The sequence below is a fragment of the Emys orbicularis genome, chromosome 2, assembly GCF_028017835.1.
Source record: "Emys orbicularis isolate rEmyOrb1 chromosome 2, rEmyOrb1.hap1, whole genome shotgun sequence".
NCBI classification, from domain to species: Eukaryota; Metazoa; Chordata; order Testudines; family Emydidae; genus Emys; species Emys orbicularis.
Window position 1 is genome coordinate 125,429,903 of NC_088684.1, and position 144,179 is coordinate 125,574,081.

At 43.0% G+C, this 144,179-nt stretch overlaps 1 protein-coding gene across 1 annotated transcript; it reads right to left on the minus strand.

The window, feature by feature from the left end:
- Positions 1-16,275: 16,275 nt before the first annotated feature.
- On the minus strand, positions 16,276-115,104 carry LOC135874860 (glutamate decarboxylase 1-like). Its single transcript, XM_065399803.1, has 18 exons — positions 115,048-115,104; positions 113,607-113,674; positions 92,999-93,174; positions 54,780-54,852; positions 49,494-49,628; positions 46,690-46,932; positions 45,626-45,716; positions 40,932-41,044; positions 39,871-39,986; positions 37,270-37,349; positions 33,166-33,220; positions 28,988-29,104; positions 27,377-27,441; positions 26,721-26,799; positions 23,934-24,083; positions 21,062-21,169; positions 19,303-19,392; positions 16,276-16,513 (listed from the first exon to the last, which is right to left on the minus strand). The coding sequence occupies exons 3-18, from the start codon at positions 93,104-93,106 to the stop codon at positions 16,340-16,342; spliced, it is 1,797 nt and encodes a 598-aa protein (XP_065255875.1). The 5' UTR covers positions 93,107-93,174; positions 113,607-113,674; positions 115,048-115,104; the 3' UTR covers positions 16,276-16,339.
- Positions 115,105-144,179: the final 29,075 nt, after the last annotated feature.

Genomic DNA, 144,179 nt, shown 5'->3' on the forward strand with positions numbered 1-144,179 from the left:
GCTTGATCAGCCAGTGGGGGTGCTCAGACATTTCAGTGAAGTGGTCCTCTATGATTAGATAGATAGAGTTGTCTGGAATCAGTTGAGGGCAAGTGACGCTCCCCTCATACAATTACCCCACTGTCCACACACCCTTTGAAACTGCACATTTTTAGAGATGGGGCCAAACTGAAACCAGGGCTGTTCACACCTCAAACTTCAAAACTATTAGAAATCCAAACACAGAGGTGATTTTGCAATGGACCAAAACAAATCCCTGAATCGGAGTAGCCTGGACTCTGCAATGTTTGTCATCTGGATCCAGATCTGCATTTTACAACTGGGTCGCATCCATACAAATCTTGAGCAACACCACTGAATCCATTTTGTGCAAATTACAAACAAATGGCACAAAGAGCCAGATCCTTCTCTCTTTGGAGTAGTTGGGAGGATTCAGTGCTCAAATGCATTAATAAGAGGCAATTTTGCTACTAGAAAATATTATATACCCTGATACAAACAGGTACTGACCAACTCAGGGCTGAAACTTACCTGAAGCTTTACATTTTGAAACTAGTTCAATAACAGGTTCAGAGGTACAGCAGAGACAGAAATAGTTCAGAGGGTGATAGGGGTTATAACAGCTAAGCTAAAGGAACTGACCTCCCCTCCCCTATACAAACTACACCCATAGCATGCTCAGATTTTCTGTCAGGATTTCAGCCCATTTCTAAGGCTAATTATTGGGGACAGCTGACTACCATAACAAATTTGCTGAATACAATACTGGCCCTAGAGTTGTCAGCTGACTGTTGTTGACTATCATTCTGAAAATGTTGAGCTGCTAGATAGTCTTTTAATCTACCTGTAAGTAGGCTGCTAGCAGTTGGGGTGTGCTGCTATATGCAACAGAATAAAACTAGCGATTCTAATTAGAAGAGTTGGATGAAAAAAAGGTGGAAATTTGTGATAAAAAAAGTCTGTGAGGTTCCCCACCCATCCCCCAATTTCAAGTTTTCAAAACATCCACCAGGTCTATATTTTAACCAAAACAGGAGGGAAAAAATGCAAAAAATTCATCAAAACTAGAGCAGGCCAGAGGGTGACAATTACATTTCACAACAATTTATGAGGTGTCAAAATGGCCATTTTCAGAAAGTTCACCCCAGAAATCTTCCTGTTGAAAACTCTGTTGAAACCAGTATGTCTTCACAAAACATTCTAGTTTCAAGGAAATAGCATATTTGGGGGGGAAATATTCAAAAATGCTCCAACCAGCTCTAATAAAAAAATACTAAATTCTGTAAATTTCAAATGTTATAATTAAAAAATGTGAAAAATGTTGATCATCTGGACTAATTAGTGCTCCTGGCTCTGCCTGGCTGGTCAACAGGCCACGTAATGAGGGAGCAAGAAAAAATAAACTAAAATAAAAAAAGGACTCTGGTGCTTGACTTCCTATAGTCAGTCCCCTGTAGGCATGGAAGAAAAAACTGCCTTTGTGGCCTGGTCTTCCTTCTTGTCCCCTCCTTACCATCCTGAGAAGGGGAAAATACTCCCTCTTGGCACTTCTCCCAAGGGTGAGTGGGGGAGAACAAAAGCCTGTGGTTACTGTGGTAACTATTTCTTGTCACCACCCTGCTGATGGGTCTGGTTCGTAGAGAGATTGAGAATTGAAGACTCTTGCCTGTGGTGCCTGACCCCAGCTAGCTCCCCAGGGAACTGTAAATGCAGGCCTGGGGAGGTGAAAGAAAAGTGAAATGAGGGGTGATAGTGCTTCTTGAGAGAACTCAGTGTCCCCAACTCTCACAACAGCAACAGCTTAGGGGACTCAGCCTCAACCAGGCAGCAATCAGAGCCTGGCAGTATGATTAGTATGGTTATTACTGAAATAATGGGCTCTTTCCCACTTGAATTGTATGTATTTTCCAAAGCTGAGAGGTGCATGAATACCAATATGTTTGAGCCATAATTATGTCTTAGTGAACCTAGATGACATTTAAATAATATTGTTAACCTTCTGCTAAAGCTGACTCTTTATGTGTAGCTTATCTTTATCTGACTGACCTTTATTTCCCAGCTGGGATTTTCTGTTCAGTATATGAGGTGTCTGATCAGCTCCATATATACACAGAGCTTGTAATTAAAATGAGTGCCAATATTCCAGACTAAAACTTTCCCCTTTTATACAGAGTTTTAAAAAAATGTAATGGAACTTGCGGGCAGTTGGCAGCTTGCAGTCAGCACCATACAGGATTGAGACCTCAAAGCACAACATCCATCATGTGTAGTGATGGCCTGACCCAACACCACTGAACTTAATGGGAGTTTTAGCACTGACTACAATAGGAGCAGAATCAGTCCCTGAGTGAGATGGGGTTGTGGCACTGCTTTTTAAATAATTTGTTAGAAGAGACACTTTGGAGAGACAGTGCAGTCTAACGGATAGGGCACTGAGCTAGGAGTCAGGAGACCTGCGTTCCACTCCTAGATGTGCTCTGTGACCCTAAGTAAGTCACTCCCTCCTCTGTTTCCTCTCCCTCCCTTTGTCCTGGCTATTTAGATTACAAGCTCCTTCAGGCAGGGCCTCTCTCTGCTATGTGTTTGTACAATGCTTAGTGCAACTGGCTGATGCTATAATAAGTGAAAAACAGTTACGCACAGAACAATTGCTCTCCGGCTCCCTTTGTTTTTTATCCTCACTGCTTAATGAGTGCACCCTGCCTCATTCACTGCCCACCATTCAAGCTGCTCACAAAGAGGCATTTTTTTCTCCATTATAGCAGTGTAAATTCAGATTGATGGGTAAATCTAAATTTCTGCTGTTAAAACTGAAAAGAGAATTTGGCCCAGAGAGATAGAAAGAGCCCTGCCTTTTTCATTGTTCAGTGACCAATCTGTACACTCATTGTGACTGGCCTCTGCCCGTGTGCAGTGGAGCCTGCGTGTGCGAAGAGCCTCCCCTTATGCATATTGCAAATGGGCTAATTGAGCAGAGTCCCTTTGTTCATCTGAGAACTGGGGCTGCTACCTCTGTGTGCCCTGGAGGGTGCACTTCACTCTGCAGGAGGTGGGAAGGTACAGCTGGGATGTAGTCCTGCTTCCCTTCTGCCCTAGCCTGTAAAGTATACTGAAAGGGGCATGAAGTCATCCACAAACCAGGGATTTCAGGGAGAGACAATGCCTCCTTTGGGGTGAGTAGCACCTTAAAGGCTCAATGTAACTGACAACAAGGCCAGGGTCCTGCAGCAATAGTGGCCTCTGATGAAAATCAGGACCGCAATGCCTACGAACAAATGGGTGCATGACTTTGGAATGCTTAACTTTGCAACCTTAAGTTTCTGTTGATGTTGGGTCTTCTATTCTGTTTCCTTGTGGGTTTTTTTTTTCCAATTGTGATTCTGAAAAGAGGAAACTAAATCCAAAAGCTATAAGTATCTCCAATATTTGCCTACACCACATCAGAATTGCAAAAGCAAAACTGGGTTTGCGGGAGATTCTGTGTATTTCTTTCCTGAATATGTAACCCTTCTACCAGGTGGTGTGAACAGCAACAAAGGCCAGGTTCAATATCTAGGGTTCCTCTTAACAATACAAAACAGAATCGGCTCAAGCCCCCACCCAGTAATCTGGGAAAACTAAACACCAGCCTTGGGCACCTCTAAGGGACAATATTTCCCCACTCACAAGCACTGAGTCTGTGTATAACAAAGAAAACCGTTATTAAAAGAAGTAATCACAGCATTAATTTGAAGAAACATTGCAGCAATGACTTGAAAGTATGCAATCAATCAGTAAAGCGCCTGTCCCACAGTATATTGGACAAGATCATTTTTCTCAGTTTCCCACCTTGACACTCTTTCTCTCTGCTGCATCCCACTCACAGTTTGTTGTCAGCAACATCCCAGGAATTCAGGGATAGATTTGAGTGGGTTGGCCTCACACCCCTGAGAGGAGAGGATAGTTGAGTGAAGCCTCCGCTCATCAATGTTGCTGCAGTCTCTGCCATTGCTTGTCGCTGTTTGTGCCTCTGCTCACAGCTGCTGCCATCACTGCTGCCTCTGGCTACAACGCTGTGTCCTGATGTTCTACCACTTAGCCCAGCTCTCAGTGCTGTCAGCTTTCTAGTGATTTCACTCGATAGAGGGGAACCTCTACTGCTGCCTCTTCTGCGTGGTCTTTTCATTGCAACACTGTCGCCATACTACGTTCAGTGTTCAGCCTCCTCAGAGCAGCTTCTCAGCAGCTTCTCAACTCTACACTGACGAAACCTAGGACTCTCAAATGAGTCAAGCCTTCTCTGTCTTTAAACACTAGAGGGAAAGGATCAAATAGTGCCTACGGCCCTTTAAACAGGTGACCACCACCCAGGTAGGACACCTACACGCACTACCTCTGATTTTAAGTTGCATTTGGTATCACTATGTCAGAAATAAAGCTCCTGGCACCCTAATCAGTCAGCTAGGCTGCCTGACAGACCACCATGCCTGATTCCCGAGGAAGCTAGCAGGCCAGCTCACTGGCTGCTCAATGCATGTGCTCATGGAGTCTGTCATATCTCCTGCTCTATTCCTCACAGCTCCAGCCTAGATACTGCTCTGCACCAGCCTTGTTCCCATCTTGTCTCAGCCTTGGTCCTATCTCAGAACCAGCCCTGCTGCTAACATTCCCTGACTCCTGGTAATCTGGTTCTGATTCCTGACTCTGACTTTGTCTCAACCCTTGGCTCTAGGGTGACCAGATGTCCCAATTTTATAGGGACAGTCCCAATTTTTGGGTCTTTTTCTTATATAGGCTTCTATTACCTCCCACCCCTGTCCTGATTTTTCACACTTGCTGTCTGGTCACCTTACTTGGCTCTGGCATTTGGACTCTGACTCCACATATGACCTTTGGTCCTCCTTTTCTGGTTCTGGCCCTGTCTTGACCTCTGGCTCTAGCATTTGGACTCCAACCACAAGGCCTGACCGCCAACAACCTAGTCTCCTGCCACCTTCTCCCCTGCTTAGCAAGTGAGGTTCCAGTTGTGACCCCCTCAATCAAGGCATGCTAAGTACAGTTCTGCTGCCCTTTACTCATACAATAAGGATAACAATATTTCATTACCCTAGCATTCAACGCTAAAAGCCAAATTTGATTCCTATGGCAAGCAGTGCTGCTGAACACCTGGGCAGAATATGTGTGTCTGCAAATAGGCACACTGCTCCTGAAGACTTTTCCCCAATTAATCACTAGATGGCAGGGGAGAGTTCATTCAGATCCTTGCCTTACACACACAGCAAAACCCAGTTTATTTGCTCTAATTGGGATCAGAGCCAGATCCAATAGTTAAAAATTTAGGGAGGGATAGCTCAGTGGTTTGAGCATTGGCCTGCTAAACCCAGGGTTGTGAGTTCAATCCTTGAGGGGGCTACTTAGGGATCTGGGGCAAAATCAGTACTTGATCCTGTTAGTGAAGGCAGGGGGCTGGACTCGATGACCTTTCAAGGTCCCTTCCAGTTCTCTGAGATAGGATATCTCCATATATTATTATAAGCCAGAGAACGGGAAACTGCAAGGTTGCAACGCCATCTAGCAGCCACACAAGATATCACTTGCTTCTGGACCTGTGTGCACTGGTTGTTCGATTGCTATGGAGAGCCAGATAATGGAGGCTCAGAGAAATAGGGTTCTACTGTGTATATAGGTATAGGCACACACATACACAGAGAGAAAGAGAGGTTGAAAAAAATATGTCAAGTTACTTTATGGTAATTGTATTGTCTCATTGTTTTTTTGTGCTCCCCGGCTGGTCTGTCTGTATCCACTTTTTGTCTCTTCCACTTAGATTATAAACTATCGAGGACAGCAACCATGCTTTTTTCTGTTTTTACAGCATCTAGCACAATGGGATCATGCTCTATGGCTCCTAGACTCTATGGTAATACAAATAATAAATAATAAATTGTACTAAAGATAAAATTCAGTAAACGATGTTTTGCAAAATGTACAAAATATACAGAGATTTTTTAAAGCATCACAATTGAGAAAACAGGCTCCACGGAAATAAAACAATCCTACTAAATAACTCTACTTTTAGGTCCCCTTCCGAGCTGGTAGGATGCATATACAAAACTAGTGACTTGAACAAGAGGAGCTTTCTGTCTCCATTAATGTTTCAAAAATATTTACTACTTTACAGTTACATACTGTGGCACTTTAGAGACTATGCTTTCTAAAGTATTTTAATAATTGTCAAATGTTTATATCACATTACACCAGAACAGTATGACTGCATCAGACTTTATTGCTCATGAACAAGCTGCAGCTAACTACAGAAATTAAATATAGTTCTCTAGCAATCGCTCTTGAAAACCTGTGGAATTTAACTGAGAATTATAGCCTTACCATTCTAAATGCTGATTTAAAAAAATTAGGGAGAGCTTATTATGCTCTATTAAATTTTATTACTTTTTCATCAGGGATGATGGGTAAAATTTCCGGAAACCTAGGTGACTTAGGAGCCTAAGTCCCAGTGCATTTCAATGGGATTTAGGCTCTTAAGTCACCTAGGCCATTTTGAAAATTTTACTTAAAAACATTTGGGCCTAATTTTCCACATACGGCCACTGATTTTGAGTGCCAAACTTGAGCCACCCAGGGCTTGATTTCCAGAGGTGCTGAGCACTTGCAACTTCTTCTGAAGTCAGTGGGAGCTACAGGAACTGCATCTCAAGTTGGGCCTTGGTGCTCATGAATGGTGCTAACGCACAGTTCTAGAAACTAAAGTCTTCTATTCATCTGGAGGATCTAATGTCAGTTCAAACTTCTCCAAAGGTTTGTGCCTTAGCTATGATCGTGAACCATGAAAGAGACCACCTTTATGTGAGAAAAGACCTGCTACAGTATCCCTAACTATTTCAGCACAGGTGAAGGGAAAAAACTGCAAACAAGTTTTCCAACAGTTGCAATTTTTTACAAAGAAAAGGACCAAGACCAGCAGATCCCTTCACACAGACCATGGGCTGCTATTATTGATCTATGCAAGCATGGAACTAATGACCTAGAAGGGAAGAGACTGATTCCCTTATTGATCTCCTTGGCCATCTTTCCATCACTGTTATACTCTAACGTAATTTTATTTGATATATAATTTTTCACCTATGGCCTGATTTTTATAAGTACCCAGCCATTCCTATTGAAGTGAATATAAACTTCAGTCAGTTAAATGCAATCAGTTATCAGCACAAGCCAAAAATATCCATGTTGAGCTTTTCTTCACGTTTCCTCCCACATATTCAATAATTGCATGGAACCAGTACCTCTAAAAAGATACAAAACACAAAGTTCACACAATTTCTGACTTCCTCCCTGATACCCAGCAGAAGCTTCTTAAGGTGAGGAATGTGAGCGAGGTGAACCAGCGCCCTGTGGATATTATGGAATGCTGCAGGGTAAATCTAATGAGTAGCTGTTCCACTATAGACCCCACAGATGTCCCACTGGATATTTGAACAAGAATTAATGCTGACCCAAGCAGCAATAATGCCCACTAGGTATGCCATTAGGGATGGATGCAATGCCTGTTGAAGTCAGTGGGGAGACTGGAATGGGATCAAGCACTTTGGCCCAGATCCTGAAAGGTATTTAGGCATCTAACTCCTTAGGTTTTCCACCTGAAGTCAATAGGATTTAGGGCCCACCAGCAGGGCCGGTGCTACCATTTAGACCAACTAGGCGGTTGCCTAGGGTGCCAAGATTTGGGGGCGCCAAAAAGCGGCGCCCCCATTTTTTTCTTTTTTTTTTTTTTACAGCGACCGCTGTGCTGGGATGGAGAGGGAGTCTGAGCCGCCGGCAGGCAGCCGAGGGGTTCCCCTGGGTCAGCGCGCTGGCAGGCAGCCCAGGGGTTCCCCTGGGTTAGAGCTGCCGCACGGCTCCCCAGGCCAGGGGGGAGAGCTACCATGGGGGGGGGGTGCCTCGGCAGGGGGGGAGCTGCCATGGAGGGGGGACCTCAGGGTGGAAGGGGGGCGGGGAGCTGCCACAGGGCTGGGGGTGGAGGGGCGCAAGGTGGAAGTTTCGCACCGGCCCTGCCCACCAGATACACACACATACTTAGGTCCTTACTTCCCTAGTATGCAATCAATGGAAGTTAGGAGCCTAAATACCATTACGGATCTGGGCCTAAGTGCCAAAATATCTTTGAGGATCTGGGCCTTACTGTCTATGTAAGTGGCAACATGTCTCCTGAGAGTTTTGTTTGGGCATGGGGAAAAGGGCCTGGGGAACTTTGAGGAGGCACTGGGTCTCCATGGATATCCTGAGGTTTGTGTGGATCTGCTGGTTTAGGGGGTGTATTCCTGTCTTGTCATTGGGGTGCAAACACCCATCTCCTCCCTTCCAATAGAATGAATGGGAGGAAATTCCATGAGCTGACACTGAGAGTTTCCTGCTCCCTGTACTTAGTGGTATAATCATAATTTTTCAAGAGACTAGTGATTCCAAGTGCCTAAACTGAGACACCTGCAAGAAGCCTTATTTTCAGAAAGTGCTGAGTACTCACCCTCTCATAGTCAGGCCATCTTAGGGTTTCTCAAGTTGCACTCCCAAAACTTCACTAGATACTTTTTAAAATGTTGGCCATAATGTAAGTACAATGATCACCACTGCTAACATTAAATGAGACAGCGGCTCTATTTCCACAACTCTGAATATGGAAAGTGCCAATAGCTCAATGTCACATTTTTGTTTCAATAGAATTTTCATTGTAAGTCAGCTGGGAGACTTTTCCTTCTGGTACAGATCAGATGAGCAGAGAAACTTCCTGTGAAATCAAGCTACTAATAAAAGTGTAGCAGTCTGAATTTTTTCCCCATCCGTTTGAGACATTAACTATCAGAGGAATGGAATTAGTTTGCCCAAAGGTCACATTGTAACATCTCATGTAAATGACAAAAAAAGAATTATGTTGAAACTCCAGACTGGTAGACAAAGCCTTTCAGACAATTTCAACAGCATGTAGCTCGCCCCAGATCAGGCCCTTTTTTGGTTCTACACTACTGAAATTAATGAGTCTAGCCACAGGCTAGATGAGAGAGAAGCCACTTGCTGCCTTCAAATTGCTGTTCAAGCAGAAACAGAATCGCCTCTGATGCTACTTCAAGAAATAAAATAATGGCCTGCCAGCATTTCTCCAAGATTTAAGGATATGTAGTAACACAACACACCATGGCAATGATGAGTGCATTAGGTGAGTTTATTTTTAAAACAGGTAGCTCTGTTTTGAGCCTCTCAGGTCATCAAGAAGCAGTGAATAAAGTTGCCAAAAGATGATCTCTAGAGTTACCATATGGAAAGGGCTAATGACCCTGAAAAGCTGTTCAGTGGGAGACTACACATAAGCACCAAGATCAAAAGGAAATTGCAGATGAAGACTAAGAGTTTGCCTACACTGCACTTTCATTGGTAAAACTTCTATCATTCAGGGGTGTGAAAAAGACCCCCCCCTCCCCGAACAACAAAAGTTTTATGGAAGGAAAGCGCCAATGTGGACAGCACTTTGTTGGCAGGAGAGCACTCCTGCTGACAAAGCTACCGCCTCTCGCTGGGGGTGGATTTATTTTGTCAGCGGGAGAGCTCTCTCCCGCCGACAAAAAACGGCTACACTGCGCACTTTTTAGCGGCACAGCTGGAGCAGCACAGCTGTGTCGCTAAAAGGTGCATAGTGTAGACATAGCCTAAGGCCTGGTCTACACTAGAAAATTAGGTTGGTTTAACTGCATCCATCAGGTGTTTGAAAAATCCACACCCCTGAGCAGTGTAGTTAAGCTAACCTAAGTCTCCATGTAGATAACACTAACTACCGCCACTCAGGGAGGTCGATTACCTACACCAACGGGAGACCCTTCCCCTCAGCGTAGGTAGTGTCTACACTGAAGCCTTACAGCAGCAGAGCTGCAGTGGTGCATCTGTGTGCTGCTGTAGCATTTTAAGTCTAGACAAGCCCTAAGAGAAGGAGAGAAGGCAAGTAGAAAAAGAAGACAAAAACAGCTGAGCCTATCTTTGAAAACCAGAAAAAAATTGAATTTAGAAGTTAATCTGATCTGCTGTGAGTAGCCGAGGGAAGAAAAACATTCACTAAAAAAAGATGACAGGGTTGCTGACAGAAGAGATCGTATTTCTGGAGAAATGTATGGGATTTAAAGACATTTTTAGTACATTTTTAATGAGGCAATCGATACATATTTCATACCTGCCAACATGCCAAATATTTCCTGGGGAATAACCTGTTTTGTTTTTTTCAGATTCCCTTTCATTTGCCAGAGGCTCCAAAGACCTTTACATTTTGCTTCGAACTGAATGATGGAAAAACTTCAAAGGCTCCTGCCCCACCTTTTTAATGGTATTTCAAGCATCTGTGGGTGAGTGAAGGTGATGTTGTGATTATAATAAAGACAGACACAGGTCTTTATCATAACGATTTTTTTTCATTTTTTATAGTTCAGCCATCAGCACTCAATACGTTACATCAAGCTACAATGCCACATTCTGCTGACAGACATAGTTAGACTCAGAATTAGGGTGGCTAGCAAGTCGGATTATTAAAGAACCAGACTAATAGAATCACAATGCTGGGATTCTAGACAAATAATTTGCTATTCTATCCTGAGTGTGGCTGTCCAGTTAGTTGGAATTAGGGTGTTTTCCTGGCTTGGCTTCTGACCTTAGATCAGTCGCTTCCCCTCTCAATGCCTCCGTTTTCTCTCTCACCATTTGTCTGTCTTGTCTAAGTCACTTTGCCCTTTTGTGCCTCTGTTTCTGCTCTCATCCTTTGACTGTTTTGTTTATATAGACTGTAAAGTCACTGGGGCAGTGACAGTCATTCATTGTGTGTTTGTACAGTGTGATGGAGCTCCAGTCTCTGTTGGATCTTCTGAGTGTTACTGTAATACAAATAATAATAAACAACTATAAACAACTCATCCTGAGCAAACTCTGAATTTGAGTAGCTAACCACCCATTACCTCCCCCCCACAAAAAAGCTGCTGTGTGTGGCTTGGTGAAGCCCACTCTGATGTGGGTGAGCGTGGCAAGGCTGTGGGGTCCTTGGCACGGGGTACTGGAAGACCTGTGCACTCCCTAACTGATGGACACTGAAGATGGTGCAGGGCAGAGCTGTGCAGGGGACCATGGTTGGACACAGAGGGTGGAGTAGCAGGGACTAAGAGTCATGGGTGGGAGATGAAAGGAATCAACGGAAGCATGTGTACGTGTGTACGGAGGGGAAGGTTCTAGGTACCAGAAAGATAAGGACGTAGAGTATGGGGCACTGACAGAGATCAGGCTGGGATAAAAGAAGTGGGAAAACTTGAACATATTTACAATTTTATCGATATTAAATTGTAAGCACTTAAAATTTGCCATGTGGATAAAAGTCTCCCCTGCTTTCCTTCTCAATATTCACCAAGCCCCATATCTAACACCTGCTATGAACTTACTAAAAGCTTCAGGATGGGAGTTCTACGTTGGTGGGCCTCATAAGATTCGTCAGGGCAGGGCTGCCCTACTGTTGACCTTATACACCATCTTGATTTTAAATGTTGGTGCTCATTCAAAAGACAGGGAAGTTCTTTAAACAACAACAACATTTTTAACAAAGAGCTAAGGCTGAAAGTATGCTGTAAAGAAATGCATCTAATATCCCTCCTTCCCCCAAAATATTACATTTCTTTACAAAATATCTACATTTTCCAAAAAAACACCAAACCAATAACCACCCAAAAAATAAAAACAAAAGTCGGAACATTTGGAAATCAGCAGCTAAAGAATTCAGCAGTCTCTTCTCTGTTGTCTTGTAATTCTTTATCACTCTTCCTCACCCCCCTCTAACTCAGGTTACAACACAGTATTTTCATTTTCTTTTCTATATTCAATCACCCATATTCACTAGGTAGTGCTTTTTCTGGGGACAAAGAAAACTTGTAAAGTTCCTGCCCACCTTTGTAAGGTAATAGGATTTTGATGGGAGTTTTGTCTGAGTAAGGAATTGAGGCTAGGGCCCAGGGCCAGTGTAGTGCAGAAAAACCCTCCAAACATTCCTGGGAAACTAGTTTAGGGAACGTGTGCTGTTTCTAAGTTTCAACATTTTAAAGATTTGATCAGTTTTCTCCAGGCTGTGGGTGATCTGTTCCCTTTATCCAGCTGGCATTTTCTATTGGGAAACTAAATGTAATTAACCTTAACACACAATGTTTGTTGTTCTGGCTAATTTCACTAAATTTAATTTGTTCTCTTGTTGTTCAAACACAAATAACTAGGTTAGTAAAAAAAAGTGCCTGGCAGTGTTAAGGATATTGAGTTTACAGTTACCTTGGTGCTGTAGCAGTCACAAAACAAGATCAGGAGAAATATCCTATAAATGAGACCTATTAGATGCTAGCAGAGTGTCCCAAGGGAAGGAGTATAAATGCATCAATTCGCTAAATTCAAAACAGACTGGCTAATATGCTTGTAGGACACAATGATATACAATCCCTGGGGACCGGAGTAGATAATTCCAGGTCAAATGTCTATTATTCATTATCAGCGTTCAAAAGATTTAACAAACACATTTACTGCACTTATACACACCTAGTTTAGGTTATAAAATATACTTCTTCTAAAAGGATGGTCTATTAGTCTCTGAAACAGCCTTTCATGGGAAATAGTGGAAGCTCTATCCCTTCTGATATTTAAAACACGATGAGGCATAGCACTAAAAAAACCTCATCCTCTATTTCTACATTTTTTTTTTAAAGATGACCATAGAGTTCTCTCTGACACCTCATATAACCTTGTCCATCTACCTGTGTGTCATGGGAATTGGCAGCTGCTGCCCCCCTTTTTTGGTGTTAGTATTGCTGGGGGATACCCAAGATGATCCAGCAGTGCTGCCACAGCTTTCCTGAGGTGAGACTGCAGTAGTGAGGCATTGGGGGCTTTGCAGAGGGTTTTAAGAAGTGACAACAGCTGTCACTGGGGCATAGGACTCAACCTGCCTTTCACACACATCTTTGCTACAGACAGTGTCCCCAGTCTGAATAGGACAAGGGTTTTACTGCCTGTGCCTGTTAGTGTCCCACTCAATAAAATGATCTCTCCAAAATTCCCCATAACCAAGCACTAATGACTCCTCCCAATTAACCCCCCAAAATAAGCCAATCAAATCCCCATAATGAATTAAACACTGCCCCCCCCCAACAAAAATCAAATGAACATCCCTCCCCAACACTAAATATGTCCTCCTGCCATGCTCCTTTACAAGTTCTTCTTTACAGAGTGCCTGCTGCTCAGCTTCCGGAACTCAGTGCCAACTGCAGGGGTAGACTCCTTTTCACTGCCACCGCGATCTGCCTACCTACCAGACACCTGTCTTTCCAGCAAAGGCAGGAGCTTGTTGTCATTGCCCCTGCTCACCTCCTCAGTCCTTTACTAAGGCCCATATGGCTCAGCACTGCTGGCACCAGCAAAGGGAGTCAAGTAGCTGCCAGTTCCTATGCCACACAGGTAGATGTGGGATGTACCTGCCATGTGACAGGATATAAGCATTTGTTAGTTAGGCCCTGAGGAGCTTATTAAGGGGCCATATAAACACAGGGGGGGGGGGCTGACTTATTTCAGTGGGGGTTACACCAGCATGAAATCAGAAATCTTCTTTGCTTTGGGAGGACGTCTATATTTTTAATGGCACAGGTCAGCAATTGTCGGCTTTGCAGATATCCTGAGTTCTGAGACAGGAGTTGGAAGTAAGTAAGGAAGGAAGGTGTCTGGCACACTGCAGGAAGGAGGGGTTCCCAAGAGTACTGAAGAAGTAAGTAGAAAACTGTGATTCTAGTAACTGAAAAAGCAAAAGAAATAGACTTATATCATGATTAAAAGTACAGAAGCACTGTATATGGTTCCTATTGTGGCCTCTACTAAAATGAAGGACACTTTCACACAGTAGGCTGAACATAAGTGCAGTGAATTAGGGCTTTATTCAGTGTTAGTCTAGACAGTTGCAGTTTTGCTGTAGCTTCGTTGCAATGTACAGTGTACAGTAGATCTCCCTTTCTTGCACACATGCACAGTCCCATGTTTTAACCCACCTTTTTCTCTACTTACCAAAGGGAGCAATTCTCAAAGTTATATACACATTTCAGCTACAAATCTGATTTCAGATCATGTTTCATTGTTTAGTGGATTCCCTATTCATGTGCATACTTGAAATGCCTAATACCATAGGGCAGGGGTAGGCAACCTATGGCACGTGTGCCGAAGGTGGCACGTGAGCTGATTTTCAGTGGCACTCACACTGCCCGGGTCCTGGCCACCGGTCCGGGGGGCTCTGCATTTTAATTTAATTTTAAATGAAGCTTCTTAAACATTTTAAAAACCTTATTTACTTTACATACACAATAGTGTAGTTATATATTATAGACTTATAGAAAGAGACCTTCTAAAAACGTTACAATGTATTACTGGCACGCAAAACCTTACATTAGAGTGAATAAATGAAGACTTGGCACACCAGTTCTGAAAGGTTGCCAACCCCTGCCGTAGGGCTAAAAAAAACAAAACAATACAGCACAAAGGTAAATAAATATGAAAGAAATGCCACAGACCTTAAAATAGAAAATTTAAAAAATATATCCTTCATAACAAAACCTTTAGAAAAGTTGTCTAAATAACTGACCTTATTATCAATACAATGTGCACTGTGTTAACTTTAGTGTTATCTGTAATGTAAAATGAGAATAAAAAGTAGATAGGAATAAAAAAACCCTGTTAGGCCATTTATTCCACCCAGTGCAGGCTAGTTCTCTACAGCATATTCTCCAGAGCCTTGTTCAGTTATTTCTAAGTGATCCACATGTTGATCCATGCACCCAAAGGTTCTCAGGAATATACACAGTGGAAGAAATAAATAAATCTGTAGCATTCCTTTATATTCACTTGTGGCAGAGTCAGAAGGAAGTATGGCTGAATAGATCATAATCACTAAGGGCTAGACTGTGACTTTGCCACAAGCCCTGCGTTATTAGCAGTGTGTAGTTATCTGGTCCCTAGTTGTCACTTGTTCTAGACAGTGAGCAGGGAGTAATCTGTGCCAGTCCTATACTTCCCTCTTTGCATCAGCTCAGCTGTGCTGGCACAGTGGGGAGCAAGGGGGTGGAAGGGGGAGTCCAGGCCAAGGCTCTACCCATTTGCACCAGAGGGAGAGTAGGGGCTCCGCAGAACAGTCTACACTATAACAGTAACCAGTACCGGAGAGTAATACCCTTCATGTTCTTTTACTCCACTGCATGGACACATAGGATGAGTTACACTGTTGCGCTAAACTTGAGATGTAAAATGCAATATAAAAAGGGGAGAGTGAAGGGAAGCCTGCACAGATGTGTTTACTGAAGTCATCAAAACCGAAGCGAGTGATAGAAACCAATAAAAGGTGCAAGCATCCAAACAACACTTCCTGCTAAGTACTAATGTGGCTTGACAGAAAACAAAAAAAAGCTGTATTCTAGGATAATTTGACTGCCATGAGTAGCTACAAAGTTTCACACACACTGTGATGAAGAAAGCTTTGAGCCAAAGGCCCTTCTGGAGCTCCTGCCTCTGTATTCTCCTCTCTTTAACTAATGACAAAAAGAGTGCTATATTTATAGGGCCTAACACCCATCAAAGGAGCCTATGAAAACAAAGGTAAACCTTAATCTCAGTCCATTGTGCTGCAGCCCAGAAGGCATATGAAGCCCCAACACCACTCTGCTAGAAAACAAACTGGGGGCCAGGGAGGAAAAAGATACAGTTAAGAAGGATGTATATCAGGGGTCGGCAATGTTTGGCACGCGGCTCGCCAGGGTAAGCACCCTGGCGGGCTGGCCCAGTTTATTTACCTGCTGACGCGGCAGGTTCGGCCGATCGCGGCCCCCACTCGCCGCAGTTCGCCGTCCCGGGCCAATGGGGGCGGCAGGAAGCGGCGCGGGCGAGCGATGTGCTGGCCGCGGCTTCTCGCTGCCCCCATTGGCCCGGGACGGCAAACCGCGGCCAGAGGGGGCCGCGATCAGCTGAACCTGCCGCATGCTTACCCTGGCGAGCCGCGTGCCAAACTTTGCCGACCCCGATGTATACAATGACTCTCAAGCCCTGTGAAACGATGAGATCTCATGTCTAAAGGGAGTTCCATTAAAAAAAGTTGAGATTTCATTACTCTAGGTACCTCCAGTAACTGCAGTATCTTCCTATCCTTAGAACAGGAGGTGCCATAATAAATTAAACTAACATGGAGAAGCAAATGTAACATTTTTTAATGGTGCCCACTATACCAGAACAAAACTGAGCCCATTTCAAAGTGCAGCATCAGTCATCATAAATCCTTGCCAAGCCTTTCAATTTCTTCAAGGAGGAAGTCAACGTCTGATTTCCTAGTAGCTGGGTTGGAAAAGACCATTCTGAAAAAATTCACTTTGTCCCCATGTGGCTGGTAGCTAACCATCGTCGTTCCTTCTTCTATCATCCGTGCTTTTATTTTTGGAGCAACCTGTATACAAAAAGTCAGCCATCACAATTATTTTCCTTTTATATTTGGAAACTTTACCCCCCCTCTCATTACAGCCAGACTTTGCAAGTCACAGTATAACAAAAAAGCTAGCATGATTAAAATGCATAAGACTGTTGCCATTGACATCAGTGAGAGTTCTGCTTGAGTAAGAAGACAGAATTTCAGGATTTGTCCTTCTGTTTTTAATTTTGACATAAGATACGATGTTAACATTACACACAGTAGGACAAATCCTGAAGTCCTTACTCAGCTTTTACTCACTCCCAACACAGGCAAAACTCTCATTGATTTCAGTGACAACATTCTTATAAAGTTGCAGTCATGCTAGTTCATTTGTTATCCCTAATTTTGTGCACTTAAAATTTTAGGTGCTTCTATTCTGGGGCTTGTAGATTTTGGTTGGTAATATGTCAAAGATAATGGAAGAACAAAAATTTTAATTTGCACACAAACATGTAGCATAGTGTTGACTTGTTACTTGCTTGATTTGTGGATGTTATCAGAGATTCTCAGCACCCAAATGGTGGGAACCCAAAATCAGAGGTTAGATTACTTTGAAAAATCAGGCCCATTCGGCAAAGTTTCAATTTGCAATAAATAGTGAGTTGTGCATATGAGCTCTTCTACATCACTTTTTATACCTTAAGTAGAGTTTACTAAGTTGTGTCCTACTCCTTTTTTCCTTATCGACTTTAATCACTTTTTAAATATGTTGCGATGAGAATCACGGTGGGTTTTTTTTCTGCATCTTCATTATAGTTGGCTGTCTGATTTGAGTTCCAATTTTCTTCTATTTGCCATCATTGCAGAACTCCTACCATAACACTGGGAAGGCAAAACAACTTTTCAAGGCCACTATCAGTGGCACTTCCTGGAAATCCTGAGTATCTAGGACAGCTGAGCCCTGCACACTAACCCTGGATGCTAACATGCCCCCTTCTTATTATAATACATGTGATCTCCGGGGTGGGAATTCTGACTCCAAATCATGATTTGCATGGCACCCCACTGCTGCCACATGGCCAAGCGTTATTTTAGTTGTGTGTAATATACACATATATGCTAATATACACATATATGCTATATGTGCATTTTTATTAAGAGGTTTTCTGTTGGTAAATTGTACATTTACAGAATTGAAAGCAAATATACAGAATCCTCTCACTGGGATTAAAAATGCTTGTCACCTGGACAACATTTCTGAACAGCCGTGCAGCCCAAATCAATGAGATTTGAAAACTGGAATTTGGTATGAAAATAACCCTTACTGAGGAAGAGTGCACAGCCTTGTTTTGGATGACTGTTTATTTGACCAAGATATGAGCATTTTAAAATCATGTAATGATTGTGCACAGTAGATTTTTTCCCCTTTTAAGTGTTCACTTAGGTCGAGTTGTCCTGTGTATCTAGGTGCAATAAAGTTAGCTTTGCTGTCATTAAACACCATAAAATAGGTCAATCACACCCTACACTATTGCTTCAACAACCATGAATTCTGTAAGCTAAAAAAGGTCAGAGGAGGGCTGACTGACTAGAACAGGGGTAGGCAACCTATGGCACGTGTGCCAAAGGTGGCACGTGAGCTGATTTTCAGTGGCACTCACACTGCCCGGTCCTGGCCACCGGTCCAGGGGGGCTCTGCATTTTAATTTAATTTTAAATGAAGCTTCTTAAACATTTTAAAAACCTTATTTACTTTACATACAACAATAGTGTAGCTATAAATTATAGACTTATAGAAAGAGACCTTCTAAAAACCTTACAATGTATTACTGGCACGCGAAACCTTACATTAGAGTGAATAAATGAAGACTCGGCACACCACTTCTGAAAGGCTGCCGACCCCTGGACTAGACCTAGGTAAACTATATAAAGTGAACACTTCTTCATGCATCTGAAGAAGTGGTTTTTTTAACCACTTGAAAGCTTATGCCCAAATAAATCTGTTAGTCTTTAAGGTGTCACCGGACTCCTTGTTGTTTTTGTGGATACAGTCTAACACAGCTACCCCTCTGATCAAGCGAACAAGTTATTCAATTAATGTAGCCCCTTTCTCTGTTTACAAAGGGACTTGAGCCAAGATTTTCAAGAGTGATAAGTCACTTTGGTGCTTTAGAACCTGCCTTCTGAAAAGTGAGGTCCTTTACATTGTCTCAGGTTGGGCACCAAAATATTTAGGTCCACTAGATTATTAGTCATTTTAAAAAAATCTCGGCCTTCTATTTTTGCATATTTGAAATTATCTGATGAATGGTTTATGCACACGTTTCGGACTGGGGATTCTCTGAAAACTATTCACTACGACTATTGATTTAGGTTCCATAATTTAAGATTAGTGCTCTATGACTGGTCACTTAAGTCTCATGTCATTGTTTCTGTTTCCTGATTGAGTGATTTCAAAGCCCAAGGAGAACATTTAAGGGGGCTACAGATACACTTAGAATAATGGTCTGTAATCATTCTTGTGAGTGGTGAGTCACTCCTACAAATGGTCAGAGAAAACTTTTCTCAAACACGTTCAAAGGACTCTTTTTATCTGAATGAATGTTCATAATTTCTTAAGAGCTTGCTGTGCTCTAATTCTGACACTAAGGAGATGTCCATGACACTAAGGTTTTTCTTCTTTGGATGTCACACAAACTTTAGCATTTGAGTCCTGATTAAACAACAAGGTTGTATGAACATATGGGATGTATGAAGACTGAGAACTATCAATAGAGGCCTTATTAGTCACAACACCCTCTGAATGTCAATACTAGAAATCTTACCTGATGAAGCAATTTCTCTCGTTCTGGCCCATTTGGTATTCTTCTAAGATTTGGTGGAATGTACCAGAAACACACATTGGTGAGTTCAGGCTTTAAAACAAAGACGATTATTTCTCAGTAAACGATAATCATGATTCTGCTATTAGGTCTGAGGTCAACAAGAGTTTAATACCCATAGTATCTAAATGACGTAGGCATAAGTCCATTGAACATCACTCCAATGCTTCTAAGTCACTTTTGAAAATCCTATCTTTTTACTTTTAGGTCACTTCTTCAAAACTGGCCCAGGCTGATAATTATCATAAAAGTTGTTACTCTTGTGAGGATTGTGTAGCAGTCTATGGGATATAATTCAGGGCTCACTCCTGCAAGGTGTTGAGCACCGTGGCCTTGATCTAGCAGAGCACTAATGCATGTGCTTAACGGTAAGTACATGACTAGTTCCATGATTAAGTGTAGTATTGCCACTCTCACAATTTTTGGTGAGTGCCAGGATTTCAGGGGGGACTAGAGCTCATATCGTGATGACATGAGAAGTCTGTTTCCCTCATGAAATTAAGTGCCCCTGGAAGCTAGCAGAGTTTCCCCCCTCAATCGCTTTTCCTCACAGGAGGGGAAAGGACAGAGCAAAAAGCTCAGCAGACCAGTGTAGGTCCACTTCCTCCTCCCCACTATCCTCCTGTGCCCAAGGGAGCAGGATTGGGCCTCTGCTCCTTTTCCTTTCCCCTGCATTATATGGCCTGGGAAAGGAGGGTGAGGGGTGAAGAGCTCCTGGGACTGCATCTCCCATCCCAATCCTGGAAAGGGGGAGAGCCCTGCTGCAGCCCTCCAAGAGAGGGACAGATGTGAGGTTGGGGGGGGGGGGCTGAACTGATGGGGGTGGGGCTGATGGGGCGTATCGGGGACAAGATTAATTGCTGGGCAGGGGATAGGCAGATGTGGAGGTGAGAACTCTTGGAGCAGAGGCTAAAATTTCCTTAGCCAACACATTTTGGAGACTGGGCAACACTAATTGGTCACATACACTGTGGGTGGGCAGAGGCAGGGCCAGCTCCAGCTTTTTTGCCGCCCCAAGCGGCGAAGAAAAACAACAACAAAAAACTCTAACTGAGCTGCCGCCGAATTGCCGCCGAAGAGGAAGAGAGGGAGCGAGGGACCCGCTGCCGAATTGCCGCCGAAGACCCGGACGTGCCGCCCCAACAACGGATGGACCGCCGCCCCTTTCTATTGGCCGCCCCAGGCACCTGCTTCCTTTGCTGGTGCCTGGAGCCGGCCCGGGGCAGAGGGAGGCTAAAACTCAAGAGACAGACTAAAAAAAAATCTCCAGTTCAGAAAAATCTCCAGTTCAGAAAAAAACAGTTCAGTCAATTCAGCCACAAATTTTACAACCAGCTCTACTCTGCACCTTGCAGAATCAAGTCCTTAATTGCCCAGTTAATTGTTTACAACTGTCCATGTTGTTGCAAAAGAAAACCATCACCCAAATTTGGTTTGCCACCTTTGTTTGTAATCCCAGAGGCTGGATGAACAACACAGAGAATTTAAAAATACTCTGTTCATTCAGGAAATGGATACTATGGCTAGACTCATTTCTACTGTACAATATGAATATACCCGATCTATGAAGTGCCTATTTCAATTAGACAGGGAAAGTGACAACAGGAAAATATGTTAGCTTTTTATATGGAAATTAAATCACATGTAAAGTAGACAAGAATACATACTGAAGAAGAGAACAGAGGGATATTTTGATACTTACTTCGGCATCAAATACGAGCTCAAAGTTCTCTCTTGAATTCAGTTCCTTGTAAAGATACTCAGCAAGTTCAAGGGATTTGTTGATAAGAATCTCAAAGCCTCGAGTGCCCTGTAGAATATCAATGCAAAACATATAGAAAGTGAGCTCCAAGAGTGGCTTGAGCCATGTTAGGAAAAACAAACAACAACTTTATTGTACAGGAATGAGCTTGAAGGGGAAAATGGAGGGTACTGTCCTGAGGAACTGTATTTTATTGTTTTGGGGCATAGAGCTTATTGATGCTCATTCTATATAACACACAGAACCTCATTCTAAAAAGGTACACTTTTAGAAGAAGTATGAATCTACATAACTATTGAGCTTAAACTAAAACCACATCAAATGAAGTCTAATCTGTCTGAGCTTTTGCATGCATGGTAGGGACTGCACTTTGACAGATCTCTATAACCAGTTTAGTTGATAAATTATGCTCCCCCCCCCCTTTTTTTTTTACCTTGCCATTGTGAACATATTTCCTATTTAGGGAATAATGGGGTTTACTCCAGTAGTTAATATAGCACTGTTTCAAAGGTTTCAGAATTTGGCTATATTTCTTGTCCTAATCTTTGTTCCATTATTGTTGCAATTCTAACTGGTTTTTGTGAATTATAAATCAGGGGTTGGCAACCTTTCAGAAGTGGTGTGCCGAGTCTTCATTTATTCACTCTAATTTAAGGATTTGCGTGCCAGTAATACATTTTAACGTTTTTAGAAGGTCTCTTTCTATAAGTCTATAATATATAACTAAACTATTGTTGTATGTAAAGTAAATAAGCTTTTAAAAATGTCTAAGAAGCTTCGTTTAAAATTAAATTAAAATGCAGAGCCCCCTGGACCGGTGGCCAGGATCCAGGCAGTGTGAGCGCCACCGAAAATCAGCTCGCATGCAGCCTTTGGCACGCGTGCCATAGGTTGCCTACCCCTGTTATAAATCATAAAATCAGAATTGTATATCACATTACACTATGGTTGCATGTCTCTTCTACACAAAATAAGACTGAGCATTAGGCAGTGATGCTCCTATTTATCATTTAATATTTACTTTGCTTGGAATAACAGCTATTGTTTATGTGCTTTGTTGTTGATGTTGCAAAACTTTAAGACTAGGTATGCACTTTTTCTTCTGTCCACACAACATCTGTTTTCTCATGCAACATTTATCTTATTTCAGATTAACATTATAGTAACCTCCCTAACTCAAGGAAACAGTTCACAGTTTTACATATAAAGTAAAAAATACACACCTTTTCTGAAACATACGGAGCAAAGCCCCTCAGGACAGGAGTCTTATCATTTTTATTGTAACGCTCTTTGACAGGTTTCAAAAATAAAGCACCCCAAAAATGAAATCGGTTATTACAAATCTTTAGGGGCCTAATTCTGAGAGGGACTGAAACCAACGGCAGCTTAGAGCCATCAGCCCCTTCCAGAATAGGGTTCCAGATAGGGGGAGGGGGAAACAGGTTTTAAATAGCAATAGGTGAGCCTAAAAGAGATTTGGAGCTTTAGCTAAATACCCAGAAGACCACAGGCCTGAGTCTGATCGCAGTTACAGGGTGTAAATAAACAATAACGCGATTGACTTCAATGGATTTATAGCACTGTAAATACGGGTGAGATTGTATATCAGGCAGTATATACCTGTGTCTCTTAAGTCTGCAAAACTGAACTGGCAATGTCATAAGCATTTGCCCCCTAATGAAATTTGTAGTATGTATAAGTCAGAAACAATGCAAGAACAATCTTTTAGGTGATATTTTGGCATTTACAGTTATGTCAATGGGGTTGACATTGTTCAGTATCTCGCAGTATCAGAGCTCTTGTCTAATGTAACCATGAAGTACATATGCAAATAAAAATGAAAGTTAGTCTTTTTTGGACCTTAAAAACATTTTAGATTATGGATGAAGGATCATTTTAGTTCCTGTATTGTTATGTATGCATTTCCTCAGTTCTCATCACAATAGTACAGGGGCCGATCGCGGCTTCCACTGGCTGCAGTTCACCGCTCCAGGCCAATGGGGGAGGCGGGAAGCCATGGCCAGCACATCCCTCAGCCTGCGCCGCTTCCTGCAGCCCCCATTGGCCTGGGACCACATTGGCCAGAGGGGGCCGCAATCAGCTGAACCTGCCGACGCAGCAGGTAAACAAACTGGCCCAGCCCGCCAGGGTGCTTACTCTGGCGAGCCACGTGCCAGAGGTTGCCGACCCCTGCAATAGTATCTATTCACCACATGCTTAGATTAAATCAATATCAGTAGTTTATAAAGAGAAGGATCCAATTCTCCACAGTTTGTCAGTTATTTACCAGTACATAAGAACGGCCATACTGGGTCAGACCAAAGGTCCATCTAGCCCAGTATCCTGTCTTCCAACAGCAGCCAATGCCAGGGGCCCCAGAGGGAATGCACAGAACAGATAATCATCAAGTGATCCAGCCCCTGTCGCCCATTCCCAGCTTCTGGCAAACAAAGGCTAGGGACACCATCCCTGCCCATCCTGGCTAATAGCCATTGATGAACCATGTTGTAAAGCGTACATGTTGGTCCTGGGAGTAAGTTGATGGAGCTACTATGTAGCTGCCCAATGCAAATGAAAGAGGAGTTTAATGCTGATCTAAAGCTTGGAAGATTTGAACTCAGTGTGATTTCTACAGTTTCACAGATGAGGGTGCTCCACTAAGAACTTCCTGTTACCACTTCTTCTCAACTAAACCATACATTTAAATTTTGGTTTTAAGCCTTAACTTTCATCCCACCTATGCATCAGTTTGAAGTGGCTAAAGAACATTTATGTTTCTGGTTAAAGCTGCATTTCTGTAGACCTTTCCTACCTTAGCTTTCCACATTAGCCAAAGTTTGAAGACATCAACATGCCGGCCACACTGAATGGTCTTGTCCCCTGTGTCATAAGTTGTATCATACTGTTTGTCTGGTTGGAACAGATACCCAGCACACATCTGATTACAGGCTTGCAGAAGACCCTAGAGCAGGAATACAACCATCAATATGCAAGCTATATTTATGAACAAGATTCATTTCAGAATGAATGGGCTAGAAATGAGCAAATACTAGGATGATTACACTGAAATGCAAACACATTCCCATTGAGAATAATGCTACATTTAGGGCTTGTCTATATGAACAGTAAGTGCACAGCAATCGGGAGTGTAAATCTCTCTCTCTCTCTCTAGCCTGCCATGCACTAATTGTCCATGTGGACCCTGCTGCTGAGCATTAAAAGTTCGTAGGGCACTTTAATCCACTCTTGTGTCAAAGTGGGGTAGATCAAAGTGCCCTAGGAAACTTTTAGTGTAATGTGGCAAGATCCACACAGACAGCTAGTGTATAGCAGGATAGCGCAAGGTAGATTGACACCCCCGCTTGCCGTGCACTAACTGTTTGTATCGACAAATTCTTAGTCTTTGTTGTGTAGTTGGTTGTCGTGGTAACAGAATCTTGTTCTTGCTATGGCAATGGAGTTAGATTATTAGGGGATAGCCCAGCCAATTTTGGCTGTTTTTTGGTTAAATCGTCTTGATCTGTAGAATTTATTAAATAGGCCCTTTATCAGGCATATGACACTGAGCCCCATATCATGCACATATACAAAAAAAATGCAGAATGAAGTCTTGAGTATGTAAAATTTCATCTAATTGCCTCCTTTATTATGCTAGAGTCATAATATTTGTGTGTTTTATGGATACTGTGTGAGCTACCAATGGTTATAACCATTGTTCATAGCTTATGGAGTAAGCAAGAATATTGACAGCATTACATTCATCTGAAGGGGAGAGGTAGTTTACGTCTTGATAATAGACACCCATATAATAATGATTTCTCCATAAGACATCAAGCCCATTTTCCACCTATTTTTCTTCAAAAAAAAAAGCCTTTTACTTTTTTTTAAAAGCACTTGACAGTTTCTTCGGACTTTGTGGTAAAGATCTCTGCACAAAACACTACAGAATTTGATTTGTGTGTCTCTGATGAAGCAATACACTTTTTGTTCTCAAGCTGAATTTGTATGCAGACAACTCATGGTGCTGCTGAAAGCTATTTCTGCTATGAAAAGAGAATCTACTACAGACTGAGCAGAGTCTGTAGTACAAAGAAACAACATAATGAAGAAAAACAGAATAACGACCTTAAGTCTTAGACTGAAGGTATCTTACCAAATACCAACCAAATAAATGCTTAGGAAACTGTGTGTAAATTGTACAGTGGTTTATGTTAAACAGTTACTTTTCCATGGTATTTGATTTTACTGATTGAATCATGGGGTTTCCTAAATTGCCACAGAATGGGAAATAAGGCATATAGTAAATTTAACTGCCAGTTGATAAATGCTGACTTTTTTGTAATAGCTTCCAATGTGTGTCTGTGTATGTACATACCATGGAAAAAACCTTATTAAAACAATGTTAAGATTACAAAAAGGTAAAATTCAAGACCAAGAAAACTCAATGGTTAAGGTTCCCACAATAACATCAACTCAGACACATCACATAACATTGTATGCTGTATTAGGGTATACATTTAACACAAATGGTAATCAAATATTCTATTTATTTGCAAAGATACATTCCACTTGTCAGTCATTAGTGTGACAGATAACCTTTGATATCAAAAGATGGGTTGCCTCCAGAGAAGAGATTTTTATGGCAAACAGGAATGAGTGAATTGTCTGTTATTCTGATTCAAATATCCAGATAGAGGATATTCAGAGGAACAGCTTACCAAGGGATGTGATGTGGTAGGTTCTCCATTGCTTGAAGTCTTTAAATTCAATACTTTCTTTCTAAAAAGCTATGCTCTAGCTCAACAAGAAGTCCGGGGCTTACCAAAGAAATGACTGAGTGAAATGCTATGATCTGTGTTATGCGGGAGTTCCAATGAGACTGTAAGAATGTCCCCTTCTGCCTTTAAAATCTATGACTATATATTTAGAAATCCAGATCTGGATATCAGCCGGACTTACCCTTCCCAAAGGGCTATATACTCTTTTCTCAACCCCAGGAAATCCTTCTCCAAAGCTGGCCCAGACCCCTCTCTTACTTGTGAAAGTGTTTACATGACTAACAGCCAAATCAATACTTAAGATAATGAGCATTATTTAAAAAAAAAAAAAAGTCCTTACTATCCCCTGCTGTCTTTGGGCCTGGATGACCATTAGTCATCTCCTGACATCTTTAGGAGTGGTGGTGTGGCCACTTTCTTCCCATATCTCGCCTCTTTAGAGTGTATATGCCTGAAAGTCATACTGCCACGTGATCTTGAAGAGGTTTTATGGAAGTCTGTTTCCTCACTAAGCACCAACAGGATAGGAAAGATCTTCTTCTGGTGGTTCCATGGTTCTGCGGTCTTAGGATGGGACTTAGAACTACCTGACTGGTAGCTGGGAAACACAGATCCTACAACGCAGGACAAGTCAGGGTTTTCGGACCATCAGAAAATTCAAAGGTAAGAGGGGTACAGCAACTGTTGAGGATTACTGTGCTCTGAGGTTTCTGCTCTTTGCCTTTGTCAACTTTCATGATCACATTAGTTGGCCTTCATGCTAGCACTTTAAGCCATTGCCTAAAGACAGTTTGATATATGAAAGACATCATTCACGGTACCTTTTCACAGACCAGGAAGGCAGAACACTGAAGTGGAACGCCCATCAATTTGTGTGGATTCCAAGTGACAGAATTGGCCCTAGGTGATAAACCAAACTATAATATAAGGAACATGCCAGGTGTTAAATGTAATATGTATCAGTCTCCCCAAAGGCCCCTGCAAACACATACATATCACTTTCTAGACATATTATGTGTGTCTACCTTTGCTGCTGAAAAGAGCTTACATTCTTACAGGATAAGGATAGGAAAAAGGTTCAGGGTAGGAAAAGCAAGGGAATTATTAATAAAAAGGAGAGGAGAGGTTGTAAGGAAAGATTTAGAGGAAGGAAGAGAAGGTAGATTGTGGGGGGTGGGAGGAAAGGAAGGCTGGTCCTTGTGAAGGGAGCACTGTGATAAAGGAATGAAGCTCAGAGTGAGAAAAGGAGATTTAGGAGGAGGAAGGCAAAAATAAATGGGGAGTGTATAAAGTAAAGGAGGCGATGAGATCAGAAATGGAGGTGGTGGGGCAAGATTATTTAGGGATTTGTAGATGAGGCTGTTTGTTGTGTGGTAATGGAAGGATTCAAGGTATTTGGGGGTAACATGGTGAGAACAACAGAGAGGGGAGGAAGATGACTTACTCTGAATAAAAACACACAATGCATTATGCTCACCTTTCAATGCCATTAAGTTTAAAGGAATGTTTCCTAGACATCAGCAGCCCACCTCCCCATGCTGCCTGTAAAAAATGAGATGTTAACATTATAAAATAAAAACAAGGGAAGAAAAGTTCCATCCTTCATAAGATAGTTACAAAAATATTTTCTTCTAAAAGATACAAGCTGTTAAATAAACTCAGGCATTAAATGTTACAAGAAATCCAATCTATAAAGGAAAAAACAAACAGATCAATGCCCAGCCACACCACACAGACAATAAGGGAACAAAGTGCATATATTCAAGACGATTTTCAGCTCATTTGTTGGCATATAACAGAGTATTGTAAAGTGCTGTGCCACAGCTGTAGTTTTATATAGCATTCTGCAAATAATAAGTATGGATAAAAATAAGCCATATTCATTGTGCCTTATTAAACAAATAGTCCATTGGCTTTAATGTGATTTCATGCATGAATAAGATAATCACAGCATTTAATAAGGACGAAGGGTGAATTCTGTCACACTGAAGTCAATTCGAACTGCTGGGTGGCAGCTGGGACCTGAGCACTACCTGTGGGCCCAGGTTCAAGGTCTGTGATCCATCACATTTAATTCATTGCATGCTCTTTTAAATGCCTTGACCAGCTTCTTTCTTTAGAGTAGCAAACCGAAGCCATCAATTATCTTGATCCACAGTGCATACTAACTCCAAGAAGAATTTATATGAAAATCCTCTTTATGTTTACCAAAGATTAGACTGCATGGGTAAGGTTAAATAAACTGAAACGACTTCATTTACATTTAACTTGGTTATAGTGGCACAGTATTGTACCTACTGAAAAAGAAACACTTCAAAATTCAACTTATTTTTAACCCAACATTTCCAATAAAGATTGCCTAAAGTCAGGCCTAAATCAATATTTAGGCATCTAAATAGAACTGGTTTGATTTTAGGAAGTGCTAAGACCTCACAGCTCTGATCAATTTAAAAAACAGAAAATCAGGCCACCAATATAGGGATCTAAATATGCACTTAGATGCCAACCTAAAGTTAGGCAACCACTACTGAGAATTTTGGCTAAAATTCACACATTTTACTTCAGAGTAAAAAAATAATATGACTAGCTACTATTCATTCAACTGTATCAGAAAGAAGAATTTGGCCTAGTGATTTAAATTCAGCTTCTCTTGCCAGGAACTGTACTTATCCCAGTGACTCTGTACTACTAAGGTGGTATTATATGCAGAAGAAAGGATTCGTCATAAAAAGAATAATATTAATCAAAATGATAGTTCATTGTGTGCCAAAGAGGTGTATTATGGTATTTTGAGTTGCTCTGGTCTGACACAAAGAAAATGCATTTTGAAGCAGTATTTGTTGTATTATTCCAAGACTTGAATGAATGCTAACAAATGCTATTTACTTAATTTCCTTTCTAAACAAGCACACCCTTCACTGCAAGATGGTATCTTGTTCAAGCATGTCTATTCATCACAATCCATTCATACACATTAGTTGTATTGGAACCCTTCAAAGCAGATGCTCTTTTCTGAGGTAAAGAAACAAGTTCCAGACTTTAATCCTATAAAAGAATAATTGTGAGCAATATTTCTGAAAAGCATTACATCCACATGCATCCAGAGTCCATACTTCTCGCAGATGTCAGCAATGTTGTCAAGAGGATCAAAGGCTCCATACACTGTTGTACCAGCTGTGGCACTGACATACAGTGGGATATGGTCCTGAAAATAATACAAGATAATTCAGGCCATATTAGCTGAAGGGATAGCTCAGAGAATATGTTCTTCTTTCATCTCATATCAATCATCAGTAGCTATTTCTATAATTAATGTTGCAATACATTTCCATCATCACCCCTTTTCTTCACATTAACAACTTTCCCCAAATTCCCATTTGAGACTGAAATTTTCCATTTTTTGTTTCTGCCTGAAGGTGGTGAATGTTATGGAAAGTTTGGTCAGTACCATAATAATGAAACCAGAAAAGATGTACCTTTAGGAAAAGATGGGAGCCACCTGACAAAAAAGGAGAATATCATCTTTGTTCACTGATTCACCAACCTAGTGAAAAGGGATTTGAACGAGGTTCAAAAGGAGCAGGTGACACAAGCCCACAGGTAAGTAAAAAAAAAGTTACCTTAATAGAAGGCTAAATGTTGGAGAAGGGGGAGGGGCACAGCATGAAAAATTATAATAGACTCATAGGAACAAGAGGAAAATCTGTGGGGGGATTTGCTCAACATGTCTATACTCGGATGCAAGGAGTATGGGGAATAAATGGGATAAATTATGACTTAATTGGTGTCACAGAGACTTGGTAGAATAAATATTATGACTGTAATATTGGTATAGGAGGTACAGCTTGTTCAGGAAGAACAGGCAGGGCAAAAAGGGAGGAGGTTTCATGCTACGTCGAGATTATATATACTTGTTTTGAGGTCCCAAACGAGGTAAAAAGCAGACCAGTTGAAAGCCTCCGGATAATATATAAGGGGTAATGTCATGGTAAGGATCTAGTATAGACCACCAAATCAATAAAAGGAGGTGGAGGATGCATTTCTAGAACATAAAAGAGAAATATCCAAAACACAAGACCTGGTAGTAATGGGGGACTTTAGCTACACAGACATTTGTTGGAAAAGTAATACAGCAAAACACAACATTTCCAATAAGTTCTTGGAATGTATTGGGAATAACTTCTTGTTTCAGAAAGTGGAGGGCATAGCCAGGGGGACAGCCATTTTAAACCTGATTCTGACTAATAGGGAGGAATTGATAGCAAATCTGAAAGTGGAAGGCAATTTGAGTGAAAGTGACTATGAAATGATAGATTGCATGAGTCTAAGAAAAGGAAAGAGTGAGAGTAGAAGAATAAGGACAATGGACTTCAAGAAATACAGACTTCAGCAGTCTCAGAGAACTGATAGATAAGGTCGATGGGAAGAAAATCAAAGGGAAAAATGAGTTCAGAGAAGCTTGAAGTTTCTCAAGGAGGCAATATCAAAAGCACAACTGCAAACTATCCTGGTTGCAAAGGAAAGATAGGAAAAATAGGAAGAGGCCAATACAGCTCCATCAAGAGCTCTCTGAGGACCTGAGAGTCAAAAAGGAATCCTACAAAAAGTGAAAACAAGTTGCTAAGGATGAGTGTAACACCGGCCAACCCCAGTTGTCAGTGGGCGGGATCGAACTTGGGACCTCTGGAGCTCAGTGCATGAGCCTCTACCGCATTAGCTAAAAGCCAACAGGCTGTTAGGTAAGGCTGTAGAGCCGACTCTCTTTATCTCTCTCTCTAAGTCGTCTCGATGCCACTAAATGGGACACGAGACCACACCCAGAAGGTGTGTGGATTACACAAGCACAAAGGACTAGCCCAAGCATGTAGGGACAAAATCAGAAAGGCTAAGGCACAAAGTGAGGCACAAGGGACATAAAAGGTAATAAGAAGAGCTTCTCTAAATATATTAGGAGCAAGAGAAATACAAAGGAAAGTATAGGTCCTCTACATAGCAGGGAAGGAGAGCTAATAACTGATGACATTTAGAAGGCTGAAGTGTTTAATACCTATTTTGCTTCAGTCTTCACTAAAATGGTTAATAGTGACCAGACATTCAATACAGTTAATATTAACAATAATGGGGAAGGAAACCAACCCAAAATAGGGAAAGAACAGGTTAAAGAGTATTTAAATAACTTAGATATATTCAAGTTGGTAGGGCATGATGAAATTAATCCTACAGTATTTAGAAAACTATCTGGAGCTTTGAGAACTCACTTGGTGAGGACAGGTGAGGTCCCAGAGGCCTGGAAAAGGGCAAACATAAGTATGGGCAAACATAGTACCTATCTTTAACAAGGGGAACAAAGAGGACACAGGGAATTATAAACCAATCAGCCTGGAAACATACTGGAAACATACTGAAATAAATTATTAAACAATCAGTTTGTAAGCACCTAGAGTATACTAGGGTTGTAAGGAATAGCCAGCTTGTATTTGTCAAAAAAAGTCATGCGAAACCAACCTAATTTATTTCTTTGACAGGATTACTGGCCTAATGGATGGTGGGGAAGCAGTAGATGTGCTATATCTTGATTTTAGTAAGTCTTTTGATACATTCTGACATGACAGTCTCATAAGCAAACTAGGGAAAAATGGACTAGATGAAATTGTTCTAATGCAGATACACAACTGATTGAAAGACCATACTCAAAGTAATTATCAATGATTCACTGACAAACTGGGAGAGTGTATCTAGTGGGTTCCCGCAGAGGCCAGTCCTGGGTCAGATACTATTCAATATTTTCATGAATGACTTGGATAATGGAGTGGAGAGCATCCTTATAAAATTTGAAGATGACACCAAGTTGGGAAGGGTTGCAAGGATTTTGGAGGACAGGATTAGAATTCCTAACAATCTTGACAAATCAGAGAATTGATCTGAAATCAACAAGATGAAATTCAATAAAGACAAGTGCAAAATACTACACTTGGGGGGAAAAAATCAGAAGCACAACTACAAAATGGGGAATAACTGGCTAGATGGTAGTACTGTTGAAAAGGATCTGCAGGTTATAGTGGATCACAAATTGCATATGAATGAATTAATGTGATGCAGTTGGGGAAAAAGGCTAATGTCATTCTGGAGTTTATTAACAGGAATGTTGCATGTAAGACATGGGAGGTAATTATCCAGTTCTACTTGGTACTGACGAGGACTCAGCTGGAGTATCATGTCCAACTGTGAGCACTGTACTTTAGGAAAGAGGTGGATAAATTAGAGATAGTCCAGAGAAGACCAACAAAAATGATAAGAGATTTAGAAAACCTGACCTATGAGCAAAGGTTAAAAAAACTGTGCATGTTCAGCCTTAAGAAAAGAAGACTGAGGGGGGACCGGATAGCCATCCTCAAATATGTGAAAGGCTGTTACAAAGAAGAAAGGGGTCAATTGTTCTCCATGTCCACTGAATGTAGGACAAGAAGTAATAGGCTTAATCTGAAGCAAGGAAGATTTAGGTTAGATATTAGGAAATGCTTTCTAACTCTAAGGATAGTTAAGCACTGGAATAGGCTTCCAAGGGAGGCTGAGGAATTCCCGTCACTGGAGGTTTCTAAGAACAAGTTGGACAAACACCTGTCAGGGATAGTTTAGGTTTACTTGGGTCCACCTCAGTGCAGGGGGCTGGATTTAAAGACCATTCAAGGTTCCTTCCAGCCCTACATGTCCATGATACTATGGCCTTGGCTACACTGGCAATTCACAGCGCTGCACTTGCTGCGCTCAGGGGTGTGAAAAAACACCCCCCCTGAGCGCAGCGAGTGCAGCGCTGTAAAGCGCCAGTGTAATCAGCGCCTGCAGCGCTGCATGCTCCCTCGCAGCGCTGCAAGCTATTCCCCTCGGAGAGGTGGAGTACTTGCAGCGCTGCGAGAGAGCTCTCGCAGCGCTGGCGGCGCGACTACACTCGCGCTTCACAGCGCTGCTGCGGCAGCGCTGTGAATCTGCGAGTGTAGCCAAGGCCTATGACTCTCTACTTTTAATTGTAAGACAATTTTGTAACTTAAAAGATGTCTTCTATGTAATCCAGGCAAATACTACAATCCTCACTCTGCCAAAACGCCCATTAATTTAAATGAGATTGCATTTGGAGCTCTGGGTGTTAAATACTTTTGAAAATGTGGTTCCTACTATTAACTTCCTTGGCAATTTCACATGAGTGAGGACTGCCGGATTTAGCTCAATATTAATATCACAAGGCTACAAATAATAAACAAACAAACAAACCTGTCTCTTGACTTTGAGTATTTTTGCCTCCAAATCTGATGGAATCATCTTCCCTCTAGATGATTGTAGAATGTTGGGAGGGAAAAAAGAAGAAAATTTAAGTTATTTGTTCTGTTATTCTTGACATTTACCATACTGTTCAGTTGACTCTGTCTGGTGATGTTTACTTATATTTTGTGGCAACATATTTTCAGCCTATATAAAACAGTGGCCAAAAGACAAGGAGCCTGATTTTCCACTACCCTGAATCTTTGCAAGGTGTGTGTAAAGTGGGTGTAAAGCCTTGCCAAATGAGAATGGTAGTATTTTAGATCTACTTTGCACAAGAATAAATGGCTGCATGAGGTGCAGAGCAGTTGTGTATCACTCCCAATGGTCTAACTGGTGCATTTGTGGCCCTTATCACATCTAAATAAAGAGACCATTAATGTAAACAAACTCATTGAAAATTAATGTCATGTTATGATATGGGGCCATGGGGAAGAAAACTGACAATAACAAAAATAACAGGAGTACTTGTGGCACCTTAGAGACTAACAAATTTATTAGAGCATAAGCTTTCGTGGGCTACAACCCACTTCTTCGGATGCATATACGAAGAAGTGGGTTGTAGCCCACGAAAGCTTATGCTCTAATAAATTTGTTAGTCTCTAAGGTGCCACAAGTACTCCTGTTATTTTTGCGGATACAGACTAACACGGCTGCTACTCTGAAACCTGACAATAACAGTTTCTACCCACTTCTCACCATGTGTTTGATGGCAGGATTTGGCCCATAACATTTAGAAAAAATCGGTAATACACATATTTGTAAGTGAGCATAATACATGCTAATTTTAATCTGTTAATAGTTTTTTCCCCTCACATACTAGCCATATTTCTATTATGGGTGCTGCTAATGTGTTATCCTCTTTGGTATCCATCTTATTGCATGGCATACTAATATACTGAAATGCTGGCCTTTTTCTATCTGAATTGTTGCAAGCTTTTCTCTTCCTATACTGCAAAATATTTCCTTTTACTCTTGCAGATTTTGCATTTCAAGTCTGCAGAAATTAAGGAAGTCTTTGTTATATTGTACTCCATGAAAGAATTAGAACCAATTTTCAAACTTGGGTGCCCGCTGTTAGGCTCTTAAATGCACACTTGTTACTACAGAGAATTCTTTCCTGGGTGTCTGGTTGGTGAGTCTTGCTCACATGCTCAGGGTTTAGCTGATCGCCATATTTGGGGTCAGGAAGGAATTTTCCTCCAGGGCAGATTGGCAGAGACCCTGGGTTTTTTTTTGCCTTCTTCTGCAGCATGGGGCACGGGTCACTTGCTGGAGGATTCTCTGCACCTTGAAGTCTTTCAACCATGATTTGAGGATTTCAATAGCTCAGACATAGGTTAGGGATTTATTACAGGAGTGGGTGGGTGAGATTCTGTGGCCTGCTTTGTGCAGGAGGTCAGACTAGACGATCATAATGGTCCCGTCTGACCTTAAAGTCTATGAATCTATACTTATGTTCCTAAATAAAAGTGGCCTGATATGCAGAGGTATTGAGTAGATCAGGTCAGGAAATGGGAAGTTTTCCCTTACAAAATTGTGACCCAACTGGCAAGGGAGTTACAAGAATAACCTTATCCTGGTATGTACATTCTGGTTCACCAAAGAATGTCACATGAGGTTTTACATAAAAGCTAGGGTCACAGCATTAATATTGTTGATTGTGTAAAGAGTTATCTGAAGTCTGTATCAAGACAGACTTGGCAAACAGGTTTTTTGCCAGACAAATGATATTTATTCACTTGCGTCTTTGTCAACATGTGATTAAGCATTGTAAACCAACACAATGGAATCCTCATTTTCATACATAGTCAACAGGGTGGGGAATGTGAAGTCATCAAACTACAAGAGAATAAACTATAGGGGCAGAGTGTGTTATCCTGACTCTGGGTACAAACAAAGTACTTGGGGATATTAAGGAGAAGGCGAGGAAGACACCCCTTTATCCTGCACTTAGGAATTGATTGGTCAGTGCGATTACATTCATGACAATGGATCACAACCTGCCCTGGTTGAAATGCTGCAAAGGACATTAGGGGTGAGATGATCTTCTTTAGACAGACGGCTAGCCAGTTAAGTTATGTTTAGTCTCTAGAAATCATGTTATGATTTTATGTGTAATCCTGTTGTTTCCATTATCCTCTCTCTTGAGGATATCCTAACCTCTTGAATCTTTGATAATAAAATGGTTGTTTTCACTACAAATCTATCTAAGTGCCATGGTACTATACAAGGAGCTGATCCTGAGTTGAATCATTCAAGCAGAAGTGTACACTGTTCCCTAGGGGACAGCAAACCTGGTATTCCTGTGAGTGTTCAGTGAAAAAGGGGCTGACACTACAGGGGGATGCTTCCAAGTGGCTTTGAGCCTGGGGCTCACCTATTGTTAACCTGCAAGGCACAGTAAGGGCCTCTTAACAAGAATGTATCTGACACAGAATTGCAGAAATGTCCTAATACATGTCTTCATATAGTCCCAGAGCAAAATATGGAAGAGAAACATAACCACAAACTCCTACATAGTCCCCTTCCCAAACACTCGCAAAAAAAAATTTCAACAGCCTTGCTCCCAAAGTAAACATATAAAATGAAAGCTATTCAGGTGAAGAAAAGATGGCATTAGAAAGAATAGGTTTAAAAGTGGACCAAATTGTGGTCTAAGCCAGGGGTTCTCAAACTTCTCTCTGAGGCCCCCCTCGACATGCTATAAAAACTCCAGGGCCCAGTGGGGGTGGAGGGGCCTTGGGGCAGTGGCCTTTGGCATAGGCATTGTTTGACTTCTATTTTGGTGGGGGAAGGGGCCAGTGGGGCTCAAGCCATCTCCGCATGGCAGGGTCCAGGGAGGGAGTGCCACCTCCACCCCATGACTCACCCCAGCAGGCCACCCAGCCTGTCTCGGTGGCGGGGGAGGCGTGCAACCAAAAATTATAACTCAGAGGTGGGGAGCTTAGCTCAAAAAGTTTAAAAATAGCTAATGGTGCAGGGGGGTAGCTGGGGCCGTGTGCAGGCAGGGGAGTAGCTCAGGGTGCAGGGAGGGGGGTACTTGGGGCTGTGTGTGGGCAGGGAGGTAGCTCGGGGTACAGGGACGGGGGTGGCTAGGGACTGTGTGTTGGCAGGGGGGTAGCTCAGGGTGTACGGAGAGGGAGTACTAGGGGCTGTGTGCGGGCAGGGGGGTAGCTCAGGGTACAGGGAGAGGGTATTAGGGGGCTGTGTGCTGGGAGAACTCCCCTGCGATCCCTGTTCCCCTGCCAGCCACGGAGCTGGGTCTCCCCACCCAGGGGGCTCTTACCGGCTGCCTTTGCGGGAGCAAAGGGGCCGGGAGCTGAGGAGCAGCTTCAACCTGGGGCACCAGCAGGAGATGAGGGAACGCTGCTGCTGTTAACTGCTCCATGGCACCAGCCACCTTCCGCCTGCGACCTGGCCATGGGTCGGGGAGAGGAGATGCAGGGTGGAGCTGCCCCCGGGACTGCCGTGATCTTGCACTGCAGTTGGGGGGGGGGGTAATGCCCTCCAGATCCCCAACTCTGCCCATGGGCTCAGGGCTTCTGCCCCACAGGGCCAATTTCCTTCCCTGCAAGGTTCTTGGGGTGGCTCAGCATGTCTTGCTCCTTACATAGGGTTAGTAGTAAAACCTCAGTCTAACCCTATATGTGGGCCCCATCTTGAAATCTTTACTTAGAGACAGGTTCCGCCACCTTTATTCGTGTTAAATAGTCAGTTACTTGGCAACTAGTCAAGTAGTATTACTATTGGAATAAAGTTTGTAGAACTGGCCCTTTAATTTTACTCCATCCTTACTCAGGCACAACTCCCACTGACTTCAGTGAGAGTTTTGTCTAAATAGGGACTGAGTAAATACTGAATAAGGACCAACAAATTTGGCTCTGTATTCATAAGTGACCCATAGTTTTGCATTTAATCAATTCTGCTTTAGCTGTAGCTCAAGATCATTTTATAAAGTACAATTCGCCTTAAGAAATAGACACAAGAGCAAGTGGCACAAGAGAAGGTTAAATTCAGAAAAAAACATTTATTGGAAGACATTAAGGGGTTTACCTTTCATCACACTTTACTGCAATTACATTATCTGTCCCAATTCCAAGGACCGCTGCAGCTTTCTTTATTGAATAATGGCTCTTAAAATATATAAAAAAAAAAGTTTATAAGGGAGTTTTGTTAGATACATTGCTGTATACAAAGTACATACCATATACGGATGGCACCATTATTTTTTCTGCCCTAGAGAAATATTAAGTATGTTATGGTTTAGGTCTTGTGATGACACATAAGAGTATAATAATGGGCATGTTGAAATTTACCAAGAGTCCATCAAATCCTGCCTAACAGTGGTCAAAACCAGATGTTTCAAAAAGAGGCTTACCCCTCCCATAATGCTCCTAATTGTGCAATACTGTGCTAAGCTGTATACGGAGTTTACTTCCTGATCCCATGTGGAGATAATTATTTGCCCTGATGACAGATAGTCTGTACATTTTAAAATCCTAGCTAGTGTCATTAGACTGAGCAACTATTCTCGGTAAGACAAAGAAAGCAAAAAAGCTTTAGGAATGTGTACAATATGCTTGAGATTATTTATTAGATTTATGTCAATTATGTTAATCAGTAGGAAATTCATGTGCTTATATGATCATTGATTATTTAAGGGCAAGTCTACACTACCCGCCTGAATTGGCGGGTAAATTAAATATTAAAATTAAATTAATGGAGATATCCCATCTCCTAGAACTGGAAGGAACCTTGAAAGGTCATCGAGTCCAGCCCCCTGCCTTCACTAGCAGGACCAAGTACTGATTTTTGCCCCAGATCCCTAAGTGGCCCCCTCAAGGATTGAACTCACAACCCTGGGTTTAGCAGGCCAATGCTCAAACCACTGAGCTATCCCTCCCCCCCACGTCCACGTTGGGACGCGACAATCGATCCCCGAATCGACGCTTCTACTCCACCAGCGGAGGTAGGAGTAAGCGCTGTCGACGGGGGAGCCGTGGAGGTCGATTTGCCGCCGTCCTCACAGCGGGGTAAGTCGGCTCCGATACGTCGAATTCAGCTACGCTGTTCACGTAGCTGAATTTGCGTATCTTAAATCGACCGCCCCCCCCCCCCCCCCATAGTGAGGACATAGCCTAAGTTACGGGTTGCATGGTAAATACATTTAATTACAGGGTAAATAGTGGGTTATTTTTGCACTATTTTGCATCCTGACCTCAAGTTTACTATTAAAAAGGAACTACAAATCTGCATCAACATACAACTACAATGATAAATAGCATTTGGAATTTCACGTCCCATTTTTTGCATAATATTTCTGCACTATTAAATAAAGGTTTAAAAATAATCTAGATTGTCCTCTGTTAACATCCATGTAAGAGATTATTTTTATGAGAAAAATAAATTAGATTTTAAAAAACACTGAAAGCTCTACTGATTTCACTCTGTACCTCCACAGCAGCAGAGTGAACAACTTTTGCAACTGTGGAACATTCCACCGTGAAATAACACAAAGCCACACCTGACTAACCAACATCAATATTCTGCTTTTACATTATGCCTCAGTTCCATAAGCAATGGTGTAAATATAAATGTAGTTGAAGTTTCATACTGTGCATGTACAATGACAATATTCAAACTCTAATTTTTAAATTGTATGTATGCACATTTGTCTGCAGACTAATCAGGGAAGAGTAGGCACCTGAGGCCTGATCCATTGAGGTCCATGGAAACACTTCCATTGACATCAATCATCAGACCCCTAGAAAGTTTCACTTGGAAAAGTGCCACTGTTTTTGAGTTATACTGGGGGGGGGGGGGGAGAATTCCAAGGGCCAGATTGTGACTTGTACAATGCACCTGTACAATAAGGGAGTAGGAAGGAGTGAACTTCTTCCAGATATCACCTGGGTGTGAAATCTGAACCTTGTGTATGCACATAGCAGTGAATGGATGCTGTTTGTCCAGTTACTTGCCCATCCTCACACCAAAAGCAGTGGGTTGGAATAGGTAAGGCCGTGGCTCCATCACCCCAAAGTGCCAGTGCAAGGAGTGTGATAACTTACTGCTGGTGCAGGTCAGCAGGAAATTACTATCCCTTCCTCTAAAGCTAGAGGATAACAGGGGAGGAACTGTGACTCAGAGATACATTTCTGAGTCACAATGGCTATGTCCACACTGCAATTAGATGCCCCCAACTGGCCCATATCAAATGACTAGGGCTTGAAGGGCTGTTTAATTGCAGTGTAGATATTTGGGCTCAGGCTGCAGCTCGAACTCTGGGACCCTCCCACCACACATGAGCCAGCTGGTGGGTTTTAATTGCTGTGTAGACATACCCAGTGATTTCCAGGGCTAGTCCTGGTGCAGCTTACACCACACCACTTACTCAGGGCTGTGCCTAAAGTCATAAGAGGGGATTTTCAAAAGAGCCTGTGTGACTTAGAACATAAAAACAAGCACTAGTGACTTGCAATGGGACAGGTGCTCCTAAATCATGTAGGCACTTTTGAAAATCTCACTCAAACTTTCTCCAGAAGTATTTCATTTTCAGCTAATTTATTTCAGTAGTCTGAATATTTAAATACTGATTTTCAAGATTCAGTACTGAATCTAGCAGAGACAAGCTATTTACTATAATTCTGTACTTACATGTTCAGAAACAAACAGTGAAATGTGTGGAAGTGCTGCCATGCCTTTGGTTTTAATCTCAGGAAACCGCTTATAACGAGCCACTAGAACACTGTAGAGGTTTGATATGGTCCCACCTAACAGCATGGAAGGGAAACAAATATTTCTATTTTGGTTTGAATAGCTTATTCCTACTGGGAATTTAAATTTTACATCATTGCATCATAGGGCCAGATTCTCAACTGGTATAAATTAGCATACCTCCATTGGCTTAATTTTGATTCTTAATGACCCAACAATTTGCAATTCACCTGCTGACTGCCCATTTTGACTGCAGGATATGTGTATAGAATACCCCAGTCAAATCTTGGCCACAGAATTTTCTCCCCACCATTTAATCCCTTGTGCACTTCTCCAGGCTCCCACTGATTTGATAAGATTTGCCATTGGGAGTCCCAGCTTGTTGGAACTCTTAAGGTTCGTGCTTGTCAAGCAAATTTGATTGCAAGTCTCCTTTTCTTTTCCCCAACCCACCATGTCCCAGTCCCTAACAGAAACAGAGGGAATTAAGGAGCTTGATTCAGAATTATCAGATTCTGATTTCTGAGAGGTTCATTTCTTTCTCTATTCTTATTGTATCATTATACCAGAAGGTGCTTTCTGATAATTAGCTTGAGGTAAAATTGAATTCTGAGAAGCTTTGTGGATTTTTATTCTGAGAAAGTTTTCATTGCAGTAAACTTCTTCTTCTTTATCCTGTCATTTTTTTATTTACATGATTGCTATTAACAATATTTTGAAATTATAAATAATGTTTTAAATAATTTAACCATATTATTGAAAACTGCAAAAAAGTTCAATTCAAGTTTGCTTTTAGATTAAAGGGAAGGTTCAAGTTGCTGCCTATTTTATTTATTTTATTTTATTTTATTTAAGCTATTTTGCTGATCCCTAAAACAAACCTAGTGCAGTTTTCATACAGACCCTGGTCCAAAAGTGAGTGAACTTAATGGAAAGACTCTCACTGATTTGCTTGGGCTTCAGATCAGGCCCATAGCAAGGGTAATTTCCTGTCTACTTACCAGGAGAAAATATACCATCTGCTTCCATTTCTCCCCAGCCAACCATTTCATGCATTTTCTTGAGAAGGATCTCCTCCATGACAACGAACACTGGAGCTATTTCATATGTAAACCTAAAATATGTTTTAAAAAAATAGCAACAGGCTGTTTTCAGAAATGTATTTCTATTACACAAAATAGGCACAAAAGGAATTGAGACAACTTGATTTAGGAGTGATATAAGGGGTGAGATTAGACTAGTGGCCTCCTTTCCTTTTTTTTTCCCCTTTACCTTCTTCTTTCTCATCCCACATAATATCTGTTAACTGACTATACATTTAGAATGTGAAAATGTTCAGAGAGGATATGTTTTATCTACCCTGAGATTGTACTTAAAAAGTATATACATTAGCCAGTTCTCCTCAAGTCTCTCATAAAAAAAGAAAGTTATTTTGAAAGTTACTATGGAGTAAAACTGAAATACCTATCATTTTACAGACCCATCTTTTCTACATTTGCCTTAAATCAGTGGGGAATGCCATATTTAAAGTTCTTCCCAAATTCTAGACAGCAATATGCTGTGGGTGTTACTAAACACTCAGCATGTGCCATTCTGCAGCAATTGTGTTTTCCTGCTAAGCATAGAAGGATACTGTGATTACTGTAGATACCTGAGGTGGCAAAAGTAGACTCTTTAATTGTGCCCACTGAATCTAGAAATGGTGTTCTAGATTCTGTCTCACTTACATCTGTGTAACTGTTGACTTCACTGGATTTATTTGTTGTTTGTTGGGATGGCCCTAAAAATCACAGCTCAGCTGATTAAAATAGTCCAACATTTCAGGGTCATTCCTCAAGTGAATTTTGCTTGAAACTATAACATGAGACAATGTTACACTGTCTGTTTATTACTACAGCACCTCCCAGGTGTGCTTTCTAATATGATGTCCTGGGCACCGAGTGAGGCAAAGCATTTAGAAGATTCCCAAAGAACCATGTATAGATGTAGAGCCACATCATGGCCCTATTAGATACTGGGGAGCTGCTGAGGTGGAGAGCTAAAGGAAGGTATTTGTAGATGGAGTTGGAGAAGGCTCTCAAACCAAAGTGACCAGATTGTGTGCAGACAGACAAGAAGCCAGTGTTATAAGAGCAGACAAAGAACTAGAGAGAGACATAAAGTCCGCTTATTACACACACGCTCTCACCCTAATTCAAATATCTACATGACTCCAAACCAATTTAAAAAGTCCATTCCCAAAACTTCCTAGTCACTCATGTGAGCATTTATATGGACTCTTAAAAATACAAAGGAAAGGAGGAAGAGCTATCATTTACTAAATTTAGGAGTGACACAGTGATTTTTATCTGGAAAAATGGAATTACCTACCAAGCTAAAAAAACCCCAAACACTATATTGTTTCCTGACTGACATATTAGTCATTCGCTTTGTGTGGCTAATATTGCTCTGTAATACACGGGAAAGATATGAATGTTTACTAGGCAGTTAGTGAATGAATGTAACTATCAGAGCATGACATTATGACTGTATCATAGCAAATAAAAATTGAAGGTGTAGCTATTTTCTGTTCTCCCTTTGACTGAAACTACTTATAATTGTACGGCTCTCCAGCACATATTTTTAAGTTCTATTCTTTCTTAGAATTGTATTTAGTTAAAAAATATGGTTATAGCTAATCTGGTGGTGTAGCTACACTATTCACTATAGACCTATTAGACCTCCAGCTAAAACAGAAACAATTTTGATTGAGCCAAAAAACTATACCAAGACAGCTCTTAAATTTAGTTCAAAATGTCCAGGTGAAAGACTATAATCTGCAGCAACCAGCCAGGATAATTTTACCAAACTACTCACAGCTGTCCATGCAGTTTCCACTCAAGCATCTCCATAAACACCCCAGCTTTGTTGTAATAGAAAACAATAGCAGGAATTTACTTTGGTTGAAAGAAATCTGGGGCTTACATTTTCCATGTGCAATGCTCCGTGCATGAACAAGTTTGACTGAAGTACAAAAATGTAGGCTAATGAATGTAAACTATATTTGCATGCCAGACTGTCAAAGTGACAAGCCAGTTAATAATACATTAGTGCTTGACTAGGCCCTGATCCAGCAAAACACTTAAGCACATATTTAACCACATAACTAGTACCCTTCTGGTTGGGCGACTCACATAGGTAACGTTAAGGAAAGGTAAGTGTTTTACTGGATTTTGTCCATAGTGTTTTTCCTAGGTAGATCTGAAAGTACTTTCCAAAGATGGGTAAGCATTATCATCCTCATTTTTTAGACTATCAAATACATAAATTCTACTGTATGTGAATTAATATATCTCTAAGCTGAAAAGGGTTAAGATGTTAGGGTACACTGACATTCTGCACACTTTCTCCAGCTAATCTTTCCTACGGGGTTATACAATGCATGTTTTTCTGAAATGTCTCCAAAGAGATGTGTTCCAATGTTCTTGTGGATAGTAAAAATCTGCTAAGACATTTGAATTGGGAAATAGGGACAGAAATACAGTGTGGCTGAAAGCTGTTTAGGTGCAGCATTGTTCATCTCTGTGGACACTAGTCTCTGTTCCAGTGTCTTTAATAATGTTGTCCTTTTAGAAAAGAAAAGTTTGATTATTTTTCCCCATTACATTATAAACTGCACTGAGCGGCATCCCTTAGAATGTATGACTGGAAATTATGGATGTAAGATACTTGGTTTTAGGCACATGGAAGGTACATTGGCTAATTCTACCACCTCCATTCTTCCTTTCTACTTTTCAACTTCTCCTGCCTACCAAGACCACACAGTCTACTCCACATATTCTCCACAGATAAAGCATCTTCAATAATCCCCTCAAGGCCTCTGCTTCCACCTCCCATTCTCAAAAATGAGCTGAACAAAACTTTTTTGTCAAAACTTTTTTTTAACATGAAAAATGATTATTCAAACTAAATAAATTTTCATTTTGGTCCAAATTTTTGTAAAAAGAAATAGAAACTGATTTTTTTTATATGCTGAAACTGGTGTTGTTTTTTTAAACCAAAATAGTTTGTTAACAGATTTTTATTTGGGGGAAATGATTTTTTGTTGAAAAAAACTAAACTTCCTCCATCCACAGAAAATTTGTGGGGCAGGGGATAGAATTTTTCAAAATTAATTGTGGAAAATATATATATTTCAGTCAACTCCACTAGATCCTTTATCCCTTCCAGGAAGCATCCAGTTCTCGAATTCACTTTCTTAGCCAAGTCTCTCACTCTCTCTTTCTCTCTCTGCCTTTCCTTATCTCAAACACCCGCCCTTAATCATTTACACTCCTTGCAGAGTAATATACAAAATTCTTACTAGGATTATTAAATGCTATCAACAAAAATAAAACAAATTAGAGTTTTAAAAGTTCAGTATAATTGTTACAAAGTCTTATTTTACTGGAAAACATGTGGCCAAATCTCCAAGATGAAAGTCTTGAAAGTATATGGATCAAATGTTCCAAAAATCACTTCTTAGTTTGCAGCTGCAACTTGATGCACTAAAAGTTTTGCCCATGCAGTTTTTCCACTCCCAACATTTAGCATGCTCAATCCTTGTATTTGCATTTATAAATCAGGGAGTTGAGCATCTAATTACCCATGATGCATGTGCCAATTTAAGGTTTTGTGTTCACTAAGATGTCTTGGATGTATCAAAAGTATTTGAGGGTGCAGAATTGCACATGCCAATCCTGAAGTCTGGTTTGAGGTTCCTTTGAAAATATGGCAGCATGTGCCAAAATGTTCATTTTGGCCATTCAGTCCTACAAGTTTCACAAAAAAAGGAAGATTTTGCTGTGTTATGGTTATGCTGAACATTTTGCATATACTTAATTTGTTTGTGTTTTATTTCAGAAATTCTTCTAGTGAGAATCTGAGAGCTCTGAAATTTTGTTATATTTCATGTTTAATTATAATAGAATCAATCAGCTTTAAGTTGCGGTTGGGATTTCCTGGGAACCCCTCTGGTAGAGGCTGTGGCAGAGAATCAGTTCATCCTTTGGTTGACCTAGCCATGTTCTCTCCTCAGCAGTCATTTTGGGGCTATATCGGTCAGCTATGAACTCCCTAGTGGAGCAGGGGATGTGTGCAGTCTGTCTCCTGCAGTCCCTCTCTGGGAATTTTCCAACATCAGGGGCCTTACACCCTTGGTCACATGGATGTAACTTGGGACTGAATCTAGTCCTGTAACATAAACAGGGATGTTAGTGATTTTGAGTTCCCATTGTTCGGTGCTGATGTGTTTTTCAAGTGAACCCTGTTATTCCCTCTACTCAGTACATCTGTGTATGTTTTGCCCCAAAATAAACCTGGATCATTATTAGCTGCTCTTAAGTTAAATTAATTGGCTCATAGTTTTAAGACTGCTGTCCGGAGTATGTTCTACTTGAAAACAACCAGTGAGTTTACATCCAGTGCAGGCTCCTTAACAGCCATTGTCACTTTGCTGTACATCATGGTTTATCTACCTCAGTTGTCTGTAGTGCACAGATTCCTGCTACATAGCCAACACTATTTATGCAAGCGTTCACGCATTTGTTTAAAAAATGGGAAGTCTGTGCTTGCTTGTTTTCAGATAGGTACTTTGCATTCTAGAAAAGTAGTAAAAAGTGGCTGGCTTTTGTTAGTATTTAACTTGTAACCAAAGACTGGGATTTACAGTACATACATGTTTGTATTTGCAGTAGCTGACAGCCATTCACCAGCTAGTCCAACAATGTCAAGGCCACTGGAAAGTTGGTTGAAGTAGCGAGGATGTCCTAAAATGAAATAAAAATAAACCAGAATCTGTGTAAGAGATAGAAATATATTGTTCTTCAGCTCAGTCCCCAGTTAACTTGTGTTGATAAGGACAGTGAAATCAGTATGGAGAATAAGAAAGTGTGTCTCTTTATGCTAATGTTGGGGAAAGAAGCCTTCCTTAAAAATGGGTATGAAGTAAAACCTAGGACATTCAAGTCTTTATTGAGCAAATTAATTAAACTACATTTTCCAATTAAGTAGCTTACTTTCTACTAACACCAGAATTCAAATCATTCAAGACAACTGATCCCTTATATTGGAATGTGGGTAACATTTTCAAAAGCATTTAGGTCAATAAGATTTATGTGCTTTAGAGCATTTTTCCATTTGTGATCAAAATCCTTTTACTATTCTGAACCAACTGTCTCTAAATCTAAGGATATTTTTGAACCCAATGTGCTATCCCTTAAACCTTTGTACATGCCAAGTCAATTCACATCTAAAAAGGCGTTAAAAATAAATATACACAGTTGGAAAAATTGTCTAAATATTTTAGAAACCTCCCTAGTGTCATGCACTGCAAAGGTGAAAGAGAACAGAAAAACAAACAAAAATACTCAGCCCTGTCTAAAATGTTGTCAGTTCCTGTACATAACCCTCTTTAATGAATAATTACATTAAATTATTTAAATAAAGAATTACATTAGTGAATAATTCATGAAAGTGTTAACTGGTTCTCTTGAGGAAGTGAATTCTCACCCCTTGTTTCTTACTGTATCAAAACAAGTTGAGAGCAGAACAATACGCACACCCCACTGGAAATACAGGATAAGGAAAAAAATATTTAACGAGTTATATGAATCTGGCAAAACGAAGAGTCCTGGACAAATTGATTCCAGTATGGAGAAATGTCAGATCCCTAAACAATGATATATATGCCTGTGAAGATATGAGACAGATACATTTTTGCTGTGGGGGACACTATGTTACCTGTTTTAACTCCATATTTTAAGGTATCCCTACAGTCAACAAGTATCTGTTCCAAAGGCTCTGGCTGATCACCCAGCTCCAAGCTGAACCCTTCCAAGCCTTCCAGAAGCTGATGGGGGTGATGAAAGTCCAGAACTTTACTCTTCCCGTCATAGGTTTTTTTAATATAATTCAGGAGAATTTCTACCACTTCAAGCAGGAACTGGTCTGTGAATTCCTCACCATTCCTAGTAGGCAACAAGTCTAGGAAGAAATCAAGGGAACATCAGTGTAATGTTAACAAGTACTCAGGAGTCAGGTTGGTTGGAGACAAGACACACTGCTTTTATTGACTTCACAAATGCTCTGTTCAGTCTCACCCTGCACAGGCTTCTGGGAATATCCAGTTTCCACTGAACATGCTCAGAAGTTTACTCTAGTTGCTTCCATCGTTGTAACACGTTGTGGTGTTCAGTGAGCATTCAGACCCAGATCCTCCAAGGTATTTAAGAGCCTTATTGCCAATGGAAGTCTTAACTGTTCATTTTGAGGAAGTGAATCCTCACCGCACTGGAAAATCAGTGGGAGTTAAGCTCCTAAATTCCTTTGAGGATGTGGGCTTAAGTGCATAAAGTGCTTGGAAAAGATCTGCTTTATTCGGTTACCAGTTCCAACCGACTGTGCATAACAACAACAACATGAACTTCTGCAGCGTCCCACCCAGACTCTTTTTCTAGGAAGCTCAGCCCTTAAAGGCACATATTACTCATCCCTACTATTATCATGTAAGGGCTTAGCATGTTAACCCTCTTGTAGCATTCACGATATGTTGCACTTCTGTAGCACCTTTCATGTGCGGAGCTCAGAACATAGATGCAGATAGTGGGGAAACAGACATTTTGCTCAGTGACCCAACTCTCTAACAGGGTGTTGAAGGGCCAATTCAGACTGGAAGAGGCTAGAAGGGCAGGGATAATTTCCTACTGGTACAGAAAGGAGATTTACTATGCTACTGTTTTCAGTTTGATTCTCAGATCCTGAAGACCACAGCTCCATCTCAGTCTACTAGTGACAATGCAATTGATAGGATCAACATTTCACTCATCCTCTTCCCACTAGAAAGGAGGGGCAAGATCATCCATAAATCCTTGGGTCTCTGCCTCACCACCATGATGAAAATACCCTTTGAATCCATTCCCTTGTACTCAGTGGCCTGCGAAGTAGGAAGAGAGAAACTCCTAGGTCTTCACTGAGCATGGGCAAAAATTCTAATGGCTTAGCTACCCCTCCTCTGGTCTATGGGTACGGGCTACAGGAACCCTTGGTTCCTCCTCAGGGTGCATGTGTGTGTGGTAGGGTTGCCAGGCATCTAGTTTTCAACCGGAACACCCGGTCGAAAAGTGACCCTGGCGGCTCCGGTCAGCACCACCAATCGGGCTGTTAAAAGTCCAGTCGGCAGTGCTGCGGGTATAAAGGAGGCTTGTCCCTACCTGTCCTGGCATCACGCGCTGCCCCCGGCCTGAGCACTGGCTCTGTACTCCCATTGGCCGGAAACCACGGCCAATGGGAGCTGGGGGGGGCGGTGCCTGCGGGCGAGAACAGTGCGCGGAGTGTCCTGGCCCCCCCCGCCTAGGAGCCAGACCTGCTGGCCACTTCCAGGGCCCAGCACAGAGTCAGGATAGGCAGGGAGCCTGCCTTAGCCCCGCTGTGCCGTTGACCGGGAGCCGCCCGAGGTAAACTCATGCCCCAACACAGAGCCCCAACCCGCTGCCCCAGCCCTGAGCCCCCCCAAACTCAGAGCCCCCTCCTGCACCCCAAACCCCTCATCCCCAGCCCCACCCCAGAGCCTGCACCCCCAGCACAGAGCCCGTACCCCCTCCTGCACCCCAACCCCCTGCCTCAACCTGAAGCCCCCTCTTGCACTCCGAATGCCTCGGCCCCACCCTCAGCCTGGACCCACCTCCTGCACCCCAAACCCCTCATCCCCATCCCCACCCCAGAATCCACACCCTCAACCCCATGCCTCAACCCGCAGCCCCCTCCCACACTCTGAATCCCTCGGCCCCACCCCCGAGACTGGACCCCCTTCCTGCACTCCAAACCTCTCATCCCCAGCTCCACCTGGAGCCCTCACCCCCTCCTGCACCCCAACTTCCTGCCCCAGCCTGGAGCCCCCTCCTGCACCCTGAACCCCTCATTTCTGGCCCCACCCCAGAGTCTGTATCCCTAGTTAGAGCTCTAACCCCCTCCCACACCCAAACCTCCTGCCCCAGCCCCGTGAAAGTGAGTGAGGGTGGGGGAGAGCGAGCCACCGAGGGAGGGGGAGTGATTAGGGGGGCGGGCCTAGGGGAAGGGGTGGGTGGGGTGGGTCTCGGGGAAGGGGCAGGGCTAGGGTGTTCAGCTTTGCGCGATTAGAATGTTGGCAAACCTAGTGTGTATGTGGGGGGAAATTGCTGGTTCTTGACCTATCAATCTATGGAGGGTGGGAAAAAAAGTGGGGGGACTTCTACTACCAGTTTTGCCTGCTGGCTTTATTTAGGAGATTTGTTACCAGATTTATGAAGATTAGAGAGAATGAGGAGTAGAGAGGGAGAGATTGGGAACAGAGAAAAGAGGACACTTCATCTTCATTGTCCTCCATCTTTCCCCATTGGTCATATAAAATGTGGTCATCAAGCTGAACCATGACACATCTCCACAACAGGCTGTTTAGAAACAGGGAATCTTCCCAAGAGAAACACCAGACAGAATTTGTTGACAACAAAAGGAACAATTATAGAAAGGGTTGGTTGTTCTGTTGTTTTGTATTTTTATGTCACACTTACCCGATGCATAGATATTTGAAAAATTAGCCACAAGGATCTCAGCGTTAGTGTCCTTTTCCTTCTCTTCACTTTCTCCCTGAAAGCTAGAGATATGTTTCTCTCTCAGCTGGGAAGGTTCAAGATGGACCCGTTCATCTGGGAAAATGCCACCAGATTGAAAAAAGAAAATGGCTTTAAATGATTATTTGCAATATAGGAATTTCCAGACCAGATCAGACGATAGTCCATCCACTAGTCCAGTATTCAGTCTGTGACAGTTGCCAGAGTCACAGTTCCAGGGTAACTGCACCTGTATCCCCACTCCAAGGTCCACTCAAGGAGTGTCTAGTCAGTCATCATCAGCCCACTAGGGGCCCTAGTAGGCCAAAGTCTTTCCAACTCTTCTGCAAGGTCTAGGGCCTCCTATTTGACAGAATATCCTGTCTATTTACTGGATCAGAAAGAAGACCCTAAGTAAGTTTAAATGCAGCCTTTTTGTATCATAAGCCCTTTCTTTGTCTGTTGATCTCTGGAAAACCCAGTTTGAACAAGTATACACGAGCCTTCCTAGGGGGTGGTACTTCTTTGAAGAATTAGCAAATTGAGTAATTCACCTTAATCCCCCTCATCCCCCCGCACACTGTTTTTGGTTCCTGCCGGAATTGTGATAACCCTTCCCCACCCCAGAGTTACATACAATGCCTGGCCCACAATGATACATAAATCATTCATAAACTTGTATTGGCTTGCAAAATCTGGCACAGCCATTAACAGGTTCTTCAGAGGAAAGTACAAGAAGCCCAGAGAGGAAGTTTCCTCCTACAATAATCTCCATCAAATAGTGACTGGATTATTCTCTGAAACATTTATCCCGTATATTTTATGCTATCTAATAAAACTGAATTTTCTCATTATCCTTATAAATGTCTAATCCTTTTCTGAACCCCACTAAGCCCTTGGGTTCAATAATATCTGATGACAAGGAGTTCCATGGGTCCCTTTACAAGTCTCTTTAAATCCCTCTTTCCACCATGCCCCTGTGTGATTTATCTGTGCCCCTATGTATATATTGTTCTGCCTATCTACTGTCAAGGATGGCACATTAACATAGAGCTTTACTCTTTCTAATACATATAGAATAGAGGAGGACACCCTTCCAAATCACCCTGGCTGCTTATCTTTTGGGGCCGACTTTGATACAATGGGATGGCTTGTTGGGATAATGTGCTAATCAACGTGAGAAATGATCAAAATGTGGCCTCTAGCTATTTACCTACTATTTTTTTAAACATTTAACAAACATTTAACTTCCTTTGACAAACGGTTCATACAGCCCTTCAAACTATTACTTCTGGTCACCATAATTTCAAATTCTGACAGATGCCTACCTAACATATTTCCCATATTCCTGAGGATTTCCTAAAGGAATCTCTAAAAGGCATTTCCAAAGTATCTAAATCCTTACGATGCATCCCATGGGTAAGATTCATATCAGGAGATCTGCCAGTGCAAGCCAAACAAAATAGTTGACTTCTGAAGGAATTTGCCTTGGGGAAAGAAAGGAGCCCCACACGATTTAACCGGTTATCTGACTATAAAGCTAACTTTTCTTTTGACTTCTGCCTGCACTCACTCTGGAAAGAATCTGGACTTGAAGATGGATTTTAAAATCTGTTTGCCAATGAAGTGTGTCACAAGAGTTACTTTGACACATTTAACATCTTACTCAGGTAAATTGCCACCACAGCTTGACAACTTTGGGTGGACATGGCTGTAGCATAAGTAACAATTGTCACTGGACTAAGGCACTTATTTAATTTTTTTTAAGTACAAAAGCTAAATCCTAGACTCTGTTTCATTATCACATTGAGCTAATGCTTAAAACAGCTATCCAAAGAGGCAATTAAATTAGAACAAACCTTATATTCCTCAGATAGCCATCTGTTTAGTTTAATAAAAGGAGGTGCTTTCCTATTTTGGTTGTTGGATGGAAATGACTAATTTACCTAGGCTTTTATTAAATTAATTTTCTTTTATGTGATTTTGGGTTAATAATTGGGGGGAGCACAAAATACAAGGATCCATGTTTTGGGTTTTTTTTAAGATGGAAATAATTGAAGCAAATACGCCTTCTTTTCTCTCATTGCCCTAGTGCAGTATGGTAGAGGCACAATGGGCACCACAGCTCTTGCTCACAGATGTTGGATCTCCTTTGCTCTCAGTGTTCTCTGGTTATGTGTTTCAAACAACAACATTAATACTAATAATCAGACATTTGCTTAAGCAGAACAGCAAAATCAAGGCAAGCAATACAACTTTGAAATGCTGTTGTTTACATGCAAAAAGAGGTCAACAGGTGTAGTCCTTGAAACCCATACACACGGTGTCCCTAAAATGGATATGGGAATTTCCTCCACTCACAAAGGCAATACAGACTGGTCATTGGAACTACAGGGAACAAATTAATATGAGCTGGACTGCACATAGTCACTGACTGGACAATCATCAGACAGTAATTTACAGTCATGCTGGAGGGAATTTTTAATTCTTGTTTTTCCTTTTCAGTTCATAAGCAGACTCTCGTTACTATTTTAATTCCGTGTTTCGTAATTAAACAAAGAAATTTACTTGCATCAAATACAGTTATAAGACTTGATATTTGAACAGCAGCTTCTAATTTTGCAGTGCTGTTTTGCAGGCACAAATAACAGTCACATGTCTAACTGCACTACTGTGCCTAAAATTAGATAGTACCAGGTAAACAGCTAACAATTTAAGCGTTCAAAATGCACCTGCAAAACTGAAGGCTGGGATGAGGCCTCTATTAAGGTTGTGCCCAATACTGTACTCCTTACTCCGTTACTACCAATGCCTTATGATGTCAAAGGGGGTTTTACCTGAGTGAAGACTCATAAAATATAAACCTGTCTGTATTTTGTTGAGTATTTTTTCACTTAAACCACAGCCTAAAGCCTAAAAGTAGCAGACATAATTTTACTTGTATAATTGACTGCTAAGTAACTATGCAGTGTTATTCTAGCCACGTCAATCCCAGGATATTAGTGAGACAAGGTCAGTGAGGTAATATCTTTTATTGGACCAACGTCTGTTGGTGTGAGAGACAAGCTTTTGAGCTTACACAGAGCTCTTCAGGTCTGGAAAACTTACTCGGAGTGCCATAGATAAATACAAGCTGGAATAGATAGTTTAGCATAAGTAATTATGGTTCACATTTCAGGGTGAAGTTGGCATAATTAAACCACTCCCAACAAGCAGCGGTAGCTATATCAGCGAGAGAGCATGTTCCGCCAACATAGAGCTCTCCACACCAGCACTTCTGTTTGTGAACCTTATGTCAGTCAGGAGTGTGTTTTTTTCACATCCCTGACCGACAAATGTTTTACCAACAAAAGTGCTGGTGTAGACATAGCCTCCGTTTCCAAGACCTGAAGTCTCAAAAGCCTCTCTCTCTTGCCAACTGAAGCTGTTCCAATGAAACATATTACCTCACCCACCTTGTCTTGCTAAGTAACTACAAAGATAACATCTTTTCCAGTGGGTGTCTAACAACGTGCCAATTTTACTTATGATGGAAATGCACCAACTGTTCTAGTTAAACTAAAATAAGTATTAGCAATTATATAACTTCAATATCTGTAGTATTCCCTTGATAATTCCTATGCGTACAATATTTTAGGTGATACCAGGACTCCAATAATCGCAGAATTTGCAGTGTTCAAACAGCAAATATTAGACATAATAAGAAAACAGCGCGTGTATTTTCAGTCTGAATAACTGTTTCAACACTGCTAAAATCAAATCTTCATTTTAACTTAATTGAATAATATAACACTCTCTTGTTTTTCTGTTTATACTATTGTAGAATGATAAAAGGCCACTGTGTTCTGTTACTGAATCCTCCACAGGACTCAACTGTTCTCTCTAATGAATAAGAAAATATTAATGGGATTCCATTAGCTTTAAACTATGACTGTTCTCTTGACACAAGTCAAAGCAAAGCAGTTCAAAAGTCTGATCCATTCGCTTTTCTGTGTTTAAGCAAATATCTCTCCATCGTTTATACCAATATTGGGGAAAGGACTGTCTTTTTGTTTTGGTAATAGAGGATTAAGCTTTATATATTCTGTATGTATTTTGAGAAGATAGCTTTCTTCTTATACCCATTTTATATCAATGCAACTACCCTGAGTTCACAGAAGCTACTCCCAATTTGAACTGGTGCAAATGACACCAGAATCAGTTGCAGCAACTTTGACTCTGAATTTACGGGATATTTTCTCAGTGCATATTTTGAATGTGATCATTAGTGTGGAATGGGCTGCTGTAGGGCATGATCTTCAGAAACACTCCTGATTTTTTCTTTTAAATATGATTAATAGCTAGACAACTAAAGAGAATGATTAGTATCAGAGGGGTAGCCGTGTTAGTCTGAATCTGTAAAAAGCAACAGAGGGTCCTGTGGCACCTTTAAGACTAACAGAAGTATTGGGAGCATAAGCTTTCGTGGGTAAGAACCTCACTTCTTCACATCTGAAGAAGTGAGGTTCTTACCCACGAAAGCTTATGCTCCCAATACTTCTGTTAGTCTTAAAGGTGCCACAGGACCCTCTGTTGCTTTTTAAAGAGAATGAATGTCAGGAGAGAAAGCAAAGATGCAGAGTATAAGCACAGACTTAATGCTGATTTGTTCTCTTCTATAAGCAGTAAAGTTTAACATCCTAATGAACTGAACGCTACTTTGGGAAAAAGTGGTGGAAATTGTTTGGTTTTACACTGTTTTGCCTCAACATACCAAGCATGTAATAGCTTTATAAAAAACACCTCTCATTTTTACTATCCTTTCTTCAGACACAAAGACACTGCTAGTTACCAGCTTGCCCCTTCTCCCCTTTTTTTGGCATGAACACGTAATATATCAAACTCTATCACCAAAATGTAATCATCCCTCTTCTACATTCTCTTCTTCCTCATCATTTCATTATATCACGTCAGACAGCTATAAATCAGACAATTAAATTCATGATTCTAACTCAGTGAAGTCAGCTGGAGTCTTAACGTTGCTCACTAAGGGGTATGAAACAGACCCATATTTGTATTCTTTCCCAGGGCAGGCTATGCAGGGATAGTTCCATATCCCTGTGTATAGTTAAAGTCATATCAAAGACCGTCTCACTTTTTAAAATTGGTTACATAAACAAACTGTATTCTGATTTTTAAAATTTATATATATAATTTCATATGAAGCCTTTCAGTGAAGAGATTATTTAATGTCATCTTTGAACTTACTTGTCTTGTTAGCACCTGTCCTGAAATCCATGTCTATGCTTCTCTGAAGAAGAGCACAGCACAGGAAAATGCCCTGAGTAATAAAAAGTACAATTTAGCAAAAAAACAACAACAAAATAAAACAAAAGCTTGTGTTCATCAAGCCTATGTGCAGCTGAACTGATTTGTCACAGATACAGATTTATCTAGTGTTTATATTCTTTCTTTCTATTGCTCAGAGTTTTTGGGCGTTCCCACTAGTTAAACTAAATGGGAGGGGAGGTATGATTTTTTTCCCTCTCTCTTTTTTTTTAAGTGGCTAGCACCAGTTTGTTTTTAAAGCAATAACCACCTTTTTCAAGGCTTCCTTAGAAACCTCTAATATAATTAAAGTAGTTTGTATGCCTACCAAAATTTCCCTTTAACATTTTCAGCTACTTTGTGTATCTGTGGTCCAATCTTGAAAGGTGCTAAGTACCCTTAGCTTCCATTGACTTCAATAGGAATCAAGGGTGCTCAGGAACTTGTAGGATCAATTCCTTGCTCTGCTGGACTTATGCGACTCTCTCGTTGATTTTGCTGTGTGTGGGGGAAGAGAAACAGAAGCAATGTGTGTGCAGTCCAGTATTAGAGCTGCTGTTGAAGATGGAATCTTTTTTTTTTTTTTAATTTTCACCTGAAAATGCTAACCTGTTACTCAGATGTGACCCTTCTCACCAACCATTTGCACTTCCTCCTTGTGGTTTCCTCTTTCTTCAACTCAAAAGCTTAGAACATGAGTTTCTCTTTTAAAACGGAGCAGAGAAAGACAGGACTTACTATTCACCTTATTTGAAAGTGCTCTTGGTGCTTTGAAAAGCCTTTAATCTGACATAATTGAGGGCTTAAATCTTGCATTAATCTAGTCAACCCCACCCCATTTTACTTACCCGTAGGCTTGTGAAACTGTGGTGAAACTGTCTCTCCTTAGTCTTCTCTCTGGCTAGCCACTTTCTCTTCTTGCCAGGATAGAACTTCTCTGAGGACAAGCTGCCTGCTTAATTGGGAATGGGGGGTGGTTTTTGTAGGGTATAACTCTGCATGCTGGTAGAGATTTGTACCACAATGAGTCCTGCAGCAGAGGGACTCTATCATCAGGTGGTGGAGGTAAATGGGTCTCCAAGTTTGGAGGCTCCAAAAATGACAACAGATTTGATGCAGAGGGAGAAGAGTTGATGCATGCTAAGGCTGCAGAACCAAAGTCTCTTCCCCTGACTTTCTGCTTTATTGGAAACTGAGACTCAACTCCTGGTAGGTGGAGCCTATGTTGAGACCACTAACTGAACGGTTGCAGGCAGGCCGTTTAAATAATAAAATAAAACATTTTTTTTAAAATGAAAAATCCTGGAGTTGTCCATCCCAGAGCAGATCCCATCTACTATCTCTCATGATTCTACATGTGACTCTCTTGTCATTGTCATGGTGGATTGCCCAGGCAATTGTGGATATTAGTAATGTACAGGGCCGGCTCCAGGCACCAGCTGAGCAAGCTGGTGCTTGGGGCGGCAGATTGTTCGAGGCGGCATTCTGCCCAATCCTAGGGCGGCACGGCCGCTTTTTTTTTTTTTGTTCCGCTCCAGCCGCCCTGTATGGGGCGACGGCGCGGAGAACTAGAGCGCCCTGCAGGGCAGTCCTCTTCCTTCCCTCCCCGCCGACCGGAGTGGAGCCCTCACGGCAGGCAGCTGGAGGCAGCGCAGCGGGAGGGGCCGCGTGGCAGCGCCCCTGCTGTAGCCCTGGCCGCCCCCTTCTCTCTCTCTCCCGCCCGCTCCCTCCCCCTCCCCCTCAGCACCCGCCGCCCCGTTTTTTTTTTTTTTTTTTTTTGCTTGGGGCGGCCAAAAAGCCAGAGCCGGCCCTGGTAATGTGCAGGGCCCTACCAAATTCATGGCGATGAAAAACATGTCACGGACCGTGAAATTTGGTCTCCTCCCGTGAAATCTGGTCTTTTGTGCGCTTTTACCCTATACTATACAATTTCATGGGGGCGATCAGTGTTTTTGAAATTGGGGGTCCTGATCCAAAAGGGATTTGAAGGGGGGGGGGTTGCAAGGTTATTTTAGGGGGGTCACAGTATTGCCATCCTTACTTCTGTGCTGCCATCAGAGCTGGGCAGCCGGCCAACAGCCACCGCTCTCTGCCAGGTGCCCAGATCTGAAGGCAGCGCCCCGCCAGCAGCAGTGCTGACGTAAGGGTGGCAATACCATACCATGCCACCCTTACTTCTGAGCTGCTGCCTTCAGAGATGGGCATCTGGAGAGTGGCAGCTGCTGACCGAGGGCCCAGTTCTGAAGGCAGCAGCGCAGAAGTAAAAGTGGCCATACCATGCCATGCCATCCTTACGTCTGCACTGCTGCTGGTGGCGGCTCTGCCTTCAGAGCTGGGCTCCCGGCCAGCAGCCACCACTCTCCAACCTCCCAGCTCTGAAGGCAGAGCCACCGCCAGCAACAGGGCAGAAATAAGGGTAGCCATACCACAACCCTCCATACCATAACCTTGCGACCCCTCCCCCAACTCCTTTTTGGGTCAGGATCCCTACAATTACAACACCATGAAATTTCAGATTTTAATATCTGAAATCATGAAATTTATGATTTTTAAAATCCTATGACTGTGAAATTGACCAAAATGGACCATGAATTTGGTAGGGCCTACTAATGTATGATGATAGACTTCTTCAGTTATTACCTTATGAATGCTTGTTCCAATACTGGTGAGCGAGACTCAAGGACTGCCCATGAATGGCCAGGGCAGTCTCATTACTGGCTTTATTTAACTCCATTCTGTTGAGCCTGTACACCTGCTGTACTTGCTTATATCAGCTATATGTAAGAATATAACAAGTGGGATTAAGGGCGTTTCATATACTCCATTTTCTAAGTTTGGCTGGCAGGCAGCTATTTCTATTGCCTCAAACGGACATCCACTAATTCACAGGAAGCTGCTAGACATTCTAGTTCAGTATAATGGTATACCACATTTTTTCATTATTGATGAAATACCTTCTACAGACAATATAATGGTCAAAGTTCATATTTATTAGGTTTGATGTCTTTGAGAGGCGCTTTTGTTCTGTCATAGTCTCTGTTGTTTCCTGTATTGGGCAGTGTCTTTAACACAGTGGAACCTCAGAGTTATGAACACCAGATTTATGAACTGACCAGACAACCACACACCTCATTTGGAACTGGAAGTACGCAATCAGGCAGCAGTAGAAACAAACAAACAAACAAACAAATAAAAAGGCAAATGCAGTACAGTATTGTGTTAAACAAAAACTATTAGAAAAATAAAGGGAAAGTTTTTTTAAAAAATTGACAAGGTAAGGAAACTGTTTCTGTGTTTTGTTTAATTAAAATTAAGATGGTAAAAAGCAGCATTTTTCTTCTGCAAAGAAAAGTTTCAAAGCTGTATTAAGTCAATGTTCAGCTCTAAACTTTAGAAAGAACCACCATAATGTTTTGTTCTGAGTTATCAACATTTCAGATTTACGAACCACCTCTATTCCTGAGGCGTTCATGACTCTGATGTTCTACTGTATGTAGTATCTTTTTCCAGCAAAGTATAAAAGGATAGCATGCCCTTGTGGAAGGGTTCATTTTATTTCATCATTACAGTTAAGTGTAACTAATCATACTAGCTAATGCTGGCCCAAGGATAGAGTTGGAATCTTGCAGAACACATTTGCGAATTTGTGGTTTGGTGACTGCTCAAAGTAGAGTGTGTTGGGGGTTTGGGGTTTTTTGCTTGTTTGTTTTTTGCTATGCTGAAGTGATCTCTTGGTGGCAAATTGCTGGCACTATTATGATGGGTCCCGCACTTTCTCCTGTTGTGGGGGGGTTACAGGGTGCCGTTTCTCGCCCCTGATCTGGGGTATCAGCTGTCCCACTAGTGTCCCAGAGAAGGGAAGTGGAGAGGGAGGGACCCGGGCCCGCCCTCTACTCTGGGTCCCAGCTGAGGGGCCCTAGGGATAGCGGCAAACAACTTGAACTAGCGTTTCTTTCCCCTGGTCCACTTCCCTTTCTGGCCCGTCAGCTTGTGGGGGCTTCCTGCCCTCTCTCCACCTGGGACAAGTTTCTCCCAACCCCTTGTCATGTGGAGTCCCTCTGCTCTGCACAAGCCGGGTTTTCCTTTACCTAAGGTCTTGGTCTTCTGGCCCGCCACAGCACTTCTCCAAACTGCTCTCCTCCAAACTGCACTCTGCTCCAACACCAAACCACTCTGCTTCAACTCCTTTTTTTTTCTGTCTGATTGAAGCTGGGGTTTTTTATCAGGTAACTGGCTTCAGGTGCTCTAATTGGCTTCAGGTGCTCTAATTAATCTATAGCAACCTCTCTTCCCTCTACAGGGAATAAGGCTCTCATCATCCTGGGGCTTACATATCTCCCCTCTATCACTCTCCTGCTACCCTCTGGCCATGCTGTATCACATATTCCACCCCACCCCCCGCTCAACACCATGGGGTTGGGTTACTTGGGATGAGAGGCAGTGCTGTCGTGACAGGCTATCAGCATTGCCGTGTTGGCTTCCGGCCCTATGCTGTACCTGGAAATGGAAGGGTTGTAGGGATAGGAACCATCTAGTCACTCTCGCATTATTCTCCTTGTTTCTGTACATCCACTGGAGCGGGGTGTGGTCTGTCATGAGGGTAAACCGCCACCCCAGTAGGTAGTAGCGGAGAGTCTCCATGGCCCATTTTACCGCCAGACATTCCTTTTCAACGACGGCATATTTTTGTTCCCTGGGGAGGAGTTTCTGGCTGAGGTACAGGATCAGGTGTTCCTCCTCCCCTATCATTTGCGAAAGGACGGCTCCTAGCTCTACCTCCAAGGCATCTGTTTGTAGGACGAATTCCTTCTCGAAGACTGGGGCTATGAGTACTGGATGACAGCAAAGGGCTGTCCTTAAGTCTCCGAATGCTCCTTCTGCCGCATCAGTCCACTTTACTAACTCAGGGCCCCGAGCTTTTATCAGGTCCGTCAATGGCCCTGCTCTTGTGGCGAAATGAGGGATGAATCTCCGATAGTACCCTACTATCCCTAGAAATGCTCTAACCTGCTTTTTGTGAACCAGTCGAGGCCAACCCTGTATTGCCTCCACTTTGTTCCATTGGGGTTTCACCATGCCTCTCCCTACTACATACCCCAGGTATTTGGCCTCAGCTAGCCCTATCACACACTTGGGAGGGTTGGCAGTGAGGCCGGCCTTCCGAAGGGCATCTAGCACCACTTCTTCTTTTCCTAGGTGCGTTTCCCAGTCAGGGCTATGGATGACTATGTCATCTAAATAGGCGGCTGCATACTTGGCATGGGGTCGCAGCAATTTGTCCATAAGTCGTTGGAATGTTGCAGGGGCCCCATGGAGTCCGAAAGGGAGGACAGTGTATTGGAACAGGCCATCGGGTGTAGAGAAGGCAGTCTTCTCCTTGGCATCCTTGGCCAGGGGAATTTGCCCCTTTGGTCAGGTCCAGGGTGGTTAGGTATCGGGCCTTGCCTAACTGATCAACTAGCTCGTTGATGCGTGGTATCAGATAGGCATCAAATTGGGATACTACATTCAACTTCCGGAAGTCGTTGCAAAACCTCAGGGTGCCATCAGGCTTGGGGACTGGGACGCTAGGGCTGGACCACTGGCTATGGGATTCTTCAATAACCCTGAGTTCCAGCATTTTCTTCACTTCCGTCCTAATTTCTTCCCTTTTAGCTTCCGGTATTCGGTATGGTCTTATCGTCACCCTCACTCTGGGACTGGTGACAATATGGTGTCGGACCAGTGTTGTATGGCCCGGGTGTGTACAGAACACGGCTTGGTTCCGTTGGATCATATCAATGACTTCTGTTCATTGTTCTGGGGTTAATTCGGGGGATATCAAGATGCAAGTGTATGATAAAGGGAAGCTGAAAATGACATGTTCTGCTTTTTAGATATTTCTCCACAGTGAGACTGCTTGATTATGAACATCTCTGAGCAAACAGGATATTTAGGTATTGCAGAATAAGTATTAATGACTATGCTATGCTTATGGCTACATGAAAAATAAACCTGGTGGGGAACAAAATAATACTGAAAATAACTACTTTGCAGTACGTATATGAATATAATCAGTTTTCTGCTTCTGTTTCTGCACCTTAACAAAGTGTCTAAAAGGGCTAACAGTCCAGTGTAGCTCAAATTGTGAATGTGTCAAAATAATCACACTTTCTCAGTAGATCTGAATAAAATGAATAATGATTACTAATTCATATTTTCTGTCCTAATGCATATTCTTGGATTGCAACCATTAAAAGATATTGCTGAAAGCCCTGTAGCTAGGACGTCGACATGGGGACAGGGCGGGTGGGTTAGACTGCATGACAAGAGGGGCAGTTGTGCTTGCCTTCAAAAGTTCATGTAGTTAGTGAAAAACAGTCTCAGCCAGAAGCCTCTTTAAAAACGTTACGGTTGTGAAATCAGGAAAAATAAGTTACATATTTGTGATTGTTCAGTATAACATATTCAAGCATTCAAAAATTCAAATATTCAGAAATATAAAAGTATAGATCTTAACATGAAATTGCTGTTATGTAAAGATTGTTCATAGAAACTTAAAGTCTTCTTGGATAATAGCATCTGAATTCTTCTTCAAGATATCTAGGTCCAGTTTTGAAGTCACTTTTGTATGACAGAAAATTAGTTTTCTCTTACTTTCATTGAATTGATTACTCATGCTCATCCTTCAGTGAGGCAAAATTATTTTCAAACAAGAATAGGAAATCTTGCAAGCTGCAGTTAATGCTCCAAACAACAAGACCGCAATTGACATTTCAGAAACAAATTGAAAAGACTCTTTTCTGTGGCAGCATCTAGAACAGTAGTGGGAAAGCTGCAGCCCATCAGGGTAATCCGCTGGTGGGCTACGAGACAGTTTGTTTACATTGACTGTCCGCAGCCATGGCCTCCCACAGCTCCCAGTGGCCGCGGTTCACCGTTCTCGGCCAATGGGAGCTGTGGGAAGCGGCAGCCAGTATGCCCCTGCGGCCTGCGCTGCTTCTTGCAGTTCCCATTGGCTGGGAACGGCGAACCACGGCCACTGAGAGCTGCGGGTGGTCGTGCCTGCGGACGGTCAATGTCTGCAAAAGGTCTCATGGCCCGCCAGTGGATTACCCTGACTGGCTGCGTGCGGCCTGCAGGCCGTCCACCACTGATCTAGAACGTTTTCAAATTCTTTTCAATTTCTCTTACTTATTAGTGGTTTAAATACAGCCGTTTTAACTTTCATCTTCTCAATATCCAATCCAAGTAAGTCAATCAAAGCATGTAGTGATTCCAATTTCAAGAAGCCTGGAGAGGTGGCGGAATAGATTGCTGACAAGCTTTTGTATAACTTGGAGTTTTTCTCCGAAAATCTCCTTTGTAATTCACCCTGGTTTGATTAATCAATTTATGATAAATCTTGGACCACTAATGCTCATTTACATTTTGGAATCCTGTAAGTGGTTAGTGACTACGGATTCTTGAAAATTTGGGGGCAATCCTTTGGCTCTTTCAGTGGCACATCTTAATGTTGATGCTTCAGCAAATGGATCTTTCAAAACAATGTGCTTGGATAAAATCTCTGAGGAATTTTTTTTTAAAGAGATATTTGAAGTTCTTTAGAGGCAACAGTAATCAATTCAACTCCTTTTAGCAAGGTGCATTCATTCCTTTTGAAGGTACTTGTTCATAGGAGCAAAAAACTGTTTTTATAATCTCAGCTAAGAAAAAGAATTTGGATGATTCGCTAACTTTCAACAGCCCTCATGCTTCAATGGACAGATTTTCATATCCATTGACAAAGTTTGACAAATACTTTGAATATCTTCCAAATTATTGAGGATTATTTCTAAGATTTCAGGTAACCAATCCATCTAATTTCTATGAGTCTTTGCAGATGCTGGTCTTCATACAGCACACTCACTTCATGCCCATGAGAAACTATGCCTAGAGACTTACAATTTGAGAACACATCTGCTGCTTATGTCAACTTAATTGTTAGTGTACACACTACAGCCTTGCTCCCACCAATGTAAGTGCCCAACTACACTGACGTAATAACTTCAGCTCCACGAAAGGTGTTAGGGCTTATGTTGGTGTAGTTAGGGCGACGCAGTGTCTGTGTAGATGCTGCATTACTTACATCAGCTGTTGGCAGTCATTCTTGTCAATTTCGCAGCTTCATGCTGGAGCTTTGAAATTGACAAGAAAGCTGAGCTGTCACCAGGGTGGGTGGGGTGCTCTAGCTAGAACCCACCTGCCCCTGAGCGCCCCACTCCCAGCCAGGCTGTGCCCACTCCACTCAGAGCATGGTTACCCCTGGCTCCCAGACCAGCTGACTAGGCTCCCCAGAGGCTCCTCCTGGGAAGCCTGGCTGCCCTCCCCCACAACTCTCGGCTCCTCGCTGCAGCCGGCTCCCAGCAGGGAGCTCCGTGCCTGTAGTCTGGGGCACTCCTGGCAAGTAGCGGCGTGTGGAGCTGAAAGCCTAGGCTCTCAACCCCCCACACTGCCCCTCTTAAGTTGGTGGAAGCTCTCCTGGTGAGGATCCACACCACCGACAGAAGAAAGGTAGTGTGGACATGAACCATTGTGGTAATTGCTATGGTGGCTGTAAGTCGACCTGACATAGGTCAATTTACGTTTCTAGTGTAGTCATGCCAAGGAATTGGGGGGGAAATCTGGAACACTTATAATTTCTATGGTGGGGAGAGGGGGAGAGGGAGAAATAGTTTGGGGGTAGTGTCCCCTCTTAGGAACAGGCCTCACTTAATGATCCAGTGCATAGAAGACCAAGTTTTAAAGAGTATATTTTCAATATTAATTGAATCTGTGTGCCTAATCTGTGACATACAGGTACAATGTTTTTTTCTTTAATAAACTTTATATAAACATGATATGTAATCAGATATGTCATACTATTGCAGACTAACATTTAGAAACAATTTTATGCAACTGAATCTACTGATAACATCTCTGGAAGACTTTTTTATAACTATACTGAGATGCAACTGATTTGAAACAACTTACACTATACATTTAAGTAGAATACAGACATGACAATCTTGAAATTATCTGACTGTTTTGTCTGTCTGCAGGTCGGGTTGAAAGGGAACAAGTCAGGAACCTGAGCTGTAGCTACATGAAGGGTGTGCAATGAAGAAGTCATAGTAGAACTCACTTGGTCTTGCCAACGGAGTTGCAATAACTAAGGGTTGGCTACACTGAGACTTATTGCATGGCAAGCTGAGGGTATGCCACATGCCAATTGGCCATGGGGACCCCACTACTGTGCACTAAAAGTTATGGCTAGTTAGTGTGTGGCATGCGTTGGTGTGATGTAAATTCACATACATTCTCCATGTAGACAATCCCTTAATGCATAAAAGGCACACACCTAAAAAACAAACTATAAAAGGCATGTTTCCAAGAACAGACTAAAACTGATTGTGAGATAGGAATAATCTAAAAGTCATCATGATTTCTAAAGCCAAAGAGAGAGAGAGAGTATAACTCCTTCATCCACTCTCAGCCTAATTTTTCACCCTGAAATTTTCACTTATCTTGCATGCTTACCTACTTGCATTCACTATGGCTCTAAGGAACTTAATAAAATCTAAGGCCAGAAAGGACTGCTGTGATCAGCTAGTCTGCCTTCTTGCATATAACTCAGGCCATAGAACATCCCCAAAATAATTCTTTGTAATCCCTGATTTATGTGCACATGGCTAGATGTGCTACTCTTTGTGCGCATACAGATTGCAAAAACCCATACAGTAGTGCATGTGCAAAACAGGTCCATGCACATCTCTGATTGGGGCTGAAAATCAGGCCCTCTATGTGCATTTAAAGTATACTGCAACATATTGAAATATCTGGAACGATGATTGTGCATTCCTTCAAATATGAATCTCCCTCCCTATTTTCTTTTTTTGTAAACATTTAACCCTAAACCATTCTCACAATTCTTTTCAGCTACAAACTACTGGGAATGGGATGGGTTGATGCAGTGCCTGGGTGAATGAAACAATGCCTATTAATTTATTTTAGAATGTAGAACAGCACAAAGTCTAACAAGAAACCAACTTGATTTCAGCTAAAATTTCTCTCAAATAGTGAACTTTTCCAGGAAAGCTTGAAGCTAACTAGCATGAAGCTTGAATTACTCAGAGCTCTGCATAGCAGTTCTCTACAGAGCTGCAGTTTTAGTACCTAGTTGATCAATGTTTGATTCTTCTCTGGCCTCTGAACAGATCATTTGGTTTTCAGTCATTTTTCCATGAGAACTATTTGCCATATTACAATAATAAATAAAAAATCCTTTTTTTTTTTTTTTTTTTTTTTTACAGTTTAGACTAAGGAACTATCAAGCAGGACTTTACATAGATCTTTGTGTATATCGTTTGTAAATCACATGGAAAAGAGATGCACTAAATGTGGAATTGAAATACAAATACTACTTTGGAGGTACTTGCAGGTACAGTTCTCTTTCTGAAACTGCATTTAAACTGCTTCTATAAACTGTTTTCACATTGCACTAATTTCCATGTTAGTCTGTATGTCAAGACATTCTGTTTAAATTAAGTGCTTCTTTACATAGGGAAAATAGCCTGGAATAGCTATTCCGCACTAGCTACCCATATGGACACTTGGCAATTTACTTTAATCCACTTTGGAAATGACTTTCAGTGCTGAAAAAAAGAGTCTATACAGGGAGCTGGTGTTGAATAGCTAGTGCGCTTTTAGTTCCCACCCTAGTTTATTTTGCAGTAACTTCCCTGTGTAGACAAACACTTAGGCCCTGTCTACACTGGCAAGTTTGTCCACAGTAAAGCAGCTTTCTGTGCTGTAAGTCCTGAGGTGTATACACTGCCAAGTCACTTAGGCCTGGTCTACACTAGGAGTTTATATCGAATTTAGCGCCGTTACATCGAATTAACCCTGCACCCGTCCACACCACGAAGCTATTTAGTTCGACATAGAGCTCTTTTAAATTCGACTTCTGTACTCCTCGAAAACTAGAGGAGTAGCGCTAAATTCGAAATGGCAATATCGAATTAGGCTAGGTGTGGATGGAAATCGACGGTAATAGCTCCGGGAGCTATCCCACAGTGCACCACTCTGTTGACGCTCTTGACAGCACTTCGAGCTCGGATGCTCTGACCAGCCACACAGGAAAAGCCCCGGGAAAATTTGAATTCCTTTTCCTGTCTGGGCAGTTTGAATCTCATTTTCTGTTTGGACAGCGTGGAGAGCTCAGCAGCACTGGCAACGATGCAGAGCTCTCCAGCAGAGATGGCCGTGCAATCTAATAGAAAGAGGGCCCCAGCATGGACTGATCGGGAAGTCTTGGATCTCATCGCTGTGTGGGGCGATGAGTCCGTGCTTTCCGAGCTGCGCTCCAAAAGAAGGAATGCAAAGATCTACGAGAAGATCTCTAAAGCCATGGCAGAGAGAGGATACAGCCGGGATGCAACGCAGTGCCGCGTGAAAATCAAGGAGCTGAGACAAGGCTACCAAAAAACCAAAGAGGCAAACCGACGCTCCGGATCCCAGCCCCACACATCACGTTTCTACGAGGCACTGCATTCCATCCTAGGTGCGGCCGCCACCACTACCCCACCAGTGACCGTGGACTCCGAGGATGGGATATTGTCCACGGCCGGTTCCTCGTCGGAAATGTTAGGTGACAGGGAAGATGAGGAAGGAGATGAGGAGGACGAGGCAGTCGACAGCGCTTGCACCGCTGATTTCCCCGACAGCCAGGAGCTCTTCATCACCCTTACCGAGATCCCCTACCAACCCTCCCCAGCATGTAACCCGGACACAGATTCAGGGGAAGGATCAAGCAGTGAGTGCTTTAAACATCTAAACATTTCATTTTAACATAACTGGAATATTTATATTGTTAAGAATGGGCTTTTCATTCACTCATTTAAACATAGAAACTTTTATTTATAACAAAACAGGAATATTAACTATATTAGCAATTTGGTGTTCATGATTTAGTTGGCTTAGTCAACTATTTAGTCCTAACTATGTATAAAAAAATCAAATAATGTCCGGATATTCATGATTAGGCCACCACAGGACGCTCCACTCTGTAGTCCCTTATGCTGCACTTAAAGGAAAAGACGGTCAATGTGCCCGGGAATGGACAGAGAGTCCTCCTGGGATAGCTCAGCATAGGTCTCCTGGAGGTACCGCTCAAGCCTGCGCATCAGGTTCCGCGGCAGGGCGATCTTGTTCGGTCCACCGTGGTAACACACGTTCCCACGCCATGAGTCCATTAGGTAGTCCGGGATCATGGCACGGCACAGCATGGCGGCATACGGCCCTGGCCTCTGCATGGTCTCCCGAAGCATCCTTCCCCTCTCGGTCTCCGAGATCCTCATCAGAGTAATATCACACATGACGCCCTGCTTTAAATTAGGGAGGGGAATGTTAGTATTGGGACTGCTTTGCAGCCACGCGGTGGAGGCGGCAGAGGGGCAGCATACAGGGTGCTTTCCCGGGGACAGCCGCGAGGTGGTGGGACAGGGGCAGAGCTCATGCTTCCCTGATTGCTGACAGCAGAGAGTGGCCTTGCATTCAGTGCGAAAGGAGCCCAGTGCTACTATTACATTTTTAAGCTGCCACAAGTCTACGGCTTACCATGTTTTCCTGCAACAGAAGTAGAGGTGTCCTGCCACGCTTCTCTGATCGCAACTGCAGGACCCCAGGCACTGAAGGCGAGGGCCGAAAATTCGACCTTGTCCTGAGTGCGCATGTGAAAGGTCCAGTGCATGGTGTTGTTCACAGAGAAAGACTATGTTCTTTGTTAGCAACTTCATTTATCTGTCTCAGGAATTCACTCCCTTTCTCCCATTCCCACAGACACATCTGCGACTGTCTCCCAACCCAGCCTGGCATCACACTCCCAGAGGCTAGCGCAGATTAGGAGAAGGAAGAGGAGGACGCGTGAAGACATGTTTTATGAACTTATGGAGTGCTCACGAGAGCAGGCAGCCCAGACGACACAGTGGAGGGAGAACTTGTCACAAATGCACAGAGCAGTCATGGAACGGGAGGAGAGGTGGCGCCAGGAGGACCAGCAGGCTACTCAAACCCTGCTTGGACTAATGAGGGAGCAAACGGAGACGCTCCGGCGCCTAGTGGATGTTCTGCAAGACCGGAGGCAGGAGGACAGAGCCCTGCTGCTGTCTATCTCTAACCGCCCTCCCCCGCCACCAAGTCCCACACCCCCCTCACCAAAAGTCCAAAGAAGGAGGGGCGGCAAGGGCCGTTAAAACTTTCAGTCGGCCCCTGCACACTGCTGCAGCACTGGAAGGCTCTCGTTCCACAAAGTTTGAAAAGTCCTTTCCTACCCATCTCACACTAGCCCACGTCCAAGTTTCCTCCCCCCCCTTTTCATGTGCGGTTCATAATAAAACATCTGTTTCTGTTAAGTACTGTTTCCGAGAGTGTCTTTTAGAGGGGATTCTGTCTGAAGGGGGGGAAGGGGTTTGTTACTTGGACAGGACAGTCACCTGTAGCAGGCTACAGAGGCGGGGGCAGGTCCAGCATCAGGACACATACACAGTGCAGTCACCAGTTACCCTGGTCAGTCTGGGAGGCGGTTTTCATGTTCTGGGGTGCGAGGGGGTTGATCTGTGACTTTGTGGCGGGGGAGGGCAGTTAGAGATCTTATGCCGCGGTCCTTATCCTGGATCACAGAGCCACGCAGCAGGGGGTCTGTTACCCTCCGCCCCCTGCCAGAAAGTCACTTGGCCGACACATACACGCAGTCCCGCCCAGGACTGCTGGCAGGCTGCGTTGAAACAACCAATCCAGCACTGCGGAGCCTGTCATTCCCGGAGTTTAGAAGCATCATTTGCATCAGAACACTAAACCCGCCCCCCGCCACAGTCTGCGTCCCCGGTTTAAAACACTCCCGCGAAAACAGTAAGAAAGAGAACCTTGTTCATTAACAAAACGGAACAGATTTTATTTGTTGGGAAGGTGGGGAAGGGGGTATGTAACTTGGAAGGATAGTCAACAGTAACTGGGTAAAGAAACGGGGGAAGGTTCAGCATCTGTGTCCACAAAGTAAACAGTCACTGGAGACCCTGCTCAGTCAGGAACCTGGCTTTCAAAGCCTCCCTGATGCACAGCGCGTCCCGCTGGGATCTTCTAATCGCCCGGCTGTCTGGCTGGGCATAATCAGAAGCCAGGCTATTTGCCTCAACCTCCCACCCCGCCATAAAGGTCTCCCCCTTGCTCTCACACAAATTGTGGAGCACACAGCAAGCAGCTATCACAATGGGGATATTGGTCTCGCTGAGATCACAGCGAGTGAGTAGGCTTCTCCATCTCCCCTTGAGACGGCCAAAAGCACACTCCACCACCATTCTGCACTTGCTGAGCCGGTAGTTGAATAGTTCTTTCCCTGAGTCCAGTGCGCCAGTGTAGGGCTTCATGAGCCAGGGCATTAGCGGGTATGCAGGGTCCCCGAGGATGACTGTAGGCATCTCCACATCCCCAAGAGTTATTTTGTGGTCCGGGAAGTAAATACCTTCCTGCAGCCGTCTAAACAGACCAGAGTTCCTGAAGACGCGAGCGTCATGAACCTTGCCCGGCCATCCAACGTTGATGTTGGTAAAACGTCCCCTGTGGTCCACCAGTGCTTGCAGCACCATGGAAAAGTATCCCTTTCGGTTGATGTACTGGCTGGCCTGGTGGTCCGGTCCCAGGATAGGGATGTGAGTCCCATCTATAGCCCCACCGCAGTTTGGGAATCCCATCTCGGCAAAGCCATCTATGATGAGCTCCACGTTTCCCAGGGTCACTACCTTAGATAGCAGTAGCTTGACGATTGCCTTGGCTACTTGCATGACAGCAACCCCCACGGTAGACTTGCCCACACCAAAGTGGTTAGCGACGGACCGGTAGCTGTCTGGCGTTGCGAGCTTCCAGAGGGCTATGGCCACTCGCTTCTGGACAGTCAGGGCTGCCCGCATCCGGGTGTCCTTTCGCTTCAGGGCAGGGGACAGCAACTCACACAGTTCGAGGAAAGTCCCCTTCCGCATGCGAAAGTTGCGCAGCCACTGGGATTCATCCCAGACCTGCAGCACTATGCGGTCCCACCAGTCCGTGCTTGTTTCACGGGCCCAGAATTGCCGTTCAACAGTATCCACAAGACCCAGTGACAGCGAGATGTCCTGGGCGCTGGGTCTCATGTTCTCTGAGAGGTCGGAGATAGTGTCCGACTTCATGCCGTCACGGTGGTGCCGTAGCCTCCTCTCATGATTTATCTGCAGCTGCCTCTGGTACAGGTGGATGAGAAGCTGCGATGCGTTGAGAACTGCCACAACTGCAGCGATGGTCGCAGCGGGATCCATGCTCGCACTGCTGTGGCGTCCGCGCTGTCAGTAATCAGAAAAGCGCGCGAACTGATTTCCCGCCGGCGCTTTCAGGGAGGGAGGGAGGGAGGGCGGTAATGACGGACGGATGACGACAGGCGCCCAAAAGCACCCTCGACACATATTTTTACCCAGAAGGCATTTGGGGCTCGACCCAGAATTCCAATGGGCAGCGGGGACTGCGGGAACTGTGGGATAGCTGCCCACAGTGCACCGCTTCCAATGTCGACGCTTGCCCCGTTAGTGTGGACTCACAAAGTCTCACAGAGTCGAATTACTGTCCTTAGTGTGGACACACACGTTCGACTTTGTAATATCGATTCCACATAGTCGAATTAACTAAAATTGAAGTACTCTCGTAGTGTAGACATACCCTTAGTGTATAGAAACTACGCAGTTGTAGCGCTCTAAAAAAAAATCCACCCCAACGAGAGGCATAGAGCTTTCTGCACCGAGGCTACAGTGCTGCGGTGCCAGTGTAGACACCGTTGCGATTACAGTGCTGCGATTGGCATCTGGGAGGTGTCTCACAATACCTGTTCTTACCTCTCTGGTCATCGGTTTGAACTCTACTGCCCTGCTCTAAGGTGACCAACCATGATCCCCACTCCATACATTGTGAGGATAAATACCTTAAAGATTGTTAGGCCCTCAGTAATCAGAGCTGTATAAGTACCTAAAATAGATACCATCACCAAGCACCATCAAAACTTTTTGGGTGTGTTCCGTATGGTTATACTTTCCTACCTTCCAAACAATAACAAATTTCACTTCAAGTTATGACTGCAAATTAACCACAAAACTGAAAACAAAATCTAGCCCAAACTGGTCCACTTATATGCAAAACTGAAGAGCTTGCTTGGCTTGGGAGTGAAGCTATCAGTCAGTCCAAGTGTGCCAGAAATATTCTTTAACTTTTCAACTAAAGTGATCTAAGTTTCAAATTTGTAATGAAATCTGAAACTGGGTGAATTTTGCAGGCCCTCGTCGCCTGGTGCAAACATTTTCCAGAGATCTAATGTCAACCAGCTTAAGAACAGACTTTTTTTAAAAAGCCTTTTTAAAACTTAGATTTGTTACTGACACCGTAAATCTGTTATAATATCATTGTCCCCTTTTGACCCAGAATATTAAAGACGCAAAGAACAAAGATCCCCAAATAATACATTGTTGTCAGAGAAACATATCACTTACTTGTGAAAGGTTCTTGGAGGGATATTTTCGGGTGTGTGCAGGAACTGCAAGTCTCCCATTTAATATTAAGTGTAGGAAATACAAGAATTCTTGCCAATAATCCATAAACTTTCTCACAAGTTGTTTCTGGTTTGCAATAGACAAACAGTACAGTAAGCTTCCTATTAATAGTGCACTCATACTCAAAGATGAAAGGTAGAGCATACACTCAGCAATTAAAGCTTGTTTGTGAACAGCTCCCATTGACTTCAGTGGGATTTGTGGGTGCTCACCACTTCTGAAGAGTGAGCCATATTTATTTAGATATCTAAATGTGGCTTTTAGAGCCTAATGTTTAGATACCCAAGTTAATAAACTCTGGCTATTGGGCTCATAGATAGCTTATTTTGGAGATGGGAGATTGTCTGCCATGATGCACTTAATCCATCTGGGGCCCATAGAGGAAAATGAGGACATGAGTCAATCAAACTACAGCACCCACAAATTTTCATTTTGTTGAAAACCCAATTTTGTATGAACCTATTGCACAGCCATGGATGTACTAGATCTCTCTCTGCTAACTAGATTAATATATTTAGTGCCACATTTGAGTGAGAGGACCACATACAAAAATGCACATGAATTAACTTCTACAGTTACATAAATTACTATTTAATCTTCTAATTATACATTTTCACATGCATTTGCATCAATTTCACCCCCAAATGAAGATATGTAAGTGTGTGTATATTTTTGCACATAATTTAGCATCTTTTGTCCATAATTTGACTCAAGAGGCTACGTTTTCATCATGTACAAAATGTGACTGCAATTACGACAACACACCGCAGTTGCACATAGATATTAGTTTTAAGATGTTCACATACTTGCTTATGCACATTCTGTGGTAAATATATGTGCATTTGCAGGAAGTGTGCATGCAATTGCAAGCCTATATATTGTAGACATGCTGATTTTTACAGACTTATTGTTTTTCCAACTTCCATTACCATCCATAGGAGTTATGCTTATTTATCTGAATATGGAATTTTGCCCTTATTGTCTATATGAAATGTGTGAAACTAAAAACATGAATATTTACTAACCTCTAGAATTAACCTCTTAGTCACTTATTTCACTAACTTGACTCACAGCTACTCCGCCTTCTAATGCTAGCTTTATATTAGGAAAGTACAGCTAGGTCAGTCTGAACCCCACATTTGCATTTGTTGTGTGAAAAGGCAAAGTGAAAAACCAGCTCTCCTTGAGTAAGAAAACTGGCATTTGGATGCCAGCTGCCAATTTTGGTTTTAAAACGGATGGATGCTGCGTGGCAAATATCAGCAAGAAGTAGTCCTGGACACATTTTGAAAAGTGTCAGATTTTAGCCAGCTAAATGATAAAATACATGTATCTTATAATTTGTTAATTATGAATGTATTGGTGAAATAACGTTATAGGTTATTAGCAGTTGAAGGTTATGCCTTATCTCATCAGAAGGGCAATTAATTTTCCCCTAAATTTGCAATAAATCTAAGATTTTATCTGTCACTTTTAAGATTTGATAAACAGCTTCAAAAGATTAGGCTTGAACATCCCAAACCACCAGGAGGTGAAAGTTGTGCCATCTCTCTTTGTAAAGTTAGTTTTCCCTAGAGTTGCACTTTTAATCAACTTTTTCCTCAATCAGGTACCTATGCTAGTCTATAGCCAATTAGAAGCATCGCCAGGTTTTTTGCCGCCCTAGGTGGCGGAAGGTTCCGCCCCCGGAATGCCGCCCCCAACAGAGACGGTGGATGGTCCCACCCCCGAAATACCGACGACGACCAGGGCGGCCAAAGATCCGGCCGCCACGGTCACCGCCCCCCAAATGTTAGTGCCCTAGGCGACCGCCTAGGTCGCCTAATGGGTTGCGCTGGCCCTGTAGCCAATACAGTCTGAACCAAAGATGCCCAGCCCTGCATCAGTGTGTATGTTGTTGCACACCCACTTCCTTACACACTCTGCAATGGTGATGCAGTAGCCACATTTCTGTAGGCCCCAGAAGGTGTTGTGTTACTACTATGCACTACTCGAAGCTTCCAATGGGTTTATGACTCTACATCACAGGGCTGTGTGTTCAAGGCTTAGTTAAGCTTGGTACTCTTGAGGAAAATCATTAGTAGTATGTCAGATTTTGCTCAAATAATGGGCTATACTTCTGGCAGATAAATGAAGCAACTGTGAAGCCAAGAGGTCAAATTTTGCCCTCACTTAAACCCATACAACCCCATTGAAGTCAGTGGGGTTGAAGAGGTGAAATTTTGGATGTGATTACAGATCATTCCTGAAGCACAAACTGACATACTGTTAATGTTAGCACTATGATATAGAAAAAGTCAGAAAGGATCTTAAAGGAGCTGCTTGCATTCTCTCCTTTCATGGAGGGAATTCAAGATGAGGACCATAATAAAGCCTGCCACAACAATTCTGGAAGCTGTAAAAGCTTCATTTGCCTTTCAAACAACTCTTTGAGCACAATATAATTTGAAGACAAAATTAATCTTACACAGTTTCTAAATTGGTCACCTGTATATGTAGATTAAGGATAGTGACATGGTGAATCCAGCCTCCCTCGAACTGCAGCCAGTCAGAAGGTATCAAATTAATAAAAATGCTCTTCTGTCCTTATTATAGTACCCAATTTCTTAAAGCAGATTGTCTCAGAGGGGCTAATTGAGATAAGTATTTATCTACTTTAACAATCATTGGTAAGTTATTTTATGAATGGTTAAAATTCTGTCTCATTTTCTCCACTGTAGTGCAGCAATCTAGTGCTGTACCATAAGCTGGATTGATGACAGAAAATTAACATAGCTGACTGCAAGAGGACCCCACCATAGAAAAATCAGAGGCTGGGACTGTTAAAAGAGTGCCATATAAAAGATATAAGTATGTTCATACATACACGTGTGCATGCACACAGTGCAGATAGTTATGATTTACAGAGCAAAAATAATAGAAAGGGAAAAAATTGGATCTCACATGAGGAAGTCAGAGTAACTGAATTTGGACAATGTGTGCTGTGCTCTATAGACTAAGAACATAAGAACATAAGAACATAAGAAAGGCCGTACTGGGTCAGACCAAAGGTCCATCTAGCCCAGTATCTGTCTACCGACAGTGGCCAATGCCAGGTGCCCCAGAGGGAGTGAACCTAACAGGCAATGATCAAGTGATCTCTCTCCTGCCATCCATCTCCATCCTCTGACGAACAGAGGCTAGGGACACCATTCTTACCCATCCTGGCTAATAGCCATTTATGGACTTAGCCACCATGAATTTATCCAGTCCCCTTTTAAACATTGTTATAGTCCTAGCCTTCACAACCTCCTCAGGTAAGGAGTTCCACAAGTTGACTGTGCGCTGCGTGAAGAAGAACTTCCTTTTATTTGTTTTAAACCTGCTGCCTATTAATTTCTTTTGGTGACCCCTAGTTCTTGTATTATGGGAATAAGTAAATAACTTTTCCTTATCCACTTTCTCAACATCACTCATGATTTTATATACCTCTATCATGTCCCCCCTTAGTCTTCTCTTTTCCAAACTGAAGAGTCCTAGCCTCTTTAATCTTTCCTCATATGGGACCCTCTCTAAACCCTTAATCATTTTAGTTGCTCTTTTCTGAACCTTTTCTAGTGCTAGAATATCTTTTTTGAGGTGAGGAGACCACATCTGTACACAGTATTCGAGATGTGGGCGAACCATGGATTTATATAAGGGCAATAATATATTCTCAGTCTTATTCTCTATCCCCTTTTTAATGATTCCTAACATCCTGTTTGCTTTTTTGACCGCCTCTGCACACTGCGTGGACATCTTTAGAGAACTATCCACGATGACGCCAAGATCTTTTTCCTGACTCGTTGTAGCTAAATTAGCCCCCATCATGTTGTATGTATAGTTGGGGTTATTTTTTCCAATGTGCATTACTTTACATTTATCCACATTAAATTTCATTTGCCATTTTGTTGCCCAATCACTTAGTTTTGTGAGATCTTTTTGAAGTTCTTCACAATCTGCTTTGGTCTTAACTATCTTGAGTAGTTTAGTATCATCTGCAAACTTTGCCACCTCACTGTTTACCCCTTTCTCCAGATCATTTATGAATAAATTGAATAGGATAGGTCCTAGGACTGACCCTTGGGGAACACCACTAGTTACCCCTCTCCATTCTGAGAATTTACCATTGATTCCTACCCTTTGTTCCCTGTCCTTTAACCAGTTCTCAATCCATGAAAGGACCTTCCCTTTTATCCCATGACAGCTTAATTTACGTAAGAGCCTTTGGTGAGGGACCTTGTCAAAGGCTTTCTGGAAATCTAAGTACACTATGTCCACCGGATCCCCCTTGTCCACATGTTTGTTGACCCCTTCAAAGAACTCTAATAGATTAGTAAGACACGATTTCCCTTTACAGAAACCATGTTGACTATTGCTCAAGAGTTTATGTTTTTCTATGTGTCTGACAATTTTGTTCTTTACTATTGTTTCAACTAATTTGCCCGGTACCGACGTTAGACTTACCGGTCTGTAATTGCCGGGATCACCCCTAGAGCCCTTTTTAAATATTGGCGTTACATTAGCTAACTTCCAGTCATTGGGTACCGAAGCCGATTTAAAGGACAGGTTACAAACCTTAGTTAATAGTTCCGCAAATAGACCTTCTAATTTGGCATTTGAGTTATCGCTGGCAAGAGGCTGGATTCTTTGCAGCTTAAATAAAATGAAATTAGAAGCCGAGATACATGGAAACATTATATGACATAATATTTGTGTAGAAATGTGAAAGTATTAGATTAATAAGTCTAAGCATCTCTGTAATTTGAATGATTATGATTTTTCAGTTCATGTATTAGTAATGATGAAATATTACAAAGAGGGAAAAGGGTCAGATATCTGTATGTATGTGTATATATAGATAATTAAGGGTGCCATCCACTGGCATATCAGAAAATGTTCATAAATCTGAAGGTTCAGTCAAGTTGTTGTTGAGCTGCACTGCAAATAGTTTCTGGATTAGGGAGCTCTTAACAAGGACTTGTGTTATGTTCTTACATTCTTATGACTTTACCGCACTAGAGCCGGTGGAAAATTTTCAGTTAAAACTTTATTGGAGAATGTCTTTTCAAACAAATGAAAATGTTTGATTTTTTTCCTTTTGTACATTTACTTTCTGATGAAAAAACTGAAAGGAAAAATGCTGATGTTTTGGGGGATTTTATTTTTTAATTTCTTTTAAAAAATTCTTTCCCCTTTTCCCAGAGGGGGGGGGAAAATCAAAAAAGTGAAAGTAGTTTTTCCCTCCCAAAACAAAACTATTATTTTATTTTATCGTATTTGGTCAAAAATAAAATTAAAAAATGGATCATTTTCAATAAAATGATATCTTTTCACTTTCATTTTCTCTCTATGTGTGTGTGAGTGTGTGTGTCAGAGAGAGAGATTTTTGTGACCAGCTCTGCCAGGTGCCTTGATGATTCCCAGATGCTCTATAAAGGCCTTATCCAAAGCCCATTGAAGTCAACAGAAAGACTCCCATTCATTTCGGACTTTGGATCAGAGCCTAAAGCTCTTGGGGAAGTTGTACCTTATACTTGTATGGCGGGACTGGCCTACACACAATTCTCCTAGGATCAGGACAGTACAAAGAAAGCTTAAAAGTTAAAACCAGACTTTGCAAATCCTTCCATACCCATCCTGATTTGCACGATACACTACTCATCCTTAGCTTATGGATGCATTTCGTAACACTGACGGAGTATTTATTCAGTTCAACACCCACAGGAAGTTGTTTTATCTGCAATGCTTCCGTGCTTGCACAAAAGTGTCTGATTTACTTATTAAGGAGTTTCTATTTGCTGATAACTGTGCACTGTGTTGCTCAATCGATCGACATTATTCAATTTATAACTAATCACTTTGCTTGTGCAGTTAACCATTTTAGTTTCACAATTACCCTAAAGAAAACTGAAATATTGTACCATCCTCTGCCAGACGATGCACACGTCCACCCAATTATTAAGATCAACAATGCTCCACTCAAGTCCATGGAGAAGTTTTGCTATCTCGGGAGCATGCTCTCACAGAATGCCACAACTGATGACAATGCCAAGGCGAGTCCTGCATTTGGAATGTTGTCCCACTGCCTCTGGAATGATAGCGGTGTCAAAATAAACACTCTGCTAAACGTCTATTGGGCAGCTATGCTAACAACACTTCTATATGGTTGTGAGACATGGACAACACATCGCCCTGTCCCCCATATTAGGAAACATCATCAGTTCCATATGTGAGGTTTTCTGGCAGTTTGTACAGTCAAATGGTGGGAGAAGATTCCTAATATCAAAATCCTTAATTGTTGGATGTCTGCACTCAGAACATGCTCATAAAAGTTCAGCTGCATTGGTCTGGTCACCTCATTCATATGCGGACTCGAGATCACCCAGCGCCATATTTTACAGTCAGTTAAAGCAAGGCACCGAATCTCATCGTGGTCAGTATGAATTACATAAAGACACAATGAAGTCAAGCTTGAAAGCATGACAGAGCAAGGTAACCGCAGATTTGTCCTGTTGCTATTAACAGCTTTGAAGCAAGGCACACATCAACAGCTTATGCAAAAAGCATGAATTCCACAAAGCAAAGATACAACAGTCTGCAATGGTCATGGACAGTTTGTCTGTCCCTCTGGCAGTTGTGGTTACAGTTCTCGCATTGGTCTCTTCTCCCATATATGTATTCATTTATAGTGTTTGCTGAAGTCTCATACCTGCACACCATTGTGAGACTCCATTCATCCTCCTTAGCCAAGGATCGGGGCCTTTATTTTTAACTGGGGAATTATGGCCAACTTTCCAGCAAACTAATTGTCTGATCAAAATTCCACTTGGTAAAATATTATCTTTTGAAATTGTGATGACATTGGCAAAGCCAGCATTCCATCCTCATTCAAATGGTCTGAAAAACTCACATCTACTTCAAGACCCACAAGAAGACCTAAATACAGAATATATCATGATAGTCTCTCCTCTGTCTTTTTAGATTTTTAGCTCTGTGGGGCAAAAACCTCTTATGTCTCTTTTCCAAGGCTTGTCTGTCATCACTTAATAACTAATAGATAAGAATTAAATATTCAGGGCCAAATTTTTTTTGAAAAAACCCTCTAATTTGTGATATTTGCTCTCCCAACACACAACAGATGCAATTTTGTGGACACAATAATTTAGGAGTGAAATAAAATTTAGACAACTACCTGAATTGTGGGCACAAACACCATTTGTATCTGCAAATAGGAGACACTTCACTATGGTCTATTTAAGCTTGCATTTACTAGTGCTCAGAAAATTGTACAATTGATGGCCAGGGAAAAAAGTAGAGAATAGATGGAGTCCCCTTTAAAAAGTCTGGCCCTCAAGCATTTATGAAGTCACCAGAACCTCTCCGCATGAGTCTAATTTTTAATCAGCATTTTATGCTGATACTGGACATGCCTTTACAGCAATCCCAGAAGTGGATAAACAAGTCTACTTGTTTATTCTGATAAACTATTTTTCAAATAAAAAAGAAATGTTCAAAGGTTGAAATAAGATAATCAAAAGCAGGAAATGAAAATTCAGGGCCAGCTATAGTTATTGATGCCTTAACAACTCACTCTTATTATCCGGTAGCCACCCAAACTGAAATAGCTAATGAACATTTAGCAGTCCCTAATATTTTGCTGCCCTAGGCAACTGCCTGTCTTTTCTACGTGACAGACCAAACCTATAAAAGATAACCACTTATCTCAGCCCAACATTAAAATGGCTTTTGTTATAATCATTAGCTAATGCTTCAGACACAAATACAATTTTTAATGGAAACATTATACTCAAAGAATTTTAGACAAAGCTCAACATCCCGGGAGCAACAGCAACAAATGAGCAACAGCAATCAAAGTGGATAAGAAAGTGAGCGATAAAAAGCAGGACACAATGTAGAGTAATAGGAGCTAGAAGTGAATAATAAAGGAACAAGAGTACAGTAAACAATAAGTAAAATTATAGGCTTTATAGAAACAGGAGGACTAAGATCTGTAAAGGCTCAATAGATGACAAGTATTTCAAAGTACCAGTAGGTAAATAATGGTGAGACTGTTATATGAAAAGAAGAATAACCAAGACAAATATTTATGCATTATAAAGATTATGCCAAGCCTGAATTTGGTAGCTAACCATAAGAAGCTCCCACTGAAGCTCCCACTGAAGCCAGATCAGAATCTGGCCTGAGAAGCTGATGGCATGCGGTACACTATGAATCCTTAAGAGAAGTAAAAAAAACACAAGAATACTCATTCTCTCTCTGATGCACCGAACAGTCAAAAGGTATACATTTCTAGCCTTTTAAATCACATGAACCAATCATTTTCATAGCATTAAATTAGGTGTGACAGAAGCAACCCACTTTCAGGAGCCCCTCAGGGGGTACTGCAGCTAAATACAGTAGTTCTGAAGTCTGGCAATGTTCAGAAGTGGAAAGTGGGCTAGGCCACAGTTTATGATATAATTAAATGCTTGCAAGCAGCTAGAGGCAACAAAAAATGAATTATGCATTTTAAATTAATAAGCTGGCTCATTTTACACCCATTACAATTTAGCTATGACCTCAGCCAGCAATAAGAAGCTGAACAATAAATGAATACAGCATGTCTTCCGGGGCAACTCGCCACATTTTTAGATTTTGCTTATAGTTATAGTTCTCAGATATTATAATAAATCCTGACTAGTTTTTTTAGAAGGAATAAATGACTTTATGTACAAGGATGCTTATTTGTTGTAGTAATCCATTTTGTTTTGCAATCACTGAAATACAGACACAATACATGTGATTGCAAATCTTCTTTTAAAAGCCCAAAGTAGTGCTGTGAAGCATTTTTGAAATTTGTTTTACCATAAAACAATCTGGAAGTTGTTTTTCCATAGAAAGTTCTGTATCAGATGTAGAACAAAAGTTGTTTGTTTTCCCCCCCAGACATACAATTTAACCCACTATGACTTTGCTATAACACACTCACAGACTTTACAGTCAGAAGGGATCATCATGATCATCTAGTCTGACCTCCTGCACATTGCAGGCCATGGAGCCTCACCCACCCACTTCTGTAATAGACCCATAACCTCTGGCTGAGTTACTGAAGTCCTCATATCATGGTTTAAAAACTTCAAGTTACAGAGAATTCTCCATTTACACTCGTTTAAACCTGCAAGTGACCCATGTCCCAGGCTTCAGAGGAAGGTGACACCCTCCTCCCCAAGATCTCTGCCAATCTGACTCAGGAGAAAATTCCCTCCTGACCCCAAATACGATGATCAGTTAGACTCTGAGCATGTGGGCAAGACCCACCAGGCAGACAGCTGGGAAAGAATTGTCTGTAGTAACTCAGAGCACTCCCAATCTAGTGTCCCACCACCGTTCGTTGGGGATTTTTGCTACTGGCAGTTGCTGATGGGCCACATGGTGTTGTAGGCAGCCCCATCATACCATCCCCTCCATAAACTTATCAAGCTCAGCCTTGAAGCCAGTTAGATTTTTTGCCCCCACTGCTCCCCTTGGAAGGCTGTTCCAGAACTTCACTCCTCTGAGGGTTAGAAATCTTCACCTAATTTAAAGCCAAAACTTGTTGATGGCCAGTATATCCTTTTGTTCTTGTGTCCACACTGGCATTAAGATAAATAACTCCTCCCTCTCCTTGGTATTTATCCCTCTGATAAATTTATAGAGAGCAGTCATATCTCCCCTCAGCCTTATTTTTGTTAAGACTAAACAAGCGAAGCTCTTTCAGTCTCCTCTCATAAGGTAGGTTTTCCATTCCTCGGATCATCCTAGTGGCTCTTCTCTGCACCTGTTCCAGTTTGAATTAATCTTTCTTAAACATGGGAGACTAGAACTGCACCCAGTATTGCAGATGAAGTCTCATCAGTGCCTTGTCTAACAGTATTAACACTTCCTTGTCTCTACTGGAAATACCTCGACTGATTATGGAAATACCTAGGACTGCACTAGCCTTTTTCACAGCCACATCACATTGGCAGCTCATCGTTGTAGTAGAAAGAGCCTGAAGCATGGTCCTGGTGCAAGGCCCGAGGTCTGAACCAAAGTCAGCAAAAGTTATGCTATGGGCAACAGTTAAGCCCTGTTAAAAGCAGATGCTTGCCTGCAAGCCTGTGTCCGGTACACAACCTCGGCACCAGTATTGCTAGCATTGCTAAAACACACTGAATATGTAAACACATTCCAGCAGGCCAGCACAAGAACACTCCAACCTAGCACACGATAAAATGGTTTGACAAAAGTGATGAATAGGAATGTTTTGTCTGAAACATCAGAAGGAAAGTTCAAGGGGAGGTAACAAACATTTCATGAAATATGTAAGATGATACGTAAATTGTTTAACCCAGATTGTTTGTCTAAGTCTATAAATGTTGGGATTCCTCACTTTTACCCTTCGTTCAGCCTAAGGGGTAGTGGAAAGTCCCAACATTTATTGAGCTGCATCCATTGTCATGGCATACATGTGTTAGTGTACCTGTAACCATTGAGCCGGGCATTAGCACCGTACTTTGTCGGCAATAAACCTGGCCGGACGCCTTTGCTACTAAACCAAGTCTAGTGGTCTTATTGGGCAGTTCGATCGGAGCCTGCTATATAGATCTATCTGGCCAGAGCCAGTGCAGCACGCAGAGAGAACAAATGCATGCAGCCGAACATCTGACAACAATAATCATCCTGTGATCAACCAATACACTCAGGTCTTCCAGTTGATAGCAAAAATTCTTCTTGTTAGTCCCTAAATGCATGACCTTGCACTTTGTACTATTAAATTTCATCCCATTTCTATTACTCCAGTTTACAAGGACATCCAGATCTTTTTCTGTGATTATCTGGTCCTCCTCTGTATTGGCAATATCTCCCAATTTTGTGTAATCCACCAATTTTACTGAGCACATTCCCACTTTTTAATAGAAATGTTAAATAAGATTGGTCCCAAGACCGATCCCTGAGGAACTCTACTAGTAATGTCCCTCCAGCCTGACAGTTCACCTTTCAGTATGACACGTTGTAGTCGCCCCTTTAACTAGTTCCTTATCCACCTTTCAGTTCTCATATTAATCCCCATCGTCTCCAATTGAACTAATAATTTCCCATGTGTAACTGTATTAAATGCCTTATGGAAATCCAGTAGGTTAGGTCTACCTGCATTTCCTTTGTCTAAAAAATCAATTATCTTCTCAAAGAAGATCAGGCTGGTCTGGCACAATCTACTTTTTTTAAAACCATGTTGTATTTTATCCCAATGACCGTTTACCCCTATGTCCTTAACTACTTTCTCTTTCAAAATTGGTTCCAAGATCTTGCATACAACTGAGGTCAAAGTAACAGGCCTGTAGTTTAGCAGATCACTGTTTTTCCTCTTCCTTAAAAATAGGAACTATATTATCAATTCCCCTGAGTTTACAGATTCATTACAAATCTTTGCTATTGGACTAGTAATTTCATGTGCCAGTTCCTTTAATATTCCCTGGATGGAGATTATCCAGCCCCCCCCCGATTTAGTCACATTAAGCTATTTGAGTTTGGCTTCCACCTTGGATGTAGTAATTTCTACCTCCATATCCTCATTCCCATTAGCCACCCTGCCATTACCCCTAAGCTCTTCATTAGGCAAACACCTGTCCGGGATGGTCTAGAAAATATTTAGTCTTGCCATGAGTTCAGGGGACTGGACTAGATGACCTCTCAAGGTCCCTTCCAGTCCTATATTTCTCTGATTCTATGATTAGCCCCATAAAAACTGAGGCAAAGTATTTGTTTAGGTGCCGGGCTGGGCTTAGATTATCTTTAATCTCCACCCCTTCCACAGTGTTTAGCAGTCCCACTTCTTTCCATCTTATTTATACGGCTGTAGAACCTTTTACTACTGGTTTTCATTCCTTTTGCAAGGTCCAACGCTGCTTGGCTTTTGGCAGGTCTCACTTTATCTCTACACTTTCTGACCTCCAAGAGGTAGCTTTCCTTGCTGATCCCTCCTATCTTCCATTCCTTGTATATTGTCTGCTTTCTCTTAATCACCTGGCTTGGTTTGCAACCCTTCCCTATAAAATTTCCCCCCTTGCTTGGGATGTAGGTTTTAGATAGCTTCTGCAACTTTCAAAGTAATTACAAGCCTCCTCCACATTCAGATCCTTGAGTTCTTCAGTCCTGTCCATGTCCCTAATTCCCTTAATTTTTTTAAATTTAGTTCTTTTGAAATCAATGACCTTTGTTCCAGATTTTTTTTTTTTGGTCCCTCCATTTAGTTTAAACGGAATGAGCTCATGATCACTCAAAACAAGGCTGTCTCCTACAATCAGTTCTCTTATGAGGTCCTCACAATTCACCAATACCAAATCTAAAATGGCATCACCTCTTTTTGGTTCAGCAACTGTTTGGTGAAGAAATCTGTCAGCTATCACATCCAGGAAAATCTGGGCCCTACTATTATTAGTAGCACTTGTCCTCCAATCTATATCTGTCTGTAGCATACCTTAAGCAGTAGCCCAGGGAAAACTCTATTAGCTTTCTTTGCGAAAGTGATTCTGGCCCAAACAGACTCTGTCTTATCCATTCCATCACTTCTAATTTTTTTACAGTCCACCTCATCATTAGTATACAATACTATTCCACCACGCTTGCCTTTATTTCTATCTTTCCTGAACAGCATATACCCTTGAATACCTGTACTCCAGTCATGACTATTATTCCACCATGTTTCTGTTATCCCTATAATATCTGCTTTCACTTCCTGCACTGGTAGCTTTAGTTCCTCCATTTTGTTGCCCAGGCTCCTTGCATTCATGTACACACATCTTAATTGCTGCTGCTTGGCTTTTCCCATATTCCTCGCCCGATTGGATACAGTTATTCTACTGCCAGTATCACGTATATGACTGGTATCAGCACTATCCTTCCCCTTAATGTCCATTCTCCTACCCACTGCTCTTCCTTTCTCCATTGCTGTATCCTCTCTTACTTGATTTTCTTCCCTCTGAATGTTAAAATCAGGTGTGGCGATTACATGAGCACCTACCTACTGTCTCTCCGGAGTTCTTAGTTTAAAGCTCTTAATGAGTTGTGCTTACCTCCATTGCAGAAGTCTATTTCCCTCACTATTCAGGAGGAGTCCACCCCATGAGAACAGTCCTCTGTCCATGAATGCCTCCCAGTGGTCAAACATCCCAAAGCCCTCCTTATAGCACCACTGCTTGAGCCATCTGTTAATCATCAAAATCTTGCCTTGCCTTCCTTCTCCTCCTCTAGGGACAGGCAGAATCCCACTGGAGATACCTGAGCCTCCATTTCATTAAGCATCTTCCCCAGTCTCGCGTAGTCTCCCTTGATACATTCCAGCGAGAATCTAGCTGTGCCAGGACAATCAGTGGAGTCTTTCCTGCTCCCATTAGGATCCTCTTCAACCTCAGATCCACATCCTGTATCTTAGCTCCCGGCACACAGCACACTCTTCTCTTCTCCAAATAAGCTCCGGTGACAGGCCTGTCTGTTCTTTTTAGTGGAGAGTGCCCAGTCACATAGACCTGCCTTTTCCTGGTGATGGTGTGATTCTCAGGCCTTCTTCCTCTTCTTTCTGCCTGCAAGTCTTCTTGTCTTTTATTCTCTCTTGCAACCATCTGCAAGTCATCCTGTATCCTCCTGGGGCTCTGAACTCTGGCTCTTCCCCTCTTCTTACAGGACTAGCCGCTCTTCTCTTCCTTGTCCTCCCACCTTCAGTTACTGCCTGCTGTGCCCCTTCTTCATTTTCCAACTCAGCAAACCTGTTCCTGAGCTTTGTTTTTCCTTCATTAACCAGTCTTTTCCCTTGCCTGATTCTCCTAGTCACATGCTTCCATTGACCACTTTCCTCACCCAGCCGTCTCCCTCCAAGTTATTCAGCACAGCTTGCATCTGCAAGTCTTAACCAAGGGTGCCAGAACCTTTGGAGCAATGAGGGGAAGGGGTGCACAGTTCATAAGAAATAACGAACATGACAAGTTTATTTGTTTAGCTGTCTGAAGAGGAGAATTTTATGGGACATCTCAACCCTAAATGAGATTATTCTGAAGATAACTGTTGTCCTGAATGACAATTTAAGTCACGGGTCCTATGGTTATTCATTCGAGAAGCATTCCCTACTGAAAACTGGGTCCTGAACCTTAAATATCAACCTTATTTTGGTAAGGCCAGTTTTCTTTGTCTCATTATGAGCAGTTTATCGTCCAGTTCATGCAGTGAAAGGTTCCTTTATTTTAATATTTGGATTTGTGTTTGAAGGTATACCTCTATACAGTATATGTTCCATGGCTTTAAAAATCATGTCCCATAGTCCTCTCAATTGTTACAAAGACTTCATGTGTTACTCTTATTCAGTATTTTGTGCTGGCACAATATCTTTCTAAGCAGTATCAGATCAAAAAGCATCCATATTTTTTATTCTGCAAATTTCCAGTGTTATCAGATTATATTTGTTTTTTCTAAAAGCATAACAACCTACCCTTGATGAGAACAGAATGTTCCTTTACGACCTTTCATCTTCCTTCAATGACAAAAATTAGATCAAGAGTGAGTTATCAGAGCCCAAAGTAAACATCACTTCTTTAGTTTTCTTAATTACTCCGTCTAGTCATTCAAAGCCAAATTGTTGTATTTGGTGACTGGCCCAAGTAAGAGGCAGAGCACAATTGAACTTTATTATGGCCCCACCTCTTCCCTGTTTGTCCCCCTCAGGATGATCCTATGTTCCCAGGAGCAGTCTCCCAAGTACAGGCACTGTAGTTGTGATAGGCCCTTGAGTGAGCCATGCCAGGACACGGTGGGGGGGGGGGGGGAGAGAGGAGAGGGTTGCGTGAGGAACTACATAGACATTGAGGTGGTGCAATGGAGTGGGACTTGGTGAGCAAAACTGCAACTCAAAATCATAAGGGGCAGCTTTGTAACTGCTCCATGCTCACATTTTTAGCCCCTGAGCTGAAATACCAGCCCTGACCCCTCCATACAAGCTGTGTGGGAGTTTGTGGTTATTTGATGTCCACTGATCTGTCCCTCATTTTCCAATAACATTCCCTTCCATACCAATATTCAGAACCAGCTTGTAAATTGTCTCCCCAGTGCACAGAAGTGTACATGTTCTTCCTATGTAACTAATCTAACTGCCCACTCCCTCATGCAGAGGTACCATGGGGAATCATTGGTGTAGAGAATATTTTATGGGCTTTCTGCAATAGAGCCCTGGTTCTGAAAAGCATACCTAGTGAGGAGAGCATTTGTGCTTAAGTCCACCAAGGCCAATCTCTCCTGAATAGGAATAAACTTCAGTGCTTTCCTGAATAGTGGCAAAGGTTAAGTTTACTTGACATCACTATATGAAAGGATGGATAATTAGCTGCATTTTTTAAAAATTAAGAATAAATTAAAATGGAACCTAGTCTTTTTTCTTTTTTTAAGTTTGTGTTCTTAGTGAATAGATATATGGCCTACAGGAAATATTCTGAGAAGAGATTCAATTTAAAACCAGTGACCTACCCTTTATCAATAGAAAAAAAAAGAGAGTTACTGATAATACTTTAATCCAGTACAACCTGCATGTCTGTCAGGGAATGTACAGAAGCTTCTGTCCTAGAAGGTGTTTGTTCATCATTATTAGTTTCTTCGTAACTGCAGGGCACTTTAATACATCACTCCAAAACTGCTCTTTCATTTTGTTGGCAGATAAAAAATTAGCGAACCCAGGGGCTGTTCTAAAAATATTCCAAGCACAATTTTCCTCTTGCTGTGTTTAGATAACATAAGCTACAGTTACATTCAAATGTGTGAGGGGTTTTATTATTATTATTAGCAATATTATTTAGTTACACCACCTGGGTGAATTCCTAGCTTATGATAGTTCAGCAAAATACAAATAAAAGATTCCTCCAGATTTTAAAGCATGACTGGTCTGTCTTTCCTCCCTTTTCTTCACTTATTAAAAAAAGTGAGAACCAGGGTCTGCTATCTACCAATATTGATCAACTTCTCTTTGATTAAAAATAGTCTATTATTATGAGAGAGAAGGAGGGGTGTTCTTGTGGGTCAGACACTGGCTTGAGAGTGGGACTCCGAAAACACTAAGGGAAAATAGTTGGAGCAAAAACCAGGCAGATCAAGGGTATTGTGGGAGGAAAGATGCAAAATTATAGCAATTCAGCTGAGGGTGTGTGTGGAAACCAGACAGCGAGAAAAGTAAAGAAAGGATGCAGCAACATATGAATTTGTTGTATTGCACTAGATCAACTGCCCTCATTTTCATTTTGAAATCTGGTAGATGTGCAAGTGCTCCAGGCGCCTCATAATCATTTGCTTCCTCTTCTCCCTCTATACTGGACCCACCACAGTTCATTTCCCTTCTGGCCCTTTATCTTTAAAACTACCTCTCTTTAGCTTTTGCATTTCTTCCTTTTTTCCACTTTACAAAATTGTAATCTTAAAACCACAATAATCTACAAAAGAGTCCTAAAGATGCAATGGAAAGCGCACTGATCAGATTCAGACAGCATACAACTGAATGATGGCAAAGACTGTGAAGGATAGATTAAAAGCACATAAACATGAGAAGTGTACTGATATCAACAAAATGAGATTCAAAGAGTATAAATGTCAAAGAGGTTAACAGAAAGAGGAAGAATCAAATACTAATGTATTGAACAGGGTAGGTAATGGTCCTAATCACTCAAAAATGAATCTACAGGTGGACTTCAGTAAAGGCCCTATCGTTAGAACTTCTGAGCTCCCACTGACTTCACCAGGAGTTGATGGTGATAAAAAACTTGAAAGATCAGGCCCCCATATAGAAAAAAGGGTTACAGTTCTGGAATAAAATGACTATTATGATATGAGCTTCCTGGTCACATTTGCTACCTTGCACTCAGCATACAAAATAAAGAACATGTCAGTTTCTGAGGCTGACAAACAAGGAAGACATAAAAAATGAGAAATGGGGGGTGGGGAGGGTATTATGGCCTGGTTTATACACAGTTTTGAACTGACAAATTATTTTTATGATTTTCTACTGATAATTGGTACAACTCCTAATGTGGACACACTTATACTGGTAGAAAGGTGCCTTAAACCAGTATAACTTATTCCCTTTCTATTCTGGGAACAAACTAGATAAGTATGACACCTTTGCACTAATGTAATTGCTTCCACGCCGGATGGCGGTTGGGGGTGTTGTACCCTTTAACTGTAGTATAATTTGTGTGTGTGTGTAGACAAGCTCAAAGACTCAAGCAAAGATAGCAGTTAATCTTGTATAATTGTATTACCTCTTTATAATATACACGTTCTTTGCCTTTGTTATCCATTTTAGTATCAGAATACAATGTAATTCCAGTTATCCAAATTCCCTTTTCTGAACATCCTAATTATCCAAATCCAGTGTCTCCCCAATGTAGCCCTATGTCAGTTAATAGCACTTCCAGTTATCCAAATACCAAGTTATCCAAAATGTTCAGGTGTCCCCAAGCCATTTGGCTAAACAGGAGTGGAATGTATTGTATCACAAAACAAGGGACAATTATATTAGTACTTGAATGCAAAACTTTTGCCAAAGGAAGAAAAAGGAGTTGGGGGAGAGGTTACTGTGATTGTCCGTATCCCTATGTCCACTCCTTTTTCAAGACTGCGATAAATGTTGTGCAGACTATATCTTTTAAGGTATCGTCTGAAAACTCATGATTTGCTGATCATTATTGCCCGGGTAAAATACGTTGCATGTAAAGTTACAAAATTCTACTGTATGATGTTACTAAGAAATACTCCAAATCTGAGAAGCCGCCACAAACAAGTTCCTCGGAGACAAAAGACAAATTGGCACCTCAGCCAGGTATCAGTGAAATCAAACGGACTATCCCCTGATTAAGCGGCCACTCTTTGTCAGGAAAAAGGGTATGAGCGAGAAATTTATATTTTGGCAAAGAAATAACTGGAGGTTGCTGTCCCTACAGGCTTTCTGTCTCCTGAACCCCGCAGGAGATGATCCTCAAAGAAGAGGAAAAGGAATAAGAATGGGAAACAGATGCACCAAGATACTACTCTTTCTCTCTACCCACAGCAGTACCTGAGGAACAAAGAAACAACTTTGGACTGAGAGAGGGATCCTGTCTGAAAGGAATTCAGCCAGTAAAACTGCTGAAGCGCGTGGTGAGAGACACTTTTGCTTTGAATTCACTTAGCTTGTTATGTTAGATGTTAGTTGCTTTTTACCTTTTATTTCTTTGTGACCAATTCTGATTTTTATGCCTTTTTACTGAGATTGTAAGTGATTACATCTTTCTGTAGTTGTTATACTTGTTTTATCTAAAACAGTGTGCCTGGTTTGAAGTGTTTGAGAAACTCCATTTGAGAGAAAAGGATTTGTACTTATTTTCTATTAATAAAATGACAGATTTTATATGAGCTTGTGTTGTCCAGGAGAGAGCTGGGCAGTACAAGAGGTACATTTCTGGGGCTGGGAATTTGCTGGTGTTGATGTGCAGTGTAATTCAAGAGTGACTGGCCATAACACTCAGAATGTGTAGCTGGGAGTGATTTACATGTTGGAGACTGTGTGTGAGCTGGTTGCTCTCACAGCGAAGTGGTGTAAAAGGTTGGAGAATTAAGAGGACGCAGCTGTTCAACAGTCAGATTATACCCTGGGGAATGTCAGTTACCAGTGCAGCTGTTCTGCTCAAAGGCTCCTTCCAGGGGCAAAAACAATTTTGGCCGCCCCCCCCCCCCGTTTTTTAATTACCCCACCCCGGCCCCACCTCAACTCCGCCCCTTCCCCAAATCCCCAGCCCTGCCTCCTCCCCCCAGGCTCTCAAGCCTGGGAGGGAGGGGGAGCAGCGGCGCGCGCCGCGGCCGCTCGGGATCTCCCCCTCCCTCCCAGGTTTGAGAGCCTGGGAGGGAGGGGGAGACTCCGAGTGGCCGCGGCGCGGGCGCTGCTTCTCCCGCTCCCTCCCAGGGTCTCAAGTCTGGGAGGGAGGGGGAGCAGCGGCGCGCGAAACGGCCGCTCGGGATCTCCCCCGCCCTCCCAGGTTTGAGAGCCTGGGAGGGAGGGGGAGACTCCGAGTGGCCGCGGCGCGGGCGCCGCTTCTCCCCCTCCCAGGCAGCAGCAGCGGAGGTGAGCTAGGGTGGCCGCGGCACATTTTTAGGGGCGGCATTCTGGCGCCGGCCATGCCGCCCCTAAAAATGTGCCGCCCCAAGCACCAGCTTGTTTTGCTGGTGCCTAGAGCCGGCCCTGGCTCCTTCCGTTACCTGATGATGAGGACCAGGGGTGAAAGTAACTTAAGGGACTTACCAGTACGCAGAGCGGCCAGGGTCCTGAGCAAGGTGGGGGCGGGGCCTCAACCGGAAGGGGCGGGGCTGTGGCCAGACTCCCCCAGCTAGCCCTTCAGCGGCAATTTAAAGGGCCCAGGGCTTCCTGCCGCCGCTAGCGCTACCCCAGGGCTCAGGCAGCAATTTAAAGGGCCGGGGCTCCAGCTACTGGTGTCATAATGGTAGTGGTGGCCAAGAGCCCCGGGCCCTTTAAATTGCCGCCGAAGCCCTGAGGCTCCCGGCCGCTGCTGGTACGGTCGGCTGTGAACCGGCTCTTACCGGTACACCGTACCGTACTGGCTTACTTTTCAGAGAGAGATGCAAATTGAAAGTTCCATGATTTTCCTGCTCTCGCTGGTGCTTGGCTCCTGGACGTGGCAGTTTGTTCTTTCCTCCAATGTACATATACAAAAAGTACTGGACTATTGTACCAAAATGAGTAAGAAATGTAAATCTTATGATCTGAGATTGATGGTGTTATCAGTTTTCTCACATAAGCTATAGGATCAAATCCTGAGCCCCACACTCTTTTTACTCACTCTTTACGCAAGCAATCTCCCACTGAGATCAAAAGAGAGTTGCCTTAATTAAAAAAAATAGAGATTTAAGGATGTGACTCTCAAATAACTCATTCTAAATGTGATGATTGATTTAAATATGAAGATTCAGATGATATAATATACAGTAATTGAAGTGGACAACTATTTTTATAAACCAAATTTCTTTTTGTGTAGATAGTGCATCAAAAACTTTACCACCCTGTATAAATATTTTTATTCCAAGTTCATCAGATTTAGAAATACGTTGTTAGATGTGCTTGAACTGACGAGATGTAGAGGGCACTGTTGCACTTACTAATCTTAGACACTGTCTGATTTGAGGTGTCTGAAATCAGCTATTAACCATTTATTTTGTCTTGTGGCTCATATTGGATATTTATTATTATTTGCCAGAAAACAAGGATTTTTTTTTTAATCATAACTCGCTTTCTATCTCACCAATGTAAGGATGTGCTAAAGCAGTTTCATGAATGATCTTAGCAGCACATGGTTTATATTTTATAGGCCTTTAGCTGACACATTGATTTCACTCTTGGCTGTAAAGTTTTAAGCATGATGCACTGGGAGTTATGTTACCAACTCTTTCTGCGAAAGGTGAGCTGGTAAGGGGAGTTTTTGTTCCACTTTTTATCCTGAAGTACAAAGAACAAAGTTCAGGGTTTTGTGTTCCTCGTCAAGGGTTGATGGCATTACTAACATCTTAATCAGCACAGAGAACAGTTGCATGGGAAACCTGGCAGCCTCTAGGGAAATTACTGGAAGTCAGAGGTGATTTTCAATTATTTTCTTTTAATAGATTTGTTATTTTGGGGCCAAGTTTTCAAAGAAGCCTAATGCCAGCCTCTGCGGTGTGTGAACGAGTCATTGTTTCAACCCCAGCTCTCCTGCCATATAGATCAGTGATAGGGGGGAGGGCAGCTTGTGAGGAGGTGGATTATCTGCTTCCACCAGCAAAGAGGTCCCCTGACCAGGGGTGGATTCTCCAGGATCCATTTCTACCTACAAGTGGCGCAAAGTGGACCTTTGTTGTCACATTGCTGTACCATTACAGCATTTCCTGACCTGACCCGCACAGACTAGTCTCTGACCTATGCTCACCGAATGGGGATACCAAACACATTTCCTGTAACATGCAGTGTGGAAACAAAAAACAAAAAACAAATCCACCCTCAATATTAAATAACAGTTGCAAGCTTCAACTATGTTAAAAAATACATACATGGAACCTGGTTACATGACAGACTATAGCTCTTCCTGTGTAATACCTTCGTTGTTGTAATCAGAGGCTCCTGAGCAAACAGCGGTTTAAAAGGATGATGGTGGCAGAGCATCTTCCACATAGGTCCGTAACTCAAGTCTTCCCCCCGCCCCCTGCTCAACATCCTGACCAATCTAGAAATATGGTGATTTCCTGGGCACACTGCAAGGCAGCTTGGTTCAGTGGCTTAGGCACTGGGTGCATGAGTCTCAGGAGACCTGGCTCGGTCACTAGGGTGACCGGATGTCCCGATTTTATAGGGACAGTCCCAATTTTGGGGTCTTTTTCTTATATAGGCTCCTATTACTCCCCACCCCCGTCCCAATTTTTCACACTTGCTGTCTGGTCACTCTATCGGTCACTGACCTGCGGTATGTCTGTAAGCAAGTCACTCCACCGGTCTGTGCTCTTCTTTCTCCTCCCGATCTTTTGTTTTTGTCTACTTAGTTGTAAGCTCCTTATGGCAATGAACATCTCTTACTAGTGTATGTACAGAGTCTTGAACAATTGGCCTTCATCTCATTTGGATTTTCTAGGTGCTCCTGAAATATAAATAAGAAAGGCCCATTTAGTTTTTCAGAGGTTGGGGAATGGTTGAGTTTCTGCAGTTGTTATTCTTTTTTTTTTTTTTACAGCACCCAAAACTATTCAGGGCCCTCTGCCAGGGTGCAATAGATGGGGAGGGAGTCACTTTGAAGGCTGATTCAATATAAAGGGGTTGATATGTTGCAACATCTTTCTCCATTTTGGATTTGTATTTCTTTGATCTGATGTATTTTAAAATGTTTTGAAAAGCCTGGGAAGCTAAGGAAAAGCATTTTAAAGCAAATACTTAAATAATAGTGCCCTGTACTGAGCAAAAATCATATTTTGGGGCTTGGTGAATTAGTTTCCCATTTGGGATGTGGAGTCCAGTATTTTCTTATGTTAAATTTATGTACAAAGTGTACACATGTCCTGTTTCCTTGGAGAACACTGGGAACAAACTGCACACAGACGGTTTTGTAGAAACCTCATAAGGTCCCATTGCCATTTTAGAGACTAAAAACTTAACTTTAACAGATTACAGTCCTTCTCTACAGCAGCTTCTCACCCTGTAAGCCTTTCTGCAGAGCTTGCTAGTTTTCAGTCAGGATCCAAATGATCACGAATCACCCGGCTCCACCAAGGTTGTTCCCAAGGCTGGCTCCAGGGTTTTTGACGCCCCAAGCAGTGGGGGAAAAAAAAAAAAAAAGCCACGATCGGCGGCAGCTCCACCGCGCCGCTTTCTTCTTCGGCGGCAATTCGGCGGCAGGTCCTTCCCTCCGAGAGGGTCGGAGGGACCTGCCGCAGAATTGCCGCCGAAGAACCCAACGTGCCGCCCCTTCCCCTTGGCCGCCCCTAGCACCTGCTTGCTGAGCTGGTGCCTGGAGCTGGCCCTGGTTGTTCCTCAGTGAAATGGATAATGAGGTGTTGTCCTTGCACAGCCTGTTATAATCCAGAAGACCTTTGAAATGCAGGGTGTTGTTTATTCTCTACTGTACTTCTGCTAGGTTGTCTTCTCATCCCTATGTTAACTTGCTTTTCCAGATTACATGCTGTGCAAACGTAACTCACGTTGGTTTTGGTTCACAAGGATTAATTTATGTAGGACAGAAAGATAACTATCTTCCCTCCGGTCTTGCAGATACCTGTTTCCCGCTTTGTTTGGTTACAGAATTTAAAGTACAATATCAGCAGTATACATAATTTCTCAGAAAGTGTGAATACATACATTTCACAATGATATTAATGACCAATGTGTCACTATCTTTCATTTGATACCTTACAGGACACTTTTGGAATAAATACTATGAAAGGAGTTGAGGAGGTCGACAAATATATTTACCTGTGTCAGCAGCTGAGCAGAGACAACTCATTTGAAGGGGAATGCAACAGGAGGCGAAAGGCAGGGTGGGCAAGTTTCAACAAAATAAAGACGTCTCTAATGGATGATGAACTGCCCATGAGGAAAAGGAAAGAACTGTTTAACTTCACCGTTCTGCCAGCAATGATATACGGAGCAGAAAGCTGGTCAACAACGAAAGTGGAGGAAGAAAAATTCACTGTCACCTAGAGAGTGATGGAAAGGTGAATGTGTAAGATATCACTCCGTGATCACATACCGAATGAGATCAGAAGGCGTACAGAGGTGACCGATGTAGTGCAGGCGATGTACGACGCAAAGCGGAGATGGGCGGGTCGTGTAGTCTGCAGGAAAGACAATCGGTGGACAACCCGCATCAGTGACTGGATCCCCAGTGACCACAAGCGAGCACTGGGCAGACGAAAACACGCTGGGCTGATCCATGACAAAACTCTTTGGCCAGAAATGGAAAGATGGTGTTCGAAACAAAACGGAATGGTGTGGTGTCAACTTGTGTTCGTGGAGAGCCAGATGAGGACAAGCTGGACAAAGGTGACTATGAAAGCAGTGTGTTAGGTGTAGTGAGTATGTCAGGGCTGTCAGGAAGTGCTGTTACAGAACAACGAACCTTTTGCCAGTTGGCATTGAGGAGTTCATAGGGTCAGAGTGCCCATTTTCACTTTTAAGCCCCTGCCCCTTTACATCTGGAAAACTCTTAGTCTGAGCTTTTCCTTGGAATACATGGTCTGGAAAAGCGATGCCCATTACCCCTCCTTTTGTGCAACTGCTCTGCAATAGTAAGAAACTTAGGCCTGGTCTACACTAGGCTTTATGTCGAATTTAGCGCCGTTAAATCGAATTAACCCTGCACTCGTCCACACCACGAGGCTATTTAGTTCGACATAGAGCTCTTTTAAATTCGACTTCTGTACTCCTCCCCAACGAGGGGAGTAGCGCTAAATTCGACATGGCCATATCGAATTAGGCTTGGTGTGGATGGAAATCGACGGTAATAGCTCCGGGAGCTATCCCACAGTGCACCACTCTGTTGACGCTCTGGACAGCAGTCCGAGCTCGGATGCTCTGACCAGCCACACAGGAAAAGCCCCGGGAAAATTTGAATTCCTTTTCCTGTCTGGGCAGTTTGAATCTCATTTCCTGTTTGGACAGCGTGGCGAGCTCAGCAGCACTGGCAACGATGCAGAGCTCTCCAGCAGAGATGGCCGTGCAATCCCAGAATAGAAAGAGGGCCCCAGCATGGACTGATCGGGAAGTCTTGGATCTCATCGCTGTGTGGGGCGATGAGTCCGTGCTTTCCGAGCTGCGCTCCAAAAGACGGAACGCAAAAATCTATGAGAAGATCTCTAAAGCCATGGCAGAGAGAGGATACAGCCGGGATGCAACGCAGTGCCGCGTGAAAATCAAGGAGCTGAGACAAGGCTACCAGAAGACCAAAGAGGCAAACGGACGCTCCGGATCCCAGCCCCACAGATCCCGTTTCTACGAGGCACTGCATTCCATCCTAGGTGCGGCCGCCACCACTACCCCACCACTGACCGTGGACTCTGAGGATGGGATATTGTCCACGGCCGGTTCCTCGGACATGGTAGCGGACGGGGAAGATGAGGAAGGAGATGAGGAGGACGAGGCAGTCGACAGCGCTTACCAAGCTGATTTCCCCAACAGCCAGGAGCTCTTCATCACCCTTACAGAGATCCCCTACCAACCCTCCCCAGCATGTAACCCGGACACAGATTCAGGGGAAGGATCAAGCGGTAAGTGCTTTAAACATATAAACCTTTATTTTTTACAAAACTGGAATATTAACACTAAGAACAATGTGTGATTCATGATTTCTTCCCCCTGGGCGCTTAAGTAATCAGTAACAACTATTTAAAAAAAATCAAACAGTGTCCGGTTGTGCATGATTCTGCTGCCCAAGCTGCTCCACTCTTTAGTCCCTGCTACTGCAGCTATATTAGAATCCTGTCTATATGTCCGGGGATAGAGCAGTAATCCTCCACAGACATCTCCACAAAGCTCTCCTGCAGATAATGGGAAAGCCTGTTCATCAGGTTCCTGGGGAGAGCGGCCTTACTGGGTCCTCCGAAGTACGAGACGTTCCCGCGCCAGGAGACAAGCAGGTACTCCGGTATCATTGCCTTGCATAGCATGGCGGCATAGGGCCCCGGTCTCTGCAGGCTTTCTCGAAGCATCCGTTGCTTCTCGGTGTCCGGGATCCTCATGAGAGTTATGTCGCTCATGATGACCTGCTTTGAATTAGGTAGGGGACTGTTAGTATTGGGACTGCTTGCAACAAGTTCCTTTACAGAACTGTGACCGCTGGTTTACAGCCACGCGGTGGGGGCGGGAGAGGGGCAGCATACAGGGATCTTTCCCTGGGACATCCGCGAGGGGGTGGGACAGGGCCAGAGTTCCTGCTTGGCCGATTGCTGGCAGCAGAGACTGGCAGTGCTTTCAGTGTGAAAGGAGGCCAGTGGTACTCCTAACGTTTTAAGCAGCCACAAGTCTACGGCTTACCATGTTTGCCTGCTACAGAGAGTACCGTGTCCTGCCCCGCTTCCCAGATCGGCAGTGCAAAAGCCCAGGCACTGAAGGCGAGGTTCGAAAATTCGACCTTGTCCTGAGTGCGCATGTGATAGGTGTGGTTCATGGTCTTGTTCACAGAGAAAGACTATGTTCTTGGTTCACAACTACATTTATCTTTCGGAGGAATTCACTGCCTTTTCCTCATTCCCACAGCGACATCTGCAACTGTCTCCCAACCCAGCCTGGCATCACACTCCCAGAGGCTAGCGCACATTAGGCGGAGGAAGAAGAAGACGCAAGAGGACACGTACTCAGAACTAATGGGCTGCTCCCGAGCCCAGGCAGCACAGCAGAACCAGTGGAGGGAGAATTTGTCCCAAATGCACCGGACACACATGGAACGTGAGGAGAGGTGGCGGCAGGAAGACCAGCAGGCGACTCAAACGCTGCTTGGACTTCTGAGGGAGCAAACGGACACGCTCCGGCGCCTTGTTGATGTTCTGCAGGAACGGAGGCAGGAGGACAGAGCCCCGCTGCAGTCTATCAGTAACCGCACTCCCCCGCCACCAAGTCCCATACCCCCCTCACCCAAAGTCCAAAGAAGGAGGGGCGGCAGAGTCCGTGAAAACTCTCACTCCACCCCTGCAGACTGCTCAAGCACCAGAAGGCTGTCATTCCCCAAAATTTGAAAAGTCCTTTCCTGCCCGCCTCACCCAAGCCCCCGTCCAACTTTCACCCCCCAGTTTGCTGTGTGGTTGTTGTTAAAAAATACGTTTCTGTTCATTACTGTTTCAGTCAGGTTCTTTTGAGGGAGAGTCTGTCTGAAGGGGGGGAAGGGGCTTGGTAATTGGACAGCACAGTCACCTTTAGCAGGGTACACAGGCGGGGGCAGGTCCAGCAGCAGGGCACATACACAGTGCAGTGACTAGTTACCCTGGTCAGTCTGGGAGGTGGTTTTCATGTTCTGTGGGGGGCGGGCGGGGGTTGGTTGCTCTGTGACTTTGTGGCAGTGGAGGGCAGTTACAGATCTTATGCAGCGGTCCTTGTCCTGGATCACAGAGCCACGCAGCAGGGATCTGTAACCCTCCTCCCCCTGCCATAAAGTCACATAGCCTCCACATACACGCAGTCCCGCTCAGGAGGGCTGGCAGGCTCCGTTGAAACAACCAGTCCGCCACTGCGAATCCTGTCATTCCTGGAGTTTAGAAGGATCATTTGCATCAGTACACTACACCCGCTCCCCACCACAGTCTGCGTCCCAGGTTTCAAACATTCCTGCGAAAACAGTACTAAAGACAACGGTGTTCAATAACAAAATAAAACTGATTTTATTTTTTTGGTAGGAGGTGGAGGGGATCTGTAACTGGAGAGGATAGTCATCATTAACAGGGTAAAGAAACGGGGGCAGGTTCAGCTTCTCTGTACAGAAACTTAAAAGTCACTGGTTACCCTGCTCACTGTGGAACCTAGCTTTCAAAGCCTCCCGGATGCACAGCGCGTCCCGCTGGGCTCTTCTAATCGCCCGGCTGTCTGGCTGGGCGTAATCAGATGCCAGGCTATTTGCCTCAACCTCCCACCCCGCCATAAAGGTCTCCCCCTTGCTCTCACACAGATTGTGGAGCACACAGCAAGCAGCTATAACAATGGGAATATTGGTTTCGCTGAGATCACAGCGAGTCAGTAAGCTTCTCCATCTCCCCTTGAGACGTCCAAAAGCACACTCCACCACCCTTCTGCACTTGCTCAGCCGGTATTTGAACAGTTCTTTTTCAGTGTCCAGGGTGCCAGTGTAGGGCTTCATGAGCCAGGGCATTAGCGGGTAGGCTGGGTCCCCAAGGATCACTGTAGGCATCTCCACATCCCCAAGAGTTATTTTGTGGTCCGGGAAGTAAATACCTTCCTGCAGCCGTCTAAACAGACCAGAGTTCCTGAAGACGCGAGCGTCATGAACCTTGCCCGGCCATCCAACGTTGATGTTGGTAAAACGTCCCCTGTGGTCCACCAGTGCTTGCAGCACCATTGAAAAGTAGCCCTTTCGGTTGATGTACTGGCTGGCCTGGTGCTCCGGTCCCAGGATAGGGATGTGAGTTCCATCTATAGCCCCACCGCAGTTTGGGAATCCCATCGCGGCGAAGCCATCTATGATGACATCCACGTTTCCCAGGTCACTACCTTTGAGAGCAGTACCTTGACGATTGCCTTGGCTACTTGCATCACAACAACCCCCACGGTAGATTTGCCCACGCCAAACTGGTTCGCGACAGACCGGTAGCTGTCCGGCGTTGCAAGCTTCCAGAGGGCTATGGCCACTTGCTTCTGGACAGTCAGGGCTGCTCGCATCCGGGTGTCATTGCGCTTCAGGGCAGGGGACAGCAACTCACAAAGTTCAAGGAAAGTCCCCTTCCGCATGCGAAAGTTTCGCAGCCACTGGGATTCGTCCCAGACCTGCAGCACTATGCGGTCCCACCAGTCTGTGCTTGTTTCCCGTGCCCAGAATCGCCGTTCCACAACATCCACATGACCCATTGTCACCGTGATGTCCTCGGAGCTGGGTCCCGTGCTTTCTGACAGGCCTGTGCTACTCTCAGACTTCAGGCCCTCACCGCGGTGCCGTAGCCTCCTCACCTGGTTTATCTGCATCTGCCTCTGGGAAAGGTGGATGATAACCTGCGAGGCGTTGACAACGGCCACAACTGCAGCGATGGTTGCAGCGGGATCCATGCTCGCAGTGCTGTGGCGTCCGCGCTGTCACTGACCCAAAAAGTGCGCCGGCGCTTTCAGGGAGGGAGGGAGGGAGGGCGGTAGTGACAGACGGATGACGACAATTACCCAAAAGCACCCTCGACCCTTTTTTTTTACCCAGAAGGCATTGGCGGCTCGACCCAGAATTCCAATGGGCAGCGGGGACTGCGGGAACTGTGGGATAGCTGCCCACAGTGCACCGCTTCCAATGTCGACGCTTTCCCCGTTAGTGTGGACTCACAAAGTCGAATTACTGTCCTTAGTGTGGACACACACGTTCGAATTTGCAATATCGATTCCACATATTCGATTTAAGTGAAATCGAAATACCCTCGTAGTGTAGACATTCCCTTAGAGAGGTCTAAAGTCCCTGGCGAAAGGAGAGTGCTTTTTAACCCACATGCTGCTCTTCATGACTTTCTGGATGCAACTACTGCATGTCATCTTTAACTCTTTCTATGGGGAACTTCATCCTGGGTGCTTCAACATCCATGAACCCTACACATGTGAGCCATTTGTACCTTTCACATACAAATAATGTAGCTTTAACTCCTATCTCAACTTAAGGTTCTAAGGGATACAGTTAAAGTTGGATATTAATTTGGTCTATGCGGTCGACGCCACTATTGGCTTCATCGCTCTCCTTCGGTTGTGGCTATTGTGCCACTAGTGGTGGTCCAGGAAGCCCCAGTGAAGAGACTGAAATCCTATAGTCTAAGGATGGAAAAGATAGTTACAGAATAAAGATAATTAAGGTCACTGAAGAAGAGGCTGCTAGAGAAGGGAAGTGTGCTAGTCATCTCCAAGAAAAGAAGTCTACATTTATAAATCCAAGGACAGAGAAGGGTCCATGTTTGTTCTGCAGTTTTATTCTGATGCCACTTCAGCAACATGCTTTTAATTTTTATGTTGAAGGTTCACAGTGTGCTAAATAATGACCAGCCACATGAATTCATATGGGAATAAGTAAAGATTGAACGTGTACAGTATTGCTCCTAGCCATTGCTAGCTGAGTTAATAACTCAGTGTTGAAAGAAAGGGTAATATTCCATTCTAATAACCTGACACTTGTTGAAAGTGTCAGCAAACAACCAGCATGTCCTGCATCCATTATGATGAATTATTGTGTTAAGATGCCTGCTGGTTAAAATCATTTTTTAACTATATGCTATATTTCTGTCAAGAAAAAACCCACAAACATTTAGCTGCTTTATTTACTTCTAAGTGACAGTTCCATTTTCTCTTCTCTGTTGGAGTAAAGAGAATTAACAGCAGCAACAAATAGCTCTGGCTCCTTAACAGACTCCTTGCAGTTCAAAGTTCCCTACAGTGTGCAAATATATGGCAGTGTTTGCAATAGCATTATGGGGGGGAATTAGGGGTTTAGAAGTGTTGACTGGGAATAAGGGAGTGGTGGGGGAAAATGTCCCCATTCTAGAGAATTGAATTGGTTGATCATTATTTTACGTTGGAAAAGCTGAACGACTGAGTCACAGACAGTAGAATAGAAAATGGAACTTTGTCCATCAAGGCAACAGACACTTGGCATGATGACAGGTGTAGGGAAGGGATGTATGGAAGACTGTTTGGTAATATTTTGTTAGAATGGCAATGAAACACATTTTAAATAGCAGTTCTAGGCTTTTCCCATAACAATTTTAACTCAAATTCAGCTTATAGTAGAATGACTCAGCAGCAGGGGTATGATTTCATGTCAAACAGATTGGAAGTCTGAGGTCAGATTGATATAGGCTCTGGCATACTTAAAAGCATGTGAGGGAGCTGTATTATAGTGTTTTCTTATTAACAAGAACTAGAGTTAAGATTGCCAAACAGTTTCAGTTATAACTATCATTTTCCACTCAAAGCTTTACCAAAAACAGTGCTCTTTTGTGTCTGGAATCACTTATACCCAGGTAACTTCACAGACTTCTCTTCAGTTCTTTCTGGTTTACACCAGAGCAAGTGAGATCAAAATCAAGCTATTAGTTTCTGCCTTGTTGTGAAGATCCTGATTCTTCCCTACCTTTAATCTCATGTGGTTGTTACTCCTGTGCAGTGAGCATTTTCCTACCAACATTTCTACACTTTTTTTTTTTAAACTTTAAACCAGGAAATTAAATTAAATGCATATATATATATCCCTACTTCACTCTTAATATAAATTGAACTATTGTTTAAATGCCTATATTAGAATATTTAAGTCATCTGATAAAAATGTGTTATCAAAGTGTTTGTGGAGAGGACTGCAAACATGATAATAAGGTGTAAGGAAGTAGAATCATAGCCGATACTGAAAAAACAGGGAGGGAAGGATGGTATAGACATATGGTCATGCTTCTCCTCCTTCCTCTGCACCAGCCAATTGAGCTGGCCAGGCACAGTATGGGGGCCGTGGACTTTCAAAAGTGTAGCAGTCCATTAAGCACCGTGCATGTACCTGTATCAGGCACAGCGTCTTTGGGAGCTTTCATTGTGGGATGCACCTCTGGGTAAACTCCACGAAGCATGTATGTTTACAGCTCTGATTTGAGGTCAAATCTTTTGCACAGAGAATGCATTTCTTGCAGAGTTTAGTATACACTGCTCCTGCATGAGAACAATCCTGATCCTACTTAAATTTTCCATCACTTGGTCTTTAAATGAAGGACTTGATGTCTTTCTAAAAGGTACACTGGAGCTCAGCTACAATTTATTGAAGTCAATGCAGGGCTAGCTGAGTGAAATTCTACAGCTTGTGTTATGCAGCAAGTCAGACTAGATGATCACAGGGGTCCTTTTGGGTCCTACCATCTAAGAATCACCAGTATGTGGTACTAACCATCTATCTTATTTTCCTGAAGCATTTCATGTTTTATTAGCTATCTGGAATGAATATGTCTCCTAGATAGAAAATAGAATATCAGGGTTGGAAGGTCATCTAGTCCAATCCCCTGCTCAAAGCAGGACTAATCCCCAGACAGATTTTTGCCCCAGATTCCTAAATGGCCCCCTCAAGGATTGAACTCATAACCCTGGGTTTAGCAGGGCAACGCTCAAACCACTGAGCTATCCCTTCCCCCCCCCCCCTCTAATTTATTAGTGATAAAGAGTCGAGTGTAGAGACTTCACCCTGTTAGTGACCCTCTGAGTACTAGCAACCCAGTCGAGAGGATGAGACCATTGCCCTGCTACCCTTTAGCACCAGCCAACAGTGCTGACTAGGTAGAAGAGAGTGCTATAGCCTCCTAAAGAGTGATTACTTCTTACTTCCTTGGAGGGCCTGGGGAAGCATTGTGCTTTGCAGATGCAGTGCAGCTCTGCAGCGCCTTCACTGCAGGCTTGTGCTGGAAGAGTGCCGTCAAGCCCTCAGGGAGTAGCCTTCACTCTGGTATGTACAAGGTCTTCTATTGCTTTTCCTAATAGCTGTGGCATACATATTTGAGTGAACAGCCTTTATATAGCATTATCCACATGGGTGCTTCCATCATTAGAAATAGGTGTATCTTTCACAGCTGCAGAAGGAGATACAATTGTTTCCCCCTTATCTGAAGACAGCTCAGGGAACACACCTTGAAATAACCTTGAGCACAAGTATATTCGGGCTGATCTCAGCGTGCATGCCTCTTAGCATCTGCTCTAAGCCTCCATGTCCATGCAGATAATAAGGGATGATGTAAATATTCTCAAGATTAAGCTCATCCATAAAGTTAAGATTAATTGCAGCAACTAGTCTGGATATCAGGAAGGAAGGAAAGGAAAGGAAAGATAGTGAGAGGAACAGGTGGAGCATGGAGGGCAGGGAGAGGGAGGAGGTAAGTGGAAGGATGTCCAGGGAAAGGGGATAAGAGGTGATCAGAGCAAACAACCAATTCACACAGGATGCAGCTACACGGCAAGCAGGAGCCCAGGGCTGTGAGTCTCCCATCCCGGGTCAAAAGACTCAGGTTCATGCTACTGGGCTAAAATGAAACGTGTAGCTGTTGCAGCTCAGGCTGGACGTTGGGCTCAGAAGCCCATCCCCTTCCAAGACTTTAGAGCCTAAGTTGCAATGTCTACACAGCTATTTTTAATGCAGTAGCACAAGCCCTGTGAGCCCAAGTCTGTCAACCCAGGCTCAGAGGCTCACTGCTGCAGGCGGCGTAGATATATCCAGACAGGAAAGACTATACGCAGTCCAAACAGCAGCAAATAGCCTGATGACATTGTAAATATCGGGGCTGCACAGGAATGGAGTGTGAGGGGTGCACTCACCTCTCATGAGTGCCTCCTGGGTGCAAACCTGCACTTGCTCTTTCTGCTTGCGGTGTCCCCTGTTGCCCTTGTCAGGTGGGTCTTCAGGGGCTAGGCCCTCCAACTAAGTCACTCAATTAATAGGTGAAAAGATGTTTGAACCACTTTCAGGGTAAAAGGCCCAACAGGGCTCGTCCCTGTGCCCTTGTTAATGTCTTTAGCCCTGTCTCTGGGCTCACTCCTCAGCCCCTTCTGGGCTAGCTTTAAGTTTGTGCCTGCCCTGGTATCAAGTTGTGCCCTCCCCACCCCCCGGCTTTCTCCCTGGAGGCTTTGTCCTCAGCGGTTGTCTGGTGTCATGTTCAAATTCTAGCCCCTTTCTCGGGCTTTTGGTACTGAGGCTAGGTCTACACTATCCTCTGACCCTAAGATCATACTCTTTTCCTCATTGAAATTTATCCACTGCTTCTTTTTGAGGTTGTGGTTGCTTTATTAAAGTTCAGAGTGACTAAAGTTGCTGGAAGCAATTGTAGCTGCCTCTGGGGGGAAAAGGCAACATTCTAACTATGATCATAGTGTCCAAGATTATTAAATTTATTAATCACACCACCTATAGAGATACTTGGCTCTATGTTTTTTCTTTAAAAAGGTAATTATATAAGGTCAAATTACTCAGCCATAAGATTATGCCTAAGGAAACCCCAGTGATATTGATGGGAATCACTGATGCTGGAATTAGGGGAGCTGGGGGTGCAGCAGAAACCCGTGTCTTGAAGTAGTAACAACCAAATACATGGTTTTGACTTGCAGCACCCCCACTATAAAAATTGTTCCAGCACCCCTGATGGGAGCTTTCAGAGCAGGATATGACTAATAGTTCTGCTTAGTTTCTTATTTTAATTATTGTAGGATGAATTAGCACAAGCAATTAAAACTTATCTCAGAGATGTATTCATTTCATTCTGGCTTTTTGTCTCAGTAGTTCCTTATAAAACCTAATAATTCTGATCCATCTGATCTGATTCAATCCACTGACATGTTTATTTGTTAAACTGTACACACACACACAGGGAAGCAAAAGAGTAGTCCTCCCATGTTTTCAAGTATTCGTCTATGTAGTTTATCAAAAGCAATCACAGAGCGGCAGCAGGAACACTATAGTTGGGCAGCAGCACTATTCATCAAGCAAACATGTGCTGTGCATGCTCAAGAGGAAAACACTGCAGCGCATGCATTCAGTTACAGAAATGAAAATTCTGCCAAGTGCTTCAGACTTGCTCTCAGTTCTGGGAAGCTAAAGCATGAGCATAAATAGATTTTCAGTGGAACAAGTTAACGAGCTAATAGAGGAGGTATCTGAGCCTCTAGCTATTATCTTTGGAAAATCATGGGAGACGGGAGAGATTCCAGAAGACTGGAAAAGGGCAAATATAGTGCCCATCTATAAAAAGGGAAATAAAAACAACCCAGGAAACTACAGACCAGTTAGTTTAACTTCTGTGCCAGGGAAGATAATGGAGCAAGTAATTAAGGAAATCATCTGCAAACACTTGGAAGGTGGTAAGGTGATAGGGAACAGCCAGCATGGATTTGTAAAGAACAAATCATGTCAAACCAATCTGATAGCTTTCTTTGATGGGATAACAAGCCTTGTGGATAAGGGTGAAGCTGTGGATGTGGTATACCTAGACTTTAGTAAGGCATTTGATACGGTCTCACATGATATTCTTATCGATAAACTAGGCAAATACAATTTAGATGGGGCTACTATAAGGTGGGTGCATAACTGGCTGGATAACTGTACTCAGAGAGTTGTTATTAATGGTTCCCAATCCTGCTGGAAAGGCATAACGAGTGGGGTACCGCAGGGGTCTGTTTTGGGACCGGCTCTGTTCAATATCTTCATCAACGACTTAGATATTGGCATAGAAAGTACGCTTATTAAGTTTTGGATGATACCAAACTGGGAGGGATTGCAACTGCTTTGGAGGACAGGGTCATAATTCAAAATGATCTGGACAAATTGGAGAAATGGTCTGAGTTAAACAGGATGAAGTTTAACAAAGACAAATGCAAAGTGCTCCACTTAGGAAGAAAAAATCAGTTTCACACATACAGAATGGGAAGAGACTGTCTAGGAAGGAGTACGGCAGAAAGGGATCTAGGGGTTATAGTGGACCACAAGCTAAATATGAGTCAACAGTGTGATGCTGTTGCAAAAAAAACCAAACATGATTCTGGGATGTATTAACAGGTGTGTTGTGAGCAAGACACGAGAAGTCATTCTTCCGCTCTACTCTGCTCTGGTTAGGCCTCAGCTGGAGTATTGTGTCCAGTTCTGGGCACCGCATTTCAAGAAAGATGTGGAGAAATTGGAAAGGGTCCAGAGAAGAGCAACAAGAATGATTAAAGGTCTTGAGAACATGACCTATGAAGGAAGGCTGAAAGAATTGGGTTTGTTTAGTTTGGAAAAGAGAAGACTGAGAGGGGACATGATAGCAGTTTTCAGGTATCTAAAAGGGTGTCATAAGGAGGAGGGAGAAAACTTGTTCACCTTAGCCTCTAAGGATAGAACAAGAAGCAATGGGTTTAAACTGCAGCAAGGGAGGTCTAGGTTTGACATTAGGAAAAAGTTCCTAACTGTCAGGGTGGTTAAACACTGGAATAAATTGCCTAGGGAGGTTGTGGAATCTCCATCTCTGGAGATATTTAAGAGTAGGTTAGATAAATGTCTATCAGGGATGGTCTAGACAGTATTTGGTCCTGCCATGCGGGCAGGGGACTGAACTTGATGACCGCTCGAGGTCCCTTCCAGTCCTAGAATCTATGAATCTATGAAAATGAGCAAAATCCTGCACTTCTTTCCCTTCTGATTTAATAGCAGACAGAGTGCAGCTGTGTCCGAGGGATAACACTTTATTTTAAAGGCCACTGTAATTGTTAACTGTCAGTACTTCATGCACTGGATTTATTCATAAATATCTTGCAAGTGTTATCAACATTTTCCTGTTATGGTATGGGATTGTTTCCATTCGTTAACATTATTAATGGGTAGAAAGGGCACTTCATAAAGTTCTTATTATGGACATGTCAGTTACCAATAAAGTTTTGTGAAACCTGCCGTAAGTGACTGAGAAAGATTCACCCCCAGGCAAAAGCAGAGACTGGTTTAGGCACAGAAAAGATGCAGCTAGTATCTCCCCTATTCATTGGCTACCAGGGGCAGATTTGTCCTCTAGCACAGGCTAGGGAACCCCTCAGGGATGTTCTAACTTGTGTACCTGTTGCAATGGCCCCTATGAAGCACATAACTGATGGGGAACAGGTCTGCTTTGGCTATTCCCCCTCCTGGCCATGGTACGACCCTTTCCTTCTTTAGCCCACCTCAAGCCCATTCCAGAACACACACTCTGCTCGGAGCCATTGTGGACCTAGCTTTGCTTCTGGAGTAGGAGCCTCCTGTGAAAGGGACTTTATCCCTTTTCTATGGTTCTTTTCCCCTAGCCTAAAACAAGAAAAGAATTGATAAAAAGTATTTAATGTCACTAACTTCTCTCTCTTCCTTATAATCTCCCCACAATGCAGTTGCTTATATTTCATTAGCACATTCATTTAACATGAGCTGCATTTTATTATTTGGACCACACGTAAAGCAGACACCACATCCTCTTCATGTGAATGAAACAAGATGTCCATTTTACTTCCTTTGGAAATTATTCAAAACCCTCTCTTACTTGCAAGGGTCAGATAATTTAGACATGACTTTGCAAAATTTTCACTTGATTCTATATCTTAAATAATGAGAAGAAGTCAGCAAATAATATTTCCTTAGAAGGTCATTATTTTTCAAAGCACGAGGACCTAGTTTTGATTCAAATAAGAAAATCGGAGGCTAATCTATGCTTTTAGCATTGACCTCTCAGAGCACGCTTTTAAATAAAGTGTAAAAGTCATATTTCTTTAATAAGTAGAAATACATGATTAAAATTTTACTAGGCCTAAACTTTACTTTTGGTGCATTACATCATTAAACTTCCATAGTATTATAAAATGTGAAATCCACATAAAGCATTTGTATGATTTTTATATAAAGAAAACCTTGCACTTGTTAATAGAACTCTATCAAGTATTTTTATGTAATATATAAATACGTCTTACCCTGCTAATATTATTGGAGGTGACTTTCCCTCTGTGTACAGCATTGGTGAGGCCAATACTGGAATTCTGTGATCAAGTCTGGTGACCACATTTTACTATAAGGGATATTGAAAAATTGGAAACAATGCACTGAACAGCCACAAAAATAATTTGAGGGCTAGAAAAAGTGCTTACCAGTGAAATACTTAAGGAGTTCAATGTGTTCTTGTGCAGGCATAATTTCGATCTGTTAGAAATGCAGCCACAGATTGTCACCAATCTTAGCCCTGGTCTACACTTAACATTTAGATCGATCTAGCTACATCATTCAGGAATGTGAAAAATCCACTGCTCTGAATGCTATAATTAACCCAACCTAATCCCCCAGTGTAGCTATGATTAGGTGAATGGAAGAATTCCCCTAGAGTGAGGGGAAAATCCCTTCCATGCATGTAGAAAGCATATACACTATGATGCAGCTGCAGCTGTGCTGCTGTACAGCCCATAGCGTCGACTCACCCTTAGCAATTGTCTACCTTCATTACTGCAGGGGCAAGCCAGGTAGTTAAACAGGCAAGTACAAAAATATACACCTGCTATTCATTTGTGCAAAAAGATTGTAATTAGCCCCTCAAAGTTCAGAGGGCATTCCAGAGCCAGCTTAACTTTGGCCATGTACTGCTACACAAGCTCCTCTTTAAATCCATAGTACAGTATAAGTCATCTAGGTTACATGGACCTCGGGACAGTACATCCCCCTTGGCAGCCGTTCCCGGTGCAGCTCCCAGAAGAAATTAAAGCTGCTGTGCCACTGCTGGAAGCCCTGTTCTGTACACTCTCCTTGAAGCTCTCAGACTGGCCACGGTCAGGCAGTGGCGCTCATCTAGAGGGACCATTGGCCTGACCAAGGATAAAATATATTAGCTGAAGGTATGTACCTGCTTTTAAATATTAATGTCAGGTACAATACAATATTTTGGGGCTTTACCTGATGGAGCACAGAAGGCGCTGGAATGTGGTTCACAAGAAAAGCTGGACTATAGGAGAGCAGGATAAAAAAGGATTATGTGGCTTTGGAATAATAGAAGGAAAAAATGGGTTTGGGGGGGTCCTTGGGTGCTCAGATTGAAGAGACTGAAAAATTGAAAATGAAGGACCCTCCTCAAGAACCTGCTTAGCTCAAACAATTCTGAGCCCTATTTTGCAATCCTTATTCACAATGAATAGCACTTCAACAAGTAATACCACTGAAGCCAGAGGAACTAGATGGGTAAGTGCTGAACAGGATGAGTAAAATTAACAAAATCTAGCCCAGCAGGGTCTGTTTTCCCTTGAAATATAGCCACATGTTTTTAAATAGTTTATATGGTAGAATATATATGCTCCTATAGACAAGCAGCTCACAAGGCCCATGAACAAAGCCAGTTCATCATTTGGCAGCCTGGTAGAGTTGAGCAGCAACATGATATTGGGCTTCAAACAGGCTAAAAGTGGTTGTTGCTGTCCAATTTGTGGTATGAAAGTGAGATCAGGACCTGCTATAGGCATCACATCAAGCTTCTAGGTAAGTTCCATTTATGACATCTGTGCGCCATACTCCACATCACATGGCAGGATAAAGCTACCTATAATGAGGTTTTGGAATGCAGCCACTCCACAGGGATTGAAACCATGTTCATTACATCACAATTACACTGAGCAGGTCATGTGCTGAGGATCGAGGACGCGAGAATGCATTTGCTGTACGGCGAACTGAAAGTGGGTAACTGCATACAAGGTAGCCTGAAGAAACTCTTCCAGGATGCACTGAAGCAGTGCAACATTGACATTGATGGCTGGAAGTTGTCAATAACAGATAGATCATGCTGGCGAGCAGCAGTCACCAACGGTGTTACTAAATTCAAGATTAATTGCCATATGGATCTTAAGGCCCAAAGACTGAGTCATCAACCACGTGGCAGATTCAGTGGGCACAGACTGTAATCCCTTCCTCAATATTGAGCTACACATGCTCTCAATGCAGAAAGGACTGTCACTCGCGCATCAACCAGTTTAGCCACAATCTTATTCACAGTCTTGAATCAGTGTCAACCACGAAAGCAACAAGTAGGAGATGCATATGGGTCTCATTTACTGAAAATGAAACACTTATAATAGTTTCAGTATTGCACACACCCACACAAAAAGATTAATAGAAAAATGTATTTCATGGTGTATCATTTTTAATTGATCCATTGACTAAGAAAAGATAAAGGTTTTTTAACAGAATATCTAAGGAGAGTGACATTTTGCTATGTCTTACAAAACAAAAAGAATGGGCCAGGTTATGTAAAGTGGCACCAGTGGCACATTGAAGCTCTGATTTACATTAACTCAGGATCTGGTCCAAAGATTTTAAACAGGGTTTGGAATGTCTCATGGCTTCTCTTGGGAAAGCTATGAATGACATTAAGCTAGTCTTACATTAAATTAAATTTGCCAGAAAGACAGAAAGGTCAAAATGCTCTAAGCAAATTTAAATCCAATGCTTAATATCAGATTTAAATCACATACAGACTTTTACCAGCTATCTAAATCACTGTAAATATTTCTTTATACATCATATAAAGCCTTTGTATAAAGGCTTCTATGTAATATAGAGTAGTTCAACAAAAGAGGCAGTAGCACACATTGGGAAAAAACAGATCCTTGTCTGTTTATTTATTTAAAATTTAAATTTATTTATTTAAAATTTATTTAAACATGCTTTTCAATTACTCTAATAAGGACAGGGCTACATATATCAAACATATGTTTGTCCCACAAAATGTAATGTGGACTGGAATAAAGATATTTTAGTAGATATTTGGGGGTGTTCTACTATTTGAAGTTTTTGTGTATTATCATGATGAGCAAAAAATGAACTATGAGTCAGAGAGTAGCAGGACTCAAGGTAGAAGATAACAAGGGTGTGGAAAGAATTTTTGCAATAGCCATGGAAAGGAAGGGATGGATTTTAGAGGTGTTGCAAAGGGAGAAGCGAAATGATCTGGAAAGAGCCTAGATGAGGACAGGGAAGAGTTAAAAATAAACTAGAGATTCTGGGCTTGAATGCCTGGGAGAAAAGTGGAGTTCTCAGAGATGAAGAAAGTGGGGTGGGGGAGAAGGAGGTGATTTAGGAGAGAGAAGAAAGCTTCCTGTTTAATTTGAGGAAGCAGCAGAACCTCTCTAAGGTGATCACTGAAAAATTGGCAGTGATAAGAGGCTGAATAAAGTAGGTGATCTCACAAGTAGGGCTGGCCAGAAAATAAGAATTCCATTTCATAAACAGTGAGTAGTATACGGCTCGATAGTATTCATTAGGGTTACCATACGTCCGGATTTTCCCGGACAAGTCCGGCTTTTTGGTCCTCAAATCCCCGTCCAGGAGGAATTTCCAAAAAGTGGGACATGTCCAGGAAAATAGGGAGGCATGGTAAGGGGACTGCCTCCTCCCTGGGCTCCAACTTTCCCAGCTCCCGCCGCTCTCCCCAGCACAGCAGCAGCCAGAGCCCGGGAGGAGGCGGCTGCGAGCTTGGTCGGCCGAAACCAGGGCCCGAGCCGAGCCAGGCTGGAGCCGCTGGGACCGGGGCTGGGGGTGCTCGGCCGCCGGCCGGCGCCACTTGGCCAGGGCCGGGGCCAGGCCGGAGCCGCTCGGCCTGGGCCGGTGGGGCCAGGGGTGCTCGGCTGCCGGCTGGGCCGGAGCTGCTTGGCCGGGGCCGGTGCCACGGGGCCCGAGCCGAGCTGGAGTCGCTAGGGCCGGGGCCGGGGGTGCTTGGCCGGGGCCACTCGGCCGGAACCGGGGCCGGCACCCCAAGGCCCAAGCCGAGCTGGGCTGGAGCCGCCGGGGCCAGAGCCTCTTGGCCGGCTGCCGGAGGGAGCCGCTCAGCCGGGGGGGGCCGGAGTGGGCCGCGCCTCCTCGCGCCCCTCCCCCCCGCCGCAGCCCCAGCTTACCTGCTGCCTGCCTGCCTGTTTCAGACTTCCCGCGAACATTTGATTCGCGGGAAGCAGGGGAGGGGAAGGAGCAGCGGGGCAGAGCGTTCAGGGGAGGGGGCGGAGACTTTGGGGAAGGCCAGAGTTGGGGCGGGGAAGGGGCGGAGTTGGGGCAGGGCCGGGGCCCCTTGGAGTGTCCTCTTTTTCCAGGACTGCAATATGGTAACCCTAGTATTCATCACCATGCATTTTTAACAAGTTTCCACGCCCCATTTAGGTCTTATATCCCGCCTTCCCACCCCGTTTCCGCTGGCACCAAAGTTTGGCGCTGTCGGCCATTTTGAAATTTTGTGTGTGTGAGTCTTTTTGACTAGGGGAAGCGTTGTGTGTGTTTGTGCTTGGGTACACTGAGAGAAAAGGGTTGAAAGAAGAGAGTGTAAAGTTGAAAAAAGAAAGTTTGAGTACGGTTTAGAGAAAAAAAGGAAAGAAAGGTTCTTTGGGGAGGTAGAGAGAGAGAGGCTTTTAAAGGGTAGGTTATGAAAGAATAGAAAGATTTTTGTTTTTAAAGGGTTAGTTAGTTTGAAAGAAGAGAGCTTTGTAGTGTGTTTGAGTAAGGAGAGATGATGGTAAAGGCCTAGTTTGGTAGGCTATTAAAGAATATAAATTTTTGAGATAAATGTAGAAGTTAAATAATATTGAAAACTACGTTTAAAAAGGGAATTTACTAAGGCAGAGCCTGTTTAGTAAGCCCATGGTAAAAAAGTGAATAGAAAAGCATTTAAACTATTCAATACCAGTGTAGGGTAAGGAAAAAAGCTTTTAAAAACAATAAAAACTAGGTTTAAAAAGGGAATTTACTAAGGCAAAGCCTGTTTAATAAGACCATGGTAAAAGGGTTGCTAAGAAAAACACAATTAAACTATTCACTATCGGCGTAGGTTAAAAAAAGAGCCTTTAAAAACATTAAGAGCTAGGTTTAAAAAAGGGCATTTACTAAGGCAAAGCCTGTTTGGTAAGCACATGGTAAAAAAGTGAATAGGAAAGCATTTAAATTACTTACTCTCAGGGTAGGTTAAGAAAAGAGCCTTTAAAATCATTAAATAATATTAAAAACAATAAAAATAGGTTTAAAAAGGGAATTTACTAAGGCAGGGCCTGTTTGGTAAGCACATGGTAAAAAAGTGAATAGGAAAGCATTTAAACTATTTAATGCCAGTGTCGGTTAAGAAAAAAAGAGGTTAAAAGAAAGAACAGCACATGGTTGAATCAGAAAGAGAGAATGAGAGAGAAGCAGGCAGAGCCTATTTGGTAAGCACCTGGTAAAAAAGTGAATAAAAAAGCATTTAAACTATTCAATACCAGTGTTGGTTAAGAAAAAAGCGAGGTTAAAAGAAAGAAAAGGGCAAGAAAAGGGAAAAGAGAGCCCCATTTGCAAAGGGCAAGATAGACAGCACATGGTTGAATCAGAGAGAGAATGAGAAAGAGAGAGAGAATTCTTACCTTTTCAGTCTTTCAGTAGAAAGAGGCAACTTTCCTGGTTCAGACCCTTTCAGACTTCTTATTACCACCTTTGGATTGGACCAATCAGAGTTTGTTTTACAACAGTGTCATAGAATTCATTTTCATGAACCAATCCTAGAGTTTTAAGATTTTAAACAAAAATCCCTCCTCTTCCCCCTCCCCCCCCTTTTAACTGTCTTATTCTTATCTAAAGAAACAGACCCCCAGCATTTTTTTCACCATGTAGCCCTTTTACAGAGGGGTTTTGATAAAAGTTAAAACCATAAGCTTTTAGTAACAAACAATTTTAGAAGTTTATCCCTAGGTTTTAAACTAACAGAGGTTATTTTTTTTTTTTAGTAAAAACAATATGAAGCTGCAGCAAAGCTCCTGTTAGCAAAGCAGCCTCTGTGAGTTAGTGGATCACAGAGAAGGAGTTTGTTTCTTTTCCCACTTTTTAACAAATAGAGGTGAAAGTTATATTAAGGCTTGTAAAGGAATAAACACTTGAAAAAACATGCCTAAATGAAGACACAGTCCTTTATTTACAGGAGTGTTTTAATAACATGTAAGTTTGCAGAAACAACCCAGGCTTAAAAACACAGAAAGCCTGTTTATAAAAGTAATGTATAGTGATAAAAACGTTTTAGACTAACATGGGTTATTTTTTAGTACGCACAATATGAAACAACAGGCTTTTGCAGCAAAGCCATTGTTAGCAAAAACAGCCTCTGTGATCAGAGAGAAGTGAAGCTGCAGCAAAGCTCCTGTTAGCAAAGCAGCCTCTGTGAGTCAGTGGATTACAGAGGAGTTTGCTTTTTTACCTGCTTTTTAACAAACACAAGTACAAGTTACATTAAGTTTTGCAAAGGTATAATTACTTGAAAAGACACATTCCTTTTGTATGTGTTGCAATAAAAAAAAAGAGCAGGCAGAAGCACCCCAGGTTTTTAATAACAGACAGTTTATATATCCCTTATTTTGTAAACCAGTGGATTAGAGAGAAGAAGTTTGTTTCTTTTCCCACTTTTTAACAAATAGAGGTGAAAGTTATATTAAGGCTTGTAAAGGAATAAACACTTGAAAAGACATGCCTAAATGAAGACACAGCCCTTTTGTATGTGTTGTAATAAAAAAAAAGCATGCAAAAGCACCTCAGGGTTAAACCCTGACTAAGAAAATGTTTTTCCCCAAGAATTTTAGTGAAAACAACTTGAAACAGACTTTTGAAGGTAGTGAATTAGAAAAGAAGAAGACAGCCTTGTTTTTCAAAGGGATCTGAAGACCCGGTGCAAGGATGTTTTGCGCCCTAGGCGAAACTTCCACCTTGCGCGCCCCCAGCCCTGCGGCAGCTCCCCGCCCTCCCCCTCCACCCTGAGGCGCCCCCCCCCACGGCAGCTCCCCCCCAGGGAGCCGTGGGCAGCTCCCCACCCCAGCTCACCTCTGCTCCGTCTCCTCCCCAAGCACGCCGCCCCCGTTCTAATTCTCCTCCCCTCCCAGGCTTGCGGTGCCAAACAGCTGATTGACGCCGCAAGCCTGGGAGGCGGGAGAAGTGGAGCAGCGACGGCGTGCTCGGGGAGTGGGCGTAGCAGAGGTGAGCTGGGGTGGGGAGCCCTGCGGCAGTTCCCCTCCCCCGAGGAACCTCCGCGGCTGCTGCCAACCCCCTGGCCCGGGGAGCCGTGCGGCAGCTCCCCACCCCAACTCACCTCTGCTCCGCCTCCTCCCCGAGCACGCTGCCCCACCTCTAATTCTCCTCCCCTCCCAGGCTTGCGGCGCCAAACAGCTGATTGGCGCCGCAAGCCCGGGAGGCGGGAGAAGTGGAGTGGTGACAGCGCGCTCAGGAAGGGGGCGTAGGAACGCTGTAAAAAAGAAAATTGGGGGCACCGCTTTTTGGCGCCCCCAAATTTTGGCGCCCTAGGCAACTGCCTAGTTTGCCTAAATAGTAGCACCGGCCCTGCATAGGTGTTTCAATAAAATGTGAGTTTGCAGAAACAGTCTAGGGTTATAAAAGTAATGTATAGCGATAAAAAAGTTTCCCCCCTATGTTTTAAACTAACATGGGTTATTTTTTAGGAAGCACAATTTGAAACAGCATGCCTTTTTAGCAAAGCCGTTGTTAGCAAAAACAGCCTCTGTGAGCCAGTGGATCAGAGATAAGAAGGCTGCTTCTTCCCCAAACTTTTTAACAAATGCAAGTAAAAGTTATATTAAGTCTTGTAAAGGGATAAACACTTTAAAAGACAAACCTATATGAAGACACATCCCTTTATTTACAGGTGTGTTTCAATAAAATAGAGCAGGCAGAAACACCCCAGGTTTAAAACCACAAGTCCTTAGTTACAGCCAGTTTATATTTCCCTTATTTTTTAAACCAGTGGATCAGAGAGAAGAAGTTTGTTTCTTCCTCCATTTTTTAACAAATAGAGGTGAAAGTCTTGGAAAGGAATAAACACTTGAAAAGACAAACCTACCTGAAGACACATTCCTTTGGTATAGGTGTTTCAATAACATGTGAGCCTGCAGAAACAACCCAGGCTTAAAAACGCAGAAAGCCTGTTTATAAAAGTAATGTATAGTGATAAAAAAGTTTTCCCCTAGGTTTTAGACTAGCACTGGTCATTTTTTAGTAAGCCCGATATGAAACAGGCTTTTTCACCAAAGCCATTGTTAGCAAAAACAGCCTCTGTGAGTCAGTGGATTAGAGATAAGAAAGCCCGAACATAACAAGAAAGCCCTAGACCTGCTTTCCCTTGCTGTGGCTGAAGGACTATTTCATTATTTACACAAAGTGGAACAATTTCAACAGGAGAGATGGAGAAGGAGTGACTCTATAGTCCAGTGGTACGTGCACTCACCTGGAATATGGGAAACCCAGGTTCCACTGCCTGCTTTGCCTGACTTTACACACAAACAATAAAATATCAATGTAGTGAGGAGTGGTCAGAGATATTTGATCAATCTTCATGATATTGATAATTAGTTCATGCTTAATAAAAAACCCATCATAATTGTGTCCTTAAGGTGGGATTTTTTGAAAAGGGCTCATTGTTAGCCTAATTCTGCATGTGCTGAAGTCGACAGGAGTTTTACCATTGACTTCAGTGGGAACAGAGTTAGGTCAATGCTGAATGCTTTTGAAAAGACCATCTTTTCTTGCTTAGCATTTGGGACCAAATTTTCTGTTGGTGTAAATTGGTACAGTTTCATTTAATTCAGTGGAGCATCATCCATTTAAACCAGCACAACATTTGGTCCTTTATGTCTAGAAATGCCTGAGGTAGATATCAATATAGTTATGGTAAACATATACATTGTGGGTGAAATTGTGGATTTATGCCTCTCAACGCAATAGAATGATAGCAAGAATGAACAGAGCCCTTTTTGTTTATTTTCTTCTTTGTGTTTACCTTTGTTTTCTGTTGTGTTGTCTACATGAGCTGTATTTTAATTTAGTAGAACAGTAAAAAGAAGTTAAGGAATTTTTAATCCAGATACTCACTGGGCTACATACAAACTACAGTGTTTCCAAACACACTTTGGAACTACGCTGTGATATTAAATTTATGTTTCAATTAAATAGAAGCAAACTCTAAGCCAGTAGTGACACATTCCTTTATGAACTTTGCAAGCTGATATAATTAATAGATTCCCATAAACTTTTTATATCTCAGTCATTTCTAGGTGTGAGAAAATCAGCAGCACTTAATCACTTTAGTCCTGTGGAAACTAATGGGCCAACTCACTTGATTAAATGTTACTCATTGTAATAGTTGCAGAAACAGGCACTAAATTGAAATATGAGTAGAAGTTGAACTACTGCCAAAGGAGGGAAATAATTTTTCAGTTTTAGAAACAGTGAGATACACCAGTTTTCACCCTGCTACAAGATGTTTGGGAGCTATACAATTTTCAAAGGACAAGAGCATCTATGGGGGGGAAATTCCCTGTTACTACTATCAGTAATTTATTAAACAGAGGGGAAGAAAAGTGTATTCCTCCGAGTAGTCAGTTTTAAGCTGAGTTATATTTCTAACTCTATATTTACACACACACACACACACACACACACACACAAATCCAAATCTACTTCCTACTTAAGGGACTACAATAATTAGACCCTACTCTTGCCTCACTGTAATGAAAAGGAGTTTTCACTATTGACTTCAGTGGAAGTAGTGCCTCTAATTAGCACGATTGCTCTTTGATACTGAGAAATGTACAAAGTTCAGATGGCAGCAGTTTGGAAGCATTAAGACTATTTTTTAGTAGGCAAATTTGCATCACACTAAGTTATTGTGCTCTTGCCTAATATATTGGATGTTTTTGTCAAGGCAATTGCCTTGACCTTAATTATATGTATGGATTCAAACAGCTCTAGGAGCAGTTTTTGCGCAAAATTATGCTAGTTTATACATGTGATGATGTGACTAGATTAGAAATTGGAGATGAAACTAGTGTTTTACTGGAGTCCAATTAGCATCCAGAACAATAATACACTTTTACAAAAGTCTAACTACACCTTTAAAAAAATTGGGCTTTGTATTTAACATATTAAAATGGACAGTTAAGAGCTCCAACCCATTCCTCCCTGCCATATACTCTTTCTCACTAAGTATCATCCCTTCCAATTTACACCCCCAACCCATCCTTAACTCTTTACCCTAGAATTATTTAAAGATTAAAACAAACAACTAGGAGATTATAAATTCTATTTCTTATTCCAATGATCTACTACTACTTCAACATTAAGAGTTGCTAAATAAAATGGTTAAAAATACGAACATTATTTGCTACATAAAATAGTTAAAAATACAAACTTGCAAGGTCTACATACACTTATATAAGCCAGCATTCCCAAGTAATCACATTTCAGAACCTATCCTTGCAACAAAGCCCGATGCCAACTCTGTCCACATATCTATTCAAGTGACACTATTATAGGACCTAATCACATCAGCCATGCCATCAGGGGCTTGTTCACCTGCACATCTACCAACGTGATATATGCCATCATGTGCCAGCAATGCCCCTCTGCCATATACATTGGCCAAACCGGACAGTCTGTACGCAAAAGAATAAATGGACACAAATCTGACATCAGGAATCATAACATTCAAAAACCAGTGGGAGAACACTTCAACCTCTCTAACCACTCAGTGACAGACTTGAAGGTCGCAATTTTGCAACCAAAAAACCTTCAAAAACAGACTCCAAAGAGAGACTGCTGAACTTGAATTAATATGCAAATTAGATACAATTAACTTAGGTCTAAACAGAGACTGGGAATGGTTGGGTCATTACACTAATTGAATCTATTTCCCCATGTTAAGTATCCTCACACCTTCTATCAGTCATCTCGATTATCACTTCAAAGTTTTTTTTTCTCCTGCTGCTGCTAGCTCATCTCAATTGATTGGCCTCTTACAGTTGGCATGGCTACTTCCACCTTTTCATGTTCTCTGTATGTATAAATATCTTCTTTCTGTGTGTTCCATTCTATGTATCCGATGAAGTGGGCTGTAGCCCACGAAAGCTTATGCTCAGATAAATTTGTTCGTCTCTAAGGTGCCACAAGTACCCCTGTTCTTATTTCAGAACACCAGGCTGATCAATCACTCCAGCTGGATTCACAAATTATTCTTCTATTCCACCACATCACACTATGAGAGTTTCTAGAACTATGACAGATCAATAGACCTCACCCCACTGACTTTAGTGGTCTTTGGATCAAAGCCTGTAATCCTTTAGAAATCTTTATTAGTCATTTGCTATACATATAAGGTCCACAAGATACATTTAGCAGCATATTTCCACTACAAGGACAATACAAGGAGGCAGTGGTAAGGTTGAGTGGCCTTAGTAATTGGATGAGGTGACAGTCTAGGTAGGATGAAATAATTGGATTCCTTAATTGTTCATCTCCAGACAGTCAAACTTTAGATTTTTTTGTTTTGTAAGTGTTTAGAATTTTTATAAAGAATGAGTAATATTTGTATAGATGTTGCTAACCTCCACTGAAACACATTTTTGGTTGTTTGGGAATATTGCATTGCTTTATCCAGAACAGGATCAATCTTAGTTTCCATGGCTTTCTCTGTTTTGGTTTAGATCCCATCTTGGTTTTCCAGAAGTCTTGTTCCATTTTCCATACACATAAAGCAACATTCAGCCCAAATTACTTCTTTTAGATTAAAGGAAACTCTAAGGCCTGGTCTACACTAAATATTTAGGTTGGCCCAGCTATGTTGCTGGGCCAACCTAAATATTACGTAAAAAAATCCATATCCCTGAGTGACATAGTTAAGCCAATCTAACTTCCAGTTTAGACAGTGCTGTTGTCAAGGCTGTATCCCCACTTTGAACTTTAGGGTACAAATGTAGGGGCCTGCATGAGGACTTCTAAGCTTAACTACCAGCTTAGTTCTGGTCCGCTGCCACCATTCCCTACCCTGGGAAGCTTTTAGAAACTTTTCACCAATTTCCTGGTGAATACAGATCCAAACTCCTTGGATCTTAAACAAGGAGAAATTGACCCTTCCCCCCTCCTTCCTTTCACCAACTCCTGGTGAATACAGATCCAAACCCCCTTGGATCTTAAAACAAGGAGAAATTGACCCTTCCCCCCTCCTTCCTTTCACCAACTCCTGGTGAATACAGATCCAAACCCCCTTGGATCTTAAGACAAGGAGAAATCAATCAGGTTCTTAAAAAGAAGGCTTTTAATTAAAGAAAAAGGTAAAAATTATCTCTGTAAAATCAGTTTGGAAAATAACTTTACAGGGTAATCAAACTTAAAGAGCTCAAAGGACCCCCCTCTGTCTTAGGTTCAAAGTATAGCAAACAAAGATAAACACTCTAGTAAAAGGTACATTTACAAGTTGAGAAAACAAAGTACATCTAAGACGCCTTGCCTGGCTTTTACTTACAATTTTGAAAATAAGAGAGACTTGTTTAGAAAGATGGGGAGAACCTGGATTGATTGTCTGGTCCCTCTCAGTCCCAAGACCGAACAACCCCTTAAAACAAAGAGCACACACAAAAGCCTTCCCCCCCCCCCCAAGATTTGAAAGTATCTTGTCGCCTTATTGGTCTTTTGGGTCAGGTGTCAGCCAGGTTACCCGAGCTTCTTAACCCTTTACAGGTAAAAGGATTTTGGAGTCTCTGGCCAGGAGGGATTTTAGTACTGTACACAGGAGAGCTGTTACCCTTCCCTTTATAGTTATGACAGCTGTGTAGATGGAAGAATTCTTCTGTCAACCCAGCTAACCCTTCTCAGGGAAGTGGATTAACTACAGTGAGCAGAAGGGTCCTCTCATGCGCAATGCTGCTGCAGCATTTCTAGCAAAGACAGCTTAAGAAACCACAAAAGTTAGGCTTTGACTTCTCTGGTGGGGACCTATCTTATCTGTAACATGCACTAACTTTGCCCCACAAAAGGCAGCCAATCTACCATTACTGAAAAAGTGAAGGGTGGGATCTTCAAAAGCACTCTGCTTATCTCTGTTCCCACTGAAATTACCCTAAAAGTGCAGTATGCAGAAAAAGTCATAACATTTTTAAACGCTCTGGGTGAGATCCTCACCCCGGTCTGACCCGTTTTTGTCACTCTGGGCTCTCTAAAAGCCACAGTTCCAGCCAAAGGATGATTCCCCAGGCACAGCTGAAGATAGCCACAAAGGCTGCTTGCCAAGGATCTCCTTACGAGCCCTGGTGTAGAAGGCATGCCAGGGCGGGGCTGGGGTAGAGGGTCATGTCAAGGGCAGGACGGCAACTTGGGGCACTGCAGTCCATAGGGCTGTTCTGTTAGGCTGCCATAACTTAGACAGGCCACCATGTTATCTAAGGTGTGCACGGGGGCCTCCTCAATTGCTGGAGCAGACTAGGATCAGGGGGCTTAAGTCTAGTTTAAAGCTACCTTGGCCTCCACCTCCCCTCTGGGGCGCAAGTCCTATGCTGTGCCTCTTTGGTTACATCTATAGTTCAAGCTGCGAGTGTAATTCCCAGTTCGAGGAGACATGCTGGTGCTAGCGCTGATTGAGCTAGCACAGTGTTTCTCAACGACCAGTCTGTGGATTGGCACGGTCCCTGAGATGTCCCTGACACAGTTTAGGAAGGCAGCAAGCTGGTTACTGGTATCCAAAAGTTTGAGAAGCACCGAGCTAGAGCACCAAAAATACAATATAGTCATGGCAGCATTTGTGGATACCCACCCTAAGTACATACCTATCTGAGACACTCAGCATGTACTCTGGGCAGCTAGCCCCTCCTGTCTGAGTTGCTAGTCATGTACTCTGGGCAGCAAGCTGCCTTGGCTAATCTCTATTTTTAGTGCCCTAGTTTTATCAGGCTAGCGCAAATGTGTCTCATTGAGATGGGAATTATACACCTAGCTCAAAGTGTAGACATACTCTTTGAGGTACAGACCAGAATCTCACCCTCTATTTTGCAAGTCCACTTTTGGTTGTTAAGTGTTAAGGATGCTGAGAGGAAAGTTTCACATACTCTTATATCATCTATTACCAAGTAGCAATATGAGTTATAGTGTTGTTTACGTACTGCTAAGACCGAAAATAAATGATTCAACTATCTTTAATATACTGTTCCCTTTGTAACCTGGTGCTACAACATAAAGTAATTGAGTTCCAGGCCTTCTGTGGCATAGCTATCAAAATCAATACAAGATGATTATATATTATTTTCAGTAGTTCAGCAGAAACAAAGTTTGATGTATCTGAAGCCAGAAAGTCCAATTCTAGATTCAGAGCCAGTTTCCCCCAGAATTCAGAGGTTTGCAGATTCAGGATTTGGGTTAGGGCCAATTCTAAAACAAACATAGCTTTAATACTATAGCTGTTTGGATACACAGCTTTGGAAATGGCGTAGTTTTAAGTGGCTGCTGTTGACTCTGCTTTATAGTCATAACAGAGAAAATGTTACTGCAGAGTCTGTTGTTGCTATTTGTTTTTCTTCCCTCTGCCACAGGTGATAGGATTCACACTTGCTTGTTTGTTTTTGTTTTGTTTGTTTAAAAATCAGATGCTCCTACCTGAAGGTCATAGCTGTGGAAGCTACTATGATATAAAGTCCTCTCAGCTAGTTTCACCGTTATTTCCTTCCTATTTTAAACTGCATAGACTTAGGCAGCCTGAAGTGTCACTGGAAAAAAAGATAACTATTATATACAGATGCCCCAACTGAGAAACATTACTATATAGGTCTCTAGTCTCAGACACCAACCCCAATCTCCAACGGCCTGTATTTGTATGTCTGCAGCTACTGCAAATTATCAAATCAAAATCAGATAGGAGCAAGTCTTACAACTATTAGTCTATCCTATTCAGGCAAAACTGCCATTCAAGTCAAGTGTTGCCTGCATAATGATTGCTGACTTTGGAACAAAATTTACAGACACCATTTGATTTGTAGCCCTAGTGTATGGCTTATGTCCTGTTCATTTTAAATGAGAGAACTCATGTATACCTTATTTCCACACTGAATTTGTCTAGCTTCAACTTCCAGCCATTGGATTGTGTTACACCTTTCTCAGCTAGATTGAAGAGCCCATTATCAAATATTTGTTCCCCCTGTAGAGACTTACAGACTAATCAAGTCATCCCTTTAACTTCTCTTTGTTAAAATAAATAGATTGAGGTCTTTGAGTCTATCACTATAAGGCATATTTTCTAATCCTTCAATCATTCTCATGGCTCTTCTCTGAACCCTCTCCAGTTTATCAATACTCTTGAATTGTGGGCAACAGAACTGGACATAGTATTCCAGCAATGGTTGCACCAGTGCCAAATATAGAAGTAAAATAATTCCTACCTGAGAGTCCCCTGTTTACACCAATCCACAGATTCCCCTGTTTATGCATCCCAGGATATCATTAGCTCTTTTGTCCACAGCATCACACTGAATCTCATGTTCAGTTGATTATCCACCACGACCCCCAAAGCTCTTTCAGAATCACTGCTTCCCTGGATAGAGTCCCCCATCCTGTAAGTATGGCCTACATTCTTTGGTCCTAGAGAGAGACATTTATATTTAGCTGTATTACAATGCATATTGTTTGCTTGCACCCAGCTTACCAAATGATCCAGATCACTCTGAATCAGTGACCTGTCTGCTTCATTATTTACCATTCTCCCAATTTTCCGATCATCTGCAAACTTTATCATTGATGATTTTATGTTCGGATGGAGGAGGATTGTTTAGGATGATGCAAGGGAAAATGGGATGAAATTTAGAGAATGCACATTTAGGGTTATTATTACTGGAGCAATCGATACAGAATCTCACCTGTTGGAAATAAAATAAAACAACAAAAACAGATAAAGGCAGGTCAAGATGGGGAATGTGATGAGAAACCTTCTAGAGTCTCACTTTTATGATGCATGAAAATATTGAATGTTTTGTGAAAAAATTTGTAAATATCACCTGAACCTTTGGGGCTCTCTTGTGGTCTCTCACTCTGACATTAAACATTTATTTTGTATGCTTTTGCATTTTAAAAAAATGTGCTAATGTGATAAGAAGATATTATCACTTAATATAAACACTACTTTGTAAAGGTTATTTTCATTTCTTCTTTTTTTTCTTAGTGCTGACTCTATAGTCCCAGTAACTCCACAGTTGAATAGAAGCGAACTCCTGGGCCTATTTAAGTCAATAGGAGTTTTGTCAGCAACTTTAATGGGGCCGGGATTTAACCACGTGTGGAAGCATACATTTGAACTTATGTTACTTAGCAAGCTACACCTTAGACCCCTCTCAGTCCCTGCCACAGGGTGCACCACTTGCCACTGGTTTGGCGCCTTCTCCTGGTCCATTGGGGGATTAGCTCTTCAGGCCAATACCCCACCGTGGCTTGCACACGATCACTCTGTCTCCCTTTGGTCCACAGCCCTTTTCTCAGCCCCAGGAACTGCAGTATCCTCTTCGTGATTCAGCCTTCCAGCCAGTCACAGAGGCCTGGTCTACACTAGGGGAGGGGAATCGATCTAAGTTATGCAACTTCAGCTACATGAATAAGTCGACGTATTTAAATCTACTTACGGCAGTGTCTTCACTGCGGTAGATCGACTGCTGACGCTCCCCCGTTGACTCTGCCTACGCTTCTCGCTCCGGTGGAGTACCGGAGTCAACAGGAGAGCGCTCAGTGGTCGATTTATCGCGTCTTCACTAGACGTGATAAATCGACCCCCGCTGGATCGATCGCTCCGGAGGAAAGTGTAGACATGCCCTCAGTGTTCCCCCGCTTATGGGGTAGCAAAGTCCCTTCTCCCTAGCAGTTCTATGCGGTCTTCCCTTCCATTGATTCAGTGCCATTCCCTCAGTGGCTGGTAAGGGAACCTAGGCCCACCCTCTACTCTGGGTTCCAGTCCAGGCCACCCTTAGCTCAGAAGTCCCAGGCTCTCCTCTCCCAGCCACTCCTTTCCTGGACTGCTTCTTACCATGCCTGGGTCCCCTTCTCTCTGGGTGTACTGGCTCCAAAACTCCTTTCAGAGTGACTGCTGCCTACTTTCCTGCAACCTTCCCCAGCAGCCCTGTCTGGTGCCAGCTACTTGGTTTTATACAGACCCTGCATGTTCCTGCACAGCTGAACCAGCATCTAATTAGTTCCCTGCTCCCTGACTCTTCCTCCAGGTGCAGCCTATGGAGTTAATTGGCCTACCTGGCCACCTTAATCCAGAACTGTCCCTCTCACATGTAACCTGTGGTGACAGGACGGGCTTCTTGCATCTCAGTCTGGGTGGAACCACACAGTCCAACCACTCTACACTGAATCTGGGCTTTACCAACCATGTTAATCTGACAAGTCCTACTGTGTTTGACACCTGTAAGGGAGCTGTGACAGCAACTGTTTTAAGTGACTGAGAAACAGCATCTTCAAGACAAAGTAGCATTGACTTGCCAAAGAGAACACAGCATTGAAGAAAATGGGTGAACACAACAAAAAGAGTCCTCTGTACATATTTCCTTATCTAAGTAACATCTCTATCCATAGCTCTGGTGAGTCCAGCTTATTCCCATCTCTGGGCTGGGAGAACCAATCCATTTACTGCAGTCCCCGTGTCTCTCTGTCTGTGTGTATTTCAGTCAGTTTGGGTGTTGGCCTTAGTCTGCTGACAACCCACTCACATCTCCTCATTCCTGAAGCCAGAATCTTTAAAATTTAGGAACTCCTTTGATTCTAAGTTTTGGTCTGGGAAGAATGTACTGTGATGGACTAGCTGGAACCAGGCAGGGGGTACCCCCAATCAATATTTTTCCTATTGCTTCCTGAAGGAGCTTTCTCTTTGTCATTGTTTCATTTCCAGTTGGTTCCTCCCGTAACAGCCTCCTTTGATAACTCCTGGCAATCCAGCAGGTTAATAGCAAATAGATTATCTGAGAGGTATATGATATTTACAAAACATACTACACAACTGCCTCATTCTCCAGGTTACTAGGAGCATTACAAATTATTTTTCTTCCTTGAAGAATATATTCCCACTATTCTTCATATGTTAGTTTTGCATAAATCCAACCCTTCCCCACACACAAAAAGCTTAAGGTTAGAAATATGATATTAGTTTTCTAGCTACATTTTGCAATGCACTGGAATGGGATGAAGATTGTAATAAAATGGGATGAAGATTGTTATAAAATTATCCCAACACTGCTAATTTTTAAAAGTCTCCTTATTTTTTATACTAAGGCTTGGAAAGAAAAAAAAACTGGAGAATTTCTGCAATAAAGAAATTCCTTTGTTTTCATGGGAACTGATTGTAGTGGTATGTTCTACATACAATGTTTCAACTGCTTCAAAAAATGCACTACTTACTACGTTGTAGTTATATATCATCTTCCATACAAAGTTCTCAAAATCTTTTAGACTGAAAACTCTTTCAGGAAGAGTCTGTCATTTATTATATATTTGTAAAACACCTAGCACAATAGGACAAAATCTGGTTGTGGATTTTAGGTGCTATTGCAATATAAATACTATATAATTTTTTTGACAAACAATTAATTTAAAACTCACAATAGCCCTGTGGAATAGATAATTATTATTGTTCCTATTTTACAAAGGAGGAAACAAGCACAGAGAGATCTAAATCATTTGAAGAAGGCCACCCTGGTTCAGCTGAGAAGTTTGCAGCTGCAGAAGTTAAGTTCTGCAGAATTCTCATAGGTTTAAAACAAATGTGTTTTAAATAACTCAAAAATTAATTCAATTTTCTGAAAAGCATCAAAAGTGCACAGACCCACTGGGCTTCACCAGGGTAAATTGATAACATCCTGGGGACTGAAATAGGTGGGGACGATTCAAGCTGCATGGGACAAGCTGAAAATAATCTGCTGCAGAATTGTTCTAGTTAGCAATGCAGACCTCCAGGAGCCCAGCAGCAAAAGGTTGCTCAGTGAGGGCTTCCACCTAGCCACATACACACACAAATGTCTGATTTATGCATACAGAGTTTCCAAAACACATGTTTAAAAATCTGGTCTTAAATAGCCCTGATTTTCTGGCCTAAAATTTCCTGCCTAGAATCTAAGAAAAAGCAAATGACCCAAGAGTCATCTTATATTTCCTGTCAAAGCATCTTAGCTATCCTGGATCCATTGGCTCAGTTATTATTATAGCTGTTTTACAGCACCTATACAGTGTTCTGGGCACTTTTACTGTAAAGTAGAACTACAAGATCCTTGCTCCCAAATGCTTATTAATAACAATATCAATAACAGGGAAAAATCATTAAAATAATGACAATACATAATCAATCTTGGGTGAAATAATCAATGCAAACTGCTTTTTTCCATCACTTCTTGGTTTCCTGAATCAAACCTTGGTACAATCCCTCTTAGGTAATTAATTTGGATGGCAGATTTCAGTGAGGCACATTTTATCTTCATGGGTGTAGTTGGGGGGGGGGACATTGCCCTCCAAAAAACTATATATGGTGACAGTGGGGGGCTTCAATTTAAAGGTTTGGCCACTCCCCAATCAGCTCGAGTCACGCACCCCCTGGCCCCATCCTCAGCCTCCCCTCCCGGAAAGCAGCAGCTCTTCCTTGCATTGCCCAGCTGTTGCTCCTGTCTCTCCCCGGGGGCGCAGCTCCCAGTGCAGCTCACAGCTCACCCAGCCTCTGAGGTCACTTGACTTGCATGACTCCGCCAGCTGCCGTGCAGGGATGGGGCCCAGCAGGGAGGGGGCAGCACCATGTGACCGAGCGCGGGGCCAACTCTGAGTGAACAGGAAACCCACACACAGGAGTGGGGCAGCCCTGGCCCTGCCCCGAGCCCTGGGAAGCACGTGGTTTCCAACCATAGCTTCCAGTTCCCCCCACCAGCTGGGGGCTCCTGTGTATTAGTTACCCCATGGCCGTGGTTAAATCCCCCTTCCCCTGGTCCCTGTGTGATACCCAAACAAACACTGGGGCAAGCGCCCAGTCTCATGGGCCAGCACATGGGCCCAGCCCTGCAAGCTTCAGGCAGGCATGGAATTTGTCCCCCCATGCACAGCCCCATTGGCCTGGCTGGAGCTGCCCCCCCCCCAATATAGAAGTCAAACGACGCCTATGTTTATCTTGTGCAATTAGAACATCATGTAGCTATCCAGAAGTGATCACCAAAATACCTAAAGGCAGCAATGTTCCCACTCTGCTATTTATTCCTCATCTCCTTTTATTACAAAGCACCCATCCAGGCTAGTATCTTTTAAATATATGAGTAAGGTTTAAATATAATCTCAAAGTTAAATTCAGTGGATTCTCTGCTGCCAGCATGAGAGATTAGACACACATGCTCACTTTACTTCCATTGTTTGACGCCTTTATGCGTCATCCTGTACATAAAGGTGATGGGTTGAAATTCTTACTTACTACCCCAGGCAACTCAGTCTCAGAAGTTGATTTAGCAGTCTAATGAAGCAGTCAAGGAAAAATCAAAGTGCACATTGAGCTATTTGAACTGGCAAGAGCAGTGCACTATGTGACATGTAAAACATAATAATGCTACAGATGAACAACTGAAATTTCCCCAAGGAAGTGATAAACCTGCCATATTTTGGAGACAAGTGTTCAGTTGTTTATAGCTACAGGGATGGGAAATAATTGTTTGTCCTCTAGACCACCAGGTTGTTGTCCAATTCAGTCACTTTCTCTACTCAGATTTTCAGAATTCATGTGAAGTCTCTACTCCAGGAGAGACTGATTTAACAACATTCTCCTCCTCTAGCTACAGCACTGCATAGGAATAAGGGGAAGAATTTTAACAACTTTCCCCTTTCTAATATACAGTGCTGTACCTAAAGGAGCGGCTTCTATTAGAGCAATCAATCCTGGAGTGGAGACGTCACATAATTTCTGCAAACGTAGACCCTTTTTGCAATCTGAGTAGAAAAAGGATCCAGGGCCTCATTTCGCCCTTACCTATACGATGAGGTCTCCACAGTTTTCATTATTTCAATAGGATTGTATGGCTGTAACTGAGGGAAGAATTTGACCCTCAAACCTAAACTGTCTCCTCAGTTTTCAAGAAGGCAAAACCAGTTCTGTGTCCATCAGAACACAGACAAAAATCTACAGCTGCAAATAGTTCAAAACTGATTGAAAATTCAAGAGTCACACTTGAGGTTAGTTTTCTTTGTCTTTCTTTTCCATTTCCATTACATGTCCCAGCAGTATCCCCTATTTCAGTGTCATCTGTGGGGTAAGTGAACAAATACTTTCCCTCCTTCCCCTAACATAATTACCTCTTAATAAGCAGAGGATGGAATCTGCAGAGCAAAGATTTAGGAAAATTGCAACACTCTGTCGGAATTTGCCACTAGCCCCAGACACCCAAACCAAGTCCTTCAACTCCAAACTTGTGGCATTGGTCCTTTAGAGTCAGTATTTCTTCTACCTCGTAGGTACCTCAGAGAGTCATAGAGTTTAAGAGCAGAAGGGACCATTAGATCATCAAGTCTAACCTCCCATATATGACAAGCCCCTAAATTTCACCCAGTTCCCTCTACTGAGCCAAATAACTTGTATTTGGCTAAAGCATAACTTGTATTTGGCTATACAGTACAGGGGATTGTATGCAGACTGGTAGGCAACATTCACAGAAAAATTCCAAACCTCAGCTTCATATCCATTCCTTCAGCTTACACCGCTGCACTGACCACAGGTTGGACAGTGAGTGCATCACCAGGTTTCACTTGCAGATTCTTCTGAGTGATTCCATTCAGGTTAACTTTCCTTCCTGGGAAGCCTGAAACAGGCTAAGCAGTACAGGCCTATGGAGCGTTTCAAATGAAAAACATTTGATGATTAATCAAGGGCTTTTTTCCAATGTTCAATTCCCTAGTGAAGGGACTTCATAGCTTTTAATTCAAACTCCATGAGAGGTTAAGGAGGGAGATAAAAGGGAACATTCCACAAACAGTTAAGATGCAAGGCAACTAGCACCATGACTTCTTAAGGGCCGAACTAAAATGTGTTCAATATAGAACCAAAAAGACTTACATTTTGTGAATCAGAGAGAGAAAAAAATCCATGCATAGTTACATATAATGTAGAGGATGGAAAAGCATACTCTATATTATCTAGGGGGGAGGCTATAAAGCAATGAGGGGGGGGGAAAGAGTGGGGGGGGAGTTCATTCCCCCTTTTCCATTAAAAAAATAAATAAATAAAAGGGGAGTTGTCTTCTAGCATTACTGGAAACAATCCATGACACTAGCTAAATTCCTGCATAGAACAATCAGAAACTGTACATAATTCTTGACACTGCTAAAGCTACAAAAATGGCCCGGCATGCTGTTCATCTCCTTTTCCAGTCCTGAAGTGGACCAGATCATTGTGCTACAAATGTATAAAATAACACTCCCTTGTGATCTAATCCCAATACATCCCTTAACCATGCACAAAAGTCACCTAACGGGAAAGGAAATCTCACCTGTTTTCCATCTGGAAGCAGAACTGGTTGATTTATGCATATACTTGCAGATTTTATACTGTTGAGTCCTAGTTGTATGAAGGCTTTTCTGTAGAAAACTGAGATGCTGAGTGTGATCCATATAGTGTCACAATGAATATATGCCAAACACATCATTTCAAGTAAGGTAACCACAGGCCTTCGTGTCACAGACTATATTGGGATCCTAACATTGTTTGCTCTCTTGGGCTGCCTCATTTCTCTTCTAAGGAGGCAGAAGAATCAGAATGAAGAAATAACCTGAAATTCTGATGGGAACATTGTAAGGAAGCCAAAGGCATGTGCTATGTGGAAATGACACGGGATACCTTTTAAGCAGACAGCCTGGATATTTTGGAAAGGATACCCCTATGATTTAGATGTCTAAGTGACACACATGAGTCATGGAAAGGTCAACTACATCCCTGATGGTAGGAGGGGGATAATACTCATTGGACACACAACTATATATCTCTTATGGAGCACAACATCCTTTTAAGATCAGAGGCACCCTCAGTGGTATCCCAACATGCCTAGTATACGCAGCAGAGATAAAAATAAGCTTAGAAAAGAGATAGTGTAGTGCATTGGTGGTTGTCCTTCCTCGTCAGGCTCAGAGGAAGGCCACTCTGCCTCACTGCTAATAGAAAAATCAGAAGGAAATTGGATATATCAAGCACAAAGTTTCTGTGCGTAAGATTAAAGGAGTTCTAAGAGCCACCTGAACTGCAAAATATTTTAAACAGAAATCTACCCTTTGCCTTTGTTGACTGAAAATGCAGGAGACTATTGGAAGCCTTGCATAAATTTGGATCAAGAAATAATTGTATGTGATGGATACAGACCTTATATTCCACCTTCCCAGCATCTAGAACTAAACAAGAGTTCCTCTGTTTACAGATACACCAAATAGAGTATCCCTTCTTTCCCCTTTACATTTTTCTTCGTGTGGAAATATTAGTTTTATATCCCCAACATACATTAGCCTGAAAATTGTCATATGCAAATAAGGCTTCAGGCCATTGGGATGTTGGGGATTGCTCCATCAAGCAAATACCTGCTGAAATAACTGGCAGCTCACTTTGGGCCAGAGAATCTGTCAGACTTGGACATGCAGTATTATCTGACTTTTCTTTGGATGTTTTTTTTCCCCATTACGTCCAACCTTTTCACGGCTGATCTTTGTAACAAACTAGACTGCGGAGGAGGATTTGAAAACTGGGACTACAAGAGGATATAGAACAAGTACAAACCAGAAAAAGAGCGAGAAAGTATATAATTAATCACTTCTATGACTACTGCCATCTCCTTCCTCCTCCTCATTAAGGGAGATTGAGCTCTATAATTCAGAAGGTAGCTCCTCATTAAGATAGTGCAGTGGAATGAAAGAATGATACAATTAAGAACAAAGTAGAATGATACAGACAATTTTCAATTGTCATTTTTTTTTTTCATTTCTGTTTTATAATGTAGTTGAATTTATGGATGAGTACAACTGTCATTATTTTGAAGAAAACTGAGCTAAAAAAGCTTATTTAGGAAATGCAGCATTAGAGTTCAAAGCTCACTTTTAACTATGTACCTTCTGATTGTGCCATGTTGTTAATACAACATGTAAAGAAATGGGAATGCTTTATGCAGCATCTTGTAGTACAATCTAATGCAATACAGGAAGTTTTCAGACAGCTTCCTTTTTAAGTCCATGTACGCAGTGTGAAGCAGGAAGTGTGCAAAAGGTGTATGTGTGTGCAAGGAGCCTTCCCCATCCCTTGTGAACCCTGCATAAGAGCCAGGCAATATTACACACCCGGAACTCAGACTTCCCTGGGTGTGTCCCAAAGGTGGCAGAGAGATGATAGCTCCATGGCTCTTCTCTCAACATCAGGTGGTAAGATCAGGCTGCACCTTAAGAAGGGGCCTAGTAACTGCAATGTCAGGGTGCACACCAGGGTATTCTGCCTCCTGGTGTTCTACCTGGGTAGTTACAGCTCCACACTAGCAGGCTGCGACTAAGGCTACGTCTACACTCGATGCACTACAGCAGCACAGCTACAGCTCTGCAGCTACGCCACTCTAGTGCTGTAGTGTTGACACTCGCTACAGTGACAGATGGGGCTTTTTCCATTGCTGTAAATCTTTCCCTTGAGAGGTGGTAGCTAGGTTGATGGCGGAATTCTTCCGTCGGCCTAGCAGTGTCTATATCAGGGCTTAGGTCTATTTAACCATGTCTCTTAGGGTGTGAATTTTTCACACCATTGAGTGACAGAGGTAGGCCAAAGTTTTAGATTTAGACCTGGCCTCTTTGGCACAAACTAGTCCTACATGAGATCTACAGAACAAGTCAAGTATGGACAAGATCAGTTAGGTATTTTAACATGAATATTTCAAGCTGAATCATTTAAAAGGCTCCCAAGTTTGAAACAATCCTAAATTTCAGGCAGGGCACAGATTGGGCTGGTAAGGACTGATGCTGTGCATCACTTCCTCTTTCATGTTGCCTTCCTGTTCTCCAGAGGCTAAGCTCTCGTTTTTAAAAAAGTAGGCTATGTCTACACTTGCAGAGTTTTTGCGCTGTAAGTTTCACCAGTGATAGTGAAAGGGTGAAAGTAAAGCATTGGTTTGTGTACTCACTTAATTCCTCAGGCGTCAAGTGTTTACATTAGCAGCACTTCCATCACTGATGAGAGCAGTGCTCTAGGGCAGCTATTCTACAGTGAGTGCAGCTCTCTTTATTTTGACCATGGGTCTTGTGGGAATGGGGGGAGGGTTATCGCCAGGCATCCTGGGTCCCTGCATATCCTCCTCTCCCCAAACACTGATAAGCCTCAGTAGCTCAGCATTGCTCCAAGCAGGGGATCCTGTGCTCCCTGCAGCAGGCATTGTCACCTGGCCAGATGATAAGTGAGCACTTGCCAAGAAACCAGGAAGTGGAGTTTCAAAGTTTGCGGGGCTTTACAGGGGGAGGGGTGGATGTCTGTTTACCTGGCATCAGAGCAGCAGAGCTGCAGGCCAGAGTGGTTACCTATGCACTGTGGGATAACCTCAGGAGGCTAAAAGCTGTGTAAATAGGAAGAACATGTCTTCACTTGCACATCACCACAAAAGCATCACCGGTAAGAGCTGTATGCCTCTCGTGGAGGTGGTTTTCTTTTTGTGGTGAAACTTCTGAGTTTCACCGCAAAAAGTCATTGGCAAGTGTAGACGCTCCCGTGGTTTTTGTGCAAAAAAGGGACGTTTTCTGCTTTAAATGGCAAGTGTAGACATGCCCTAAAGCTCTAGCTCTTATGATTTCTGAAGCAGCCTCAGAAACATGAACCATGTGTAACAGATGCAGTGATCTTGGCCTGGCTTTTCAGAACCCAAAGATATAGCTCAGAAGTGTGACCTATCCCATTCATCTCAGTGGGTGCTAACTCAGGGAGCCAGTGACAATATTTGGAATGTCAACGTTGTTAACTATTTCACTGTTCAAAGTGTGTAAAAAAGGGGAGGAATAATTACATTGTGCAGCTTGGCATAATCTACTGTGAGTGACAGCTCATTTTGGCACCATAAGGGAGAGGGCTTGGGAGAGTAAAAACAATTTCACCCACCCCCAATCAAGAAGGAGCCAAGGCCAAGATGTTTAGCGGATCCCATGGAGGCCTCTGAGCATCCACAATGAGGAGCCAAGCTCAAGAAGCTGATTGGGACATATGAGCCTCACCAAGCAGAAGCCAAGTCTGAGGGTCCCAGCAGAAACTAATGAGTGTGTTTGGACTCTGCTGAGAGAAGTGAGCCCAAGAAGCCAAAGAGCATATGTGACCATATTTTGAACATCTGCACAACCTACTGTGCATCTCCTGCAGGTGGACCATCCCTGCATTCCATCCTCCTAGCCTTTTAGGTAATGTCCAACAGACCAGACTGTGGCCCACACCCATGCGGAATGTCTATCAGCCTCTGCTTGTAAGCAGGTCTCTCTTCTGACAATAGCTGAACTACTAAAATTTCCTCCAGAGAAGCAATACATATTAGCAGTCATGGATACTATATATGTAGATATATGCAATACATTGGGTTGGTATTTTTCATTGTCTTATATTGTCTCTTATTCTGAACATTGTTATTACAAACTTTGATAGGACCTTGTGTAGTTCTCCTCTGTTGACAGAGATGGATTACGGTTTACCCTGCCTAAATGCAATATTGTTAATCCCAAGTACTGAAAAATCATGAGTCCAGCCCCCCCAAAATCATGAGTTTTGCTTTAGAGTCATGGAATTTTAATTATATTATATTTTGGGTCTTATTTTCTTTCTGGTTGTTGAGCATATTAAGGTGTACATTTTTCACAAGCTTTTCTCACAACTGTGAGAGTTAGAAACTTTTTTTTTCTAATGAAAGCTCAGATTCCAGAAGCTGGAGCTTTCAGAAAAAATGCAAATATGACAAGATTCATGATAAAGTCATGAGAATTGGCAACACTGTGAGTGATTGGGCCATTTGGAGATATAACCAGATTCACTATCCATTTTGTTTCAACAGAAAGTACAAGTACTGTAAAAGCAGTAGTAGAGTTGTTTCTGTAGTAGATATGAAGGTTAATATTTGGAAGGTATTTACTTTGATATTACTGCAAGAGAGTACACATGTGGTACGACCATATGATCTTTTCCTTTTCTATTTGAGGAACCAGATATTTTCCAGAAACCAATATATAGTTTGTAAAAGATTTTTCCAGCTACATTTAATTTAATAAGGCAGCAGATCTGGTAAAGAATGATTACCTCCACATTTTCAATGTATTTTTGTTTTCTTCCCTGCACTCCTCTTTTTTGTCCCTTAAAAATATCTTGTTTTATGTGTTGACCTCCAAATGATCAGCCTAAAAGAAATCACAGGAGGCTGCATTTATACACAGTACCAGAGAGCAGAGATTACTACACAATGTGTCCATTTTTATACCCTTTGCCTATTTCTGCAGGTCAAAACCACTTATTTTTGTGCTCAGTTGTCTAAATAGAATGTTTTTATGCTCAATTGATACTGGTTCTTAATAACCTGGTTTTCTGCTTGTCTAACTTGTTATTGCTTTTAAAAAGAATAATAAACTATTCATATTTTTAAATCCTTGGAAATAAAATGGAAAAGATGTTAGTGCAGTGCTAGGGTTATCACATCAAGTACTCAAAATTTAAAAAATTCCCCCCAAAATTGTTTGCTCCAAGAATATTAACACCTCCACATTGCACAGCTGTAGTATATTCTCTTCCTTTCCCTTTTTTGTCAGATATTAAACCTCTATGTATTATTCTTTGTTATTAATGGATAGCATAAAATATACAAGATTTACAAGGGGTACTTGTTAACATTGCCAGAACAACCTTAACTCTGACCATTGTGCACAGTGGGGAGTTGTACCCGTGTAAGTAACAGGACAATTTGTCCCCAAGAGAAGGATTTAGAACATTAGAAATGTTAGTGCACAACCAATCTTAGCTAAATCCCAGGATTTTGGGGGGGAAAAGAGGGGTTGATTTTAAATAAATTCACCTTTGGGCAAAGACCAAATATTTCAGTCCAAAAGGTGAACTCTCCTGAGAGTTCCCTTATTAGGGAGTTAAAATTGTTTTGAAACCTTAAGTATCATAGGTGCTATCAGTGACTACTATAGTATAAAGCAACAGAGGGTCCTGTGGCACCTTTAAGACTAACAGAAGTATTGGGAGCATAAGCTTTCGTGGGTAAGAACCTCACTTCTTCAGATGCAAGTAATGGAAATTTCCATGAGCCGGTGATGTTGTAGCTGATCTGGTTAGGTCCTGTGATGGTGTTGCTGGTGTAGATATGTGGGCAGAGTTGGCATCGAGGTTTGTTGCATGGGTTGGTTCCTGAGTTAGAGTTGTTATGGTGCGGTGCGTGGTTGCTGGTGAGAATATGCTTAAGGTTGGCGGGTTGTCTGTGGGCGAGGACTGCCTCCCAAGGTCTGTGAAAGTGAGGGATCATTGTCCAGGATGGGTTGTAGATCACTGATGATGCGTTGGAGAGGTTTAAGCTGAGGACTGTAGGTGATGGCCAGTGGAGTTCTGTTGGTTTCTTTTTTGGGCCTGTCTTGTAGCAGGAGGCTTCTGGGTACACGTCTGGCTCTGTTGATTTGTTTCTCTATTTCCTTGTGTGGGTATCGTAGTTTTGAGAATGCTTGGTGAAGATCTTGTAGGTGTTGGTCTCTGTCTGAGGGGTTGGAGCAGATGCGGTTGTACCTCAGCGCTTGGCTGTAGACGATGGATCGTGTGGTGTGTCCGGGGTGGAAGCTGGAGGCATGAAGGTAGGCATAGCGGTCGGTGGGTTTTCGTTATAGGGTGGTGTTAACGTGGCCATCGCTTATTTGTACTGTGGTGTCTAGGAAGTGGACCTCCCGTGTAGCCTGGTCCAGGCTGAGGTTGATGGTGGGGTGGAAGCTGTTGAAATCATGGTGGAATTCTTCCAGGGTCTCCTTCCCATGGGTCCAGATGATGAAGATGTCATCAATGTAGCGTAGGTAGAGAAGCGGCGTGAGTGGACGAGAGCTGAGGAAGCGTTGTTCCAGGTCAGCCATAAAAATGTTGGCATATTGTGGGGCCATGCGGGTGCTCATAGCGGTGCCACTGGTCTGGAGGTATATATTGTCACCAAATTTGAAATAATTGTGCGTGAGGATAAAGTCACAGAGCTCAGCAACAAGCTGTGCTGTGTCATCATCAGGGATACTGTTCCTGACAGCTTGTATTCCATCTGTGTGTGGGATGTTTGTGTAGAGAGCCTCTACATCCATGGTGGCTAGGATGGTGTTTTCTGGGAGGTCACCAATGCATTGTAGTTTTCTCAGGAAATCAGTGGTGTCACGGAGATAGCTGGGAGTGCTGGTGGCGTAGGGAGTCCACATATCCAGACAGTCCTTCAGTGAGAGTGCCAATGCCCGAGATGATGGGGCGTCCAGGATTTCCAGGTTTGTGGATCTTGGGTAGTAGACAGAATAACCCTGGTCGGGGTTCTAAGGGTATGTTGATTTGTTCCTGTGTTAGTGTAGGGAGTGTCCTGAGTAGATGGTGCAGTTTCTTAGTGTATTCCTCAGTGGGATCTGAGGAAAGTGGCCTGTAGAATTTGGTATTGGAGAGTTGTCTGGCAGCCTCCTTCTGGTAGTCAGACCTGTTCATGATGACAACAGCACCTCCTTTATCAGCCTCTTTGATGATAATGTCAGGGTGGTTTCTGAGGCTGTGGATCGCATTGCGTTCTGCACGACTTAGGTTATGAGGCAAGCAATGTTGTTTTTCCACAATTTCTGCCTGTGCACGTCGGCGGAAGCATTCTATGTATAGGTCCAGACTGTTATTTCGACCCTCAGGAGGAGTCCATGTGGAGTTCTTCTTCCTGTGTTGTTGGTGGGAGGGTATCTGTGTATCAGTGCGCTGTTTCAGTGTTATCTTGAAAGTATTCTTTGAGTCGGAGGCGGCGAAAGTAGGCTTCCAGATCACCGCAGAACTGTATCATGTTCGTGGGGGTGCTGGGACAAAAAGAGAGTCCCAGAGATAGGACAGACTCTTCTGCTGGGTTGAGTGTGTAGCTGGATAAATTGACGATATTGCTGGGTGAGTTAGGGGTGCCCCTGTTGTGGCCCCATGTGGCAGGTAGGATTTTAGACAGCTTACGGTCCTTTTTCCTTTGTAGAGAGGTGAAGTGTGTAATGTAGATCTCCTGTCTTATTTTAGTAAAGTCCATTTGTGTGGAGGGTTGGTTATTTATGAAAGTCTCCAGGTTGGAGAGCTCTTTCTTGATGTTTTTCTGTTTGCTGTATAGGATGCTGATCAGGTGGTTCCTCAGTTTCTTTGATAGTGTATGGCATAATCTCTCACTGTGGTCTATGCAGTATGTAGATAGCAATGGATTTTTCACCATTCAGTCCTCACCCACAGACAACCCGCCAACCTTAAGCATATTCTCACCAGCAACCACGCACCGCACCATAACAACTCTAACTCAGGAACCAACCCATGCAACAAACCTCGATGCCAACTCTGCCCACATATCTACACCAGCAACACCATCACAGGACATAACCAGATCAGCTACAACATCACCGGCTCATTCACCTGCACGTCCACCAATGTTATATATGCCATCATGTGCCAGCTATGCTCCTCTGCTATGTACATTGGCCAAACTGGACAGTCACTACGCAAGAGGATAAATGGACACAAGTCAGATATCAGGAATGGCAATATACAAAAACCTGTAGGAGAACACTTCAACCTCCCTGGCCACACAATAGCAGATGTAAAGGTAGCCATCTTACAGCAAAAAAACTTCAGGACCAGACTCCAAAGAGAAACTGCTGAGCTCCAGTTCATTTGCAAATTTGACACCATCAGATCAGGATTAAACAAAGACTGTGAATGGCTATCCAACTACAGAAGCAGTTTCTCCTCCCTTGGTGTTCACACCTCAACTGCTAGCAGAGCATCTCACCCTCCCTGATTGAACTAACCTCGTTATCTCCATACTGATTTATACCTGCCTCTGGAAATTTCCATTACTTGCATCTGAAGAAGTGAGGTTCTTACCCACGAAAGCTTATGCTCCCAATACTTCTGTTAGTCTTAAAGGTGCCACAGGACCCTCTGTTGCTTTTCACAGATTCAGAATAACACGGCTACCCCTCTGATACTATAGTATATAAAGCAAAAAACCTAATGGACTTAATTCTTCTACACAAAATTTGAGGACAAAGAAGTGAGCCTCAGATTACAGACTTCTTCAAATAAGGGTTATTTTAACAAAAAGAGTCATTTCAGAGAAGCACAATTAATTTAAATGCTATGTAGCTATTTATAGCATAATCAATTAGCACATTACTGCTGCTGCATGTTTACTAATACCACATCATTAACTTTCTCTTTCTAGTTGATAGCATGCTCCTGTTTAATGAGTCTTCTTGGGCATCACTCCACATCAACTGAACTGAAGGAGACTAAATCATGCTGATTTTAAAAAAAAAATATTTGCTTCAGAGGAATTACACCACTACTTCGATATAATGCGACCCAATATAACACAAATTCAGATATAACGCAGTAAAGCAGTGCTCCGGGGGGGCGGGGCTGCGCACTCCGGTGGATCAAAGGAAGTTCAATATAACGCGGGTTCACCTATAATGTGGTAAGATTTTTTGGCTCCCGAGGACAGCGTTATATCGAGGTAGAGGTGTATAAATGGAATTGATTAAACAAATAATACAAAGCTATACATTTTTCCTTAAGTTAACTGAATGGGAGGATGGCTAATGCAGTGATGGACAACTGGCAGCCTGGGTGCCACATCGGGCCTGCCAGATCATTTTATTTGGCCAGCCATAACCCAGATCAGGTTAGGCAATCTGGCAGCGCCAAGGACAGGAAGGGGGTGGGGCAAGGCATTGTGGGGGAAGGGTCCCGCCTATGCACAGATGCATGAATCATGTGAAGCTGTGATGATATCCAATGGGCCAGAGCAGGACAGGTAGTAGGGTTGCCAGATGTCTGGTTTTCAACCGAAACACCCATTCGAAAAGGGACCCTGGTGGCTCCTATCAGCACCACTGACCGGGCCATTAAAAGTCCGGTCGGCGGTGCAGCAGGGCTAAGACAGACTCCCTACCTGGCTTCACGCGGCTCCCCGAAAGCAGCGACATGTCCCTCAGCTCCAAGGTTGAGGCGTGGCCAGGCAGCTCTGCACAGTGCTCACTGCCTTCTCCCACAGTCACCACCTCTGCAGCTCCCATTGGCCGCGCTTCCACCTCGGAGCCGAGGGACATGTTGCCGCTTCCGGGGAGCAGCCCGAGGTAAGCGCCATCTGGAGCCCGCTCGCCTCACCCCCCCATATCCCAACACCCTGCCCTATCCCTGAGACCCCCTCCCACACCCAAACTCCCTCCAGGAGTCCACACCCTGCACCCCCTCCCACGCCCAACCCCCAGCCCCAGCCTGGAGCTCCTTCCTGCACCCAAATCCCTCATCCATGGATCCACCTCAGAGCCCTCACACCCCCGTGTACCCCAACCCTCTGCCCCAACTCAGAGACCCCTCCTTCACCCTGAACCCCTCATTTCTGGCTCCACCCCAGAGCCCGCAACCCCAGTCACAGCCAGTATCCCCTCCCACACCCCAACCCTCTGTCTCAGCCCGGTGAACATGAGCAAGTGAGTGAGTGAGGGAGGGTGTGACGGGATCCATGGGGTGCAGCCTGGGACTGTGGGACTGCTGTGCCCCCTTAACTGTCTCCAGCCTGGGCTGTCTCTCACAATGCCTTGCTAGTAACCACCAGAAAGCCCCTCCAGGCGCTGTGATCACTCAGCACAACCGCATGTGGAGCCCCACACCCAGCTGGATTGCGTGAATGCTCCCAGAGCCACTCATGAATCACACAGAGAAAGGCACCAGCCGAATCCCCTCAGATCCCAACACCGTATCCCAGGAATATACCGTCTAGCACTGCTCAAGATGGGCAGTGCAAATTTATTAATTGGTTCACCACTTCAGCAATGGAAAGTGGACATACACCAGCTTTTGTCAAACCTGAACAGTTTGCCCCACACTTCATACAAACTCACTGGTAAAGATAAACAATTAAACAAATTTATTGACTATAAAAGGTAGATTTTAAGAGATATTAAGTGATAGGCAAAAAGTCAGAGCCAGTTACCAAAAGAAATACAATATAAGCATGCAGTCTAAACTCTGAACCCTATTAGACTGGGCAGCAACTAGATTTAGCAGTTTTTCTCACCCCAGTGGATATTGCAGTCCTTAATATACAGCAGGGGTCGGCAACGTTTGGCACGCGGCTCGCCAGGATAAGCACTTTGGCGGGCCGGGCCAGTTTATTTACCTGCTGACGCGGCAGGTTTGGCCGATCGCGGCCCCCACTGGCTGCGGTTCGCCATCCCAGGCCAATGGGGGTGGCGGGAAGCCGCAGCCAGCACATCCCTCGCCCGCGCCGCTTCCCACCGCCCCCATTGGCCCGGGACGGCAAACCGCGGCCAGTGGGGGCCGCGATCGGCTGAACCTGCCCCGTCAGCAGGTAAATAAACTGGCCTGGCCCGCCAGGGTGCTTACCCTGGCGAGCTGCATGCTAAACGTTGCCGACCCCTGATATACAGGTTTGTTCCTTAAACCTGGGCCAATCTCCTGTGCTGGAGTCTTGTCTTCTTCTCAGTGTCTTAGTTGCTTGCAGCATAGGTGGGGGCAGGAAACGGGCCAAGTATGTGTCCACTCTGTCTGTCTGTTTTATACCTTCAGTCCATGTGCTTGTAGAACACAAGTCCAGGCATGTCTGGGGGGCATTGCTGAGTCACCCAGCAAGGTTGAGCAATTCCCCTGGTGTTGCCTAATGCAGGTGAGTCATTGCATTGTAGCTCCCTTGCTGGACAATGGCTGTTGATGGATTGTGTCACACCCTGCACGGACGTTAGTTACTTTCCTTGCTGTTGCCTTTGGAGAGCTAATATCTGTCTGATTCCCGCAATTTACAGCATGTTTTAGTGAAAACCATACTACACAATTCTCATAACTTCATATGCATTAATGATATACATATATGGATAGAGAAATGACTTTCAGAAGATCATAACCTTTCCCCTGATACCTTACAAGGCATGCTTTATATGTAAGATCATGATTATATGAAAATGAGGAATATGGGGGTTACAGTATGCTCCCCCAAGGTATAGAATGTCACAGAGTGGGGATGGAGTGAGCAGGGGGCGGGGCTTCCGGAAAGTGGCAGGACAGGGGGACAGGGGCAGAGTCTTGGGAAGGGGCAGGGTAAGGGTGTTTGGTTTTGTGCAATTACAAAATTGGCAACCCTAGCATGTAGCCAGTCCCAGTCCCATGGGATAGGAGCTGACTCTATGGCTGAGAGTGGGGCAGTCTTACTCTGCAACCTCCCACCATGGGTCCCACCCCCTGAGGGAAGGTCCCACCCCACCCCAACATCACACTCTCTGGGGGCAGGACCTGACTCCTCTCAGGACCTCCCACATTCCAGGGGCAGGATATTCCTCCCCCGCATCACACCCTGTGGGGCAGCACCCAACCTCCCCCCACCTCTGCGTCAGAGCCCCCAGCCCATCAAAATGTTCCAGTGGATTTTGTGGCCCTCTAATACCTTAAAGTTGCCCAGCCCAGGTCTAGTAAATAGGGCAGGGGTCGGCAACGTTTGGCATGCGGCTCGCCAGGGTAAGCACCCTGGCGGGACGGGCCAGTTTTATTTACCTGCTGACAGGGCAGGTTTGGCCGATCGCGGCCCCCACTGGCCGCGGTTCCCCATCCCGGGCCAATGGGGGTGGCGGGAAGCGGCGCGGGATGTGCTGGCCACGGCTTCCCGCCGCCTCCATTGGCCCGGGACGGCGAACCGCAGCCAGTGGGGGCCGCGATCGGCCAAACCTGCCGCGTCAGCAGGTAAATAAACTGGCCCAGCCCGCCAGGGTGCTTACCCTGGCGAGCCGCGTGCCAAACGTTGCCGACCCCTGAAATAGGGCAAGGGACTGGAACTCTTTTCTGGAAATTATGACAATATTGTTGAGGCAAAAATCTGTGGGGTCACCAATACATTGTGAAAATTACCTCCTTATTTAATATCACCCTAAATCATAAAATATCAGATAGAATGTTTTCTCTGAATGTTAAATGAGTAGTTCAGAAAATAATTTACAAAGCGCCGGGCATGATTTCCCAAGCACAAATTAGTTGGCTGAAAATATCAGCAAACTTTGCAGTGTAATTCAGTACACCTAGCATTTGTAGTTATGTGTAATGTCTTGTAGATGATGAAAAGTCCTTTGACAGATTCAAATAGAATTCCACGTTTTTTGAGAGGATTTTTTTTTTTAGTTTAACCTATTTTTTCATCTTTAATCCTCTCTCTTTAGAATCTGTAAAAGTGATTTATTTTCCTCAGGCCCCCAACTCAGGTGTACCAGACAAAGGTATCTTATTTCCACCTTTTTTTCTTCTTATAAAGGGAAATGATTAATGTTAATGCAGGGGGTGCCATTAAAGTCTCACTATTTGCCACTCTGCATTATACCATTGTCTTTCACTGTAAGTACAGGAAGATACCAGGGCCTAGGCCACAATTCTGCAAGACACTGAGCATTGAAAGATTGGGCCCAATCCTGAGAGGTGCCAAGAACCCTCAACAACAACTGAATTATCAGCCTCTTATTGTAGGTTCCTGGCTGAGCAAGTGTTGAGCTATTATTGACACCCGCTGTAATTAGGGTACACTCTGAGAGTCTCATCCTGCACAAACTTATACACGTGCTTAACTCTACCGCCATGAGTAGTCCCAGAGAAATCAATGGGACTCCACATAGTGGTAAATTTAAGAATGTGTATCGGTGTTCGCAGGATCAGGGCATAAATTGTAGAGGCTAAAATTCCCCTTCATGATGAAAATTTAATGTTTTAATTCATTATCTTCCTTCTGCATTTTCTGAGTTTTCAAGGGATAAAAACAAGGAGAAATCTGAAATCTTGCACCTCAACCAATATTGTATGGGTTGATATTATCAAGGCACTGTACATAACCTTCCTGAACCATCTTACTGAATGTCTCAAATAGACAAAT

Coding starts and splice junctions, on each gene's coding strand:
- LOC135874860 (XM_065399803.1), bottom strand. CDS start 93,106: ATGTTCATTGCCATAAGGAGCTTACAACTAAGTAGACAAAAACAAAAG. Junction 54,853..92,998: donor TGCTTACAGACATACCGCAG/GTCAGTGACCGA, acceptor TTTATTACTCAG/GGCATTTTCCTGTGCTGTGC. Junction 33,221..37,269: donor GCAGTAAAGTGTGATGAAAG/GTAAACCCCTTA, acceptor ACAATCATCTAG/AGGGAAGATGATTCCATCAG.